The sequence below is a fragment of the Pseudophryne corroboree genome, chromosome 6 (genome assembly GCF_028390025.1).
Source record: "Pseudophryne corroboree isolate aPseCor3 chromosome 6, aPseCor3.hap2, whole genome shotgun sequence".
Classification (NCBI taxonomy): domain Eukaryota; kingdom Metazoa; phylum Chordata; class Amphibia; order Anura; family Myobatrachidae; genus Pseudophryne; species Pseudophryne corroboree.
In genome coordinates this window covers 76,610,976-76,755,154 of record NC_086449.1, presented here as the reverse complement: position 1 = coordinate 76,755,154, position 144,179 = coordinate 76,610,976, and the positions used below count along the sequence as shown (strand labels likewise).

At 48.7% G+C, this 144,179-nt stretch overlaps 2 protein-coding genes across 4 annotated transcripts; one reads left to right on the top strand and one right to left on the bottom strand.

Moving 5' to 3' along the window:
• Positions 1 to 65,781: 65,781 nt before the first annotated feature.
• On the bottom strand, positions 65,782 to 98,058 carry PRKCSH (PRKCSH beta subunit of glucosidase II). 2 transcript variants are annotated; one of them, XR_010180479.1, is made up of 17 exons: positions 97,873 to 98,058; positions 88,989 to 89,105; positions 88,787 to 88,882; positions 88,529 to 88,586; positions 82,646 to 82,763; positions 82,392 to 82,521; positions 82,232 to 82,316; positions 81,722 to 81,800; positions 80,310 to 80,396; positions 80,106 to 80,240; positions 79,926 to 80,001; positions 79,770 to 79,839; positions 73,609 to 73,698; positions 73,441 to 73,515; positions 68,242 to 68,341; positions 66,376 to 66,568; positions 65,782 to 66,090 (listed from the first exon to the last, which is right to left on the bottom strand). XR_010180479.1 is itself a non-coding variant. In XM_063931225.1 (17 exons), the coding sequence occupies exons 1-16, from the start codon at positions 97,970 to 97,972 to the stop codon at positions 66,428 to 66,430; spliced, it is 1,557 nt and encodes a 518-aa protein (XP_063787295.1). In that variant the 5' UTR covers positions 97,973 to 98,056; the 3' UTR covers positions 65,782 to 66,090; positions 66,422 to 66,427. The 2 variants fall into 2 exon arrangements, 1 of the variants encoding a protein (XP_063787295.1); XM_063931225.1 differs by having other exon boundaries at positions 66,422 to 66,568; positions 97,873 to 98,056.
• A 313-nt stretch (positions 98,059 to 98,371) lies between these two features.
• ODAD3 (outer dynein arm docking complex subunit 3) lies at positions 98,372 to 143,677 on the top strand. Of its 2 annotated transcripts, XM_063931223.1 has the most exons (15): positions 98,372 to 98,479; positions 98,811 to 98,901; positions 101,114 to 101,235; positions 107,563 to 107,640; positions 111,697 to 111,867; positions 113,830 to 113,865; positions 114,033 to 114,134; positions 114,229 to 114,354; positions 115,054 to 115,176; positions 115,624 to 115,767; positions 116,071 to 116,231; positions 116,453 to 116,609; positions 116,731 to 116,886; positions 117,423 to 117,507; positions 142,747 to 143,677. In XM_063931223.1, the coding sequence occupies exons 2-15, from the start codon at positions 98,829 to 98,831 to the stop codon at positions 142,875 to 142,877; spliced, it is 1,665 nt and encodes a 554-aa protein (XP_063787293.1). In that variant the 5' UTR covers positions 98,372 to 98,479; positions 98,811 to 98,828; the 3' UTR covers positions 142,878 to 143,677. The 2 variants fall into 2 exon arrangements, with proteins under 2 accessions (XP_063787293.1, XP_063787294.1); XM_063931224.1 differs by lacking the exon at positions 113,830 to 113,865.
• The last annotated feature ends 502 nt before the right edge of the window (positions 143,678 to 144,179 follow it).

Sequence of the window (144,179 nt, the reverse complement as noted above, 5' to 3'; positions counted from 1 at the left end):
GTCCTCTTGTATCCAGTCTGCCTGCAACTAACTCTTGCCCTGCCAGCTGCTACATTCTGGATTTATTACTTTGTGGTCTCCAGCCTATTGTGTGATCCCTACTGGTAGAGGTTTAAGCCAAGGTGGCCCCCTAAGAACTGGTGTGAGTGTTGTGCACTAAGGGACAAGCGGGAGTCTGCTATCGGCAGAAGATCCTCTCATCGACTCTAGGGGTCTCACACACACAGTGCTTGAGTTCCCTCAGGGCCGTCTTCTCGTATGAGCTCAATGGGCACTTTCCCAAGGGCCCCAGGAGTATAAGGGCCATAGTCTGATAGCTGAGTGTCCCCTCTTTCCAGGGGTACCATATTTTAGAAAATCAGCCATTGGAACTGGAGATATCGGACTTCAAAGCAGTGGTCCCCATTCGAGCCTGTTAATTGCTCTTCTCAGCCAGATTTCTTGGGCTCTGTTTGACTTAAAGTTTTTCTGAGGGTATACTCGAAATGCTGGGACTCTCCACTTTCGGTGGATACTGGCTGCTTGTCTCTACTATGCCCAGAACCAGAGATATCAGCCTTCCAGCAGCTTTTCCCTGCTCCAGCGCCACACACCTAATATGCCGTTTTATATATTCGTTGGTTGATTGCTCTGGCTCCTGAACTCTGATCCCCAAGTCACCAATACCTTCTGAAAGGTGAGACTCTAATTTTTTATCCCATTGAAATCTAGGAAATCTATTTCTAGGAACTGGAGATATCTGCAGTCAAGCAAGCTGCCCTCTCACAAGAAAATAATGAATATTAAGCCCACTCCACTATCGACCCCTCCCCTGCGTAGTAAACATCGCATACCACGCTGGAAGTCATGTACCGGGGCCCCTTCATTCAGCCCAATTTCTCCTTCTACAGTTTAGTGTTCTCCCTCCTGCTCCATCTGTGCAGTAAAGGGGTAATTAGCAGAAATTACTGCTCCAGGTCCTACACACTGAGTGGAAGATAAAACTCCCCCTACGGCCCAAGGGACATCAAAGCTGCAGCTGATAGCAACCCCCACCACTACCACTGGAGAATGGGTAGGGGCCCCAGTGCATTGCTGTGCCCAGGGGCCAACACTGCTGTTAAGACGCCCCGAGTTCCCTAACAATTTCCCGGCTTTGCAAAAAAAGAAAAAATGTATGCAGTACTTTGCCTGAAAGGGGTGAGATTTAAAAGTGTCATTGCAACCCTGGCAGATTAGCTGGGCCATGTGGCTCTTATCTGCTGTCAAACACTAAGAATGTTTTTTTCTAAATAACGCATAACAGACCCGAAGGGCCTGATTCAGGCAGGAAGCGGCCGCATCTCCAGGGAGTGTTTTGCATGTGTCCGAGATGAACATTTGTATCTTTGCGGATATGCAGGGCTATTCAGACCCTCATGGAAGTCAACTGGATCTACACAATCTACACTTGTGGCTGAATGAGTTTATCTGGAGTATCCACGGACAGCCTTTGCAGATCTGTGAACCAATTTTGTCTGGGCCACGCCGATGCTATTAGTATCACGGCACCCCTTTCCTGTTTATATTTTTTAATCACCCTGGGCAACAGGGAGATTGGTGGAAAAACATATGCCAGATGAAATTCCCATTTCCCCAACAGGGCATCTACGAAGATCGCTTTGGGATACTTTGTTCTTGACCTGTATGCGGGTACTTTGTTGTTCTGATGAGAGGCCATGAGGTCCACTTCTGGCAGTCCCCACTTGTTTACCAGAATCTGAAAGACTTCTGGGTGCAAGGCCCATTCGCTTGCATGAATATCATGCCAGCTGAGAATATCCGCTTACCAATTTAGGACTCCCGGAATGAATACTGCGGACATGGCTGGATGATGAAGTTCTGCCCACCTTAATGTGCGGCTTACCTCCTTCATTGGCCTTTGGCTGCGAGTGCCTCCTTGGTGATTGAGGTATGCTACTGCCGTGGCATTGTCCGAGCGAATTTGAATTGGCTTGCCGCAAATTATTTATTTTGCCTGGGTGAGTGCCATGTGTATGGCCCAAAGTTTCAGAATGTTGAGTGGCAGGCAACTTTCTTCCTTGGTCCAGTGACCCTGGAAGAAGTGCTGTTCCGTCACAGCTCCCCAGCCCTGAAGACTGGCATCTGTTGTCAGAAGCTTCTGTCTGAAATCTAAAAGGGTCGACCTCTGTCCAGATGTGATGTCTGTAGCCACCAGGCTAATGATTGACGCACTTCCTGAGGAAGAATTATAGTCTATGACTTTATCGTCTGATGCTGTCCGTTCCACTTGGAGAGAATCAGATGTTGAAGGGGTCTCGAATGGAATTGAGCATATTCTACCATGTCAAAATCATTGATCCCAGAACTTGCATTGCTATGAGCCAGCCATGAACCCGTAAGCAGGCTATTGTCACTTGAAGATGGCATTGCAGAGTTTCCTGGGACTGAGCCAGGATTAGCAAGTCATCTAGATATGGAAAAATTCTTATTCCCTGACGACAAAGATAAGATGCCATAAACACCATAATCTTGGTAAATACTCTTGGAGCTCTGGGGGTAATTCAGACGTGATCGTAGATGTGCTAAATTTAGCACATCTATTGATCACTTTCACAGACATGCAGGGGGGACGCCGAGCACATGGCTAGTCCGCCCCGCATGTCTGGCTCTGCCCCCCCCCCCCGCACAGGTACAAAAGCGCTTTTGTATCTGAAGAGTAGCTTCCCACCAGCGCAGCTTCCGCGGCCCGCCGCCCACATGGTCCGGGCACGCCTGCGTTGCCCGGACTATACCCCCAAAACGGCAGCCAAACGCTGTCAGCCCGCCCCCTTCCGCCCAGCGAACGCCTCTGCCTGTCAATCAGGCAGAGGCAATCGCTGGGCTGAGATGCAGATGCGATCATGTCTGAATTAGCCCCTGTAGCCAATCCAAAGGACAGCGCCTGAAACTGGAAATATTGCTGGAGGATAGCGAACCTGAGATAGCACTGATGGGAAGGTGCTATAGATACATGTACGTAAGCATCCAGAATATCCAGGGACACCATAAAATCCCCTGGCTCCATTGCCAGGATAATGGAACGCAAAGTTTCCATATGGAATCGAGGCACCCAAATATGTTTGTTCAGATCTTTGAGATTGAGAATGGCCCAGTAGAACCCATTTGGTTTCTGCACTAGAAACAGGTTGGAATAGAAACCTTGTCCCCGCTGTGCTAAAGGAACCGCTACTATCACTCCTGATTGTAGCAACTTCTGAACTGCATCCTTCGTTTCCACAAGAGACGGACTGGTACAGAAGAATTTTGAGGGGGGCATTTCTTGAAGGAGAAAGCGTAGCTGTGATACACAGCTTCTTGCACCCAGGTATCTGTGGTGGACTGCTACCAAACCAGTGCAAATAGAAGAAGTCGGCCTCCCACCCTAGGGTCCCCAAGGTGGAGGCTCGTGTCATCAGGTAGATGGCTTATCTTTTGGTTTAGAAGCAGGGTGTCTGGTTGCCCAAGCCTTCTTAGTCTTACCAGATTTATCTGATTGAGACTGTTTGCTGTAAAACTTTCCCTTTGCTTTACCTTGGGACCGGAAATCCAGAAATCTGGGTTTAGCTTTATATGTCGACGGAAACTTCACTTTTTTGGAGTCTGCTTCAGACACAAGAATGTTGTCTAATTCTGTACCAAACAGAATATTTCCAACTAAAGGGCTGAGATTCTAGTACCTTCTTGGATTGTGAGTCAGTCTTCCATGCACGTAGCCAAAGAACTCTGTGAGCTGCTACTGTTGAAGCTGATGCTTGAGAAGTTACTATACCCATATCCAGGGCTGCTTCTTCCATAAAAAAACAGCTGCCTGCTTTATATATGCAATATGGGATAACTTGCCATGGAAAGATCATCTTCTAGCGCTTCTGCCCAGCCTGCCACTGCTTTAGCCACCCAAGGTGTGGCCATAGCTGGCCTAACAACTGCCCCTGTCAAGGAGAAAACAGTTTTAAGAAAACCATCAATCTTTCTGTCTGTTACATCATTTAATTGTGTTGAAGGCAGAGGTAGTGTAGATTTGCACACTAGTCGAACTATATGTGCATCTACTTTGGGAGGAACTTCCCTTTTTAAACAGGCCACAGCAGGAAGAGGATAATAAGAACCCCATTTCTTAGGAATCTTACAATTCTTACTGGGTGTAACCCATGCCTCTTGCATTATTTCCGTCAGCTGATCTGAATTTGGAAATTCTGCTTTTACTGTTTTTGGATGTTTAAACACAGGAGCCTTAGATTTAACCACAGGCTCTACTGCCTCCTCTTAAGACAGAATCGATTTAGCTGCATAAATTAACTAAGGTATATCTAATGAGTTAAGATATTCCTTATCTCTAGATGCAGATTCAGAATGGGAGGAACCAGCTTTATCTGAAGTGTCCTCTGATTCTGAAACATGTGTAGATTGTGAAGATGTTGCTCCATGTCTATGGGGGTAATTCAGACCTGATCGCAGCAGCAAAATTGTTCTCTAATGGGCATAACCATGTGCACTGCAGGTGGGGCAGATGTAACATGTGGAGAGAGAGTTAGATTTGGGTGGGTTATTTTGTTTCTGAGCAGGGTAAATACTGGCTGCTTTATTTTTACACTGCAATTTAGATTTCAGTTTAAATACACCCCACCCAAATCTAACTCTCTCTGCATGTTATATTTGCCCCACCTGCGCTGCACATGGTTTTGCCCATTAGAGAATAATTTTGCTGCTGCAATCAGGTCTGAATTAGGCTCTAGGTGATTTCAAATCCTTGGGCCTGTCAGCCTGTTTTTGCTGAACGGAGGCCGTGGTCTGAACTAAATACTGAACTGGATGTGACATAATCCAGGAGGAATGTTGCATGTAAGGGTTAAATGGGTACCCCATACCTGGTAACGTAGCTGGCGCCATTCACTCAGCTAAATTGGATAATGTCTGTCCAAAAGATGCCCAAGGAGGTTCCTTTGTCTGAACAGGTGCCTGACTTAAAGCCGGTTTATTAATAAGGCTTTTATGGAAATCATAACAATTTGCACATAACCTATTTTATACCAGGTCTTGAGAGGTTAACCTCGCTTTGCAGGACAAGCATGATGTTAATGTAGGTGCTGCCTCTTCACCCTTGCCTTTCTTAGACATAGCAACAATTTAAATCACACACTCGGTGTATAACTGTATATGATTTTTAAAGTGAAGTACAATCAGATACTACCCTGCTTTGCACCGGCATTGAGGATATGAATCAATAGAGAGAGAGAGAGAGAAAGCAAAACTGACAGAAACAAAGTTTAAAGTCAGCAGCTGCACTAGCAATCAGTCACATAAAATGCATTAGTATACATTTGCAAAATGAGCACAGTTTCAACTACACAATTAGAGATGTGCACCGGACATTTTTCGGGTTTTGTGTTTTGGTTTTGGATTCGGTTCCGCGGTCGTGTTTTGGATTCGGACGCGTTTTGGCAAAACCTCCCTTAAGAATTTCTGTCGGATTCGGGTGCATTTTGGATTCGGGTGTTTAAAAAAAAAAAAAACACCTCAAAAACAGCTTAAATCATAGAATTTTGGGGTCATTTTGATCCTATAGTAACATTAACTTCAATAACCATAATTTCCACTCATTTCCAGGTTATTCTGAACATCTCACACCTCACAATATTATTTTTAGTCCTAAAATTTGCACCAAGGTTGCTGGATGACTAAGCTCAGCGACCCAAGTGGCCGGCACAAACACCTGGCCCATCTAGGAGTGGCACTGCAGTGTCAGACAGGATGGCACTTAAAAAAATAGTCCCCAAACAGCACATGATGCAAAGATAAATAAAATAAAAAAGAGGTGCAAGATGGAATTGTCCTTGGGCCCTCCCACCCACCCTTATGTTGTATAAACAGGACATGCACACTTTAACAAACCCATCATTTCAGCGACAGGGTCTGCCACACGACTGTGGCTGAAATGATTGGTTTGTTTGGGCCCCCACCAAAAAAGAAGCATTCAATCTCTCCTTGCACAAACTAGCTCTACAGAGGCAAGATGTCCACCTCCTCCTCATCGTCCGATTCCTCACCCCTTTCACTGTGTACATCCCCCTCCTCACAGAGTATTAATTCGTCCCCACTGGAATCCACCATCACAGGTCCCTGTGTACTTTCTGGAGGCAATTGCTGGTAAATGTCTCCACGGAGGAATGTATTATAATTCATTTTGATGAACATCATCTTCTCCACATTTTCTGGAAGTAACCTCCTACGCCGATCGCTGACAAGGTGAGCGGCTGCACTAAACACTCTTTCGGAGTACACACTGGAGGGGGGGGGGGGGGCAACTTAGGTAAAATAAAGCCAGTTTGTGCAAGGGCCTCCAAATTGCCTCTTTTTCCTGCCAGTATACGTACGGACTGTATGACATGACTACAGTGATGCTGTCACTCATATAATCCTCCACCATTCTTTCAATGGTGAAAGAATCATATGCAGTGACAGTAGACGACATGTCAGTAATTGTTGGCAGGTCCTTCAGTCCAGACCAGATGTCAGTACTTACTCCTGACTGCCCTGCACCACCGCCAGCGGGTGGTTTTGGAAATGTTATCCTTTTCCTGGCAGCTCCAGTGGCGGTAGAAAATGAAGGAGGAGCTGTTGGCGGGTCACGTTCCGCTTGACTTGACAAGTGTCTCACCAGCAGGTCTTTGAACATCTGCACACTTGTGTTTTCCGGAAAGAGAGATGCAACGTAGGCTTTAAACCTAGGATCGAGCACTGTGGCCAAAATGTAGTGCTCTGATTTCAACAGATTGACCACCCGTGAATCCTGGTTAAGCGAATGAAGGGCTCCATCCACAAGTCCCACATGTCTAGCGGAATCGCTCCATTTTAGCTCCTCCTTCAATCTCTCCAGCTGCTTCTGCAAAAGCCTGATGAGGGAAATGACCTGACTTAGGCTGGCAGTGTCTGAACTGACTTCCGTGTGGCAAGTTCAAAGGGATGGAGAACCTTCAACAGCGTTTAAATCATTCTCCACTGTGCTTGAGTCAGGTGCATTCCCCCTCCTTTGCCTATATCATAGGCAGATGTATAGGCTTGAATGGCCTTTTGCTGCTCCTCCATCCTCTGAAGCATATAGAGGGTTGAATTCCACCTCGTTACCACCTCTTGCTTCAGCTGATGGCAGGGCATGTTCAGGAGTGTTTGCTGGTGCTCCAGTCTTCAGCACGCGGTGGCTGAATGCCGAAAGTGGCCCGCAATTCTTCGGGCCACCGACAGCATCTCCATTACGCCCGTCGTTCTTTAAAAAATTCTGCACCACCAAAATCATTGTATGTGCAAAACATGGGAGTGCTGGAATTTGCCCACATGTAATGCACGCACAATATTGGTGGCATTGTCCGATGTCACAAATCCCCAGGAGAGTCCAATTGGGGTAAGCCAATCTGCGATGATGTTCCTCAGTTTCCGTAAGAGGTTGTCAGCTGTGTGCCTCTTATGGAAAGCGGTGATACAAAGCGTAGCCTGCCTAGGAACGAGTTGCCGTTTGCGAGATGCTGCTACTGTTGCCGCTGCTTCTGTTGTTGCTGCGGGAGGCAATACTTCTACCCAGTGGGCTGTCACAGTCATATAGTCCTGAGTCTGCCCTGCTCCACTTGTCCACATGTCCGTGGTTAAGTGGACACTGGGTACAACTGCATTTTTTAGGACACTGGTGACTCTTTTTCTGACGTCTGTGTACATTCTTGGTATCGCCTGCCTAGAGAAGTGGAACCTAGATGGTATTTGGTACCGGGGACACACTACCTCAAGCAATTCTCTAAGTCCCTGTGAACTAACGGTGGATACCGGACGCACGTCTAACACCAACATAGTTGTCAAAGCCTGAGTTATCCGCTTTGCAACAGGATGACTGCTGTGATATTTCATCTACCTCGCAAACGACTGTTGGACAGTCAATTGCTTACTGGAAGTAGTACAAGTGGTCTTCCGACTTCCCCTCTGGGATGACGATCGACTCCCAGCAGCAACAACAGCAGCACCAGCAGTAACAACAGCAGCAGTAGGCATTCCACTCAAGGATCCATCGGAGGAATCCCAGTTAGGAGAGGACTCGTCAGACTTGCCAGTGACATGGCCTGCAGGACTATTGGCGTTCCTGTCTAAGGCGGAAATTGACACTGAGGGAGTTGGTGGTGTGGTTTGCAGGAGCTTGGGTACAAGAGGAAGAAGGGATTTAGTTGTCAGTGGACTACTTCTGCTGTCACCCACAGTTTTTGAACTTGTCACTGACTTCTGATGAATGCGCTCCAGGTGACGTATAAGGGAGGATGTTCCTAGGTGGTTAACGTCCTTACCCCTACTTATTACAGCTTGACAAAGGCAACACACGGCTTGACACCTGTTGTCCGCATTTCTGTTAAAATAATTCCACACCGAAGAGGTGATTTTTTTTGTATTTTGACCAGGCATGTCAATGGCCATATTCGTCCCACGGACAACAGGTGTCTCCCCGGGTGCCTGACTTAAACAAACCACCTCACCATCAGAATCCTCCTTGTCAATTTCCTCCTCAGCCCCAGGAACACCCATATCCTCATCCTGGTGTACTTCAACAGTGACATCTTCAATTTGACTATCAGGAACTGGACTGTGGGTGCTCCTTCCAGCACTTGCAGGGGGCGTCCAAATGGTGGAAGAAGCCACCTCTTCCCGTCCAGTGTTGGGAAGGTCAGGCATCGCAACCAATACAATTGGACTCTCCTTGGGGATTTGTGATTTAGAAGAACGCACAGTTCTTTGCTGTGCTTTTGCCAGCTTAACTCTTTTCATTTTTCTAGCGGGAGGATGAGTGCTTCCATCCTCATGTGAAGCTGAACCACTAGCCATGAACATAGGCCAGGGCCTCAGCCGTTCCTTGCCACTCCGTGTTGTAAGTGGCATATTGGCAAGTTTACGCTTCTCGGTATACTAAAACATTATCCCGCACCAGACTGCAATGTAGGTGATAATTAGAAAGAACCAACTAACATAAATCGAACCCAATGGATAACTATTCGTTGTGCTGGAGGTGCTCCAGGAATTATGTAACAAATACACAAATATTTGATGTGTGTGGTAGAGCCCACACCTCATCAAAAGAAGAAAATTCCTTTGTTTGGAGCACTCTTTTGTATAGTATTCATCAAATAATCAAATAATTATTGAAAGTTAAAACATAGCTTTTATTTCTCAACATTTGATTCTAAAATAAATAGGGTATATGATTCAGATACTGATTGGTAGAATTCCCTAAAATACAGTACTGGACGTGATATTTGTCCTCGTGGAGAATATTTATAAGAGTAAGATCTATGCGTTAAAGCTAAATGTCTTACTCAAATATAACTCAAAAGACATGAATCTGTCTAAAACAAGCAAGCGGTACTTATAGATATTTATAAATCGTTAGATCGGCATATCTCTTCTATCGGGTGTAGTACGGGTGACCGGCGGTCTCCTGGCCGCCGGTCACCTTACCGACGCCGGGATCCCGGCAGCATACCGACGCCGGGATCCCGGCGGGGAGGGGCGAGTGCAGCAAGCCCCTTGCGGGCTCGCTGCGCTCGCCACGCTGTGGGCTCGGTGGCGACCTGCGGTCGCCACGGGTTCTATTCCCACTCTATGGGTGTCGTGGACACCCACGAGTGGAAATAGTCCCTGTTGGTCGGCATGCCGACCATCGGGATAGTGAGCCGTCGGGCTCACGGAGGAGGTCATGTGACTGTCGGTCAGCCGACCGGCGGTCACATGACTACCACCCCTTCTATCAAATGTGTAACAGCATCACAATAAAAAAAACACATTAAAGGATCTCCCTCTTTAGTATGATACAACCTTGTTGACAAAAAAAATTGGTAAATATCCTGTTACATCAACATTGATGGTATTAACAGGAAAGAAGTGTTATGAATAACATGTTAATTACCCCTTCCATGCTGTTGAAACCCCATAAACAAAATTGTGTTATAACAAATGATTGAGGTAAACCTGGTTGAAGTACCCTTTCCTTGAGCTGGGCACCCTAAGAGCAAAAAATTACACTGGTGACCATTACACTTAGGTGATGTGTGAATGTGGCAGCCAAATGAAATATGTCCACCTGTTACATAACCAGCACTATGATCTCAGCGGTGACAAATATAGCCTCTGAATGTGATATATAGAGCGATAGGGATATTAACAGTAAAAGTAATCACTGTACCAATGGCCGAGGAGAAAGTTTGTAAAATAATGGATGTTATAAAGCGCATAATAAAGTCCCACCTTCATGCTATTGAAAACCCATTAGCAAATTACAGGTATAACAGTTGATTAAGATGAAGAGTTAATAACAGCCTTCTCCTTTGGCAGAGAGCCTAGAAGCAAATGGATTCACATGTAACCATCTGACTTAGGTGATATACAAATGTAACCACCAGATAAATTGTATCCACTTGTCATGTAGTCAGCTAGGATCTCGGCAGTAACAAAATGTAACTACTGATTACAACACATTGGGGGTCATTCCGAGTTGTTCGCTCGTTATTTTTTTCTCGCAACGGAGCGAATAGTCGCTAAAGCGCATGCGCAATGTCCGCAGTGCGACTGCGCCAAGTAAATTTGCTATGCAGTTAGGTATTTTACTCACGGCATTACAAAGTTTTTTCTTCGTTCTGGTGATCGTAATGTGATTGACAGGAAGTGGGTGTTTCTGGGCGGAAACTGGCCGTTTTATGGGTGTGTGCGAAAAAACGCTACCGTTTCTGGGAAAAACGCGGGAGTGGCTGGAGAAACGGAGGAGTGTCTGGGCGAACGCTGGGTGTGTTTGTGACGTCAAACCAGGAACGACAAGCACTGAACTGATCGCAGATTCCGAGTAAGTCTGGAGCTACTCAGAAACTGCTAAGAAGTGTCTATTCGCAATTCTGCTAATCTTTCGTTCGCAATTTTGATAAGCTAAGATTCACTCCCAGCAGGCGGCGGCTTAGCGTGTGCAAAGCTGCTAAAAGCAGCTTGCGAGCGAACAACTCGGAATGACCCCCATAGAAAGTGAGAGTAACATAAAATGATCACTGTATCAGTAGCAAGCGAAAGCATTGATGAACATATCAGCAGTCCCAAAGTAGCGAAAGGGACAGTTATCTGCCACTTATGGTCCTGGATTAATACCATATAAATGATTAGGGTATCAGTGCATAATAAACAGTAAAGGTACTAGTGAACATATCAGTGTACTCCATAAAACAAAGGAGACAAATATCTGCCACTTATGGTCCTAAGTTAATACCATACAGTTTATTGGGGTGCCAAGTTTACGCTTCTCCTCAGACGATTTTAATTTAGATTTTTGGGTCATCATTTTACTGAACTTTTGCTTTTTGGATTTTACACGCTCTCTACTATGACATTGGGCATCGGCCTTGGCAGACGACGTTGATGGAATTTCATCGTCTCTGCCATGACTAGTGGCAGCAGCTTCAGCACTAGGTGGAAGTGGATCTTGATCTTTTCCTATTTTACCCTCCAAGTTTTTGTTCTCCATTTTTTAATGTGTGGAATTATATGCCAGTAATATATCTGGAATTAGACGGCAGTAATGTCTGGAATTAGATACCACTAGATAGATACAAGATACCACTGTGACTGGAATGATGATGACCTATGCACAGTGACAGGACACTCCACAGCACCCTACAGCAGCAAGATGCAGCACAAGACACTGGACTTTTAGTAATGTACTGTAGTACACTGGTCACCACAATGCAGCAGCAAGACAATGAGCACTGATGAGGATACTAGAACTGACACTGGGCAGCGAGAACAGCACTGGACTATTATACTGTAATATACTGGTCACCACAATGCAGCAGCAAGACAATGAGCACTGATGAGGATACTAGAACTGACACTGGGCAGCGAGAACAGCACTGGACTAGTGTACTGTAGTATACTGGTCATCACAATGCAGCACAAGTGTTAGGGTCTCCTGCTCTGTGCTGCCACATCGTCATGGCAACCGGGAGACAAGTGCTAGCGGAGTAACCTGAGCGTAGCTGATACTCCGGTTCGGGTCTTTTGCTGTGCAGTGGTAACAGGCTCTGTGCACGGCAGGGGATCCGGTGCTGGTTTTTGTGCTCACAGTCTGTGAGGTCTGAGTGGGGCGTGGACAGCACCTGCTATATAAACCCTCTTCTCAGGTTAGGCAGATGCTGCTGAATCTTTGTTGGTTAGTCAGTTCCTGAAAGCTAGCTAGTACTGTGTAAACTTTGTATTTGTTTGTTGCTTACTGCAAATAGTCTTGGGATTTGGTATTACACTCTGCCAATCCAGACCTAGCAGTAATACTGGAGTCAGTCGTTTAACCTGCTGGGGTTCTTTTGCTACTCTGTGAACCTAGCAAGTTTGCGGCTGTATTCTCAGACTTGCCTGCCAAAATCCTTTCTCACTGTGCAAGGTGTTCAGGTGTCAGTTTAGCGGCAGTAAGCTGAACCAGTGCACTGCAAGTGAGGACTAGGATTGTGGAGACTCTCCTTGTGTCTATTATTCCATTTCTAACCAAGGAGTTTACTGCCACACCCGTTGGTAAACCTTTAGGGTTTTGCTGTTGCCCTTAGCAACAGCATTTCGGGTTCTCTACGTATTAAATCACTACATCTTGCTTCTTTCCATGTGAGCATTCCTAATATTAGGGAGACACCCAGTTTCTTAGCCTTTGGGCTTCTCTGTTCACTTTGTGTTTATTTTGTTACCCTATCACCTTCTGTGTATGTAATGTCATATTCCCCAGTCTGTCTGTGAGTTCATTTGTTTTGCATCCCTCACCGTTCAGACACCAGTACATACCTGCTGGCACTGGTGTGCATAACATATTCAGCAGCCTAATACTCCTGTTAAAATTTTGTGGGAATATGGAGCATACCCCTCAAAATACTTTGCAACAGGTGGTCGATCAGGTGCAGGTCCTGACTCGACAATTTAATGATTTGTCCATTAAAATGCACACCTCGCAGGCCGCTGGCGGAGCTCCCGCAGCAGCAGTACCTTCAGAGGTTAAGGAGCCGAAAGTAAATCTCCCGGATCGTTTTTCTGGAGATCGCTCGCAGTTCTTTTGTTTCAAGGAGAGCTGCAAGCTATATTTCCAGCTTAGGCCTCAGTCTTCTGGGTTGGAGATTCAGCGGGTGGGCATAGTGATTTCCTTGCTACAAGGAGACCCACAGGTCTGGGCATATGGGTTGCAGCCTGACTGTCCGTCGCTTAAAAGTGTTGATGCTTTTTTTACGGCACTGGGCATGTTGTATGATGACCCTGACAAGACGGCCTCAGCCGAGGCTCAGATTTCGATCCTTAAACAGGATTGCCAGGATGTTATGCAGATTTTGCGGACATGTTCTCCAAAAGAGTTGCAGAGGTACTACCTCCCTATCGCCCCTATGACTGTGCCATTGATTTGTTGCCGAATGCTAAGCTTCCCAAGAGCAGGTTGTACTCCCTGTCACGTCCTGAGACTCAGGCTATGGCAGAGTACATTCAGGAGAACTTGGCTAAGGGATTTATCAGACCTTCACAGTCTCCAGTTGGGTCGGGGTTCTTCTTCGTGGGTAAAAAGGACGGTTCGTTGCGACCCTGCATCGACTTCAGGGAATTGAACCGTATCACGATTAAAAACTCATACCCACTGCCTCTCATTTCGGTCTTGTTTGACCAGCTTCGTACTGCCACCATTTTTTCTAAGGTTGACCTACGCGGTGCGTACAATCTAATCCGAATAAGAGAGGGGGATGAATGGAAGACTGCCTTTAATACCCACTCAGGGCATTATGAATATTTGGTGATGCCTTTTGGGCTCTGTAGTGCCCCGGCAGTCTTCCAGGACTTCATGAACGATGTGCTCAGGGAATATTTGGATAGATTCTTAGTTGTATACTTAGATGACATCCTAATCTTCTCCCATTCCCTGGAGGAACATCGGAAGCATGTACGCTTAGTCCTCCAGAAACTCAGAGACCACCGGCTTGGGGCGAAGCTGGAGAAGTGCGAATTTGAAGTTCAGCAAATCGCATTTCTAGGATATATTATCTCCCCAGAAGGTTTCCAAATGGAGGGTTCCAAGGTACAGGCAGTCCTGGATTGGGTGCAGCCCACTAGTTTGAAGGCGCTTCAGCGTTTTCTGGGCTTTGCAAATTTTTATAGACGATTTATCGCTGGATTTTCGTCTATAGTGGCGCCCTTGGTGGCACTCACTAAGAAAGGGGCGGATGTTGCTCACTGGTCTTGTGAGGCCAAAGCGGCTTTTGCCCGTCTCAAAAGGGCATTTGTCTCGGCCAAGGTGCTGCGACACCCAGATCCAGAGCGTCCTTTTGTGGTGGAGGTGGATGCCTCTGAGATGGGTATTGGGGCAGTGCTCTCTCAGATGGGGGTGTCTGATAATCGCCTTCATCCCTGTGCTTACTTTTCCCGTAAATTTTCGCCTGCCGAGATGAATTATGACGTGGGTAACCGGGAATTGTTGGCTATTAAGGATGCACTCGAGGAGTGGAGACACTGGCTTGAGGGCGCTAAGTTTGTGGTCTCAATTCTCACCGACCATAAGAATTTGGCATATTTAGAGTCAGCGAAGCGCCTCAATGCCAGGCAGGCACGATGGGCTTTGTTTTTTGCTCGCTTTAATTTTTTATAACATATCGCCCTGGGTCAAAAAACATCAAGGCTGATGCGCTCTCGCGGAGTTTTGCTCCAATCCAGGAGACCACCGAGGAGCCATTGCCCATTGTGTCCCCATCATGTATTAAAGTGGGCATTACCCAGGACCTCTTGTCATTAGTCCTTAGAGCACAGGAGCAGGCTCCTCCAGACCTTCCGGTAGGTCTTTTGTTTGTGCCTCCTAGGTTAAGACAGCGAGTGTTCCTGGAATTCCATGCCAAGAAGTCGGCAGGTCACCCGGGTATTGCCAGAACTCGGGAGTTGCTATCTAGGGCGGTGTGGTGGCCCTCGGTGGCTAGGGATGTGGATCAGTGGGTTCGGGCATGTGACATCTGTGCCCGAAATAAGACTCCTAGAGGGGTTCCTGTTGGCCCATTACATCCACTCTCTATTCCATCTAAGCCATGGACCCACATTTCAATGGATTTTGTGGTGGACTTGCCCAAATCCTCGGGGATGACAGCCATCTGGGTTGTCGTTGACAGGTTTTCGAAGATGGCGCACTTCGTTCCATTGGTTGGGCTGCCATCGGCCAGACACCTGTCTGAATTATTTATGCTGCATGTTGTGCGCCTCCACGGGTTGCCACTTGATGTGGTCTCTGACCGCGGATCCCAGTTTGTGGCCAAATTGTGGAGGGCATTTTGTTCCGATCTCCAGATTTCTGTCAGCTTGTCGTCAGGCTACCATCCGCAGTCTAATGGGCAGACTGAAAGGGTGAACCAGTCCTTGGAGCAGTTCCTCAGGTGTTATGTCTCCAAGTGTCAGACTGACTGGGTTGCTCATCTGTCCATGGCGGAGTTTGCCTATAACAACACGGCTCACTCTGCTACAGGGATCTCTCCCTTCCTTTGTGTGTATGGGCATCATCCTAAGGCCAATTCTTTTGACCCCTGGACTCCACGCCTGGTGGTTCCTCTGTGGTTTCGGTCCTTAGAGGTATTTGGAGGAAAGTGAAGAAAGCCCTTGTGTCTGTGTCATTAGTGACCAAAAGGGTTTTTGATAAGCGGAAAAGACCCTGCAGCTTCAAATTAGCGGACTTCGTCTGGTTGTCTACCAAGAATTTGAAGTTGAGACAGCCATCTCATAAGTTAGGCCCCCGGTTCATCGGTCTTTATAAGATCACTAGGGTTATCAATCCGGTGGCATTTCAGTTAGATCTACCCCGTTCTTTGGGTATCAATAAAACATTTAATTGTTCCCTTTTAAAACGGGCGATTAGTAATCCTTCTTCCAGTGGAAGACCTTCCCCTCTTCTGATACGTAGCCAGAGGGAGTTTGTTGTTGAAAGGATTCTTGACTCCAAGATGGTTCGGGGTCGGCTGTCATTTTTGGTGCACTGGAAGGGGTATGGCCCGGAGGAGCGGTCGTGGGTGCGCAGTTGTGATCTTCATGCCCCCAGACTGTTACGCTCTTACTTCTCGCAGTTCCCCGATAAACCCGGTGGTAGGGGTTCTTTGACCCCTCGTCAGAGGGGGGGTACTGTTAGGGTCTCCTGCTCTGTGCTGCCACGTCATCATGGCAACCGGGAGACAAGTGCTAGCGGAGTAACCTGAGCGTAGCTGATACTCCGGTTCGGGTCTTTTGCTGTGCAGTGGTTACAGGCTCTGTGCACGGCAGGGGATCCGGTGCTGGTTTTTGTGCTCACAGTCTGTGAGGTCTGAGTGGGGCGTGGACAGCACCTGCTATATAAACCCTCTTCTCAGGTTAGGCAGATGCTGCTGAATCTTTGTTGGTTAGTCAGTTCCTGAAAGCTAGCTAGTACTGTGTAAACTTTGTATTTGTTTGTTGCTTACTGCAAATAGGCCTTGGGATTTGGTATTACACTCTGCCAATCCAGACCTAGCAGTAAGACTGGAGACAGTCGTTTAACCTGCTGGGGTTCTTTTGCTACTCTGTGAACCTAGCAAGTTTGCGGCTGTATTCTCAGACTTGCCTGCCAAAATCCTTTCTCACTGTGCAAGGTGTTCAGGTGTCAGTTTAGTGGCAGTAAGCTGAACCAGTGCACTGCAAGTGAGGACTAGGATTGTGGAGACTCTCCTTGTGTCTATTATTCCATCTCTGACCAAGGAGTTTACTGCCACACCTGTTGGTAACCCTTTAGGGTTTTGCTGTTGCCCTTAGCAACAGCATTTCGGGTTCTCTACGTATTAAATCACTACATCTTGCTTGTTTCCATCTGAGCATTCCTAATATTAGGGAGAAACCCAGTTTCTTAGCCTTTGGGATTCTCTGTTCACTTTGTGTTTATTTTGTTACCCTATCACCTTCTGTGTATATAATGTCATATTCCCCAGTCTGTCTGTGAGTTCATTTGTTTTGCATCCCTCACCGTTCAGACACCAGTACATTCCTGCTGGCACTGGTGTGCATAACAACAAGACAATGAGTAGTGATACTGAGCACTGATGAGGATACTAGAACTGACACTGGGCAACAAGATGCAGCACTGGACTATTGTACTGTAGTATACTGGTCACCACACTGCAGCACAAGACAATGAGCAGTGATCCTGAGCACTGATGAGGATATTAGAACTGACACTGAGCAGCGAGATGCAGCACTGGACTATTGTACTGTAGTATACTGGTCACCACAATGCAGCACAAGACAATGAGTAGTGATACTGAGCACTGATGAGGATACTAGAACTGACACTGGGCAGCGAGAACAGCACTGGACTATTGTACTGTAGTATACTGGTCACCACAATGCAGCACAAGTCAATGAGTAGTGATACTGAGCACTGATGAGGATACTAGAACTGACACTGGGCAGCGAGAACAGCACTGGACTATTGTACTGTAGTATACTGGTCACCACAATGCAGCACAAGACAATGAGTAGTGATACTGAGCACTGATGAGGATACTAGAACTGACACTGGGCAACAAGATGCAGCACTGGACTATTGTACTGTAGTATACTGGTCACCACAATGCAGCACAAGACAATGAGTAGTGATACTGAGCACTGATGAGGATACTAGAACTGACACTGGGCAACAAGATGCAGCACTGGACTACTGTACTGTAGTATACTGGTCACCACACTGCAGCACAAGATAATGAGCAGTGATCCTGAGCACTGATGAGGATACTAGAACTGACACTGGGCAGCGAGATGCAGCACTGGACTACTGTACTGTAGTATACTGGTCACCACAATGCAGCACAAGACAATGAGCACTGATCCTGAGCACTGATCCTGAGCACTGATGAGGATGTTAGAACTGACACTGGGCAGCGAGATGCAGCCCTGGACTATTGTACTGTAGTATACTGGTCACCACAATGCAGCACAAGACAATGAGTAGTGATACTGAGCACTGATGAGGATACTAGAACTGACACTGGGCAGCGAGAACAGCACTGGACTATTGTACTGTAGTATACTGGTCACCACAATGCAGCACAGATACTGAGCACTGATATTGAGCTGATATTGAGCTTTCCACTCAGAGAACGTAGCCACGTCCTCTCGCTATCTCGACAATGCACGAGTGAAAATGACGGCGACGCGCGGCTCTTTATATGGAATCCAAATCTCGCGAGAATCCGACAGCGGGATGATGACGTTTTGCCTCGTTCGGGTTTACCGAGTCAAGCGGGAGGAACCGAGGCTGACTCGGACCCGTGTAAACCACGTGAAGTTCAGGGGAGTTCGGATCTCGGAGAACCGAACCCGCTCATCTCTATACACAATACATATAATAAGTAGGTAGGAAAAACATTACTGCATTACCTTATACCAGGGGAACTAGCGTATTCAGACGCACAGCTAATAATTCAGCAGTAAGTGTTCACAAACGCTCATTTGCATCAGGCACTTTTCCAACTACTCAATACCGCCAGGGTAGGTAGGAACTCAGGGGGACATTTACTAAGCAATGATAAGAGCGGAGTAGTGAACCAGTGGAGAAGTTGCCCCATCAACCAATCAGCAGCTCTGTATAATTTTATAGTATGCAAATTATAGATGTTACTTCAGTGCTGATTGGTTGATGGGGAAACATCTCCACTGGCTCTCTTCTCCGCTCTTATCACTGCTTAGTAAATGTCCCCCTCAGTGCTGTATCACCTGCCTCAGGAGAACGGGATACAGGGAGACTTAAACTCTGCTTCCGTATTTGACCATGCCGCTAACAGACGGCTGAGAGAAACAGACGCACCAGTGATCACAGCCGCTCAGTTACTCAGACTGAACTGTAATGTGTAAGCGTCTCAGACGGAAGCGGGAATATCAGTTCATGGCGGGAAACTTGGAGGAAACTGGTCATGAAGTGGGGGGGAGGGAAGACCAGGGGAGCATCTTACTCCCCACTGCTGACATTAACCCCAGGGATCGCGGCCTCTACTAATCCTCAGAACCTATGATCCTTGAGGCCTGCACTCGAGGTGGCAGCTGCATCAGCGACGGTCCGGTAGTCTCCACCTGAGACAGTAAGGCTGCATTTTATGCATCTTAAACGGCTAACCGGAAAAAGACGCCTTACCTTCTCCCCGTTTCACAGTGGTCCGGCTCATGCCGCACCAAAAAAAAACCAACTGAATTCCCTGAGCCAGGAGGCGGGGTTATAGGGAGGCTGGACCATTGCATCCTGGGAGCTCAAAAGCTTTAACCGTTTGGTGCCCGTTCCTCTGACGCCACCTATTACCCAAAGTAGATCCTGCGGACTACTGTGGACCCTGAAGGAGAAATAGCCGTTGTCCACAGTGTTAACATTTGTCCCAGTGTACGTAGTTTGAAAGCCAGGGGACAGTGTGGGAGTGTATTTGAATACTGTACACCGTATATACTGTTTGTTAGATTCTGTATATGTGGCTTTGGAACCCAGGGAACATTTTGCAGTGTCTAGTGTCGCCAGTTGATATATTTTGCTGGCGGGGTTTACCAAAGGGATTTGATTAATCCAGCTAAATTTGTCCACAGAGTGGAGTGGCAGTGTAAAATGGAGGAGGCTTTTCAATTATTTGCTGAGATGGCCATTGGGCAGCAGAGCCTAATACAGGCGATGCATGTGGAAGTGGTAGAGATCAGGAAATGTTGATGGGAGCATGAGGCATTGCATAAATTGACACCATTAGATAATAGAAGCGTTCCTGTGTACTTGTACTAATGCACGTCTGCCCAGCTGCAATGGCCAGAGGAGCAGTGGGCAGTGAGGTTAGCTCTCTGTCTTACAAGAGAAGCCCAGAGGGCTGATGTGTATCTCCCTGTTTCTCAGGCGGATTCCTATGCACACCTGAAAGCAGCTATCCTCGCCAGGTTTGGGGTGACAGGACCTAGCAAAGCCCACAATTTTCACAACTGGCGACTAACCACCTCTGAGACCCGAAGTAAAGCCTGGTTACAGCCGGATAAAAGAAACACTCAGCATAATGTGGAGGTGGTTGCTTTGGACCATGATGTATGGGTGTTTGACTGTGAGGTTCAGCATTGGGCTTTCCAGGCCGATCGCCAAACATTTGAGGAGTTGGTAGTCATACTTGAACGATTTGCAACCCTGGGGAAGTTGCATGGACCCAGGCGAGGGTATCGGCAAGTTCCTAAACCTAGGACCCAGCTGTTAGGCTGAATAAAGTGCTTCCAGTTGTGTTATAACTGCATTGAACCGGTCATGTATGCTGGGGCGGTCCAAACTGGGGTAAGCCGATGGACTGTAGCACAGGTATATTGGCCCGACCTGTTCTCAGTATAGTAACATAGTAACTAAGGTTGAAAAAAGACAATTGTCCATCGAGTTCAACCTATTTTTGGTATCCTATGCAGTCTTATTATAGGACTAGTTATTTTTATGTTAGGACTAGTTATAGTAACTATAATGCGTGCCTACGCACCATAACCCTGAATATCTTTATCCAATAGGAATTTATCTAACCCATTCTTAAAGGTGTTGACTGAGTCCGCTGTTACTACTCTCTCAGGCAGGGAATTACAAACACGTATTGTCCTTACTGTGAAAAAATCTTTTCGCCTCAATGTGCGGAAACTCCTCTCCTCTAACCTAAGCGAGTGACCACGTGTCCTCTGTGCTGATCTTATAGAAAACAGGTCCCTCCCGAGCTCTGTGTATTGACCCCTTATATGTGTGTAGATGTTGATCATGTCCCCTCTTAGTCTCCTCTTTTCCAATGTAAACATGCCTAGCCTTGCAAGCCTTTCCTCGTATTCCAGCGTCTCCATGCCCTTGATTAGTTTGGTCGCCCGCCTCTGAACCTTTTCTAGCTCCAGGATATCCTTTTTGTAATATGGTGCCCAAAATTGCACACAGTATTCAAGATGTGGCCTCACTAGTGATTTATATAATGGGAGTATAATACTCTCGTCCCTTGCATCAATTCCCCGTTTTCTGCATGCTAATATCTTATTAGCCTTCTTTGCTGCACTTCTACTTTGGGTACTGCTGCTTAATTTGTTATCTATGTGAACTCCTAAGTCTTTTTCCAGTACAGAATCCCCTAGTATTACCCCATTTAGTATGTAGGTGTAATTTCTGGTCTTGCCCCGACAGTGCATTACCTTACACTTGTCTGTGTTGAATCTCATTCTCCATTTTGCTGCCCATGCTTCCAGTTTAATTAAGTTGTTCTGAAGAGACTCAGCATCCCCCTCCGTATTTATAACCTTACACAATTCGGTATCGTCTGCGAAAATTGACACCATGCTCTCTAGACCTACTGTTAGGTCGTTGATGAAAATGTTGAACAAAAGTGGTCCAAGTACAGACCCTTGTGGCACACCACTTAGTACTTTAGTCCAATTTGAAAATGATCCATTGACCACAACGCGCTGCTCCCTATTATCTAACCAATTACGTATGTTGGCAGGCATTGCATTTCCGGAGGAAAAAAAACTCCCTGTTCTGTATGGCCAAACAGATTGAAGGGTGGGAGGTCTTGGCTTTGATTGATATGGGTATTTAGCCTTGTGTTGGCTAACCTGGTACCAAAAGGGGCTGATCAGGTGTTACCCTCAATGAAAGTACTGTGTATCCACAGGGATGTGGAAGAATACCCCAGTGTACAACTGGGGGTGGTGATAAAAGGGTGACCGATAAAAATGGTAGCTGCCGTGGCCCCAAGGACTCCCTACCCAGTGATCTTGGGCAGCGACTTTCCTCTGTTACTGTCTGGCATGAAAATGAAAGGAAAACGTCAGTGGAGCTCTCCATAAAGACAAGTGCTGTACACTGCCATAGTCCTGTGACCATAAAACCTTCCATGGTCGGTGAGCATCAAGAGGGAAGTGATCTGGAGGCTGATTGGTCAGCCTTGGATAAAAATGTTTCCTTACAGGACTTTGCAAGGGATCAGAAAAATGATGGGAATTTGGTACATGTCTGTGAAAATGCTGTAATGATAAATGGTAAAATACAAACCGCTTTACGTCCTGACGGCAAACCATATTTCATGGTAAAAAAATGATTTGTTATAACAGGTTGCTTATGCGCAAGGTGAAAAGATTGACCAGTTACTGGTCCCTAGGAAGCATGTGCAGTTGGTACTGAGGGCGGCTCACTTACAAATTCTCACACCCCGGACAGAATTTAGAGCACCCCTGGTTACCCTATCTATTGTGTCCGTACCATTTCAGCGGATTGGTATGGACCTGGTAGGTCCAGTGGAAAAGTCTGCTTGTGGGCATCAAAATATCTTAGTGGTGGTTGATTACGCTACCAGGTACCCTGAGGCGATACCGCTTCGGAATACTAAATCTAGCATCATCACCCAGGAGCTGGTAATGTTATTTATGTGGTTGGAAATCCCAAAAGAGGTCCTAACAGACCAGGGTACCCCTTTTATGTCTAGGTTGATGAGGGATCTGTGCCGCCTGTTGGGGTTGATAGAATTATCACCTCAGTGTATCACCCACAGACAGACAGACTGGTAGAAGTATTTAACCAAACCCTTACGTAGATTATAAAGTGGGCAGTGTTCCAAGAGAAGTGAGATTGGGACCTGCGCCTACCTTACCTAATGTTTGCAGTACGGGAGGTACCCCTGTCATCTACAGGGTTTAGCAGTTTTATGGTCGCCAAAGGCAAGTTGAGCCACTAGTAAAAGAGCATAAGAACCAGGACCAACAACGTCAGAAATGGAATTACGATGTCACAGTGGTTAACCGGTCATTTAAACCAGGGGACAAGGTATTCATTTTATTTCCCACCCCTGAAAGTAAATTGTATGCCCACTGGCAAGGCCCTTATGAAGTCATTGAGGCTGTGGGACCCATTAATTATAAAGTAAACCAGGAAGGTAGAAGGAAAGAAGTCCAAATTTACCATGTTCATTTGTTAAAACCCTGGAAGGGAAGTGTTAGTCACCCATCTCTGCTGACCCTTAAAACCCCGGACTGCCAGGTGCCCATTAAAGCCTTGTTAAGTCCCAACCAAAAGAGGGAAGCAATAGACCTGGTAGCACGAAACCAAGATACTGTACAGTATCTTTTCTGCCATCCCCAGGAAAACCCAAACAATAAAGTATGATATTGATACTTCACTAGGGGTTTTGATTAAGCAAAAACCAAATTCCATTCCCGGGGGGGAAAAAGGGATTTTAATTATCTACCGGTAAATCCTTTTCTTGTAGCCCATAGGGGATACTGGGGACCTTAGTACAATGGTTATAGAATGGGTCCAAAGGAGCCGGTGCACATTAAATTTCTTCCACAGGGTGTGCTGGCTCCTCCCCTCGATGCCCTCCCCTACAGCTCAGTCTAGGAAAACTGTGCCCGAAGGAGATATACATACGTGAGAGGAGGATACATGACAAACAACGAGTTGTGAGATTAACAAACCAGCACACAACACAACAATGAGCTAGCAACAGCTAGCAAAACACATCAGAAACTGCTGTTGAAACAACTTCACACAAGAACAAAACCTCGCAGGAAAGTAGCAGCACAGAGGCGGGCGCCCAGTATCCCTTATGGACTATGAGAAAAGGATTTACCGGTAGGTAATTAAAATCCTTTTTTCTCTATCATCCATAAGGGATACTGGAGACCTTAGTACAATGGGGACATCCCAAAGTGCCCAAACAGGGTGGGAACGTGCTAAGACGCCTGCAACACCGTACATCCAAACTGGACATCCTTGCAGCCATGGTATCAAACCTGTAAAACTTGACAAATGTGTCCCTGACCAGGTAGCGGCCCAACACAGTTGTAGGGTCGACACTGCTCGGGCAGCCGCCCAGGAAGAACCCACAGACCTTGTGGAGTGGGTCGTGATAGACTGAGGAATAGGCAAGGCCTCCGAAGCGGAGGCCTGTTGAACAGTAAGCCTATTCCAATGGGCAATGGGCTGCTTTGAAGCAGGACGACCCTTTTTGAGAGCATAATACAGCACAAAGAGGGAATCCGATTTTCTGACAGCATCAGTCCTCTTGAGATAAATTTTCAGGGCTCACACCACATCCAATGACTCAGGAATTGAGGAAGAGGTTGAAGCCGCCGGAACCACAATAGGCTGATTCAAGTGGAATGCAGATACCACCTTAGGCAGGAACTGTTGTCGAGTCCGGAGTTCTGCTCTGTCCTCATGAAATACCAAGTAGGGACTTTTACAGGACAAAGCACCAAGTTCGGAGACACACCTAGCGGAAGCCAAGGCTAGGAGCATAACTGTCTTCCACGTAAGGTATTTGTCCTCCACCGACATCAGAAGTCCAAACCAAGAGGAGGAAAGGATAAAACCATGTTTAGATCCCTGTGAGCGGCACAAAAGGAGGTTGGATGTGCAGGACACCATGCAGGAAAGTGTGGACTTCAGGCAAAGCGGTTTCTTCTGAAAGAAAATGGACATGGCCAAGATCTGGACCTTTATGGGGGCCAACCTGAGGCCCATATTCAGCCCAGCCTGTAAAAAGGGCAACAAGCGCCCCAGGTTGAAATCTGCAGCAGGATATTTTCGGCCCTCACACCAGGAGACTATTGTTTCCAGATATGGTGGTAGTGCTTTGACGTAACCGGTTTTCTGGCTTTACTCATGGTGGTAATAACCTTGCCCAGAATGCCCTTCTCAGCTAGTAGATTCAGCTCAACTGCCATGCCGTCAAACAAAGCGGCTGTAAGTCCAGGTAGATGAACGGTCCTTGTTAAAGAAGATTTTCCCTTAGTGGTAAGGGCCAGGGGTCTTCTGTGGCCATCTCCAGAAGATCCACGTACCAAACCCTCCAAGGTCAGTCTGGGATGATGAGAATCGCCTGAGCTCCCTCTTTTTTGATTCACTTTAGAACCTTGGGGAGCAACGGAATAGGAGGAAACAGGTACACCAGCTGGTAATCCCATGGAGTCATCAGCGCATCCACTGCCAATGCCAGAGGGTCCCTTGTTCTGGAACAATAGCACTGAAGCTTGTTGATGAGCCGAGAGGCCATCAGATCGATCTGTGGGCATCCCCACAGATCTGTTATCAGTTGAAACACCTGAGGGTGAAGACCCCATTCTCTTGGGTGGAGGTCGTGACAGATGAGGAAGTCTGCTTCCCAGTTGTCGACTCCTGGAATGAATATGGCCAACACCACCTGTGCATTCTGTTCAACCCAGCAGAGAATCTTGAATCTCATGCAGGCCCTGCTCTTTGTTCTACCTTGCCAATTGACGTAAACCACAGCCGTGGCGTTGTCCGACTGTACCTGAATGGCAGGTCTTGGAGCAGATGAGCTGCCTGTAGCAGAGCATTGTAGATCACTCTGAGTTCCAGTATGTTTATAGGGAGGCGGCTTTCGAGGAGTGACCACCGGCCCTGGAACTGTAGTCCCTGGATTACCGCTCCCCAGCCCCAAAGGCTGGCATCTGTGGTCAAGAGAATTCAATCCTAAATCCCGAAACTCCGCCCCTCCAAGAGGTTGGAGGGAGATTCTGGCCTGCGGTGAGAGACGTATGACCTGGTGCATCTGCAGATGTGAACCTGACCATTTCTTCAGTAGATCCAGTTGGAATATCCTTGTATGGAATCTGCCAAATTGATTGGCCTTGAAGGAGGCCACCATCTTCCCCAACAGACGGGTGCAGAGATGTATGGAGACCAGGTTCTTCTGCAGAACGGCCCGAACCAACTCCTAAATTGCGTTCGCCTTGTCCGTAGGGAGGAAGACCTTCTGAGTCACCGTGTCCAGGGTCATCCCGAGAAACTGGAGACACTGGGTTGGCTCCAGGTGGGACTTTTGAAAGTTCAGAATCCACCCGTGGCGTGATAGCAGGGCTGTAGTGCGGTAGATGCTGTCCATCAGTACTTCCTTCGATCTTGCTTTGATCAGCAGATCTTTCAGGTAGGGGACAATGTTTACACCTTGAATCCTGAGTTGGAATATAATTTCCGCCATCACTTTGGTGAAAACTCTTGGGGCCGTGGATAGGCCGAAGGGCAGCGCCTGGAACTGGTAATGTTCCTGCAGCAGAGCAAACCTGAGGTAAGCTTGATGAGCCAGCCATATCGGTATATGGAGGTAAGCATCCTTTATATCCAGGGAGACCAAGAACTCTGCCTCCTCCAGACCTGAGATCACTGATCTCAGAGACTCCATTTTGTACTGGAAAATCCGCAGATATGGGTTTAACGATTTGAGGTTCAAAATGGGTCTCACTGAACGTCTGGTTTTGGTACCACAAAAAGGCTGGAGTTGTATCCCTCGCCTTATTGTTGAGGTGGCACAGGAACAATTACCTTGGTCTGGGCTTACTTTTGAATGGCCTCCTGCAACGTAAGGCACATGGTTTCTGAAGCTGGTAAACCCAACTTGAAAAACCTGAGAGGTGGAAGACTTTCGAATTCCAGCTTTTAGCCTTGGGCAGGGCCGAAACTAGGATTTTCGGTACCCGGGACAAGGCAGCAATTTAGCCCCCCACAAAAAATAAATAAATATATTTACTATAGTCCATCAAATGAGATTCAGCACTGACAGGTCCTAATGTAAGCGGGTGTGGTATGCAAGGTCGACCACTATTGGTCGACAGTAAGTAGGTCGACATGGTTTCTGAGTCGACAGGGACTCTGTACTAGGTCGACATGACAAAAGGTCGACATAAGTTTTTTCCCTTTTTTTGGTATCATTTTCTCCATACAGTTACTGGTAACCCCAATTAGTGAACCGCTTCGCTCGCCATGCTCCGGGCAAGGTTAACGTTCCCAATTGTAGTCCACGTGGATCGTAAAGTTTGAAAAAGTTAAATAAAATAAACAAACAAATAAAAAAATGAAATGTCGACCTAGAAACCATGTTGACTTACTTACTGTGGACCTAGACACTGTCGACCTAGAGACTGGATGCCATGTAAGCAGTACGCAGCATGTTTTCCTGGCTTGTCAACGTTTCAATTATTCATATAAATTTTGTTGTGCCCTGACATAATTTATATGAATGAAACGATGACAAACCAGGAAAACCTGCATCTCGTTTGATGGACTATATGCACTTTACTTGATGCCACTCGGGCGCACTTCCACTACAGTGAGTGCCAGCTCTCCATGCACAAATTATATATTATATATACATATACATATACAAACACACAAAAAGCGGTGGCACTCAGTCTGTTTAAATGGCAAGTACACGTGATTTGCCATTTAAAGAGATTCTGAGTGCCACCACTCTTTGTTCTTCTGTACCTACAACGGAGGGCACCGGAGCACCTATAGCGACATAGAGGAGTGCCGCCCTATATCCAGGATATATATATATATAGTCAGCAACAAGATAAACAGTATATTGCAGAGGTACAGCACTCACGGTGTGTTAAGCAGAGCAATAATGATAATAATGATGACACAGTCACCAAGTTTATTATTATTATTATTTATTACAAGTTATTTATATAGCGCACACATATTCCACGGCGCTTTACAGATAATATTTGGCCATTCACATCGGTCCCTGCCCTAGTGGAGCTTACAGTCTATATCCCCTACCACGTGTACATGCACACACATTCATACTAGGGTTAATTTATTTGTTGGGATCAATTTAACCTACCAGTATAATTTTTGGGGGGGGATTGTACCCGACGGAAACCCACGCATGTACGGGGAGAATATACAAACTCCACACAGGTAAAGCCATGCTGGGAATCGAACCCATGACCTCAGTGCTGTGAGGCAATAATGCTAACAATTACACCATCCTTACTGCCCAGATGGTGATCCGGGCAGTACATTTCAATATATATTTTAGATTTTTGTCAGGATCATGACTGTGCCATCATTATTGCTTTACACCGTGAGTGCAGCACCTCTGTTATATACAGTAGTATAAATATATATATATATATATCCTCCAGAGCTGCGTCACTCGAGACGCAATGACCACAAATAACAGAAGATTGCTGACATGACGCTGCCGGCCAATTCCACAAATACGCCAATTTGAAAATTGCCACATGTGACGTGGGGGTCGCTTTGGACACATGGGATTACTTAAATACCTTAGCTGGCACCAGCAAGAGGAAATTAGCGTATAAACGCAAGGTAGCCTTCACTTCTTCCTGTCACACACACACTGCAATACTTGGAAAAGTAGGTAGATGTGAGTCACACAAGCCTTGGTTCATAAGAATCACAGAATCAGAATTAAAATTAGCTATTTAATTTCAAGAATACTTCAGAGCTTTAGTTACAAAAAGGTTACAAAGATTATTAAGAATATTTTAAAAACACACACAGAATACAGCAATCTCAACAAATGAAAAGAAATAAAAAATACAGAAACCCTAACTCACTCAAACGAACTTAGGTGATTCTGGTGTGGGGGAGTTTCACAGACTAACTCAGGTCATCTCCAACATATAAGTTGAGTCCCCAAGAGATGCTCTTTGTGTCCCAATGCGAGAGACAGATATAGTCCTCAGCTCCAGCAGGCCCACTCCTTTGGGATTTTTAACTACTTCCCTGCTGGACACTACACATACACCAGTTTTACATACTTGGTGGTTGGCAACAGGCAGGGGGGAGGGGGTGTAGCCCAAAGGCATACTGTATGACTCTCTTTCAAAGAGAGTGAGGTCTGAGCTCTGGGTGTCACATCTTCCTAAGCCTGGAGTTTTGGATTTAACGTTTTAGAGGTTTATGACATTAGCCAGAAAATAGGATTCCTGTGCATTCCAATCAGGACATTTGGTCACCCTTCCCTGGTCTGTTTACAGAGTCCCCCCCCTGTTGACATAACAAATAAATTGGGCTTATCAGACCTCAATGTCCAGAGCTTGGCAATATCTGCTTTTGATGTATAAATGCAATCCCCTTTTACAACTTCATGTCAGGGTCCCAGGCCACAGATAATTTATATTTTGGACATTATACAATTCTGAGGTCAGCTAACAGGAGAAACTGTGCTTTCCCTGACACCTCCCTCTTATCCGTATTTATAACCTCCGGTCTGGTCATTGCACGTCATACTTTATGGTCTGTAGATAAGACAGAACCTACACTCTTTCACAAGCTAGATACATGGAGGTTAAACGCAGGACATTGCCTGTCAGCCATTTTGTCACATCTAAGCTGAAAGAATACAAAATTATATATATACAGTCACTTGAAACATTATTGGTGATTATTCCTGCAGGTAATCACCACACCTTAGATCACCTATAATTTGTGATCCTCCTTTCTGTATTTAAACATAACAATTGTCATCAGCGTTTCAGTTTATCATAACTGTTTTCAAGCTACTGTATTTACATATCTGAAAAAGGCTGCTCCTCCTGCCCACTCACCCCTTCCACATTGCCCACTTGCCTCAGCAAGAGAGGATGAGATTAACTTGTTGCCTGCTGTCTTCTCCCCTTCTCCCCTCTGGATGGCTGCCTGCTGTATGGGTCTGGGAGGCACTGGCAGGCAGGCAGCCGGGGGGTGGGAGGGTTTGCTGGAGGCGCTGTCAGGTGGTTGGGCAGAGGGAGGCGTGGACAGTCAGTGCCTTGCAGCAGTGGCAGGACCATTGCAGTCAGTGCAGCAGTCAGTGCCTGGCAGCAGTGGCGGCACTATACACAGCAGCGAAAGGTAATCGTAGCAGGTGGTGGGGTGGAGGAGCGCGCCGAGGGAGCCAGCAGAGTTTTCAGCACCCTCTCAAATACGGCACCTGAGGCACATGACCCCCTAGCCCCTCCCCCTTGTTTTGCTCGTGCCTTGGGAGATCATATCTTTTACCCAGGCGTCCTGGCAGGAGCTGTTCCAGATGGAGCTGAAGAATCTTAGACGAGCTCCAAACCTGAGGTCCCCCTGGAGTGGAGGGACACCGTCATGCTGAGGGTTTGGAGGAGACAGAGCTGACGCCCTGTTCCTGGGAAGCGGAGTTGGCAGGTCTACGAGACTTACCTCTTGAACCTCGTGCTGCATTTGAGACACCTCGCGCCTTACCTTTAAATCGCTGCATTCGAAAGGATTGCAGAGACGGCCCAGTGTAGGAATGTCTTGCCGGTGGAGCAGCCGAGGGGAGGTATGTGGACTTACCAGCAGTAGCCTTCGAAATCCAGGTATCCAATTCACCCCCGTGAAAACAGTCAGTCATTCTCCTGTAAAGGGTAAGACTTCCACATTCTTTTTTGACTCCGTGTTCGCCACACACTGACGTAACCACAACGCTCTGCATGCGGAAACCGCCATGGTAGCAGTACGAGCATTTATTACCCCAATACCTTTGATGGTATCACAGAGGAAGCGGGAAGACTCCTGTATGTGCTGAATTAGTATCCCCAGTAAGGCCCTTTTGGATGTTACCGGCCCAAGTATGAATGGCATGTGTCACCTAACAACCTGCAATAACAGGCCTCTGGGAGGCCACCGCTGCAACATAAATAGATTTTCCTGTCTGCGGGTTCCTTTAAGGCTGTAGCCCCAGGATCCGGTAGTACTGTCTTTCTCTGGCAGGGTCCACAGGTTATCCACAGGATAACATTGGGAAATGATGAAGTGACAGCGGATTTGCACCAATCGGTCAAAGCTTTTCGGCCTGCCAGCATGCAACGGACCTGTCCATATATCCCCGCCTCCTGGCTCAGGCAAATCAGTTTTTCTGTTTGGTGCCGCAGGAGCCAGACCATGGTCAGATGGCTGCTAGTTTTTAGCAGCCCTAAGCTTTCTTATTTTATTTTTATAGTCTTACTATTTTTTCTTGAGTGATATTTCTAAAAAGCGCCTTATACGTACCTTAGAAAGAGTCGCTCCGGGGGGCGTGGCTTGCTGCCTGACTGACTGGACGTCTCCCAGGGGAGCTCGTGTTGTTAATGGCACATTAACCCCCTTATTGGCAGCCTACCCAGGATTTATACTCATCCAGAGCTTTGTTAACCCTTCCCTAAGCCTTATTACTGGAAGAGGGAGTGCTGCGGAGCCGGGGAGCTCCTGCAGGTTGCGGCCTTCCCCCTTAACTAAAGCCGGGACCTGGATTTGGACACCCTCCGGCCGGGCACCTGAGACCTACGTGTGCCGTGCGGGCGCGAACGGCCCTCCCTCACTACCATCACTCACCTCACCTGCGGGCCGCTGCCGGGGAGCCGGGACGTAGCGGCTGTGTCTCTGGGTCCAGGTGCCGAGCGCAGAGAGAGGCCGCGGAGGCGCCCGGCGGCCATCTTAGTTGAGGCAGAGGACGGCGCGCAGACGCCGCGATTGTACAAGCGGCTCGGCCGGCTTAGAAATCCCCCACTGTGGATGCCAGTGTGGCCTGAGGGGTCAGCAACATCCCCCAGGAGCGGGGACCCCTGGGCTGTCATCTACCAATACAAGGTCTCAGTAGCGGCGGCCATCTTGGAGGTGGCAAGGAGGATCTGGCTGCCTAGAGCTGCTGCTGCTGCTTCTTATAACACACCTTATATAGGGAACACTGGCCCATGTAAACCAGCTACCCCCCGGTTAACACACTCCTCAGTGCCTTCCTAGTTGTTAGTGAGCCTCTACACTGCAGACCCTGGCTGCTGGCTGGTCCAAGCTGGGAGTTTTAAGGTGTGGAACTGGGGAAGGCCCAAGGCACCCGTGCCCCCACTTTGCTCTTATACATATAATCTGATCTCCCAGGATGGCGCCATTTTACGACCATTGTTAACAACTACAGTGCCTATGATGCAACTTCACCGTGAGGATATGTCCTTCTAACATCATGTCTACCTCAACATCGCTTCCTGTCTGAGTAACAATTTGCCAAAGTCATCCTCCATTCACCTATATGATCTACTAATCCCCCTCGGGGCTTCTCGACATGCCTCCAAAGAAGACGAAGGGATCTAAATCTGCTCCGCAAGTGAATTTCTTTGGGCCCTCCTCCTCCGGTGCCAAACCCCGTTCATCCCTTCCCTCGCCAACGCCGGCTCAACCGTCTCAAGCAACTTCATCGACAATATACAACCTGGCTAACACCGCACAAGTTGATATGGATTCCCTGGATGGTCCGGTCATGCTACGCTCTATCCATTCCCTGTTAGCCTCTTTCAAGTCTGATATTTCGGCCTAGCTTAAATCTAACATCCAATCTCTTCGCTCTGACATCTCTGAAATTGGTAACAGGACGGACCATATTGAGCATAAGATGGAGGAGCTGGTTGCGTCGCACAATGATCTAATCACTGCACACGACTCTCTCCTAGAGGAAGTCGCCTACATCCGCGAGAAAACTACGGATTTACAGGACCGCTCACGTAGGAACAACATCAAAATACGAGGCATCCCTGATGCTGTTTCTAATGCTGACCTATATGACTACGCCACTGATCTTTTTCATAAATTGTTACCAGATGCTCCGCTACCTGATCTTCTGATCGACAGGATTCATAGACTTCCAAAGTCAAGACAAGCTCCTGCTCAAGCCTCCCGTGATACCCTTCTCAGAGTTCACTTTTTTCATATTAAAGAGAAGATCTTGCGTGCAGCAATGCCTTCCTCACCTACGGCGACTTGCCTAGATTCTCTTCAACTTTTCCCGGACCTGTCCCCAGCGACTCTGGCTAAAAGACGTTCATTTTCCGCTATTACGTCAGCTCTACGGAAAGCTATGGTCCAATATAAGTGGGGATTCCCTACTAAGCTGATAGTACTACGTAATGGTACTACTACTATTATCAACACCCATGAGGATGGGCCTAAAATCCTGAAAAAATGGGACATTCTTCTTGATACACAACCCACTCCCTCCGCTACATCACCGAAACGAATTGCCCAAGAATGGACATTAGTTCCGGGCTGAAGCTTGCCTTGTGCTACTCATAAGACAGCTATTGTTTAGCTTTTTTTTTCTTTACAGGTTTATCTGTGTTTACATGATTTTTGCCATATAGGCTTTGTTTTTTGCCTGATGTTGCAATGTTCCTGTTAATCTTAGGCTGAGGTAGAATTGTTCTTGTTAATTGTTCTTGTTTCTTGTTTTAATTGCATAGCAAATGTCCATTTCTTCTCATTTTGGGATGACCTTACTTTTTTGGTTGATTATTAACCGTTAATTACGCTCTGGTTTGGAAGCGACGGTGGGTATTTTTGGCTGACACGACACCCACCTGTATTTGCCCGTCACGATTCCCGTGTGACGGTACCTCTAGCTCCTCTATGGATGCTATTTCTGTTGTTTCCCCCTGTTTTATTCTTTGGTATGTTTCCTCTTCTTACGTCCTTTTCTTTATTGATGCTGACTTTGTTTCTTTTTTTTTGGAGAGCTATGTCGATATGTATGGTATTTTGACACAATTGCTACTGACACTTTCCGCTGTGCTATGTACCACTCTGTCATACCCTTCCCCATGGCCACTTTTTTAAGTCTTAATGTCAAAGGGCTCAACTCACCCCGCAAGAGGCGTTTGGCTCTGAAGTATTTTGCTGACCAAAAGGCGGATGTAGTGGCTATACAGGAATCCCATTTTCCGTTGCACTCTCGCCCACAATTCTCCAATCCTAACTACCCAGTTCATTATGTCTCTTGAGGACAATTTAAAAGAAATGGAGTCGCCATTCTATTTCATAAATCGTGCTCTTTTCAATTGGAGGGTAAGTGGGTGGACGGCAATGGCAGATATCTGATTCTAGTGGGGAAGTTGCGAACTAGATGTTACTTTGGTTTCCATTTATGCCCCTAATTCCAATCAACCCCGGTTCCTAAAATCCTTTTTTCAAAAGTTGTACAGGGTTAGGAAAGGTGCGACTTTTCTTATGGGTGACTTTAACTTAGCTCTTGACCCTCATTTAGATAAATCCTCAAAACTTGATAAACAATCTGCCAACGCGGCCAAATCTCTAGCCTCCTCCTTTTCACACTTACTGACGGAATTCGATTTATATGACGCGTGGAGAGTCAGAAATATTGGTGCCAGAGACTACACGTTTTATTCGGCAGTGCACAGATCCTACTCTAGGATCGATTTGCTCCTGACGGATAAATGGACATTGCAATCGATCCCTACCGTTAATATATTGCCGATTTCGTGGTCTGACCATGCACCTTTAATTTGGTCCTGGTCATACAAACCGTCTACCTCTCCTCCTCGCCCCTGGAGGTTGCGAGATTACATTCTGAAAGATGAGGACGGAGTCTCTATATTACGAGGGGCCTTGTCTTCTTATCTGGATACCAATAGCCCTGCTGATACTTCTATCTCCAATCATTGGTGTGCCCTTAAGGCAGTCCTGAGAGGAGCAGCTATCCATGCTTCGGCTCATATGGCACGCCGTGACCGGGAAGTCCAATTGGCTTATGAGTTGGCGGTGACGACTTTAGAAACTAAACATAAACAGTCCCCTACAGACGATCTCATTCTTACGTTCCTGACTGAAGCGAAGAGGAAACTGAATAGTCTGTACCTCTCACATGTCCAAAGAGCGGTCTCCAACTTAAACCAAAAATATTACACATTAGGCAATAGGGCTGGTAAACTATTGGCGCGGAAACTTAGAGGGAAAAATCTTATCAATAGAATAAAAAATTTGACTAACCCGGATGGATCACTGTCCCTGAATCCTAAAGATATTGCAAACCAATTTGCTTCATACTATAAGAAACTATATAACCAGGCCCGGCGCTAGCCGCTCAGCAAGGGATGCAGTGCAGGTAGGCGCCGGGCAGGAGAGGGCGCATTCACTGCTCTGCATCCCAGCTGAAGCGCCGTCCTGTCCCCCCTGCTGCTGCTGCGCCTGCCCTGTCACACTGACAGGCAGCCGCAGCAGCGCCGGCAGCATGACTCCTTCTCCTCTGTCCCCTGTGACAGGGAGAGGAGTGTTTTCTGTCTGACGAAAGGGGGCGGAGCTACACGGACCAAGAGGCGGAGCTACACGGACAAAGGGGGCGGAGCTACACAGACCAGGCTAGCAGACTGTGGAAGATCTGGCCAGCAAGATTGTGGTAAGGGTACGTAAAGAGTGTGAGAGAGAAAGTGTGTGTGTGTGTGTGTGTGTGTGTGTGTGTGTGTGTGTGTGTGTGTGTGTGTGTGTGTGTGTGTGTGTGTATTTAAAAAGTGGACGCTGTCTGCCGTAATGTGTAAAAAGGGGGGCGCTGTCCGCCGTAATGTGTATAAAGGGGAGCGCTGTCCGCCGTAATGTGTAAAAAGGGGACTCTGTCCGCCGTAATGTGTAAAAAGGGAGGCGCTGTCCGCCGTAATGTGCAAAAAGTGGACGCTGTCCGCCGTAATGTGTAAAAAGGGGTGCGCTGTCCGCCGTAATGTGTAAAAAGGGGGACGCTGTCCGCCGTAATGTGTAAAAAGGGGACTCTGTCCGCCGTAATGTGTAAAAAGGGGAGCGCTGTCCGCCGTAATGTGTAAAAAGGGGAGCGCTGTCCGCCGTAATGTGTAAAAAGGGGGATGCTGGCTGCCGTAATGTGTAAAAAGGGAGGCGCTGTCCGCCGTAATGTGCAAAAAGTGGACGCTGTCCGCCGTAATGTGTAAAAAGGGGTGCGCTGTCCGCCGTAATGTGTAAAAAGGGGACGCTGTCTGCCGTAATGTGTAAAAAGGGGGACGCTGTCTGCCGTAATGTGTAAAAAGCGGAATCTGTCGGCCGTAATGTGTAAAAGGGGCTCTACCTGGTGTAGTGGCGCTACTGTGCGGCATAGTTTGAATAATGGAGACTACTATAATATGTAATATGAATTGGTATTATTTTGTGGCCACACCCCTTTCCTTCCCCGCGAAGCCACGCCCCCTATTTTACATGCAGGTGTGTGTGGGGGGGGGTCCCGATTCCCTCTCTTGCACACAGCAGTAAAATGTCTAGTTACGGCACTGTCTGTGTGCAGGGCCGTAACTAGCGCTACACAGAGTGAGTGTGGGCAGAGAGTTCACATCCATAGGCTTACACGGATCTCCTGCAGCTCAGGGGCCCAAGAGGCCATGGTACCCCCCCGGCCCTACATGTAAAGTATGGGAGGGCGCAAATTTATATTTTGCAGGAGGGCGCCGAACACCCTAGCACCGGCCCTGTATATAACCTTAAACATGACCCCCTCACCCCCCAACCTTCCATACAGCTTATACAGTCTTTCCTGGATTCCATTAATTTGCCTTCTATTTCCCCCGATGATGCCACCACACTTTGCACACCCTGGACTGAGAATGAAATCCATTCCTCTCTGAAAGCCCTCAAAAAGGACAAAGCCCCCGGCCCAGATGGGTTTATTAATCTCTTCTATATTACCTTCCAAGATTTACTTTCCCCACTTCTTCTTAATTTGTACAATGATGCCTCCACTAACCCTTTCCCTGGGGAAATGTTGGAGGCTCAAGTGATCACGATTCTCAAGCCTGGCAAGAACCCATCTCTCTGCGCAAATTATAGATCCATAGCACTTCTAAACACAGATATTAAGCTGTATGCCAAACTGCTTGCAAATAGACTAAATCTGTTGATTCCCACTATGATACATCAAGATCAGGTGGGTTTCACTATCGGCCGTCAAGCCCCTGATAATACTAGGAGAGTATTCTCTCTTCTAGAAGCCCACTCCGCACTTCGGGAGCTCCTACTGCTGCTCTCTCTTGACGCGGAGAAAGCTTTCAACAGGATTCATTGGCTATACATGTCCGAAGTCCTTGCCAGGTTTGGGTTCTCAGGACAATTCTTACAAAATGTTCTGCGTCTATACACACAACCCTCAGCGCGTGTTTTTAGTAATGGGTTTCTATCTGAATTTTTCCCTATCACCAACGGCACTCGCCAGGGATGCCCACTGTCACCGCTAATTTTTATTCTAGCAATAGAACCTCTGGCAGAAAAAATTAGGTCTTCTACCCTTGTTAGTGGAGTTCATATAGGCCCTACACATCACAAGATTTGCCTCTTTGCAGATGATGTCCTGTTGTTTATAACTAAACCTGAGTCCTCTCTCCCAGCTATTCGCGATATTCTTCAGGCTTACTCTGAAGTCTCCTACTACAAACTCAACACGACTACAACAGAGGCGCTAGCCTTCAATATTGATCCAATACCACTTCAATCCCTACAATCTACATATAATTATGCCTGGCAAGACTCTTCCCTTCAGTATCTTGGGATCAGGATCCCCTCCAGATCTCATTCCGCGGTTGATTGTAACTACTTTCCCCTCTTAGATCAGTTCAAAGCCCTTACTAAACAGTGGACGAATTATGAAATTTCTTGGTTAGGACGACTTTCCTCGATTAAAATGATGCTCCTCCCTAAAATTCTTTATTTGCTCAGAGCCATACCTTATTTAGTCCCACTTGCTCTACTTAACAGATTTTACTCTGTTATGTCTACTTTTATTTGGAAGGGTAAAAAACCCAGGATAGCTAGAACTCGCTTGTTTAGATCCAAAGGTAACGGCGGTCTTGCTTTCCCTAATCTTGAACTTTACCAGCATGCGTGTCTCCTTGATCAGTTGAAGGACTGGCTTCGGACAGATTCTGTAAAACCCTGGGTAGATATTGAAAGACATATATGCTCTGACTTTCCTCTCCCAGATTTAATTTGGGTCAAACCTTCACATAGACCCCCTTCTGCTAAAATTATGAGGAGTGTAACTAATTTTCTTAAAGTCTGGGACAGATTGGTCGCTAATTTGGGTGACTGCCCTCTGCCCTCCTCACATTTGTCCCATTTAGCGGTTTCTAAATAACTCCCAGATCTCTCTTTGCGGAGCTGGCGGGAACTTGGCATTCGACTGATCAAGGACTTATACGATAATTCGGGGCTTAAAACTTTCCAACAGTTACAATCCCAACACTCGATACCGTCAAAGGACTTTTATAAATATCTACGCATTCGACATTGGATAATGACGAACGTGCCTGACCCTCTCTTCTCCCCTACTCCCCCTCCATATATTTTGGCTAAGTTTTCCTCCATAAACCACAAAGGCGGTATATCTCAGTGGTACGTTACTCTCCTTTCTCCGCACAATGATGTGAAACTCCATATTCAAGTGCGTTGGGAGGCAGAATTTAATATCCCTCTGGCAGATCATGAATGGAACAAAATTTTCATGAATATTTTTAAAATGTCTCGGTGCATTAATCACACTGAAATGATGTTTAAGCTAATCCATGGCCTTTACCACACACCAGACAAGCTCCATAGGATCTGGCCTGATTCCTCTAAATTCTGTTGGAGGCATTGTGGATTAGATGGTACCTTAATACATATTTTCTGGACATGCCCGATTATTAGGCCGCTTTGGATGGACGTCTTTGGACTGATTGAAAAGCTTACGAAGGTGCTCCTCCCTCCTCGTCCTGAGATTGTTTTTTTGTATTATTTCCCTCCCTCTGTACCCTCTGAACACTCTTATGTTATAGGACATATTCTCATAGCCACTAGGGCCGCCATTGCTCAATATTGGAAAAGAACAGATCCGCCGCATTTGTCCAAAATTATAGCGTCAATCCAGCGCAATTTTGAAATGGAAACTATGAGTGTTAAATATTCCTTAGCTCCTCAATCCCCTCTGCTCAAATGGTTACCTTGATCTGACTATTATTCCTCCTTTATTGCTCCCCGAAACGCCCTGTCTTGTATTGTGTGACTGTTTTACTTTTCCGTTTCTATGAACCTTTGAAACGCTGAAGTTGAGTCCTTCTGACATAGCCCTGGTAGTACTGAAAGTCATAGGATGGGTCATATCTATGAGCCTTTTCTGTTTTTCTAAGTATCTGCCCACTATTTAATACAGGTTATATATATGCGTCAGTTCTCTCTATTTTCCCTAGAATATTGACCGACAGCATCTCCCCTATTTTATGTTTCCTTTCTTTTCTTTTTTTTTTTTTCTTCTATTTTTTTTCTCTCCCTCCTTTCCTCTATTTTCCTCTTGTTTCTGCTTTTTATGCTTTCTAGTATTGTTACCCTGTATTACAGCCTACAGACGTACTACTACTATGATATTGACGTTGTTTGTCTTTAAACTGTTGTGTATGCTCTGTATTGAAAACCTTCTCTAATAAAATTTCTTCAGATAGAAAGAGTCGCTCCAACAACTCTCCGCCGGGTCGCGACAATGCTTACCAATGAGTACAGTGCTGTTTCGGCGTCTGTGTCGGATATACTAACAGGTCCAGCAGACGTTACCAGGCTGTGGCCGGAGCACGGAGAGAAGGTAAGGCATCGGTTCCGCTTAGTAGGGGAATAAGGACACAGCCGCACTGTTTTGGGAGGAGACTACCAAACAGTCGCTGACGCGGCTGCCACCACGGGTGCACCAGCGCTAGGCCTTAGGGATCAGAGGCTCCAGGAATAGTATGAGGCCGCAATCCCTAGGGTTGATGTCAGCAACGGGGAGTCAGATGCTCTACTGGTCGTCCCTCCCCCCTGGTTCATGACCAGTTTCTTCCGAGTCTCCCGCCATGAACTGTTTCCCGCTTCCATCTCAGACGCTGTACACGAAGGGGACCCAGTCACAGCATGGGCGGCTGTGTGACGGGTGTGTCTGTGTTCACTGAACGTCTGTGTTCACTATAGGTTCATGGAACGGCAGTGTACACTAGTAGCGTCTGGATCCAATCAGCGTTTGCAAATGTACTGATCGGTCCTGCAAGCGAGGTGAGTCTCCCTGTATCCCACTCTACTGAGAACGGGTGATACAGCACTAAGTTTCTATCTACCTTTTGAGTATGAATAGTTAGATAAGTGCCTATTGCATATGAGTCTGTATATTATTTTTATTATTATTATTATTATCATCCTTTATTTATATGGCGCCACAAGGGTTCCGCAGCGCCCAATTACAGAGTACATAAACAAATAATGAAACAGGAAAATAGCAACTTACAGTTGATGACAGTATAGGACAAGTACAGGGTAAATAAACATAGTTACATCAGCAGATGACACTGGAATAAGTATCAGGTGGCAGAAGACTGATGGATTTGGTGCAGTTGAAGATTATTAAAGTAAGAAAGGATAAGCACATGAGGGAAGAGGGCCCTGCTCGTGAGAGCTTACATTCTAAAGGGGAGGGGTAGACAGACAGGGGTGACACAGATGGGGTACATAGAGAGCATAGAACAGAGAGTTAGGATGAGATTTGGCTGGGTTTGGTGAAGAAGTGGGTCTTGAGAGCCCGTTTGAAGTTTTGTAGAGAGGTGGAGAGGTAGGGAATTCCAAAGAAGTGGTGCAGCACGTGAAAAATCTTGGCGGTAGGAGTGGGAGGAAGTAATCCGTAGGCAGGAGAGTCGGCGTGCATTAGCAGAGCGAAGAGGACGGGTGGGAGTGTAAAGGGAGTTAAGGTCAGAGATGTAGATGGGAGAGGAGTGGGTGAGGGCTTTGTAAGCAAGTGTGAGAAGCTTGAAATGGATTCTGAAAGGGAAGGGGAGCCAGTGAAGGTCTCGTAAGAGAGGAGAGGTGGACGTAGTGCGTTTGGTGAGGAAGATGAGCCGGGCAGCAGCATTGAGGATAGATTGGAGTAGAGAGAGGTATTCGTCAGGAATGCCAGTCAGGAGCAGATTACAGTAGTCCAGTCTGGAGATGACCAGTGAGTGGATAAGAGTCTTAGTAGCATCCTGGGTCAGAAAGGGTCTGATCCTGGAAATATTTTTTAGATGAAAATGGCAGGTTTGTGAGAGGTGCTGAATGTGTGGTTTGAAGGAGAGGGAGGAGTCAAGGATTACTCCAAGACAGCGCACTTGGGGGCTAGAGGAGATAGTAGTGCCATCAATAGATAATGAGATTGTAGGAGGTGAGGTTATGCAGGAGGGACGGAAGATGATCAGCTCTGTCTTAGACATGTTAAGTTTAAGAAAGCGCTGGGACATCCAGGAAGAGGTAGCAGAGAGAGACAGTTGGAGATACGAGTGAGGAGAGCAGGGGAGAGGTCTGGAGAGGAAAGATAGATTTGGGTGTCATCAGCATAGAGATGATATTGGAAACCAAAAGAACTAATGAGCTTACCTAGTAAGGACGTATAGAGAGAGAAGAAAAGAGGACCAAGGACAGAACCTTGGGGTACCCCTACAGTTAGTGGAAGTGAGGGGGAGGTGGAGTCATGAGAGGAGACAGAGAAAGAACGATCAGAAAGGTAGGAGGACAGCCAAGAGAGGGCAGTGTCACGCAGACCAATGGAGTGAAGAATTTGCAGTAGGAAAGGATGGTCCACAGTGTCAAAAGCAGCAGAGATATCAAGTAGAATAAGTATAGAGTAGTGTCCCTTAGATTTAGCAGCATGGAGGTCATTGCATACTTTTGTAAGGGCAGTTTCAGTAGAGTGGAGAGGACGGAAGCCAGACTGGAATGGGTCAAGCAGTGAGTGTGAGGAAAGAAATGAAGTAAGGCGGTTGTAGACAATACGCTCAAGGAGTTTGGAGGCAAAAGGGAGGAGAGAGATGGGTCGGTAGTTGGAGAGAGTGTTTGGATCAAGTGTAGGTTTTTTAAGAATAGGAGAGATGAGTGCATGCTTGAAGGCAGAGGGGACAGTGCCTGATGAGAGGGAGAGATTGAGAAGATGGGAAAGATGGGAACAAGCAGAAGGAGAGAGGTAGCGGAGGAGGCGGGAGGGGATAGGGTCAAGTGGGGAGGTGGTGAGGGGACAGGAACGAATGAGGGCCATGACTTCCTCTCCAGATGCATGGGAGAAAGATGTCAGAGTAGGTGCGAGGGATGGGGAGGGTTGGTAAGGGATGGGAGAAAGCTGGTTACTGATGGTCTGGTGTGGTGTGATGTCCTGACGTATGGAGTCAATTTTGGATGTGAAGAAAGTGGCAAAGTCAAGAGCAGAGAGTGAGGAAGGGAGACGAGGTGGAGGTGGGCAGAGGGGTGAGTTGAGAGTGGCAAAGAGGCGCCGGGGGTTGGAAGACTGGGAGGAGATGAGGTTCTTGAAGTATGACTGTTTAGCAAGAGAAAGGGCAGCACTGAAGGATGAGAGCATAAGTTTGAAATGGAGGAAGTCTGCCTTAGAGCGTGATTTCCTCCAGTGTCGCTCAGCAGTACGTGAGCATTTTTGCAGATATCTGGTGCATTTGGTGTGCCAGGGTTGAGGTGTTAATTTGCGAGGGTTAATAGTGGTTGGTGGAGCAACAGAGTCAAGAGCAGAAGTAAGGGATGCATTGTATGTGGAAGTGGCTTGTTCAGGGCATGAGAGAGAGAGAAAAGGTGAGAGAAGTGAATCAAACAGGGAGGAAAGGAATGTGGTGTCAATAGCTTCAATGTTACGCTTAGTGATGGTAGCCTTAGGAGGTAGAGATGGGGAAGTCGAGAGAGATAGGTTAAAGGAGAGCAGGTGGTGGTCAGAGAGGGGAAATGGGGAGTTGGAAAAATTAGAAATATCACAGCGGTGAGTGAAGACCAGATCCAGTGAGCTCCCATTAACATGGGAGGGTGAGGAGGTCCACTGGGAGAGACCAAGTGAAGAGGTGAGGTTAAGGAGTTTAGAGGCAGGGGATTGTGTGGGGATGTCAATAGGGATGTTGAAATCGCCTAGGATAATGGAGGGAATGTCAGAAGAGAGGAAGTGAGGATACTATTACTGTTGTTTCTTTCACTATGCGTCTGAATACGGTAGATCTGTTTAAACATGATTCAGTAACATGTTCTCCTACATACTTGAAAGTAGTTGTAGTTGATGATGTGCTTATATTGCTTATTATACTAATGTATAACATGTGACTGCCTGCTAGTGTGATTGCTGACTTTACTATATATTCTGTCAGTTTTTTTCTATTCCGATCCTTCATGCTGGTGCATGGGTAGGGTTGGATTGTAGGTCACTTTAAAAAGCTTAAAGTGATTACATTCACAAATTGTGTAGTACACTGTGGAAGTGTTGATTATTTATCATGTCTAAGAGCGGCAAAGGTGAGGAAGATACACTCACAGCAACACCAACACTCATATCATGTTTGTCTTGCAAAGCTGTGTTAACCTCTCAAGATCTGGTTCAGGATGGTTTGTGTGCATATTGTTTTAGCTTTCACCAGGGTCTCCTGAAAAATACAAGGAATATTCAGGTGCAGGTTGATCCACCTTGGGTTATGTTTGCACAGACATTGGGCATAATTCTGAGTTGATCGCAGCAGCAAATTTGTTAGCAGTTGGGCAAAACCATGGGGGTAATTCCAAGTTGATCGCAGCAGGAAATTTTTTAGCAGTTGGGCAAAACCATGTGCACTGCAGGGGGGGCAGATATAACATGTGCAGAGAGAGTTAGATTTGGGTGGGTTATTTTGTTTCTGTGCAGGGTAAATACTGGCTGCTTTATTTTTACACTGCAATTTAGATTGCAGATTGAACTCACCACACCCAAATCTATCTCTCTGCACATGTTATATCTGCCTCCCCTGCAGTGCACATGGTTTTGCCTAACTGCTAAAAAATTTCCTGCTGCGATCAACTTGGAATTACCCCCCATGTGCACTGCAAGGGGAACAGATATAACATGTGCAGAGAGAGTTAGATTTGGGTGGGGTGTATTCAAACTGAAATCTAAATTGCAGTGTAAAAATAAAGCAGCCAGTATTTACCCTGCACAGAAATTAAATAACCCACTCAAATCTAACTCTCTCTGCAAATGTTATATCTGCCCCCCCCCCCCCCTGCAGTGCACATGGTTTTTCCCAATTGCTAACAAACTTGCTGCTGCGATCAACTCAGAATTACCCCCATTATCCAGTATAGCTGAACGGATAATTACTCCAGCTCCTGTACCAGGGATAGGTTACACGATTAACCCTTACATGCAGCTTCCCACCTGCGGTTTATCACTTCCAGCAGCAGCCTCTCAAAAGAAACAGGCTGATAAGCCAGTGGTAAATAAATCTTCATCCTCACAGGCTACCCATGTTTCAGATGAGGATTCATCGGAGGATGAAAGCTCAATAAATTCTACTTCGACATACGAAGAGGAGGAGGAAGGTCTCAGCTTAGTGGATATAGCCGAGTTGATTAAAGCCATGAAAGCCATTCTATCCTTAGAGGATTCAGCAGAGCCTGTGTTAAAAACCAAGGCACCTGTGTTTAAAAGTCCCAAAACAGTTAAGACTGAATTTCCAGGATCAGACCAGCTGACGGAAATCATGGAAGAGGCTTAGGCTATGCCAATAAGAAATTTAGAATTCCTTAGAAATGGAATTCCAATGATCCTCTTCCAGCTGGGGTTTAAAAAGGGAGGTGGCTCCTAAAGTAGATACGCATGTGATTCGATTAGTGCGAAAATCTACATTACCTTTGCCTTCAACTTCATTAAATGATGTCATAGATAGGAGAGTGGATGGTTTTTTTAAAAACCATTTTTTTCCTGTCTGGGGCAGTCATTAGGCCAGCCATGGTGTCAGCTTGGATGGCAAAGGCAGTGGGTCCCTAGGCTGATGCATTGGAGGGGGATTTTTCAATAGCATCTAGAGAGCAAAAAGCCCATATAACACATATAAAACAGGCTGCAATGTTTTTGGAAGAAGCAGCATTGGATATGGGTACTATTGTTTCCAGGGCATCAGCTTCAACGATAGCTGCTTGCAGAGCAGTTTGGCTACGTACACGGAAAGCTGATTCAGTATCTTAGAAGGTTTTGGAATCTTTGCCTTTTTTTGGAGATATTCTTTTTGGTAAAAAATTGACAGATATTTTGGAGTCAGAAGCAGACTCCAAGAAGGTAAAGTTTCCTTCCACATACAATTTCAAACCTAAAGTTTCGGCTTTTCGGTCCTGTCGGTCTCAAGGAAAAGCTAAAGGAAAAAGTGATGTCAGGCAGTCTCAATACAACAAGTCTGGTAAGACTAAAAAACACTGGGCTACCAGAAGACCGGTTGGTAAAACAGATAATAAACCATCAGCTTGATGGTGCAGGCCTCCACCTGGGGGATCCCAGGGTGGGGGGCCGACTTCTTCAGTTTGCTCAGATCTGACAGCAGTCTACAACAGATGCCTGGGTGCAGGGAGCGGTATCTCTAGGTTATGCTTTTGCCTTCAAGAAGCACCCTCCTCAAAGGTTTTTTGTACCAGCCCGTCTCGGGTAGAGACGAAGGCACAGGGCTTTGCAAGAGGCAGTTCAGAAATTGCTTCAGTTAGGAGTAGTCATTCCAGTTCCTCCTGCACAACGAGGATAGGGTTTTTATTCCAACCTGTTTCTAGTTAAGAAACCAAATGGGTCATTTCGGCCCATTCTCAATCTCAAAGTACTAAACAAATACATTTGGGTACCTTGGTTTCATATGGAGACTTTACGGTCCATCATTTTGGCCATGGAGCCAGGGGATTATATGGTATCCCTGGATATACAGGATGCATACCTACATGTTCCTATAGCACTGTCCCATCAGTGCTATCTCAGGTTCGCTATCCTCCAACAGCATTTTCAGTTCCAGGCCCTACCTTTTGGGTTAACCACACCCCCCAGAGTATTTACCAAGATTATGGTGGTAATGGCAGTTTATCTTCGCTAGCAGGGGATAAGAATTTTTCCATACCTCTACGATCTTTTAATCCTGGCACAGTCGCAGGAATTGCTCCTATGTCATCTGCAACAGACAATAATGTGTCTGCAAAGGCACAGGTGGCTCATAAATTGGGCAAAATCATCTCTGGTTCCGTCACAGCGGATGACTCACTTGGGGGCTGTACTGGATTCAAGTCTTCAGAGAGTAATTTTACCTCTGAACAAGATATCCAAGGTTCAGTCAAGGATTCAGAACTTGCTATACAGTCAAAAGGTATCCATTCACGCAGCAATGCGTGTGATGGGATTGATGGTGTCAACATTCGACATGGTGGAGTATGCACAGTTCATCTGATTCTTGCCAAATGGAATGGGTTGCATCAGATGATAAAAACGCAGACTATGGTTCTTACGATAGAAGTAAGAAGGTCATTAGCCTGGTGGCTACAGACATCCCATCTGGACATGGGGAGACACTTTTGGATATCAGATTGGGAAATTCTGACAACAGATGCCAGCCTCAAGGGCTGCGGAGCAGTGTCAAGAAGGTTGTGTTTCCAGGGGAAATGGACCAAGGAAGAAGGTTGCCTGCCAATAAATATACTGGAACTTCGGGCCATATACATGGCACTGATTCAGGCAAAGGACATTCTTCAGGGAAAGCCAGTTCAGATCCGCTCGGACAATGCGACGGCAGTAGCGTACCTCAACCATCAAGGAGGAACTCGCAGCCGAAAAGCGATGAAGGAGGTAAGTCACATACTAAAGTGAGCAGAACTTCATCATCCAGCCTTGACCGCAGTGTTTGTTCCGGGAGTCCTAAACTGGGAAGCAGATTTTCTCAGTCGATACGCCATTCAGGCAAGCGAATGGGCTCTACACCCAGAGGTCTTGCAGACTCCAGTAGACAAGTGGGGGTTATAAGAGATAGATCTCATAGTGTCCCGTCACAATAACAAAGTTCTCGCATACGGGTCAAGAACAAAGGATCCCAGAGCGATCTTTGTGGATGCCCTATCGGTGAGATGGGTCTTTCATCTGGTGAGAAAGATAAAGTAAGGAAAGGGTGCCGTGATACTAATAGCTCCGGCATGGCCCAGAAGGCATTGGTACACAGATCTGCAAAGAATGTCCATGGATGGTCCACTCCTGCTCCCCCAACGTCCATATAAACTGATGCAGGGTCCTTGTTATCACAGACATCTGTATCGACTGTCTTTGACGGTGTGGCTCTTGAAACCTCTATCCTAAAGGCAAGCGGATTCTCACAACAGGTAATTCAAAAATGCTCAGAGCAAGGAAACCTTCCTCAGCTCATATTTATCACTGAATATGGCAAACCTATATTCATTGGTGCAGTGAACGGAAAATGGACCCTAAGTCTTTCAGAGTTTCCAGGGTCTTAGCATTCCTTCAGGCAGGAATGGATAAAGGTTTGAAGGTGGCAAGTGTCAGCATTGACTGTATGGTTCCAAAAGAAAATTGCCAACTTACAGGATGTGCGTACTTTTTCCCAGGGAATGCTGCGCATTCAACCTCCTTTTGTTCCTCTTACAGTGCCTTGGGACTTAAATTTAGTCCTAAAGGCCCTTCAAGTTGCCCCATTTGAACCACTTAATAAAGAGGATCTTAAATAGTTGACAGCTCAAGTTCTCTTTCTACTGGCTATGGCGTCAGCTAGAAGAGTGTCAGATTTAGGGGCATTGTCATGTCATTCCCTATTTCTGATTTTTTAACCAGATAAAACAGTTCTCAGAACTAGATCTGGGTATCTTCCCAAGGTGGTGTCTACCTTTAGGCCACCTCTGCCTTATAGCAACGATAAGTAAGTCTGCTCCTTGTGCAGCAGAGGAATCATCTAATTCAGTATTAGATTCCAGCTCTTCCCCCTCCTCTACCTCTGATACCTCCTCCTCAGATTCTGAAAGGATATCAGGTAACCCCCTTTTTTGGGGTAATTTGATAGAGGGGAAACACGTCTACTGTCTGCCCTATCTTTTGCCAGAGCAGCCATAGATTGTTGTAACTGCTGCCTTTCTTGTATAGCAGTAGTCAGTTATCTTGACATGTCAGCCATCATAGATCTTATAGAGCTGAGCCACGCAGGCTCCTGCAAATCACCCCCTGAAGCCCCACTACCTTGTGAGGGCTGACTGCATTGCTCACACATGAGAGAATCTGCAGCGGAGGGGGAAAACCTGGTGTGACAAACCGTGCACACAGCTTTTTTTCACCATGCTGACAGAGGTCATTTACATTCACATACAAACACAGAGACAAACAGGTACAAGCAAGCCTGCCCAGACTATTGTGTGTGGAGATACTCAGAGAGGAGGGACCAGCACCAGCCTGAGAACTAACAATTATATAGTTAGAAGTGAGTCAATTTGGTATATAGTGTTTGAGGAGCCTACTATATAGGTCTCACAGCGGGCTCTCCCCCTTAACTACATCCCTGTACCAGTGTCTGGCTGTGGAGGATCCCTTGGAGGAGCTGCCAGTCCTGTGGGGAGGGTTATGGAATCACCACCAGGGCGCACATAGGAACCGGGTCCCCCCCAGCGGGGTCCCCGATTGTCACTCACCACTCTGCCGACCTTCAGGCTCTGTACTGGGGTTGTGCGGCGTGCTGCTGGTGTGTGCGCGAGAGCGCAATGGCTGCAGTACACTGACCCTCAGGACCGTTGTCTTGTCAGCGGGATCTGACTTAGCACCTCTAAAAGAGGCCAGTGTCGCCCCCCCAGTGTCCCTCAGTGCAGGTAAGCAGTTGCCCAAACAGCTTACCTGAAAATAACAAACAGAGTATGCACATTTTTCTAAACTGTAGGGCACATTTTTCTAAACTGAGCTGTAGGGGAGGGCATAGAGGGGAGGTGCCAGCACACCCTGTGGAAGAAATCTAAAGTGCATCGGCTCCTTTGGACCCCTTCTATACCCATTGTACTAAGCTCCCCAGTATCCCCTATGGATGATAGAGAGAGAGGTAGAAGACCACCACTGTGTTGGTACACCAAGCCTCCGAGAGCCCTGAGGTTTTGCAATGACTTCAGCAAACTAAAGTCTCCCAGTTTGATGCCTGACCTATGCGTCTATGCCTCACGAGCTAGTAGAAAATTTAGCAAAAAGCCAATTTGACAAAAGGGTAGGCAGTAGCAACATGGCCTAAGCCAGAACGAAAGTCTCAGCTTAGAACATTTCTTAGACTGGTGGGCTATTATCGCATGTTTATTCGTGACTTTGCCACTAAAGCGGCTCCACTTACTGAATGTTTAAAGAAGCAGGCACCAGGCAAAATAGTCTGGTCCCAGCTAGCAGAAGCTGCTTGGTAAGACTTAAGACAAGCCTTATGTGCAGAACTGGTGTTGCATGCTCCAGACTTTCGGAAACTGTTTATATTGCAGACAGATGAGTCTGGGACAGGGTTGGGTGCAGTCCTTTCTCAGGAGGTAAATGGTGAGGAAAATAGGATTTTAATTACCGACCGGTAAATCCTTTTCTCGTAGTCCCGAAGGAGAATGGACATACTTGAGAGAAGGAACATAACAACAATGAGTGGTGAGATTCACACACCAATAACATAAAAATGACCAGCAACGTCTGGTAAAACAGCTACAGCTGAACAGGTAACCATATCAGAGAAAACCTGCAGTAAAGTCAACGCACTGAGGTGGGTGCCCAATATCCCTTATGGACTATGAGAAAAGGATTTATTGGTAGGTAATTAAAATCCTATTTTCTCTAGCATCCATAATAAGGGATATTGGGGAATTAGTACGATGGTCCCAAAGCTTCCAGAACTGGCAGGAATGTGTGGAGATGTCTGCAGCACCTCCTGCCCAAACTGGGTATCCTCTTTGGCCAGGGAATCAATCCTGTAGAACTTCACAAAGGTGTTCTTCCCCGGCCAGATAGCAGCTCGGCATAGTTGCAAGGCCGACACTCCACGGGCAGCCGCCCAGAAAGACCACACAGATCTCGTAGAGTGGGCCTTCAGAGACTGTGGAACGGGTAAAGCTGCCGACGCATAGGCCTGTTGGATAGTAAGCCTAAGCCAATGAGCTTAGAAGCAGGACAACCCTTTTTCTGCGCATCATAGAGCACAAACAAGGAATCCGTCTTTCTGATCCGAGCTGTTCTCTTGATATAGATCTTCAAGGCTCGCACAGCATCCAATGCCTCCAGAGGAGCAGAAGTGCCAGAACCTGATAGAACCACAATAGGTTGATTTAAGTGGAACGCAGAGAAGACATGCGGCAGGAACTGCTGCCTAGTCCTGTCCGTTCTATCCTCGTAAAAGTAGGGACTTTTACACAACAAGGCCCCCAATTCTGAGACACGCCTAGCAGAAGCCAGGGCCAGTAACATCACCGTCTTCCACATGAGGTACTTGTTTACTACCGTCATCAGAGGTTCAAACCAGGAGGATTGTAGAAATTTCAACACCACATTCAAATCCCAGGGTGCCATGGCACTAAAGGAGGTTGTATGTGGAGTACCCCTTGCAAGGTCTGAACTTTTGGCAACACTGCCAATTTCTTCTGGAAGAAAATGGAGACAGCTGAAATCTTAGATCTTAATGGAACCCAGACATAAGTGAAAAAAGTGGAACTCTGCAGGCGGATACTTGCATTCCTCGCATCAAGAGACATATCTTCTCCAGATGTGATCGTGTTTTGACGTCACAGGCTTCCTTGCCTGAACCATGGTAGCAATAACCTTTTTGGAAAGGCCTTTGTGAGCTAGGATGTTCCGCTCAACCTCCATGCCGTCAAACGAAGTCGCCGTAAGTCCAGGCAGACAAACGGCCCTTGTTGAAGATCTCTTCTCATTGGCAGAGGCCAAGGGTCTTCGACTGACATGTCCAGAAGATCCGCGTACCACGCCCTCCGAGGCCAATCCGGGGCAATCAGAATTGCCTGGACTGTTTGATTCCCGATTCGCTTTAGCACCCTTGTGATAATGTCGATTTTATCTTTAAACATAAAGCTATACCATTAAACACACTTTTACCATGGAGCCACTGCGGCCGGTAGACTTAATATGCACTCTACGTACCTTTTACGCTATTTGCGTAAATGAGTCCCGTACCATGTACCGACTCTGCGTACAAACGCCGCGCTGACGGTACAAAGTACTCGCAGCGCGTACACACCCAATTAATATGCTTTTAAACCTTATACAGTTAAGCAATGCAATACACTTTAAACCTTAGCAGGGAAAAGAGGACACAACACCGATTTGTAGTTAATCACTGGGTTCCGACACCACAGAGTAATTTTTCTTAAAGGGGGTTAACAATACAAATTATGCACTACAATACAACAGAGTAAATAGCTACAGTCAATGTACATACGTGAGAATATTCGCGTGCGCTTCCCGGTCCGGTCCTCCGCTATCAGGTTGATAGCGTTGAGAGTCTTGTGCCCGGCCAGGCTGCAACAGGCTTTTTATACAATACTTCCAAAAGCAATACAATGGATACTGTAATCCCTTTGTCCATTGGACACAGGAATGCACTTTTACAGTACAGGAGAGGTCATAGGTCGATTTGAAAAGGTAGGCGATGTCTTTCCCAACTGCTCTTGTGGGTGGTCTCCTCTAGATTCCCGCCGCATACATAATATACAGTAAATACAGTTTATATCTATATTCTGCTTCTGCACCTAACTATCCGCAGGAACATGCGATCTTCCGCAAACCAACACCGGAATGTTACCCTTAAACTACCCTACAGCTGGATACCAAACACCACCTTATAACCTTAGTCTGTCCCCTCTTATCCTATAAAGGTGAATCCCTTTGTTCTGAAATCATTTAAACTGTTGATACTTTCTGATGTGGTGCAGGGGGACTATGGCCCTCATTCCGAGTTGTTCGCTCGCAAGCGGATTTTAGCAGATTTGCTCACGCTAAGCCGCCGCCTACTGGGAGTGAATCTTAGCATCTTAAAATTGCGAACGATATATTCGCAATATTGCGATTACACACCTCGTAGCAGTTTCTGAGTAGCTTCAGACTTACTCGGCATCTGCGATCAGTTCAGTGCTTGTCGTTCCTGGTTTGACGTCACAAACACACCCAGCGTTCGCCCAGACACTCCTCCGTTTCTCCGGCCACTCCTGCGTTTTTTCCGGAAACGGTAGCGTTTTTTCACACACGCCCATAAAACGGCCTGTTTCCGCCCAGTAACACCCATTTCCTGTCAATCACATTACGATCGCCAGAACGATGAAAAAGCCATGAGTAAAATTCCTAACTGCATAGCAAATTTACTTGGCGCAGTCGCAGTGCGAACATTGCGCATGCGCATTAAGCGGAAAATCGCTGCGATGCGAAGATTTTTACCGAGCGAACAACTCGGAATGAGGGCCTATGTGTACTGTAATGTTTTGATAGCCCTCCATGCATTCACAAACTCTGCCGTAAGTACCCATACCACGCGCAGGACCGCGGGAGCGACCATACGCAAATTGCGGATATGTGCACGCACGGCAGAACAAGTGCACGTGCAGTGGGCATGTGTCTGCAGTTTATACGTGCTGTGTGTTCTTCTATATTTTTCGACTTTGACACTTGGGATCAATGGAATCGGAGGAAACAGGTAGACCAGCCAGTAAGGCCAAGGCGACGTCCGTGCATCCACTGCCCTTGCCTGAGGGTCCCTGGTTCGTGAGAAATACCAGTGAAGCTTCTTGTTGAGTCGAGAAGCCATCATGTCTATTTGTGGGCAGCCCCACCGGTTGATCATCTGTTGAAACACCTGATGGTGAAGCCCCCACTCTCCCGAGTGGAGATCGTGACTACTCAGGAAGTCCGCTTCCCAGTTGTCCACTCCCGAAATGAAGATTGCGGACATTGCTCTTGCATTTCTTTCTGCCCAAAGGAGTATCCTTGACACTTCTCGCATGCAGGCCCTGCTTTTTGACCCTTCTTGTCGATTTATGTAAGCCACCGCCGTGGCGTTGTCCGACTGAACCTGGATAGCGTGATTCTTGAGGAGAGGCCTGAAGCAGAGCATTGTAGATCGCCCGAAGTTCCAGAATGTTGATTGGAAGTAGGGCTTCGTGGGCTGACCACCTGCCCTGGAACTGAGTCTCTTGGGTGACAGCTCCCCATCCTCTCAGACTCGCATCTGTCATGAGGAGGATCCAATCCTGAATCCCGAAACTTCGACCTTCCAGTAGGTTTGAGGACTGTAGCCACCACAGGAGGGAAATCCTGGCCTGAGGTGACAGCCATATTATCCAGTGCATCTGAAGATGTGGGCCGGACCACTTGCTCAGGAGATCCAATTGAAATGTTCTGGCATGGCGAGGCGATCCATACTGGATCGCCTCGTATGAGGCTACCATTTTTCCCAACAATCTTATGCAAAGATGGATGGATATTCGAGTAGGCCGTAGAACCATTCGGACCATCCCCTGGAGTGTTCTCGCTTTGTCCTCTGGGATGAACACTTTCTGAGCCACAGTATCAGTAACATTCCCAGGAACAGGAGCCACTGAGTTGGCTCCAGGTGGGACTTCTGTAAATTGAGGATCCACCCATGGTGTGACAGAAGCTGAATAGTGCGGTCTATATGAAGCAATAAAAGCTCCCTGGATCTCGCTTTTATCAAGAGATCGTCCAGATAAGGGACAATATTGACCCCCTGGACCTAGAGCTGGAACATCATCTCTACCATCACCTTCGTGAAAACTCTCGGAGCTGTGGACAGGCCGAAGGGTAGCACCTGGAACTGGTAGTGATCGTTCAGCAGGGCAAACCGTAGGTAGGCCTGGTTAGGCGGCCAAATCGGGATATGGAGATAGGCGTGCTTTATATCCAACGAGACCATGAACTCCTGTTCTTCCAGACCCACAATCACTGCTCGCAGGGATTCCATCTTGAACTTGAAAACCTTTAGATAAGGGTTCAAGGATTTTAGATTCAGAATGGGCCTTACCGAACCATCCGGTTTCAGTACCACAAACAGGTTGGAGTAGTAACCCTTTCCCTGTTGTTGTAGTGGCACTGAAACAATGACTTTGGACTGGACCAACTTTAGGATGGCCTGTTGCAGCATAACTCATGTATCCTCCAAAGCTGGTAAGCTTGATTTGAAAAATCGTTGGGGAGGAGCGCCGTCAAACTCCAGCTTGTAGCCCTGAGAAATGAGGTCCTTTACCCAGGTATCCTGGCAGGAGCTTTTCCAGATTCGGCTTTAGTGATGCAGCCGAGCTGCCACCTCAAGATCCACTCGGGGTGGGTGGGAACCGTCATGCTGAGGCCTTAGTGGAAGCGGAACTGGTGCTCTGTTCCCGAGAACCTGCAGTTGCTGGTTTTCTTGACTTACCTCTAGTGCCTCTAACCACATTGGAGGCACCTCTGGCCCTAGATCTAAATCTGTTAGACCGAAAGGGCTGGGCAGACGGCCCCGGGTAGGAACGTCTAGCTGGTGGGGCCCCAGAGGGGAGAAATGTGGATTTCCCTGCAGTAACCATAAAAATTCACGTATCCAAGTCAACCCTGAAGAGCCAATCTCCTGAAAAAGGAAGATGCTCTACACTGCGCTTGGACTCTGCGTCCGCTATCCACTGACGCAACCACAAAGCTCTGCGCACTGACACTACCATAGCAGTGGTCCTAGCATTAATATTGCCCATCTCCTTGAGAGAGTCACACAAGACGCGTGCAGTGTCTTGAATGTGTTTTAGGAGAGTCACCGTAGTGACCAGGGACATATCCCCCAAGAGGCCCTCTTGAATTTGAGTAGCCCATGTATGAATATCATGAGTTATCCAGCAACCTGGATAACTGTATGACCGGTTTTTGTGATATACCAGCCGCTGTGTAGATAGACTTCAGTATAGGCGCTATTTTTCTATCCCCAGGGTCCTTTATGGTAAAGGAGCTCGGAGCTGGCAGTACCGCCTTTTTGGATAGGCGAGAGACTGATAAGTCTACGGCCGGGGGTTCTTCCCAGAGTTTTCTGTCTTCAGGAGCAAATCTGTTTTGTCACTTGGTATTTCTTATCTGGATTTTTCCAGGATAACTTAAAGAGGTCATCCAGCTCTGCAGAACCAGGAAAAGTGACACTAAGTTTGTGCTGTGTTAAGAAAAACGACTGCTGTGCAACAGCGTCCTCTAGAGGGAGTTTTAACATGTCCCGTATAGTAAGAATGAGGGGCTCAATACCCTGTGCAGAAGGGGAATCCCCAGTAACAAGATCCAAGTCCTCCCCCTCCTCCTGTATCTCTTCATCAGAATCTGAGAGTAAAGCAGGTAACCCACGTTTTTGTGGTCCTGATCTAGAGAAGGGGTGCTGTTGAACATCTGGCCTTGCAGCTAGGTCTGCACATGCCTGCTGTTGAGTTTTTTTTTGTGTATTAGCAGTGAGCTGAGATGACATATCTGACATCATGGATTTTATGGCACCTATCCAGGAAGGCTCTTGACCCGCCGCCCCCTGTAATGGCGCTGGAGCTTCATAGATATTTATACTGGCAAAGTATCCATATAAGTGTAAAAACATCACAGAAGTGTTAGTTTCCACTACTGCTGCCAGTGTACACAGGGGGGCTATAGTGGTAGTCCCCCACCCCGGGAGGGTCCCGTATGCCGCCCCAAGAAACCAGGGGACCCCGGTATGTACTCTTGTCACCTTCAGGCAATGTTAGGGGTGTGTGGCGTGCTGCGATTGTGACCGCTAAGGCGTAGTGCCCCTCCCAGGACAGAGGTCCTGCAGCGGCGAAAGCGGCTGCAACGTCGAAGAGACCGGTAAACCCCCCCAACTCCCACGGCACAGGTATGCTGTTGCCCAAACAGCATACCACAAATAAGATTTTAAACCTACCGGTAAATCTTTTTCTCCTAGTCCGTAGAGGATGCTGGGGACTCCGTAAGGACCATGGGGTATAGACGGGCTCCGCAGGAGACATGGGCACTACAAAGAACTTTTAGTATGGGTGTGCACTGGCTCCTCCCTCTATGCCCCTCCTCCAGACCTCAGTTAGAGAACTGTGCCCAGAGGAGATGGACAATACGAGGAAAGGATTTTGTTAATCTAAGGGCAAGATTCATACCAGCCCACACCAATCATACCATATAACCTGGAATATACGCAACCAGTTAACAGTATGAACAACAAACAGTATCAGTCAAAGACCGATTCCAACTGTAACATAACCCTTATGTAAGCAACAACTATATACAAGTCTTGCAGATTTAGACCGCACTGGTACGGGCGCCCAGCATCCTCTACGGACTAGGAGAAAAAGATTTACCGGTAGGTTTAAAATCTTATTTTCTCTTACATCCAAGAGGATGCTGGGGACTCCGTAAGGACCATGGGGTTTATACCAAAGCTCCCAATCGGGCGGGAGAGTGTGGATGACTCTGCAGCACCGACTGAGCAAATGCGAGGTCCTCATCAGCCAGGGTATCAAACTTGTAGAATGTTGCAAACGTGTTTGAACCCGACCAAGTAGCTGCTCGGCAAAGTTGTAATGCCGAGACGCCTCGGGCAGCCGCCCAAGAAGAGCCCACCTTCCTCATGATTAATGTAACGGCAATCCTGCCGTAGAATGAGCCTGCTGGATCGTGTTATAGATCCAGCGAGCAATAGTCTGCTTAGAAGCAGGAGCGCCAACCTTGTTGGCTGCATACAGGACAAACAGAGCCTCTGTTTTCCTAACCCTAGCCGTCCTGGCTACATAAATCTTTAAGGCCCTGACCACATCTAGAAACTTGGAATCCTCCCAGTCCCCCGTAGCCACAGGCACAACAATAGGTTGGTTCATATGAAATGAAGAAACCACCTTAGGTAAAAATTGAGGCCCAAATAGGGGCTCTTGTGGGACAAGGCCGCCAATTCGGACACCCGCCTTACCGACGCCAAGGCCAATAACATGACCACCTTCCACGTGAGAAATTTTTATTCAACCGTTTGAAGAGGCTCAAACCAGTGAGATTTCAGGAAACTTAACACCACGTTAAGGTCCCACGGTGCCACTGGGGGCACAAAGGGGGGCTGGATGTGCAGCACTCCCTTCACAAAAGTCTGGACTTCTGGGAGAGAAGCCAATTCCCTCTGAAAGAATATAGATAGGGCCGAAATCTGTTCCTTAATGGAGCCTAACTTCAGGCCCATATCCACTCCTGTCTGTAGAAAGTGGAGAAACCGGCCCAGATGGAAATCTTCCGTAGGAGCATTCTTGGCTTCACACCAAGATACATACTTCCTCCAGATACGGTGATAATGCTTCGCCGTCACCTCCTTTCTAGCCTTTATCAGAGTAGGGATGACTTCCTCCGGAATACCTTTCCCAGCTAGGATTCGGTGTTCAACCGCCATGCCGTCAAACGCAACCGCGGTAAGTCTTGAAACACGCAGGGCCCCTGCTGCAACAGGTCCTCCCTGAGAGGAAGAGGCCACGGATCTTCTGTGAACATTTCCTGAAGATCTTAGTACCAGGCCCTTCGAGGCCAATCTGGAACAATGAGTATTGTCTGTACTCTTTTTCGTCTTATGATCCTCAAAATTTTTGTGATGAGAGGACGAGGAGGAAACCCATAGACCGACTGAAACACCCATGGTGTCACCAGGGCGTCTACTGCTACTGCCTGAGGGTCCCGGGACCTGGCACAATACCTCCGAAGCTTCTTGTTGAGGCGTGACGCCATCATGTCTATTTGAGGAATTCCCCAGAGACTTGTTATTTCTGCAAAAACTTCTTGATGAAGTCCCCACTCTCCTGGATGGAGATCGTGTCTGCTGAGGAAGTCTGCTTCTCAGTTGTCCACTCCCGGAATGAAGACAGCTGACAGAGCGCTTACGTGAATTTCTGCCCAGCGAAGAATCCTGGTGGCTTCCGCCATCGCGACTCTGCTCCTTGTCCCGCCTTGGTGGATTACATGAGCCACGGCTGTGACGTTGTCTGATTGAATCAGAACCGGTAGGTCGCAAAGAAGATTCTCTGCTTGTCGTAGGCCGTTGTATATGGCCCTCAATTCCAGTATGTTGATGTGTAGACAAGCCTCCTGGCTTGACCATAGTCCCTGAAAATGTCTTCCTTGTGTGACTGCTCCCCATCCTCGGAGGCTCGCGTCCGTTGTCACCAGAACCCAGTCCTGAATGCCGAACCTGCGACCCTCTAGAAGGTGAGCACTCTGCAGCCACAATAGGAGAGACACCCTGGCCCTGGGGGACAGTGTTATTTTCTGATGTATTTGTAGATGGGACCCGGACCACTTGTCCAGAAGGTCCCACTGAAAAGTCCTTGCATGAAACCTGCCGAAGGGGATGGCCTCGTAGGCTGCCACCATTTTTCCCAGAACTCGAGTGCATTGATAAACTGACACTCTTTTTGGTTTTAGCAGGTCTCTGACCATGTTCTGGAGGTCCTGGGCTTTTTCCGATGGGAGAAAAACCTTCTTTTGTTCCGTGTTCAGAATCATGCCTAGGAATGATAGTCGAGTCGTTGGAACCAATTGTGACTTTGGCAGATTGAGAATCCAACCGTGCTGTTGGAGCACTCTCAGGGAGAGCGACACGCTCTTCAGCAATTGATCTCTCGATCTCGCCTTTATCAGGAGATCGTCCAAGTATGGGATAATTGTGCCTCCTTGTTTGCGCAGGAGCACCATCATTTCCGCCATCACCTTGGTGAAAATCCTCGGGGCCGTGGAAAGCCCAAACGGCAACGTCTGAAACTGGTAATGACAGTCCTGTACAGCGAATCTCAGGTACTCCTAATGAGAGGGATATATGGGGACATGAAGATAAGCATACTTTATGTCTAGTGACACCATAAAATCCCCCCCTTCCAGGCTGGAAATTACAGCTCGGAGCGATTCCATCTTAAATTTGAACTTTTTCAAGTACAGGTTTAGGGATTTTAGATTTAAAATGGGTCTGACCGAACCATCCGGCTTCGGGACCACAAACAGGGTTGAATAATACCCTTTTCCCTGTTGGACCAGGGGAACCTTGACAACCACTTGCTGTTGACACAGCTTTTGAATTGCAGCTAACACTACTTCCCTCTCTGGGGGGGGAAGCTGGTAAGGCCGACTTGAAAAATCGGCGAGGGGGCACCTCTTTGAATTCCAGCTTGTAGCCTTGGGAAACCATTTCCCTCGCTCAATGATCCACGTCTGAAAGACCCCAGATCTGGCTGAAAAGTCGAAGGCGTGCCCCCACTGGTGCGGACTCCCTTAGGGGAGTCCCAGCGTCATGCGGTGGATTTTGTAGAAGCCGGGGAGGACTTCTGTTCCTGGGAACTAGCCGAAGCAGGTGTTCTTTTTCCTCTACCCTTACCTCTGGCAAGGAAGGAGGACCCCCGACCTCTTCTGGACTTATGCGACCGAAAGGACTGCATCTGATACTGTGGAGTTTCCTTTTGCTGTTGGGGAACAAAAGGTAAAAAGGTAGATTTACCCGTGGTAGCTGTGCAAACCAGGTCCGCGAGACCCTCCCCAAACAACACTTCACCCTTGTAAGGTAAAACCTCCATATGCCTTTTTGAGTCAGCATCACCCGTCCATTGGTGGGTCCATAGAGCTCGTCTCGCAGAAATAGCCATGGCATTGGCTCTGGAACCCAGCAGTCCAACGTCTCTTTGAGCGTCCCTCATATATAAGACTGCGTCCTTAATGTGGGCTAAAGTTAATAAAATGGTATCCCTGTCTAGGGTATCAAGGTCAGCTGACAAGGTATCTGTCAATGCTGCCACTGCGCTACATACCCATGCCAACGCTATTGCCGGTCTGAGCAAGGCACCTGTATGCGCATAAATAGACTTTAAAGTAGTCTCCTGCCTGCGGTCCGCAGGATCCTTGAGGGCTGCAGTGTCCGGAGACGGTAGCACCTTCTTGGACAGGCGTGTTAAAGCCTTGTCCACCCTGGGAGAGGATTCCCAACGTACCCTGTCCTGTGTAGGGAAAGGATACGCCATAAGAACCCTTTTGGGAATCTGCAGTTTCTTATCTGGAGTTTCCCAAGCTTTTTCAAATAACTCGTTAAGCTCATGAGATGGGGGAAAGGTTACCTCAGGTTTCTTTTCCTTAAACATGTGTACCCTCTTGTCGGGGACAGAGGGGTCATCAGTGATATGCAAAATATCTTTTATTGCAATAATCATACACTGAATACTTTTTGCCACCCTTGGGTGTAATCTTGCATCATCGTAGTCGACACTGGAGTCAGAATCTGTGTCGGTACCAGTATCTACTATTTGGGATGTTTTTGAGACCCAGAAGGGCCCTGTGACTCGGTCCAATCCGTGGATTGACTCCCTGTTTTCTCCCTGGACTCTGCTTTGTCCAGTCTCTTATGTAATGAGGCCACACTTGCATTTAACATATGCCAAATGTCCATCCACTCATGAGTCGGCGTTGCCGACGGAGACGCACCACTCATCTGCTCCACCTCCTCCTTGGACGAGCCTTCCGCTTCAGACATGCCGACACGCACGTACCGACACCCCCCCACACACAGGGATATAACTATAAGGGGACAATTCCCCAACAAGGCCCTTTGGATAGACAGAGAGAGAGTATGCCAGCACACACCCAGCGCCAACTGACACTGGAATAAAACCAGATAGCGCTTTTATATATATATATATATATATATATCTCAATGTTATACACGCACTGCGCCAATAATTGTGCCCCCCCCCCTTTTCCAGCCCTCTGTCACCGAGTTCAGCAGGGGAGAGTCCGGGGAGCCAGCTTCTCTGCAGCGTTCTGTGGAGAAAATGGCGCTGTTAGTGCTGAGGGATCAAGCTCCGCCCCCACCAGCGGCGGGCTTCGGTCCCGCTTCAATATTCAAAAAAATGGCAGGGGATCTCTGTATATACTGCCTAATATGCCCATAAATGCCAGTCCAGAGGCGCCCCCCCTGCACCCATCAGTGCCTGTTCTGTACGTGTAATGTGTGGGAGCAATGGCTGCGCGCTTACCTCAGTAAAGATCTGAAGTCTTCTGCCGCCTTGAAGTCTTCTTTTCTTCTTATACTCACCCGGATTCTATCTTCCGGCTCTGTGAGGAGGACGGCGGCGCGGCTCTGGGACGAACGGCGAGGGTGAGACCTGCGTTCCGACTCCCTCTGGAGCTAATGGTGTCCAGTAGCCTAAGAAGCAGAGCCTATCACTTAAGTAGGTCTGCTTCTCTCCCCTCAGTCCCACGATGCAGGGAGCCTGTTGCCAGCAGTGCTCCCTGAAAATAAAAAACCTAACAAAATTCTTTAATCAGAGAAACTCAGGAGAGCTCCCCTGTAATGCACCCTATCTCCTCTGGGCACAAAATCTAACTGAGGTCTGGAGGAGGGGCATAGAGGGAGGAACCAGTGCACACCCATACTAAAAGTTCTTTGTAGTACCCATGTCTCCTGCGGAGCCTGTCTATACCCCATGGTCCTTACGGAGTCCCCAGCATCCTTTAGGACGTAAGAGAAAATAATAAAGTTTTTTTTAAATAACTGAAGAAAACTCACTGGAGCTCCAGAATGTGCATCCTCTCCTGTGGGCGCTTTTTTCTAAACTGGCTGTGGGAGGGGGCATAGAGGGGAGGAGCCAGCACACCCAGTTGAAGAAATTTAAAGTGCTCCTTTGGACCCCGTGTATACCCCATCGTACTAATTCCCCAATATCCCTTATGGATGCTAGAGAAAAACACATTTTGTACTTAAGCCGTAAATTGTTCCCCAGGGAGCACAAGTACCCAACTATCGAACAGGAGTGCTTGGCTAAAAAGGGGGAAGTGGAGTCCCTAAGGTTTTATTTACTGGGGAGAGAATTCTGGCTAGTTAAAGACCATGCAACTCTACAGTACAAGAGGGGAATTAAATCATTTTCTTGCGCCGATCTCCCGTCTAAAGTCATATTCAATTGATCCCCCTTATTGCGCCCAAATGAGTCGGGTTGAGTTGCGTAAAGCGTCAAACACTGACTAAACGAATGGGCGAGATGCAAAAAGTCCCGTTTTATGCATTTCAGCTCGCCACCCCCGTGGGTAACAAGCTGAAATTAAGTTCTCGCGCCCATCGGCAGAAACATGTGAATAGCTGCCAGTGGGTGTAGGGACCCGCAACAACAACTGAATTATCACCCAAAGAGTTAAATGCGCTGGTTTTTGGCTTTACGACTACTTAAATTTGTGGTGCAACATCACCCTGGGAAACGCCACCTCAATGCTGATGCCCTCTCTGGGAAATGGGTATGAACCCAGATCTTACAGTCAACCATATGGTGAAGCTAGGTGAGGGGGAAGGAGAGGTTGAAGATGAACTCTGGAAGAGGGTAGAGAAGGGGTGCTGTTCTGGTCGGCTAATGAGAATTTGTTGTAGGTGAATCTGGGTGTTCACCTAAAGAACCGGTAACTCCATCAGCTAAGGGGGAAGGAGTGTGACAGACAGCAAAAATCTAACCTGCATGGTGTGTGGCTGAAGAGAATCCATCCCAGATGTTTAGGGTGACCAGTGTTGCGAAGCAGCTAAATACAGGCACCTGTCAGTTGCTAGTAAAAAAGCTTCAGACACAAGGAAAAATGTTCTTGATGGTGGACAAGCTGCCCAGGTGATAGGCCAGGGGGTGGTTACTGATCCTGGACCTTAGCGTCTACTGAAGAATTGTGTTTGCTGTATTTGAAGACTGTGAGCATTGTTTGGCTGTAAAGAACAAACCTGTCCTGTCGATCCTGCATTTGCCTATAAACTGCCTGTGGTGAGAATAGAATTTATGTTGGATTTTAAGTCAGTCTGTGATTCTGCTCACTGCGTCTACTGGAAAAGATGGTGATGAGTGTAGCTGGGCAGTGCGGTAATGTCACACGGAAGAGGACATGAAATAAACCCTTACCTGCGCAGGACCTATTCCAGAACAACTCCCCATACTGCTTGCTGACACGTGTAACTAAGATGATATTTTCCAGCCTCCTATCAGCTGGCTCCTTGAGGGCGGCCGTATCTGGAGACGGTAACGCCACTTGTTTTGATAAGCGTGTGAGCGCCTTATCCACCCTAAGGGGTGTTTCCCAACGCGCCCTAACTTCTGGCGGGAAAGGGTATAACGCCAATAATTTTCTATCGGGGGAAACCCACGCATCATCACACACTTCATTTAATTTATCTGATTCAGGAAAAACTACAGGCAGTTTTTTCACACCCCACATAATACCCTCTTTTGTGGTACTTGTATCATCAGAAATATGTAACACCTCCTTCATTGCCCTTAACATGTAACGTGTGGCCCAAATGGAAAATACGTTTGTTTCTTCACCGTCGACACTGGAGTCAGTGTCCGTGTCGACCGACTGAGGTAAATGGGCGTTTTAAAGCCCCTGACGGTGTTTGAGACGCCTGGACAGGTACTAATTGGTTTGCCGGCCGTCTCATGTCGTCAACCGACCTTGCAGCGTGTTGACATTATCACGTAATTCCCTAAATAAGCCATCCATTCCGGTGTCGACTCCCTAGAGAGTGACATCACCATTACAGGCAATTGCTCCACCTCCTCACCAACATCGTCCTCATACATGTCGACACACACGTACCGACACACAGCACACACACAGGGAATGCTCTGATAGAGGACAGGACCCCACTAGCCCTTTGGGGAGACAGAGGGAGAGTTTGCCAGCACACACCAAAACGCTATATTATACAGGGACAACCTTATAGAAGTGTTTTCCCTTATAGCATCTTAATATATAATAATATCGCCAAATTAGTGCCCCCCCTCTCTGTTTTAACCCTGTTTCTGTAGTGCAGTGCAGGGGAGAGCCTGGGAGCCTTCCTAGCAGCGGAGCTGTGTAGGAAAATGGCGCTGTGTGCTGAGGAGAATAGGCCCCGCCCCCTTTTCGGCGGGCTTCTTCTCCCTTTTTTCTGACAACCTGGCAGGGGTTAAATACATCCATATAGCCCCAGGGGCTATATGTGATGTATTTTTAGCCAGCATAGGTACTTTCATTGCTGCCCAGGGCGCCCCCCCAAGCGCCCTGCACTCTCAGTGACCGTTGGTGTGAAGTGTGCTGAGAGCAATGGCGCACAGCTGCAGTGCTGTGCGCTACCTCATGAAGACTGAGAAGTCTTCAGCCGCCGATTTCTGGACCTCTTCTCTCATACACTCTTTCTCCCAGAGGAAGGCCCCTAAGGGCCGAAACGCGTTGGAGCATTTCCCTACACCATCCACAACAGCTGCACGACCGAACAGAAGGAGCGGAACAAGAGACGGAACCCGGTCACGTGACTGAAGACCAGGAAGTGTCTGCAGATCACGGACGACGGCCAAGCATCGAGGAGACAGCCTGCCGCTGACACATCCAGCAAGGGAGAAGGAGATCTGAGGTGAGTCTCTGTAGGTGGGGGAAGTGCGGCAACGAACCACTCTGAGAGTGGTCGCAGTGCGTGCATCTCCCCCTCCAAGACAGGCACCGAACCCAGGCGGACAAGCCTCCGACCTGTGACAGAACACAGTCACAGTGACGGCGGCAGAAGCAGGGGGAGGCAGACCAGTCCAGAGTCCCCTTTCATTCTCACACACCTTCCACTGCTGTATAATTGTCAGTAGCAGAATGTCATTTTAAACAAGTGCACTCAGTTCACACCAGCGGGACGCCGCGGTTTGAATTATATCAAATAGACACTTTTCTCCATTTTCATTTTTTCTTCGTTTTTTCATTCATTCATTTTTTCATTTCATTTTTTACATTTTTTTCATCATTTTTTTCATTGTTTTCATTTTTTTTTTCATTTCATTTTTCCATTTTTTCAATTCATTTCTGTATTCATATTTTCACTGTTTATGGACTTCATCATTATACCTAGAATCAAGCATGCTTATGCACAACTAGTAAGAAGGCTTTACACAGCCAAATAGATTGCAATCATAGTATTCGGGACTATTATTTATTGTTATTAAAATAAATATCACTTTGATAATCAATTAAGCATCTCACCATTTATTACACCAGGTTAGATACATGCAAATCTAAAACCGGGGGTGAGCGCAGTGTGAAAAAATTCTCCTCTTCTCTCTTCAGCATCTGCAAGGGGGTCGGCGGCGCGGCTCCGGTGACCCATCCAGGCTGTACCTGTGATCGTCCCTCTGGAGCTAGTGTCCAGTAGCCTAAGAAGCCAATCCATCCTGCACGCAGGTGAGTTCACTTCTTCTCCCCTAAGTCCCTCGTTGCAGTGAGCCTGTTGCCAGCAGGACTCACTGAAAATAAAAAACCTAACAAAACTTTTACTCTAAGCAGCTCTTTAGGAGAGCCACCTAGATTGCACCCTTCTCGGCCGGGCACAAAAATCTAACTGAGGCTTGGAGGAGGGAGGGTCATAGGGGGAGGAGCCAGTGCACACCACCTGATCCTAAAGCTTTTACTTTTGTGCCCTGTCTCCTGCGGAGCCGCTATTCCCCATGGTCCTGACGGAGTCCCCAGCATCCACTTAGGACGTCAGAGAAATAAAGATTAACTCAATCCAGCCAAACACCATTAAGTGACATGGGTCAGTAATTTGGTATTTGGCAGACGAGGGAAGGACAGAACGGTTAGGCTGCGGGGGAGGGGACGGGCTGGTTAGGGTTAGGCATACATCTGGATTCTGACAGCTGGGATTTCGTACACAATGCATTCCAGGTTCCTTTGCGGCAGACTGCACCACAACACTTGATAAATGCTGCACAACACCCCTCCCCAGCAGCAGGAGATGGACTTCTAAAAACCTGCACTTTAGTCAATATACCCCTTATTGTGTTGTTCAGGCCTGGCCAACCCGTGGCTCTCCAGCTGCTGTGAAGCCACACATCCCAGCATGCTCTGCTGCAGTTTTAGCATTCCCTAATGGTAAAACTGTGGCATGCTGAGACGTGTAGTTCCACAACACCTGGAGAGCCACAGGTTGGCCAGGCCTGGTTCATGTCTTTTCCTACAGAGCATTAACAGGAATGGAGGTATCCATAGCACACATCCAAGACATAAGAATTACTCTATATTTACATACAACACCTAACATTCCCAAACTGTCCCCTATAAACCAGATTAGCTCAATGGAGGATCTTTGCACACAGGAAGTCTGCTGTGCATAGGATAACTCCTTCCCTCATCAGCATAGTGTTCTCCAATAACTATTCACGTAGGCCCTCACATAGGAGTGGTTTACTTAATTGTACTATGATAATTTTCTTTATACAGTGATTTTCTCCAAAAGGAATCAAGGCGCTTACAGGATGATAAAATACAGACACCATGAACATAATAGAGGGATTTTCGCAGAGCTCAGACAGGCTCCAGAACTTTGAACATAGACAACATATAACACAGGGCGTTGGTTTAGTGGTCTTTAATTGCACTGAACACAGGACAATCTTAATTTACTCCACTAACAAGAACGTAGCAGCCACTGGGGACAGTGTATTCACTGAAATGCCTCTGTACATAGGACACGACGGCGGAGGCGTAGAGCTTGGTGCAGATGCTGGAATGTGTCTCCTGGTCACCGCTGCCCTTTACTGCAGGAATCAGGAACCGAGATGACGGGGGTGGAATGAGGTTTGGAGGAAGGAGGCCACTGGCTGACTGGGATTCATCCAATGGTCACAGCTTTTCTTGTTCCCTTGGGGTTCTGTAAGCACAGCTGTAGGGAATAAGACAGATAGTAAAAACTCAGGGGGAAGGGCACGCGCCCAGCGTCACTGGGGGGGGGGGGCACGCGCCCAGCGTCACTGGGGGGGTGATAAAGCCCTGAAATAATGGCAAGTATGACAGAGCAGGCAGAGAAGGCAACGCCTCCATCAGTTACACAAACCTATAGAGATAACAGCACGGTGTCCGATACACCAATAAGCAAAAATAAAAAATTGGGAGGTCAGATTACCAATAACAAACAGAAGCTCAGAAGCCTCACGGCCAGAATAATCACCTTTATCTGCGATTACTAGCACGGAACTGAAGAAGTAGTACAGCACCTGAGGTCACAGCTCGTCATGCTCCTCCTGCGGGATGTCACTGGGCTGCTGACAGGCGGCTGGGGTAAAGAACTCCATAAGGTACTCGCAGCGACTGGGCTCTGATGTAGAGGTGACGACCGTCTCTTTCCCACAGAACAGCTTCACCTGCAGACACAGAGGTAGGAAACTCACATCCATAACAACTGCCGTCACCAAATCGGGTCTGGGACTGAGGGTCGACAGCACAAAGGTCGACAAACCTTAGGTCGACACACCTTAGGTCGACATGGACAAAAGGTCGATATGGACAAAAGGTCGACATGGAAAAAGGTCGACATGAGTTTGTTTTTTTGGTGTCGTTTTCTTCGTAGAGTGACCGGGAACCCCAATTAGTGCACCGCTTCGCTCGCCATGCTTCGGGCATGGTGCCTTCGCTCCGCTACCGCTTCGCTCGGCACACTTTACCGTTCCAATCGTAGTCCACGTGGATCGTTAAGTATGAAAAGGTTCAAAAAAAGAAAAAAATCGTGAAAAACTCATGTCGACCTTTTTCCATGTCGACCTTGTTCCTGTCGAACTTGTCCATGTCGACCTAAGGTGTGTCGACCAATTGGCATCGACCTAAGGTGTGTCGACCTTTGTGCTGTCGACCTGGAGTCCGGATACCCACCAAATCATAGAGACAACTACAGGAGAAACTATGCCACCATGTGGTGACATGTGAGAACTGCATGACGTGTGCACCCCACATTTATTTATTAAGTTTCTTATATAGCGAAGCATATTCCGTTGCGCTTTACAATTAGAACAGTAATAGAACAAAACTGGGGAAAAACAGACAGAGGTAGGAAGGCCCTGCTCGCAAACTTACACAAGGATAGATGCTACCTATTGCATAATGGTCCTGCCAGATTGCTAGGTTCTTAATGGGTTGTATGAAATGATCACCCAGCAATGCTGGCCAAGTGTCAGGAGGGTGTGAGAGTAAAGAAAGACAAGATATGTGATGTTATGTGTACTGTACAGAGAGGATGTAATTAGAGAGGGAAGCACTGAAGGTTATGTGGGTGGGTCTGGAATTTGATAGGCTTGTCTGAAGAGGTGAGTTTTCAGGGAACGTTTAAAGGTTTGGAGGAGACTAGAGGCAAGTCTTATTGTGTGTGGGAGGGCATTCCACAGAGTGGGTGAAGCCTGGATAAAGTCCTGTAATTTTGTGTGTGAACAAGTAATACGTGTGGATGAGAGACGCAGATCTTGTGCAGAGGTCGGGTAGGGAGATATTTTGAGATGAGTGTGGAGATGTACATTGGTGCAGTTTGGTTAATAGACTTGTATGTCAGTAAAAGTATTTTATATTTAATACGGTAGAATACCGGTAACCAATGGAGGGACTGACAGAGCGGATCTGCAGGCGATGAACGTCTAGCGAGGAAGATTAGCCTCGCCGCTGCATTCAGAATGGATTGTAGTGGTGAGAGCCTATGTTTGGGAAGACCGGTCAGGAGACTATTACAATAATCAATGCGGGAGATGATGAGAGCATGGATTAGAGTTTTTGCTGTGTCTTGTGTAAGATATGGTCGTATTCTGGATATGTTCCTTACATGTATGTAACATGATCTTGAGACAGATTGAATGTGGGGAGCAAAGGACAGTTCAGAGTTTGTTTTGAGATCGACACCCGTCTGTGTCACCCTGTGGTGGGAGGGACAGACCCCATGTCACATAGCCAAGAAACATTGTAGGGACATGTCCATAGATGGGCGAGTGAGCCCTGCTTTATGCCCACGTGTTGGGCTGTGTACGGAGGCATTCTATAGGCAATGTGTGGCACCCACCTGTGTGGAGCGGTTTGGTCCCTGCCAACAGGTAGTTCCCTGGTCATACTTCATTACACTAAATTTGTCATGTTCTGGTCCGGCCCAGGACGCCCATAACCTGCGGATAAGAAGGGTAATGAAAATATAATTCGAGCACAATCCAGAAGCAGCTCACACACTGCATCTACCAGTCACAGCTCCGCAGGGCTCATCAGTGTCAGAGCATCACACGCTGCATCTACCAGTCACAGCTCCGCAGGGCTCATCAGTGTCAGAGCATCACACGCTGCATCTACCAGTCACAGCTCCGCAGGGCTCATCCTCAGTGTCAGAGCATCACACACTGCATCTACCAGTCACAGCTCCGCAGGGCTCATCAGTGTCAGAGCATCACACACTGCATCTACCAGTCACAGCTCCGCAGGGCTCATCAGTGTCAGAGCATCACACACTGCATCTACCAGTCACAGCTCCGCAGGGCTCATCCTCCGTGTCAGAGCATCACACGCTGCATCTACCAGTCACAACTCCGCAGGGCTCATCCTCCGTGTCAGAGCATCACACGCTGCATCTACCAGTCACAACTCCGCAGGGCTCATCCTCAGTGTCAGAGCATCACACACTGTATCTACCAGTCACAGCTCCGCAGGGCTCATACTCAGTGTCAGAGCATCACACACTGCATCTACCAGTCACAGCTCCGCAGGGCTCATCCTCCGTGTCAGAGCATCACACGCTGCATCTACCAGTCACAACTCCGCAGGGCTCATCCTCAGTGTCAGAGCATCACACACTGTATCTACCAGTCACAGCTCCGCAGGGCTCATCCTCAGTGTCAGAGCATCACACACTGCATCTACCAGTCACAGCTCCGCAGGGCTCATCCTCAGTGTCAGAGCATCACACACTGCATCTACCAGTCACAGCTCCGCAGGGCTCATCCTCAGTGTCAGAGCATCACACACTGCATCTACCAGTCACAGCTCCGCAACGCTCATCACCAGTGCATCACACGCTGCATCTACCAGTCACAGCTCCACAACGCTCATCACCAATGTCAGAGCATCACACGCTGCATCTACCAGTCACAGCACCGCAGGGCTCATCATCAGTGCATCACACACTGCATCTACCAGTCACAGCTCCGCAACGCTCATCATCAGTGCATCACACACTGCATCTACCAGTCACAGCTCCGCAGGGCTCAACCTCAGTGTCAGAGCATCACACACTGCATCTACCAGTCACAGCTCCGCAGGGCTCATCAGTGTCAGAGCATCACACACTGCATCTACCAGTCACAGCTCCGCAGGGCTCATCAGTGTCAGAGCATCACACACTGCATCTACCAGTCACAGCTCCGTAGGGCTCATCAGTGTCAGAGCATCACACACTGCATCTACCAGTCACAGCTCCGCAGGGCTCATCCTCAGTGTCAAAGCATCACACACTGCATCTACCAGTCACAGCTCCGCAGGGCTCATCCTCAGTGTCAGAGCATCACACACTGCATCTACTAGTCACAGCTCCGCAACGCTCATCACCAGTGCATCACACGCTGCATCTACCAGTCACAGCTCCACAACGCTCATCACCAATGTCAGAGCATCACACGCTGCATCTACCAGTCACAGCACCGCAGGGCTCATCAGTGCATCACACACTGCATGTACCAGTCACAGCTCTGCAACGCTCATCACCAGTGCATCACACACTGCATCTACCAGTCACAGCTCCGCAACGCTCATCACCAGTGCATCACACGCTGCATCTACCAGTCACAGCTCCACAACGCTCATCACCAATGTCAGAGCATCACACGCTGCATCTACCAGTCACAGCACCGCAGGGCTCATCATCAGTGCATCACACACTGCATCTACCAGTCACAGCTCCGCAGGGCTCATCCTCAGTGTCAGAGCATCACACACTGCATCTACCAGTCACAGCTCCGCAGGGCTCATCCTCAGTGTCAGAGCATCACACACTGCATCTACCAGTCACAACTCCGCAGGGCTCATCCTCAGTGTCAGAGCATCACACACTGCATCTACCAGTCACAGCTCCGCAGGGCTCATCCTCAGTGTCAGAGCATCACACACTGCATCTACCAGTCACAGCTCCGCAGGGCTCATCCTCAGTGTCAGAGCATCACACGCTGCATCTACCAGTCACAGCTCCGCAGGGCTCATCCTCAGTGTCAGAGCATCACACACTGCATCTACCAGTCACAGCTCCGCAGGGCTCATCCTCAGTGTCAGAGCATCACACACTGCATCTACCAGTCACAGCTCCGCAGGGCTCATCCTCAGTGTCAGAGCATCACACACTGCATCTACCAGTCACAGCTCCGCAGGGCTCATCCTCAGTGTCAGAGCATCACACACTGCATCTACCAGTCACAGCTCCGCAGGGCTCATCAGTGTCAGAGCATCACACACTGCATCTACCAGTCACAGCTCCGCAGGGCTCATCAGTGTCAGAGCATCACACACTGCATCTACCAGTCACAGCTCCGCAGGGCTCATCAGTGTCAGAGCATCACACACTGCATCTACCAGTCACAGCTCCGCAGGGCTCATCAGTGTCAGAGCATCACACACTGCATCTACCAGTCACAGCTCCGCAACGCTCATCACCAGTGCATCACACGCTGCATCTACCAGTCACAGCTCCACAACGCTCATCACCAATGTCAGAGCATCACACGCTGCATCTACCAGTCACAGCACCGCAGGGCTCATCATCAGTGCATCACACACTGCATCTACCAGTCACAGCTCCGCAACGCTCATCACCAGTGCATCACACACTGCATCTACCAGTCACAGCTCCGCAACGCTCATCACCAGTGCATCACACGCTGCATCTACCAGTCACAGCTCCACAACGCTCATCACCAATGTCAGAGCATCACACGCTGCATCTACCAGTCACAGCACCGCAGGGCTCATCATCAGTGCATCACACACTGCATCTACCAGTCACAGCTCCGCAACGCTCATCACCAGTGCATCACACACTGCATCTACCAGTCACAGCTCCGCAACGCTCATCACCAGTGCATCACACGCTGCATCTACCAGTCACAGCTCCACAACGCTCATCACCAATGTCAGAGCATCACACGCTGCATCTACCAGTCACAGCACCGCAGGGCTCATCATCAGTGCATCACACACTGCATCTACCAGTCACAGCTCCGCAACGCTCATCATCAGTGCATCACACACTGCATCTACCAGTCACAGCTCCGCAGGGCTCAACCTCAGTGTCAGAGCATCACACACTGCATCTACCAGTCACAGCTCCGCAGGGCTCATCAGTGTCAGAGCATCACACACTGCATCTACCAGTCACAGCTCCGTAGGGCTCATCAGTGTCAGAGCATCACACACTGCATCTACCAGTCACAGCTCCGCAGGGCTCATCCTCAGTGTCAAAGCATCACACACTGCATCTACCAGTCACAGCTCCGCAGGGCTCATCCTCAGTGTCAGAGCATCACACACTGCATCTACCAGTCACAGCTCCGCAACGCTCATCACCAGTGCATCACACGCTGCATCTACCAGTCACAGCTCCACAACGCTCATCACCAATGTCAGAGCATCACACGCTGCATCTACCAGTCACAGCACCGCAGGGCTCATCATCAGTGCATCACACACTGCATGTACCAGTCACAGCTCTGCAACGCTCATCACCAGTGCATCACACACTGCATCTACCAGTCACAGCTCCGCAACGCTCATCACCAGTGCATCACACGCTGCATCTACCAGTCACAGCTCCACAACGCTCATCACCAATGTCAGAGCATCACACGCTGCATCTACCAGTCACAGCACCGCAGGGCTCATCATCAGTGCATCACACACTGCATCTACCAGTCACAGCTCCGCAACGCTCATCATCAGAGCATCACACACTGCATCTACCAGTCACAGCTCCGCAGGGCTCATCCTCAGTGTCAGAGCATCACACACTGCATCTACCAGTCACAGCTCCGCAGGGCTCATCCTCAGTGTCAGAGCATCACACGCTGCATCTACCAGTCACAGCACCGCAGGGCTCATCATCAGTGCATCACACACTGCATCTACCAGTCACAGCTCCGCAGGGCTCATCAGTGTCAGAGCATCACACACTGCATCTACCAGTCACAGCTCCGCAGGGCTCATCCTCAGTGTCAAAGCATCACACACTGCATCTACCAGTCACAGCTCCGCAGGGCTCATCCTCAGTGTCAGAGCATCACACACTGCATCTACCAGTCACAGCTCCGCAACGCTCATCACCAGTGCATCACACGCTGCATCTACCAGTCACAGCTCCACAACGCTCATCACCAATGTCAGAGCATCACACGCTGCATCTACCAGTCACAGCACCGCAGGGCTCATCATCAGTGCATCACACACTGCATGTACCAGTCACAGCTCTGCAACGCTCATCACCAGTGCATCACACACTGCATCTACCAGTCACAGCTCCGCAACGCTCATCACCAATGTCAGAGCATCACACGCTGCATCTACCAGTCACAGCACCGCAGGGCTCATCATCAGTGCATCACACACTGCATCTACCAGTCACAGCTCCGCAACGCTCATCACCAGTGCATCACACACTGCATCTACAAGTCACAGCTCCACAGGGCTCATCATCAGTGTCAGAGCATCACACACTGCATCTACCAGTCACAGCTCCACAGGGCTCATCATCAGTGTCAGAGCATCACACGCTGCATCTACCAGTCACAGCTCCGCAGGGCTCATCAGTGTCAAAGCATCTACCAGTCACAGCTCCGCAGGGATCATCATCAGGGCAGGGCATCACACGCTGCATCTACCAGTCACAGCTCCGCAGGGCTCATCCTCAGTGTCAGAGCACACACACTGCATCTACCAGTCACAGCTCCGCAACGCTCATCACCAATGTCAGAGCATCCCACACTGCATCTACCAGTCACAGCTCTGCAGAGCATCACACGCTGCATCTACCAGTCACAACTCAGCAGGGCTCATCCTCAGTGGCAGAGCATCACACACTGCATCTACCAGTCACAACTCTGCAGGGCTCATCCTCAGTGGCAGAGCATCACACGCTGCACCACTTGGCTACAACAGCTGAAGAGAGGAGACTCTATATCCTGCAGCAGCGCATCACTGTGTGACTCACTACACTACATAACCCTGAGACCTGAGCACTCACCCCAGGTTAGTTTCTGATCCTCCAACTTTCGGTTTCTGAGTCACACGATTGAATGGACACAAGCGATAAATGTACCTGGGGCGGCAGAACAGCAGAATCAGATAATTAATGCAGCCATGTTATTCCCAAGACCACCATCCAGCACAGTCCCCACAGCACTATACTCACTCGCTGGTGGAAAGCTCATAACACTGCCCATAGAGATAGGAGAATTCTCCATGTGTCCCAAAATCCAGCGATATCTCTTTCTCCAGACTCCTAAATACACAGAACATGAAAGGAGGATTAATAAAGAGTGTAATAAGATTTTAAACATACCGGTAAATCTTTTTCTTCTCCTAGTCCGTAGAGGATGCTGGGGACTCCGTAAGGACCATGGGGTATAGACAGGCTCCGCAGGAGATATGGGCACTACAAAGAACTTTTAGTATGGGTGTGCACTGGCTCCTCCTCCAGACCTCAGTTTGAGAAACTGTGCCCAGAGGAGATGGACAATATGAGGAAAGGATTTATACCAGCCCACACCAATCATACCATATAACTTAGAATATACGCAACCAGTTAACAGTATGAACGAAAAAACAGTATCAGTCAAAGACAGATTCCAACTGTAACATAACACTTATGTAAGCAACAACTATATACAAGTCTTGCAGATTTAGTCCGCACTGGGACGGGCGCCCAGCATCCTCTACGGACTAGGAGAAAAAGATTTATCGGTAGGTTTAAAATCTTATTTTCTCTTACGTCCAAGAGGATGCTGGGGACTCCGTAAGGACCATGGGGTTTATACCAAAGCTCCAAACCGGGCGGGAGAGTGCGGATGACTCTGCAGCACCGATTGAGCAAACGCGAGGTCCTCATCAGCCAGGGTATCAAACTTGTATAATTTTGCAAAAGTGTTTGAACCCGACCAAGTAGCTGCTCGGCAGAGATGCCTGATGCCGAGAGAGCTGTAATGCCGAGACGCCTCGGGCAGCCGCCCAAGAAGAGCCCACCTTCCTAGTGGAATGGGCCTTTACCGAATTTGGTACCGGCAATCCAGCCATAGAATGAGCCTGCTGAATCGTGTTACAGATCCAGCGAGCAATAGTCTGTTTAGAAGCAGGCGCGCCAATCTTGTTGGCTGCATACAGGACAAACAAGAGCCTCTGTTTTCCTAACCCTAGCCGTCCTGGCTACGTAACTTTAAGGCCCTGACCACATCCAGGGACTTTGAATCCTCCAAGTCACCCGTAGCCACAGGCACCACAATAGGTTGGTTCATATGAAAAGAAGAGACCACCTTAGGCAGAAATTGAGGACGAGTCCTCAACTCTGCCCTATCCACATGAAAAATCAAGTAGGGGCTCTTGTGAGACAAGGCCGCCAACTCTGACACCCGCCGTGCAGATGCCAAGGCTAATAACATAACCACCTTCCAGTTGAGAAATTTTAATTCCACCATTTGAAGAGGTTCAAACCAGTGTGATTTAAGGAACTGTAACACCACGTTAAGGTCCCATGGTGCCACTGGTGGCACAAAAGGAGGCTGGATGTGCAGCACTCCCTTTACGAAAGTTTGGACTTCTGGGAGAGAAGCCAATTCCTTTTGAAAAAATATAGATAGGGCCGAAATCTGTACCTTAATGGAGCCTAATTTTAGGCCCATATCGACTCCCGTCTGTAGGAAGTGGAGAAAACGGCCCAGATGGAAATCTTCCGTAGGAGCATTCTTGGTTTCACACTAAGATACATACTTCCTCCAGATACGGTGATAATGCTTCGCCGTTACTTCCTTCCTAGCCTTTATCAGAGTAGGGATAACTTCCTCCGGAATATCTCTCTGCTAGGATTCGGTGTTCAACCGCCATGCCATCAAACGCAACCGCGTTAAGTCTTGGAACATGCAAGGCCCCTGCTGTAACAGGTCTTCCCTGAGAGTAAGAGGCCACGGATCTTCTGTGAGAATTTCTTGAAGATCCGAATACCAGGCCCTTCGAGGCCAATCTGGAACCACGAGTATTGCTTGTACACTGTTTCGTCTTATGATTCTCAACACTTTTGAGATGAGAGGTAGAGGAGGGAACACATAGACCAACTGAAACACCCATGGTGTCAACTAGGGCGTCTAGCGCTACTGCCTGAGGATCCCTTGACCTGGCACAATACCTCCGAAGCTTTTTGTTGAGGCGTGACGCCATCATGTCTATTTGAGGAAGTCCCCAAAGACTTGCTATCTCTGCAAAGACCTCTTGATGAAGTCCCCACTCTCCTGGATGGAGATAGTGTCTGCTGAGGAAGTCTGCTTCCCAGTTGTCCACTCCGGGTATGAAGACTGCTGACAGAACGCTTACATGATTTTCTGCCCAGCGCAGAATTCTGGTGGCTTCTGCCATTGCCACTCTGCTCCTTGTCCCGCCTTGGCGGTTTACATGAGCCACGGCTGTGACGTTGTCTGATTGAATCAGAACCGGTAGGTCGCGAAGAAGATATTCTGCTTGTTGTAGGCAGTTGTATATGGCCCTCAATTCCAGTACGTTGATGTGTAGACAAGCCTCCTGGCTTGACCATATCCCCTGAAAATTTCTTCCTTTTGTGACTGCTCCCCATCCTCGGAGGCTCGCGTCCGTGGTCACCAGAACCCAGTCTTGAATGCCAAACCTGCGACCCTCTAGAAGGTGAGCACTCTGCAGCCACCACAGGAGAGACACCCTGGCCCTGGGGGACAGGCTTATCTTTTGATGAAGGTGTAGATGGGACCCCGACCATTTGTCGAGAAGGTCCCACTGAAACGTCCTCGCATGGAACCTGCCGAAGGGGATGGCCTCGTAGGCTGCCATCATTTTTCCCAGAACTCGAGTGCATTGATGAACAGACACTGTTTTTGGTTTTAGCAGACCATGTTCTGGATGTCCTGGGCTTTTCCTATCGGTAGAAAAACCCTCTTCTGTTCCGTGTCCAGAATCATGCCTAGGAATGATAGTCGAATCGTTGGAAGCAACTGAGACTTTGGCAGATTGAGAATCCAACCGTGTTGATGTAACACTCTCAGGGAGAGTGACACGCTTTTCAGCAATTGATCCCTTGATCTCGCCTTTATCAGGAGATCGTACGGGATAATTGTGACACCCTGCTTGCGCAGGAGCACCATCATTTCCGCCATTACCTTGGTGAAAATCCTCGGGGCCGTGGAAAGCCCAAACGGCAACGTCTAAAACTGGTAATGACAGTCCTGTACCGCGAAACGCAGGTATTCTTGATGAAGAGGAAATATGGGGATATGAAGGTAGGCATCCTTCACGTCCAGCGACACCATAAAATCCCCTGCTTCCAGACTGGATATCACAGTCCGGAGTGATTCCATCTTGAATTTGAACTTTTTCAAGTATAGGTTTAGGGATTTTAGATTCAAAATTGGTCTGACCGAACCATCTGGCTTCGGTACCACAAACAGTGTTGAATAGTACCCTTTTCCCTGTTGGCCTAGGGGAATCTTGACAATCACTTGCTGTTGACACAGCTTTTGAATTGCATCTAACACCACTCCCCTCTCTGGGGGAAGAGGTTGGCAAGGCCGACTTGAGAAATCGGCGAGGGGGCACCTCTTCGAACTCCAGTTTGTAACCTTGGGATACAATTTCCAACGCCCAAGGATCCACGCCTGATGGGACCCAGACCTGGCTGAAGAGTCGAAGACGTGCCCCCACCGGTGCGGACTCCCTCCGTGGAGCCCCAGCGTCATGCAGTGGATTTAGCAGAAGCCGGGGAGGACTTCTGCTCCTGGGAACTAGCCGAAGCAGGTGTTCTCTTACCTCTACCCTTACCTCTGGCGAGGAAAGAGGACCCCCGACCTCTTCTGGACTTATGCGACCGAAAGGACTGCATCTGATATTGTGGGGTTTTCTTTTGCTGTGGGGGAACAAAAGGCAAAAATGTAGATTTACCCGCGGTAGCTGTGGAAACCAGGTCCGCGAGACCATCCCCAAACAAAACTTCACCCTTGTAAGGTAAAACCTCCATACGCTTTTTTGAGTCTGCATCACCAGACCATTGGCGGGTCCACATAGCTCGTCTTGCCGAAACTGCCATGGCGTTGGCTCTAGAACCAAGCAGGCCCACGTCTCTTTGAGCGTCTCTCATATACAAGACTGCGTCCTTAATGTGACCTAATGTCAGGACAACTGTATCCTTGTCCAGGGTATCCATGTCAGCCAACAAGATATCTGTCCATGCTGCAACAGCGCTACAGACCCATGCCGATGCTATTGCTGGTCTGAGTAAAGCCCACGTATGTGCATAAATAGACTTTAAGGTAGTCTCCTGTCTACGATCCGCAGGATCCTTAAGGGCCGCGGTGTCTGGAGACGGTAGCGCCACCTTCTTGGACAGACGCGTTAATGCCTTGTCCATCCTGGGCAAGGATTCCCAACGTACCCTGTCCTTTGCTGGAAAAGGATACGCCATAAGGATCCTCTTGGGAATCTGCAGATTTTTGTCTGGAGTTTCCCAAGCTTTTTCAAATAATTCGTTCAGTTCATGAGATGGAGGAAACGTTACTTCAGGTTTCTTCCCCTTAAACATGTGTACCCTCGTGTCAGGAACAGAGGGGTCATCTGTGATATGCAAAACATCTTTTATTGCCATAATCATATAATGAATACTTTTGGTCACCTTAGGGTGCAACCTTGCCTCATCTTAGTCGACACTGGAGTCAGAATCCGTGTCGGTATCAGTGTCTACTATTTGTGATAAGGGACACTTTTGAGACCCTGACGGGCCCTGTGGCTCAGTCAAGTCCGCGGTTTCCTTGGACTCAGCTTTGTCCATTTGTCACATTAGCATTTAAAATATTCCACATATCATACCAATCATGAGTCGGCGTTGCCGACGGAGACACCACAATCATCTGCTCCACCTTCTCCTTGGATGAGCCTTCCGCTTCAGACATGTCGACACACGCGTACCGACACCCTTACACACACACACACAGGGATATATCTATAAGGGGACAGTTCCCCAACAAGGCCTTTTGGAGAGACAGAGAGAGAGTATGCCAGCACACACCCAGCGCCAACTGACACTGGAAACAATTCCAAGATTTAGCGCTTTTATATTAAGTCAATCGTGTAATACACTCACTGCGCCAAAATGTGTCCCCCCCCCCCTCTTTTTCAGCCCTGTATCACCGTTCTGCAGGGGAGAGTCCGGGGAGACAGCTTCTCTTCAGCACACTGTGGAGAAAATGGCGCTGGTTAGTGCTGTGCGACCAAGCTCCGCCCCCTCTAGTGGCGGGCTTCAGTCCCGCTCAAATTCACAATTAATGGCGGGGGATGAACATATCCACTGACTCCGCAGCCCATATGTGTCATAACATGCCAAAACAGAAGTATATATTGCTGCCCAGGGCGCCCCCCCCTGCGCCCTGCACCCATCAGTGCCTGTCCGTGTGTGTAACGTGTGGGAGAAATGGCGCGCAGCGTTATCGCTGCGCGCTTACCTCAGGGAAGATCTGAAGTCTTCTGCCGCCTTTGAAGTCTTCTCTCTTCTCATACTCACCCGGCTTCTATCTTCCGGCTCTGCGAGGAGGACGGCGGCGCGGCTCTGAGACGAACGGCAGGGGGAGACCTGCGTTCCGATCCCTCTGGAGCTAATGGTGTCCAGTAGCCTAAGAAGCAGAGCCTATCAGTTAAGTAGGTCTGCTTCTCTCCCCTCAGTCCCACGATGCAGGAAGCCTGTTGCCAGCAGGGCTCCATGAAAATAAAAAACCTAACAAAATTCTTTTATGAGAGAAACTCAGGAGAGCTCCCCTGTAGTGCACCCATTCTCCTCTGGGCACAGAATTTAACTGAGGTCTGGAGCAGGGGCATAGAGGGAGGAGCCAGTGCACACCCATACTAAAAGTTCTTTAGAGTGCCCATATCTCCTGCGGAGCCCGTCTATACCCCTTGGTCCTTACGAAGTCCCCAGCATCCTCTAGGACGTAAGAGAAAAGATGTTACAGAGGTAATAAGGCACTCAGGAGCTGGGTTACTGTAATAAGATGTTACAGGGGTAATAAGACACGCAGGAGCTGGGTTACTGTAATAAGATGTTACAGGGGTAATAAGACACTCAGGAGCTGGGTTACTGTAATAAGATGTTACAGGGGTAATAAGACACTCAGGAGTTGGGTTACTGTAATAAGATGTTACAGAGGTAATAAGACACTCAGGAGTTGGGTTACTGTAATAAGATGTTACAGGGGTAATAAGACACTCAGGAGCTGGGTTACAGTAATAAGATGTTACAGGGATAATAAGACACTCAGGAGCTGGGTTACTATAGTAAGCTGTTACGTTACTTCATACCTGACTGTATCCTCGATTTCCCGTAAGGACTTTTCGGCTTCTTCGTACTGGTTTCGTGCTGCTTGAGCGGCTGTAATAGAGACATTACAAAGTGATATAAGAAAGACATGATATGACTGATATTAAGCAATAGGTGGGTAAACTGTTTTTACTCACTATCTATCAGCATTTGGGTGGCTTCATCGTACGGCGGCATTTCTGGCTCCTCCGTCTGCGGCTTGGCAGGTGGAGCCTATAATAAATGAAAGGAATGTGTCACACACAGGCTTATCAATATTGGTTCAAACAAAATGGCTGATGTCATTGTAGAAGTTAACAGGTGCTTTCTAATCTCACCCTATGATCTTCATCAGACTCCTCCTCATCGTCCTCGTCTCCCTCCTCTCCATCGTCACCCTCATCGTCCTCAGGGGGGCTCTCTGGGTGGGAGTCCGTCTCCTCTTCTACCTGAGGCAGTGATGGGGCCTCGCTCTGAAGACACACGCATGTTAGCGCCGAGCGCGGTGTACCAACACCGCATCCCAATGCCTTGTCTCTTACCTCAGATTTGTATTTAGCGCTGATCTGGGGCCAGACAGACTCCTGGAAGTAGGCACTGTCTACAGCACTTGATCCACCAAGCAGAGTCTGGGAGTAGGAGAGAGAAGAACACGACCTCAGTGCACATTCTGTAATAAGGAGACCATTCCCTGTAAACACCAGAGGATGTCCCTGCACCTTTGCAGTCGCATAAAGCACAGGGGAAAGCTGCAGAACAGGTTGCTTGTTTGAGCAGTAAAATGATCCCTCAATGACACAATGATTAGAGCACCGCCCGGAAGGGAGAGAACCTTGGGAAGACTGACAACACTTTAGAGTAAAACGAGCCGTAGCCCCTCCTGCAGCAGGACAGCGACTGTACCAGTGCCGACATGTTCTATTAGCTCAGTGCAGTAACATAGGAGGTGACCTCTACCGCTCACACTGGTTTCCCAGCTGGCACTGCGGCTATATGGAGCAGGCCAAACCCCATCTTATGTCATCCTGATATACTCCACCTACCTAATGCTACTGTAGTAAGTACCAGCTGCCTACACGGACATTAGATGCAGGAAAAAGCCAGGTACTTATCGTTACTATATTCCTAGACAGCCTACACGCTATGTGCAGCCAGTGAGGAGCTATAGATATGGCCTGGTAGTAACCGGTTATATGAACTCAGTGGAATCTGACTGTACACAGCACTTAGCGGATTAGTAATAGGGATGCTTAGTACATAGTGAAGCACGTGGGACAGTGACAAGGCATGCCTGAGACTCGAGCCAGGAGTCGTACAGGTTACCACAGCTCTGTCAAATAGGGACTTTACTGTTGTGTTAATCTTTTGTGGACAAACGACACTTCAAAAAGCAAAGTTGGAACTCAGTTTTGGGGACAGTGTCACTTTAACACCATGCAATGGCAAAAGGACAAACTAATGCAACAGAACCAAGTCTCCAGTAAAACCCAGATCTAGTGATCATCTCGGCTTTATTGTATGTTTCTGGAGAAATCCCTGGGGCTGCAGTCAGCCCTGTGCGAGATTCTTATCTACAGCTCATCTGTGTTAGGACAAATACAATTTTTGACAGCTGGATGGCATTGAGTGGCCAGGTGAGGGCAGTGTAATACCTAGTCTAGCAAAAGGGAGCTTACTGGCTGAACTCTGTAGGTCACATGACAGCAACGCTGGTTACAGCCTGCCGAAGGCTCGTGCTTGGGGGAAATGTTCCGATTGGGGTCTGCAGTAGTTTCAATGGCACAGCCACCGTGGAGCACAGTGAAATTGAACACTGCAAATGAATCTGACATTATTAGCCTGTGAATCTGCATTTCCCGCACTTCTAGATATATAGATTTAAACCCATGACAGGCTGCCTACAGTGTGACAGAAAATAGTGATAAAGGATCAACAGACCAGTCTCTGGAATTACCTGGGCTTCTTGGTCCGACAACAACCCATCTCCGTCCGTATCCAGCTCAGGGTGAGAGAACAGCTCTGTGGAGGACAGCCTGTGGATGCAGATGATTGTTATAACGCAGTCATGGTTTGCTTGTCACCTGCTTACAGTGGAAGCGGCTATTTTGTTAACTGCAATAATACTGATGAGCCACTATGAACTAGTGAAGTGACTGAGGCGTGAGGCACAGACTCCTAGTGAACGGATAGGCCGTCTGTTTGGTCAGCCCACAGTGAACAAGCAACAGGTATATTGTAAAACTTCAATTGTCATCTTTAAAAGGTCACTTTGACAGTCTGGATCTGGCAGGTCCCGTAATACTCAGTGACCACATCTGGCAGCACTCTCCCATCAAAGAAACGCTTCTATCGTCATGCATAACTTTTGACATACACATCAGACCGACAGCAGGGATGCAGTAACGAGTATCTGAATTTACACAAGAGAACTGCAAGACCCAAGTCAGACTTTTGCCCCACTCACATTCCATCAGAATCCAGGTCCAGCTCCCCAAAAGCTTCCAGGGATCGTTTCCTCTCAGAAGCCACTTTCTCCGCTTCCCTCCGTTCTGCAAAGTACACAGCCTACATAAACCCCAGCGCTCAGCAGCACCGGACGCAGACACACATTGTATGAGCATCACCTTCCCACTCTTTCTTGTGCGCGTCCTTTGCTTCTCGCTCCGGCTTCTCTGCCTCCTCCTTCTCTGCCCGCAGCAGGTCCACCTGGGACTGCACGTTCTGCCGCTTCTCCACCAGCTCCTGCAGCTTCGCCTGCAGTGGGAAAGCAGCGCAGACGTCAAGAACAATCAGACCAAGGGTATTTTGCATATTAAAAGCTCTCCCGCATGGCCTGAATAGACCTGACTGTAGGTGTCAGATGGGGGCTCTGCAGTACCTGCTTTTCTTCTCTGCCTTTTTTGGCTTCTTCAATAAACTGGTGCTTCAGCAGCATCCCTTCCCGAGCCATGGCGGCCTTCTTCTCCAGCTCCTCCCGCTCCTTCCTACCCATCTCCCTGACATAGGAAAAGAGATTTAAAAACACAGAAGAAAAAATAAGAATTTACTTACCGATAATTCTATTTCTCGGAGTCCGTAGTGGATGCTGGGGTTCCTGAAAGGACCATGGGGAATAGCGGCTCCGCAGGAGACAGGGCACAAAAAGTAAAGCTTTCCGATCAGGTGGTGTGCACTGGCTCCTCCCCCTATGACCCTCCTCCAAGCCTCAGTTAGGTACTGTGCCCGGACGAGCGTACACAATAAGGGAGGAATTTTGAATCCTGGGTAAGACTCATACCAGCCACACCAATCACACCGTACAACTTGTGATCTAAACCCAGTTAACAGTATGATAACAGAGGAGCCTCTGAAAGATGGCTCCCTACAACAATAACCCGAATTAGTTAACAATAACTATGTACAATTATTGCAGATAATCCGCACTTGGGATGGGCGCCCAGCATCCACTACGGACTCCGAGAAATAGAATTATCGGTAAGTAAATTCTTATTTTCTCTATCGTCCTAGTGGATGCTGGGGTTCCTGAAAGGACCATGGGGATTATACCAAAGCTCCCAAACGGGCGGGAGAGTGCGGATGACTCTGCAGCACCGAATGAGAGAACTCCAGGTCCTCCTTAGCCAGAGTATCAAATTTGTAAAATTTTACAAACGTGTTCTCCCCTGACCACGTAGCTGCTCGGCAAAGTTGTAATGCCGAGACCCCTCGGGCAGCCGCCCAAGATGAGCCCACCTTCCTTGTGGAGTGGGCCTTTACAGATTTAGGCTGTGGCAGGCCTGCCACAGAATGTGCAAGTTGGATTGTGCTACAGATCCAACGAGCAATCGTCTGCTTAGACGCAGGAGCACCCATCTTGTTGGGTGCATACAATATAAACAACGAGTCAGATTTTCTGACTCCAGCTGTCCTTGCAATATATATTTTCAATGCTCTGACAACGTCCAGTAACTTGGAGTCCTCCAAGTCACTTGTAGCCGCAGGCACTACAATAGGCTGGTTCAGATGAAATGCTGACACCACCTTAGGGAGAAAATGCGGACGAGTCCGCAGTTCCGCGCTGTCCGAATGGAAAATCAGATATGGGCTTTTGTAAGATAAAGCTGCCAGTTCTGACACTCTCCTGGCCGAAGCCAGGGCTAGTAGCATGGTCACTTTCCATGTGAGATATTTCAGATCCACATTTTTTAGTGGTTCAAACCAATGAGATTTTAGAAAATCCAAAACCACATTGAGATCCCACGGTGCCACTGGAGGCACCACAGGAGGCTGTATATGCAGCACTCCCTTAACAAAAGTCTGGACTTCAGGGACTGAAGCCAATTTTTTCTGGAAGAAAATCGACAGGGCCGAAATTTGAACCTTAATAGATCCCAATTTGAGACCCATAGACAATCCTGATTGCAGGAAATGTAGGAATCGACCCAGTTGAAATTCCTCCGTCGGAGCACTCCGATCCTCGCACCACGCAACATATTTTCGCCAAATGCGGTGATAATGTTGCACGGTTACTTCCTTCCTTGCTTTAATCAAAGTAGGAATGACTTCTTCCGGCATGCCTTTTTCCTTTAGGATCCGGCGTTCAACCGCCATGCCGTCAAACGCAGCCGCGGTAAGTCTTGAAACAGACAGGGACCCTGCTGAAGCAAGTCCCTCCTTAGAGGTAGAGGCCACGGATCTTCCGTGATCATCTCTTGAAGTTCCGGGTACCAAGTCCTTCTTGGCCAATCCGGAACCACTAGTATCGTTCTTACGCCTCTTTGCCGTATAATTCTCAATATTTTTGGTATGAGAGGCAGAGGAGGAAACACATACACCGACTGGTACACCCAAGGCGTTACCAGCGCGTCCACAGCTATTGCCTGCGGATCTCTTGACCTGGCGCAATACCTGTCCAGTTTTTTGTTGAGGCGAGACGCCATCATGTCCACCATTGGTCTTTCCCAACGGGTTACCAGCATGTGGAAGACTTCTGGATGAAGTCCCCACTCTCCCGGGTGAAGGTCGTGTCTGCTGAGGAAGTCTGCTTCCCAGTTGTCCACTCCCGGGATGAACACTGCTGACAGTGCTATCACATGATTCTCTGCCCAGCGAAGAATCCTTGCAGCTTCTGCCATTGCACTCCTGCTTCTTGTGCCGCCCTGTCTGTTCACATGGGCGACTGCCGTGATGTTGTCCGACTGGATCAACACCGGTTTTCCCTGAAGCAGAGGTTCTGCCTGGCTTAGAGCATTGTAGATTGCTCTTAGTTCCAGAATGTTTATGTGAAGAGACGTTTCCAGGCTCGTCCACACTCCCTGGAAGTTTCTTCCTTGTGTGACTGCTCCCCAGCCTCTCAGGCTGGCGTCCGTGGTCACCAGGATCCAATCCTGTATGCCGAATCTGCGGCCCTCCAATAGATGAGCACTCTGCAACCACCACAGAAGAGATACCCTTGTCCTTGGAGACAGGGTTATCCGCTGGTGCATCTGAAGATGCGACCCTGACCATTTGTCCAACAGATCCCTCTGGAAAATTCTTGCGTGGAATCTGCCGAATGGAATTGCTTCGTAAGAAGCCACCATTTTTCCCAGGACTCTTGTGCATTGATGTACAGACACCTTTCCTGGTTTTAGGAGGTTCCTGACAAGTTCGGATAACTCCTTGGCTTTTTCCTCCGGGAGAAAAACCTTTTTCTGAACCGTGTCCAGAATCATCCCTAGGAACAGCAGACGAGTTGTTGGCATTAACTGGGATTTTGGAATATTCAGAATCCACCCGTGCTGTTTTAGCACTTCTTGAGACAGTGCTAATCCCATCTCTAGCTGTTCTCTGGACCTTGCCCTTATTAGGAGATCGTCCAAGTATGGGATAATTAATACGCCTTTTCTTCGAAGAAGAATCATCATCTCGGCCATTACCTTTGTAAAGACCCGAGGTGCCGTGGACAATCCGAACGGCAGCGTCTGAAACTGATAGTGACAGTTTTGTACGACGAACCTGAGGTACCCCTGGTGTGAGGGGTAAATTGGAACGTGGAGGTACGCATCCTTGATGTCCAAGGATACCATAAAGTCCCCTTCTTCCAGGTTCGCCATCACTGCTCTGAGTGACTCCATCTTGAACTTCTTTATGTACAGGTTCAAGGACTTCAGATTTAGAATAGGTCTTACCGAGCCATCCGGCTTCGGTACCACAAATAGAGTGGAATAATACCCCTTTCCTTGTTGTAGAAGAGGTACTTTGACTATCACCTGCTGAGAGTACAGCTTGTGAATGGCTTCCAAGACCGTCTCCCTTTCGGAGGGGGACGTTGGTAAAACAGACTTCAGGAAACGGCGAGGTGGATCTGTCTCTAGTTCCAACCTGTATCCCTGAGATATTATCTGCAGGATCCAGGGATCTACCTGCGAGTGAGCCCACTGCGCGCTGAAATTCTTGAGACGACCGCCCACCGCCCCCGAGTCCGCTTGAGAAGCCCCAGCGTCATGCTGAGGCTTTTGTAGAAGCGGGGGAGGGCTTCTGTTCCTGGGAAGGAGCTGCCTGTTGCTGTCTCTTCCCCCTTCCTCTGCCTCGTGGCAGATATGAATATCCCTTTGCTCTCTTGTTTTTAAAGGAACGAAAGGGCTGCGGTTGAAAAGTCGGTGTCTTTTTCTGTTGGGGAGTAACCTGAGGTAAAAAAGTGGATTTCCCGGCTGTAGCCGTGGCCACCAAATCTGATAGACCGACTCCAAATAACTCCTCCCCTTTATACGGCAAAACTTCCATATGCCGTTTTGAGTCCGCATCGCCTGACCACTGTCGCGTCCATAAACTTCTTCTGGCCGAAATGGACATAGCACTTACCCGTGATGCCAGTGTGCAGACATCCCTCTGTGCATCACGCATATAAAGAAATGCATCCTTTATTTGCTCTAAAGACAGTAAAACATTGTCCCTATCCAGGGTATCAATATTTTCAATCAGGGACTCTGACCAAGCTACCCCAGCACTGCACATCCAGGCTGTCGCTATAGCTGGTCGTAGTATAACACCTGTATGTGTGTATATACTTTTTTGGATATTTTCCATCCTCCTATCTGCTGGATCTTTAAGTGCGGCCGTCTCAGGAGAGGGTAACGCCACTTGTTTAGATAAGCGTGTGAGCGCCTTGTCCACCCTAGGAGGTGTTTCCCAGCGCGCCCTAACCTCTGGCGGGAAAGGGTATAAAGCCAATAACTTCTTTGAAATTAGCATCTTTTTATCGGGGGCAACCCACGCTTCATCACACACCTCATTTAGTTCTTCTGATTCAGGAAAAACTATAGGTAGTTTTTTCACACCCCACATAATACCCTGTTTAGTGGTACCTGTAGTATCAGCTAAATGTAACGCCTCCTTCAGTGCCAAAATCATATAACGTGTGGCCCTACTGGAAAATACGGTTGATTCGTCACCGTCGCCACTGGAATCAGTGCCTGTGTCTGGGTCTGTGTCGACCGACTGAGGCAAAGGGCGTTTTACAGCCCCTGACGGTGTTTGAGGCGCCTGGACAGGCACTAATTGATTGTCCGGCCGTCTCATGTCGTCAAACGACTGCTTTAGCGTGTTGACACTATCCCGTAATTCCATAAATAAAGGCATCAATTCTGGTGTCGACCCCCTAGGAGGTGACATCCCCATATTTGGCAATTGCTCCGCCTCCACACCAATATCGTCCTCATACATGTCGACACACACGTACCGACACACAGCAGACACACAGGGAATGCTCTTAACGAAGACAGGACCCCACTAGCCCTTTGGGGAGACAGAGGGAGAGTTTGCCAGCACACACCCAAGCGCTATATATATGACAGGGATAGCCTTATAATAAGTGCTCCCTGTATAGCTGCTTTTATAATATAATTTTTTTTTGCCACTATTTTGCCCCCCCTCTCTTGTTTTACCCTGTTTCTGTAGTGCAGTGCAGGGGAGAGACCTGGGAGCCGTCCTGACCAGCGGAGCTGTGTAAGGAAAATGGCGCTGTGTGCTGAGGAGATAGGCCCCGCCCCTTTTTCGGCGGGCTCGTCTCCCGCTCTTTAATGGATTCTGGCAGGGGTTAAATATCTCCATATAGCCCCCGGAGGCTATATGTGAGGTATTTTTTAGCCAAATAGGTTTTCATTTGCCTCCCAGGGCGCTCCCCTCCCAGCGCCCTGCACCCTCAGTGACTGCCGTGTGAAGTGTGCTGAGAGGAAAATGGCGCACAGCTGCAGTGCTGTGCGCTACCTTTAGAAGACTGAGGAGTCTTCTGCCGCCGATTCTGGACCTCTTCTTGTTTCAGCATCTGCAAGGGGGCCGGCGGCGAGGCTCCGGTGACCATCCAGGCTGTACCTGTGATCGTCCCTCTGGAGCTGATGTCCAGTAGCCAAGAAGCCAATCCATCCTGCACGCAGGCGAGTTCACTTCTTCTCCCCTAAGTCCCTCGTTGCAGTGATCCTGTTGCCAGCAGGACTCACTGTAAAATAAAAAACCTAAGCTAAACTTTTCTAAGCAGCTCTTTAGGAGAGCCACCTAGATTGCACCCTTCTCGGCCGGGCACAAAAATCTAACTGAGGCTTGGAGGAGGGTCATAGGGGGAGGAGCCAGTGCACACCACCTGATCGGAAAGCTTTACTTTTTGTGCCCTGTCTCCTGCGGAGCCGCTATTCCCCATGGTCCTTTCAGGAACCCCAGCATCCACTAGGACGATAGAGAAATTGCGCAGAAGGTGTCATTCTAGGTAAAGCATTTATAGATCGAACAGTCCAACAAGAAATCTCACCTGCAAGTATTCTGACACTGCGCGCCGCTGTTATACTCGTCAGTGGTGTCGCAGCAATCTGGGGACAGAATAGAGTGAAAGCTCTGCAGGACAGTATTTTATTTATTATTATTGCAGTGGTTAAGACGTGTAGTAAGAGGAAGGATTGGGGTTGTGTTTAGAGGCAGGATGGAGAATAACCCATCTAGAGGGTAGGTCCTCAGGTTTGGAGATGCACTCACACTTTGCTCCTCTGAGGAAAGCCCATTTCTCACTCACCACAAATGCCATCGTTGACCCGTGATGCTGGGATGTACTGAGGCTTGTATCCGGCGTTGGTGCAGTGGAATCTTCCATTTGAGCACGCAGCTGTGCCTGATTAGGGGAGAGTGGGAATAAGTCCCAGAGAAGTGCCATCTTATAGCATGCGCCCTCTGCAGGTCACACTAACCAAATCACAGCCAAACACAGTGGATCTTACCAGGTTCATCTGTTCCATCGGCACAATCACAGTAGTCATCGTTTACACGGTCATAGGGGATCGTCTGGGACCCATCCAGACAGGTGAAAGGCTTGGCCTCATCATAGAAACTGCGATCTGTGTGATCATTAGAGGAAGATGCATCAGTGAGAGACGATAGAGACACAGAGCAACATACATTATAAGAAAAAAGAAGAAGAAAGTGAACGATTATGTGCAAGCGTCATATAACGCATATAACAGGTAACCTAGTGGAAAATGCCTGGATACAGTATGCCCTGTGTCATGGGTTTTAAACATGCGGCCCTCCAGCTGTTGTGGATCTACAAATTCCAGCATGTCCTGCTAAAGTCTTAGAATGAATGCGGAAGAGCATGCTGGGATGTGTAGTTCCACAACAGCTGGAGGGCTGCATGTTGGATACCACTGCCCTGACTCGGTAACTTAGTTTTCAGGACTCAGTCAAAACTAAGAGCCAACAGGACCCTCCATGGAGCCAGGGATGATAGAACCAAAACGCTCAGATGACAGATCCCGGCAGCAAATTGTGAAGCTGCACTGGCTATCTGATTGCTGGTATTTGAGGCTCATGCAGCAGCCACAAGCCAGTGTACAGCTCACCGGGGGCAGGCCAGATAACACTAGAGAAGGGGGACACGGCTCACCGGGGGCAGGCCAGGTAACACTAGAGGAGGGGGACACGGCTCACCTGGGGCAGGCCAGGTAACACTAGAGGAGGGGGACACGGCTCACCTGGGGCAGGCCAGGTAACACTAGAGGAGGGGGACACTGCTCACCTGGGGCAGGCCAAGTAACACTAGAGGAGGGGGACACTGCTCACCTGGGGCAGGCCAAGTAACACTAGAGGAGGGGGACACGGCTCACCTGGGGCAGGCCAGGTAACACTAGAAGAGGTGGACACGGCTCACCTGGGGCAGGCCAGGTAACACTAGAGGAGGGGGACACGGCTCACCTGGGGCAGGCCAGGTAACACTAGAGGAGGGGGACACGGCTCACCTGGGGCAGGCCAGGTAACACTAGAGGAGGGGGACACGGCTCACCTGGGGCAGGCCAGGTAACACTAGAGGAGGGGGACACGGCTCACCTGGGGCAGGCCAGGTAACACTAGAGGAGGGGGACACGGCTCACCTGGGGCAGGCCAGGTAACACTAGAGGAGGGGGACACGGCTCACCTGGGGCAGGCCAGGTAACACTAGAGGAGGGGGACACGGCTCACCTGGGGCAGGCCAGGTAACACTAGAGGAGGGGGACACGGCTCACCTGGGGCAGGCCAGGTAACACGAGAGGAGGGGGACACGGCTCACCTGGGGCAGGCCAGGTAACACTAGAAGAGGTGGACACGGCTCACCTGGGGCAGGCCAGGTAACACTAGAGGAGGGGGACACGGCTCACCTGGGGCAGGCCAGGTAACACTAGAGGAGGGGGACACGGCTCACCTGGGGCAGGCCAGGTAACACTAGAGGAGGGGGACACTGCTCACCTAGGGCAGGCCAGGTAACACTAGAGGAGGGGGACACTGCTCACCTAGGGCAGGCCAGGTAACACTAGAGGAGGGGGACACTGCTCACCTGGGGCAGGCCAGGTAACACTAGAGGAGGGGGACACTGCTCACCTGGGGCAGGCCAGGTAACACTAGAGGAGGGGGACACTGCTCACCTGGGGCAGGCCAGGTAACACTAGAGGAGGGGGACACTGCTCACCTGGGGCAGACCAGGTAACACTAGAGGAGGGGGACACGGCTCACCTGGGGCAGGCCAGGTAACACTAGAGGAGGGGGACACTGCTCACCTGGGGCAGGCCAGATAACACTAGAGGAGGGGGACACTGCTCACCGAGGGCAGTACAGATAACACTAGAGGAGAGGGACACAGCTCATGGGGGGGGGGGGGGGGGGGGGGGCAGTACAGATAACATTAGAAGAGGGGACACAGCTCACTGGGGGCAGTACAAATAATACTAGAGAAGGGGACACAGCTCTAGCAGAAGGCAGTACAGATAACACTAGAGGAGGGGACACAGCTCACTGGGGGCAGTACAAATAATACTAGAGAAGGGGACACAGCTCTAGCAGAAGGCAGTACAGATAGCGCTAGAGGGGGACACAGCTTGAGGCATAGGGGTAAGGGGTGGACCAGATGCCGGGAAGGGTGTGGGTGTATAGTGTGGCTAGTAAGAGGTGCACAGCATAAAGAGGTTCAAGCCAGATGCTGGGGAGGCTGCAGGTCTAGAAGGTGTGGAAGCGGATGAGACATAGGGGGTCATTCAGAGTTGATCGATCGTTGCCGATTTTCGCAACGGAGCGATTAAGGCTAAAATGCGCATAGTACGCAGTGCGCATGCGCTAAGTATTTTAACACAAAACTTAGTAGATTTACTCACGTCCGAACGAAGAATTTTCATGGTTGTAGTGATCGGAGTGTGATTGACAGGAAGTGGGTGTTTCTGGGCGGAAAGTGGCCGTTTTCTGGGAGTGTGCGGAAAAACGCAGGTGTGTCAGGGAAAAATGCGGGAGTGTCTGGAGAAACGCGGGAGTGGCTGGCCGAACGCTGGGCGTGTTTGTGACGTCAAACTAGGAACGAAACGGACTGAGCTGATCGCAATCTGTGAGTAGGTCTGGAGCTACTCAGAAACTGCTAAGAATTTTCTATTCGCAATTCTGCTAATCTTTCGTTCGCTATTCTGCTAAGCTAAGATACACTCCCAGAGGGCGGCGGCTTAGCGTGTGCAATGCTGCTAAAAGCAGCTAGCGAGCGAACAACTCGGAATGATGACCCCCCCCCCCCATGGTACAGATCATGGTGGAGGCAGGTCAGATAGGGAAGCACAGCATTCATGGGAGGGCGGGTTGTAGACAAGATGACATGGAGTCAGTAAAAAATAAGAATTTACTCACCGGTAATTCTATTTCTCGTAGTCCATAGTGGATGCTGGGACACCGTAAGGACCATGGGGAATAGCGGCTCCGCAGGAAACTGGGCACAACTAAAAGAAAGCTTTAGACTATCTGGTGTGCACTGGCTCCTCCCTCTATGACCCTCCTCCAGACTTCAGTTAGGATACTGTGCCCGGAAGAGCGGACACAAGAAGGAAGGATTTTGAATCCCGGGTAAGACTCATACCAGCCACACCAATCACACCGTATAACTCGTGATACAATACCCAGTTAACAGTATGATAACAACTGAGCCTCTCAACAGATGGCTCAACAATAACCCTTTAGTTAGGCAATAACTATATACAAGTATTGCAGACAATCCGCACTTGGGATGGGCGCCCAGCATCCACTACGGACTACGAGAAATAGAATTACCGGTGAGTAAATTCTTATTTTCTCTAACGTCCTAAGTGGATGCTGGGACACCGTAAGGACCATGGGGATTATACCAAAGCTCCCAAAGGGCGGGAGATTGCGGATGACTCTGCAGCACCGAATGGGCAAACTCTAGGTCCTCCTCAGCCAGGGTGTCAAACCTGTAGAATTTAGCAAACGTGTTTGACCCCGACCAAGTAGCTGCTCGGCAAAGCTGTAGAGCAGAGACCCCTCGGGCAGCCGCCCAAGAAGAGCCCACCTTCGTCGTGGAATGGGCTTTCACTGATTTAGGATGCGGCAGTCCAGCCGCAGAATGTGCAAGCTGAATCGTACTACAGATTCAGCGAGCAATAGTCTGCTTTGAAGCAGGTGCACCCAACTTGTTGGGCGCATACAGGATAAACAGCGAGTCAGTCTTTCTGACTCCCGCTGTCCTGGAAACATAAATTTTCAGGGCCCTGACTACATCCAACAACTTGGAAGCCTCCAAGTCATTAGTAGCCGCAGACACCACGATAGGTTGGTTCAGATGAAAGGCTGATACCACCTTAGGGAGAAATTGGGGACGAGTCCTCAATTCTGCCCTATCCATATGGAAAATCAGATAAGGGCTTTTACATGACAAAGCCGCCAATTCTGATACACGCCTGGCCGAAGCCAAGGCCAACAACATGACCACTTTCCACGTGAGATATTTCCATTCCACGGTTTTCAGTGGCTCAAACCAATGTGACTTTAGGAAATCCAACACCACGTTGAGATCCCAAGGTGCCACTGGAGGCACAAAAGGGGGCTGGATATGCTGCACTCCCTTAACAAAAGTTTGAACTTCAGGTAGAGAAGCCAGTTCTCTCTGGAAGAAAATCGATAGAGCCGAAATCTGGACCTTAATGGAACCCAATTTTAGGCCCATAGTCACCCCTGACTGTAGGAAGTGCAGGAAACGGCCCAGCTGAAATTCCTCCGTTGGGGCCTTCCTGGCCTCACACCACGCAACATATTTTCGCCATATGCGGTGATAATGGTTTGCGGTTACTTCTTTCCTAGCTTTAATCAGCGTAGGAATGCCTTCCTCCGGAATGCCCTTTTCCTTCAGGATCCGGCGTTCAACCGCCATGCCGTCAAACGCAGCCGCGGTAAGTCTTGGAACAGACAGGGCCCCTGCTGCAGCAGGTCCTGTCTGAGCGGCAGAGGCCATGGGTCCTCTGACATCATTTCTTGAAGTTCCGGGTACCAAGCTCTTCTTGGCCAATCCGGAACAATGAGTATAGTTCTTACTCCTCTTCTCCTTATTATCCTCAGTACCTTTGGTATGAGAGGAAGAGGAGGGAACACATAAACCGACCGGTACACCCACGGTGTCACTAGAGCGTCCACAGCTATCGCCTGCGGGTCTCTTGACCTGGCGCAATATCTTTCTAGCTTTTTGTTTAGGCGGGACGCCATCATGTCCACCTGTGGCCTTTCCCAACGGTTTACAATCAGTTGGAAGACTTCTGGATGAAGACCCCACTCTCCCGGGTGGAGGTCGTGCCTGCTGAGGAAGTCTGCTTCCCAGTTGTCCACTCCCGGAATGAACACTACTGACAGTGCTAACACGTGATTTTCCGCCCATCGGAGAATCCTTGTGGCTTCTGCCATCGCCGTCCTGCTTCTCGTGCCGCCCTGTCTGTTTACATGGGAGACTGCCGTGATGTTGTCTGACTGGATCAGTACCGGCTGATTTTGAAGCAGGGGTTTTGCTTGACTTAGGGCATTGTAAATGGCCATCAGTTCCAGAATATTTATGTGTAGGGAAGTCTCCTGACTTGACCATAGTCCTTGGAAGTTTCTTCCCTGTGTGACTGCCCCACAGCCCCGAAGGCTGGCATCCGTGGTCACCAGGACCCAGTCCTGTATGCCGAATCTTCGGCCCTCTTGAAGATGAGCACTTTGCAGCCACCACAACAAAGACACCCTGGTCCTTGGAGACAGGGTTATCAGACGATGCATCTGAAGATGCGATCCTAACCACTTGTCCAACAGGTCCCACTGAAAGGTTCTCGCATGGAACCTGCCGAATGGAATTGCTTCGTAGGAAGCTACCATCTTTCCCAAGATCCGCGTGCAGTGATGCACCGACACCTGTCTTGGTTTTAGGAGGCCTCTGACTAGAGATGACAGCTCCTTGGCCTTCTCCTCCGGGAGAAACTTTTTTCTGTTCTGTGTCCAGAACCATCCCCAGGAACAGTAGACGTGTCGTAGGGACCAGCTGTGACTTTGGAATATTTAGAATCCAGCCGTGCTGTTGTAGCACCTCCCAAAATAGTGCTACCCCGACCAACAACTGCTCCCTGGACCTCGCCTTTATCAGGAGATCGTCCAAGTACGGGATAATTAAAACTCCCTTCTTCCGAAGGAGTATCATCATTTCGGCCATTACCTTGGTAAATACCCTCGGAGCCGTGGATAGACCAAACGGCAAAGTCTGGAATTGGTAATGACAATCCTGTACCACAAATCTGAGGTACTCCTGGTGAGGATGGTAAATGGGGACATGCAGGTAAGCATCCTTGATGTCCAGTGATACCATGTAATCCCCCTCGTCCAGGCTTGCAATAACCGCCCTGAGCGATTCCATCTTGAACTTGAATTTTTTTATATATGTGTTCAAGAATTTCAAATTTAAAATGGGTCTCACCGAACCGTCCGGTTTCGGTACCACAAACATTGTGGAATAGTAACCCCGTCCTTGTTGAAGTAGGGGTACCTTTACTATCACCTGCTGGGAATACAGCTTGTGAATTGCCTCTAACACTGCCTCCCTGTCCGAGGGAGTTGTTGTCAAGGCAGATTTGAGGAAACGGCGGGGGGGGGAGACGTCTCGAATTCCAGCTTGTACCCCTGAGATACTACTTGAAAGATCAAGGGATCCACCCGTGAGCGAGCCCACTGATAGCTGAAATTTTTGAGACGGGCCCCCACCGTACCTGGCTCCGCCTGTGGAGCCCCAGCGTCATGCTGTGGACTTAGAGGAAGCGGGGGAGGACTTTTGCTCCTGGGAACTGGCTGTATGCTGCAGCTTTTTCCCTCTACCTCTGGGCAGAAAGGACGCACCTTTAACCCGCTTGCCCTTATTGGGCCGAAAGGACTGTACCGGATAATACGGTGCTTTCTTTGGCTGTGAGGGAACATGGGGTAAAAATGTAGACTTCCCAGCTGTTGCTGTGGAAACGAGGTCCGAGAGACCATCCCCGAACAACTCCTCACCCTTATAAGGCAAAACTTCCATGTGCCTTTTAGAATCTGCATCTCCAGTCCACTGCCGAGTCCATAACCCTCTCCTGGCAGAAATGGACATTGCATTTATTTTGGATGCCAGCCGGCAAATATCCCTCTGTGCATCCCTCATGTATAAGAGTGCGTCTTTAATATGCTCTACGGTTAGCAATATAGTGTCCCTGTCTAGGGTATCAATATTTTCCGACAGGGAATCTGACCACGCAGCTGCAGCACTGCACATCCATGCTGACGCAATAGCTGGTCTCAGTATAACACCTCTGTGTGTATATATAGACTTCGGGATAGCCTCCTGCTTTCTATCAGCAGATTCCTTCAGGGCGGCCGTATCCGGAGACGGTAGTGCCACCTTCTTTGACAAGCGTGTGAGCGCTTTATCCACCCTAGGGGATGTTTCCCAACGTGACCTATGCTCTGGCGGGAAAGGGTACGCCATTAGTAACCTCTTAGAAATTACCATTTTCTTATCGGGGGAAGCCCACGCTTCTTCACACACTTCATTTAATTCCTCAGATGGAGGAAAAACAACTGGTAGTTTTTTCTCTCCAAACATAATACCCTTTTTTGTGGTACCTGGGGTAACATCAGAAATGTGCAACACATTTTTCATTGCCTCAATCATGTAATGTGTGGCCCTATTGGAAGTTACATTTGTCTCATCGTCGTCGACACTGGAGTCAGTATCCGTGTCGACATCTGTGTCTGCCATTTGAGGTAGCGGGCGTTTTAGAGCCCCTGATGGCTTTTGAGACGCCTGGGCAGGCACAGGCTGAGAAGCCGGCTGTCCCATATTTGGTATGTCGTCAAACCTTTTATGCAAGGAGTCGACACTGTCGCGTAATTCCTTCCACAGAACCATCCACTCAGGTGTCGACCCCGCAGGGGGTGACATCACATTTATCGGCATTTGCTCCGCCTCCTCATCAAACATGTCGACACAGCCGTACCGACACACCGCAAACACACAGGGAATGCTCTGACAGAGGACAGGACCCCACAAAGCCCTTTGGGGAGACAGAGAGAGAGTATGCCAGCACACACCAGAGCGCTATATAACACAGGGATCCCACTATAATGAGTGTTTTTCCCTTATAGCTGCTTCTATTATATATATACTGCGCCTAAATTTAGTGCCCCCCCTCTCTTTTTTACCCTTATGTAGCTTGTCACAATGCAGGGGAGAGCCAGGGAGCGTCCTTCCAGCGGAGCTGTGAGGGAAAAATGGTGCCAGTGTGCTGAGGGAGATAGCCCCGCCCCTTTTCCGGCTGACTTCTCCCGCTTTTTCTGGAATTCTGGCAGGGGTATTTTTACACCTATATAGCCTTCCTGACTATATATGGTGTAGATTTGCCAGCCAAGGTGTCTTATATTGCCCTCAGGGCGCCCCCCCCCCCCCCCCCCCCCTCCCCAGCGCCCTGCACCCATCAGTGACCGGAGTGTGAGGTGTGCATGAGGAGCAATGGCGCACAGCTGCAGTGCTGTGCGCTACCTTGTTGAAGACAGAAGTCTTCTGCCGCCGATTTTCCGGAACACTTCTTGCTTCTGGCTCTGTAAGGGGGCCGGCGGCGCGGCTCCGGGAACGAACACCAAGGTCGGGTCCTGCGGTCGATCCCTCTGGAGCTAATGGTGTCCAGTAGCCTAAGAAGCCCAAACTACCACCAGTTAGGTAGGTTCGCTTCTTCTCCCCTTAGTCCCTCGCTGCAGTGAGTCTGTTGCCAGCAGATCTCACTGTAAAATAAAAAACCTAAAATATACTTTCTTTCTAGGAGCTCAGGAGAGCCCCTAGTGTGCATCCAGCTCAGCCGGGCACAAGATTCTAACTGAAGTCTGGAGGAGGGTCATAGTGGGAGGAGCCAGTGCACACCAGCTTTCTTTTAGTTGTGCCCAGTCTCCTGCAGAGCCGCTATTCCCCATGGTCCTTACGGTGTCCCAGCATCCACTTAGGACGTTAGAGAAAACAGGGCAAGCCAGGACCCTGCCAGGGAGAGTCCTGGCCCACAGGGGTAGATGGCAGCAGGGAGTGTGTATCACACATGGTGATGGGGAGATACAGGGTGACACATAGACCAGCACAGGGAGCCAGGCTGCGGGTCTGACTAGGGGTGAGGGTAATGGAGGTAGCTGGGTATAATAATGACGGAGAGGCAGTGCCCGGCAGGGGCGCCCTCGCACACAAGGGTGTTTGCCAGGGAGCCAGGCTGCGGGTGTGACTGGGGGTGAGTGTAATGGCAGTAACCGGGTGTAATAATGACAGTGAGGGGATGGGGCACTTACTGGACAGGGAGACCCCTCGGGGCCTCTTCACCTCCACAGCTCGGCAGCACAGCGACCCCAATAAGGCTCCCGCCACCAGCAGCATCAGCGCTCGCAGCATTCTCAGCCAATACCCGGATCTCCGCCCGCAGCCTATCTTACACTTCCAGCGGCAGCAAAGACTAAGCAGCAGCGCCTGCTTCCGTCGACGTCACGTCCGCCCGCCATCTTACGTGTGGCCTTATGTCAACGCCGACAGTGGTTTTTTTTTTTTTGTGGTTGGCGTGACCCTCTCCTAGCGTCCGCTAAAATTAGGTTACCGGTTAGATCATGTGTATATTACATATGTTAGTTCTGTACTCGGCTGCCTGTCATACAGAGAACCGGGATACGTCACCGGGTGTCCAACATGGCCGTCAAACCTGGCGGGGGATGAATGAGGCCTGGCTGGAGGAGCAAGATGGCGGCTTCCTCTTCACAGGGAATGGCGGCGTCCCGCTAGTGCAGGAGTAGCAAGATGGCGGGCTAGTATCAGCCAATGGGAGGCGCTGCTGGTGGTCGCTAAGGAAACCGTTCCACAGCAACCAAAGTCATCAGACGCCGGGTACTGCAGCAGGGAGTAGAGGAGGTGGGTGCCCTATCTATCTATCTATCTATCTATCTATCTATCTATCTATCTATCTATCTATGTTAGAGAAGGCTTGTATCATTTATCTATTTATCTGTATCTCACTCTACGGTTGTTTCTTTTGTTTTTGTTCATTTGTTTATGTACTTTGTTAGGCGCTGTGGAACCCTTGTGGCGCCATATAAATAAAGGATTCTAATACTACTACTACTACTACTACTACTACTACTACTACTACTACTACTAATTATTATGATTATTATGCTGTGTGGACACCTAGCAGAAAATTGCAATGACTGTTTCTGAACTGTCTCTCCTTACCCCCTACTAGGGCACCATAGCAGGCACCATGATGTCTGCCGGTGTAAAACCTCCCATACATGAGCAGATCTCTGAGCTACAGAAGAAAATACAGCTCCTGGGTGAGGCCATGATATATTTTTACCCACAAATATTTAATTTAGGTACCGATCTTCACCAGCTGTGCAGTGCTGCCAAGTTTAAAGGTTAAGAACAATATTATTAATAGTAATATTATTAGAAAACATTAATCTTCATGTAAAAGACACACACCTTGTGGTCCATTGAGGGCCTGAGGGAGGTACCTTTAGTCCCAATTGTTAGGACCAGACAAAAGGCCACGCTGGATGACTTACAGCTCTGCATCTGGCTCCAAATTCATCCTGAATGAGCATCTGGAAGGGTAGCGTCTAGATTCTCTATCTGGAAGTGGTAGGCTCCAGCAGAGAGTGCTAATACCAGAGGTTTGATTGATGATTAATGAATGATGGGAATGGCGCTGGATGATGATCACTCATGGAGATGGTGCTGAACGATGATCATTCATTGGGGATGGTGCTATATGATGATCACTTATAGGGATGGTGCTGCTGAACGATGATCAGTCATGGGGTGGTGCTGAACGATGATCACTCATGGAGATGGTGCTGGACGATGATCATTCATTGGGGATGGTGCTGAATGATGATCACTTATAGGGATGGTGCTGCTGAACGATGATCATTCATTGGGGATGGTGCTGAACGATGATCACTCATAGGGATGGTGCTGCTGAGATATGATCAGTCATGGGGATGGTGCTGAACGATGATCACTCATAGGGATGGTGCTGCTGAACGATGATCAGTCATGGGAATGGTGCTGAACGATGATCATTCATGGGGATGGTGCTGAACGATGACCGCTCATGGGAATGGTGCAATGGTGCTGTACGATGCTCACTCATGGGAGTGGCGCTGAACGATGATTATTCATGGGAATGGTGCTGAACAATGACCACTCATGGGAATGGCGCTGTATGATGACGATGACCACTCGTGGGAATGGCACTGAATGATGTCTAGATAACTATTCATGGGGATGCGTGGAAATGGTGCTGAACGATAATCATCCATTGGAATGGTACTGAACCATGATCGTTATCAGCCTGACAACAGCTGAACATGGTCTGGATCATCTGGTTTGGTTTTCAAGCCACCAATCCACCCAGTTGTTGTTCAGCTAACTTTATCCTGTCCATGGAGACCACTTCCATGCATTGTGTAGTGTATGTAGGTGCTTGCATTATCCGGTAGTCACTGCTGCCCTCTTCCTGTCTGCTGCACTGGCCGTTTACGGGCAGCTGGGTGTGAGATAAGATTCCCTAGCCCAGATTTAGGGGCACTAGTGCCGGTAGCATGCTGAGCACTCCCTAGCAGCTAGCTACACTTGGACAGGGATTAATTTAAAATGGCATGACAACATTTATGCGAAGATAAGAGTTTTGCGCATGCACAGTAGAGAAGTCTCTGGGAACATAGGGGGTCATTCTGACCTGAACGCTTGCTGCAGTCCTTCGTAGCGCAGCGTTCAGGTCAGAACTGTGCATGCGCCGGCGACGGCTGTCGTTGCTTAGCGATCGCCTCTGCCTGATTAACAGGCAGAGGCGGTCGCTGGGCGGGAGGGGATGGCACAGCAGTGTTTGGTCACCTTTTTGTGGGCACGGTCCGGCCAACGCAGGCATGGCCGGACCGCGGGGTGGGGGGGGGGGTGGCGCAGCGGCTGCGTGTGACGTCACACGCAGCCGCTGCGACCCAGGGCAGCGACGAGTAACTCCCGGCCAGCCGCAGGAGCTGCGCTGGCTGGGAGTTACTCTACAAGTACAGAAGCATCGTCGCTGTGCGATGCTTTTGTACTTGTGCGGGAAGGGGGCGGCCTGACATGCAGGGCGGACTAGCCCTGTGCTGGGCGTCCCCCCACATGTCAGTGTAAGTGATCGTAGCTGTGCTAAATTTAGCACAGCTACGATCAGGTCGGAATGACCCCCATAGTGCGGGTGCCATATTCCCGGAGACCTGTGCATGCACAGTAGACTCTAGCGCAAAGCCAGAGTCTCCTGCACTGCCAGAGGGGAGGGACCTCACACAGAGCCTGCACACAGGCCCTCTACTCTCTTAAACTTTCCCTGGATGGAGTTGTACTTTAAGTTTAATAAATTGCTCTAGGCTTGCACTCATAGGTGATGCAGGGAGAAAATAAATATTGTGTGAAGGAAATCCTGTCCTGCAGAGCTTATTCCCAGTGTTTGTTCTTGTATTGAGTGTCTGCTAGTGATTGGCTGTTGTAATGTGACAGATGGCGATCACAAGGCTTACCAAGAGGGCTCCGGCGTTACAGTGCAGAAGAACTGGGAGAACATTCAGTTCTTACGTCAGGAGAACAAAAAGTTGCATCGGAAGTTGGCTGATTTGCTTGCGGTAAGCAGGTTCACGCTAGGAACTACTAAAGAGCCGATGGATTGGTGGACAGACTCTGAGGCATGGGTCTTCAACCTGCGGCCCTCCAGCTGCTGCGAAACTACACATCCCAGCATGTCCTGCCTCAGTTTTAAGATGCCTTAATGGCAAAACTGTGGCAGGGCATGCTGGGATGTGTAGTTCCACAACAGCTGGAGGGCCACAGGTGGAAGACCCACGCTGTAAGGGGTATATTTATTTCTCTGACGTCCTAGTGGATGCTGGGGACTCCGTAAGGACCATGGGGAATAGCGGCTCCGCAGGAGACTGGGCACAGCTAAGAAAGATTTAGGACTACCTGGTGTGCACTGGCTCCTCCCACTATGACCCTCCTCCAGACTTCAGTTAGAATCCTGTGCCCGGCTGAGCTGGATGCACACTAGGGGCTCTCCTGAGCTCCTAGAGAGAAAGTATATTTTAGGTTTTTTATTTTACAGTGAGATCTGCTGGCAACAGACTCACTGCAGCGAGGGACTAAGGGGAGAAGAAGCGAACCTACCTAACTGGTGGTAGCTTGGGCTTCTTAGGCTACTGGACACCATTAGCTCCAGAGGGATCGACCGCATGGAACCGGCCATTGGTGTTCGGTCCCGGAGCCGCGCCGCCGGCCCCCTTACAGAGCCAGAAGCAAGAAGAATCCGGAAAATCGGCAGCAGAAGACATCAGTCTTCACCAAGGTAGCGCACAGCACTGCAGCTGTGCGCCATTGCTCCTCATACACACTTCACACTCCGGTCACTGAGGGTGCAGGGCGCTGAGGGGGGGCGCCCTGAGAAGCAATAAATACACCTTGGCTGGCAAATATATCACAATATATAGCCCCAGAGGCTATATATGTGATAAATACCCCTGCCAGAATCCATAAAAAAGCGGGAGAAAAGTCCGCCAAAAAAGGGGCGGAGCTATCTCCCTCAGCACACTGGCGCCATTTCTCCCTCACAGCTCCGCTGGAAGGAAGCTCCCTGGCTCTCCCCTGCAGTCTACACTACAGAAAAGGGTAAAAAAGAGAGGGGGGGCACTAAATTTAGGCGCAATATACATATAGCAGCTATAAGGGGATATAATTTAGTTAATCCCTGATTTATATAGCGCTCTGGTGTGTGCTGGCATACTCTCTCTCTGTCTCTCCAAAGGGCTTTGTGGGGTCCTGTCTTCTGTCAGAGCATTCCCTGTGTGTGTGCGGTGTGTCGGTACGGCTGTGTCGACATGTTTGATGAGGAGACTTATGTGGAGGAGGAGCAGGTGCCTATAAATGTGTTGTCACCCCCAGCGGGGCAGACACCGGAGTGGATGGACTTGTGGAAGGAATTACGCGAAAGTGTCGACTCCTTACATAAAAAATTTGACGACATGCCAAATGCGGGGCAGCCGGCTTCTCAGCCCGTGCCTGCCCAGACGTCTCAAAAGTCATCAGGGGCTCTAAAACGCCCGCTACCTCAGATGGCAGACACAGATGTCGACACGGATACTGATACCAGTGTCAACGACGAAGAGACTAATGTAATGTCCAATAGGGCCACTTGTTATATGATTTAGGCAATGAAAACTGTTTTACACATTTCTGAGGTGACCCCAGGTACCACAAAAAAGGGTATTATGTTTGGGGAGAAAAAACTACCAGTAGTTTTTCCCCCTTCTGAAGAATTGAATGAAGTGTGTGAACTAGCGTGGGCTTCCCCCGATAAAAAATTGGTAATTTCAAAAAAATTACTAATGGCGTACCCTTTCCCGCCAGAGGATAGGTCACGTTGGGAAACACCCCCTAGGGTGGATAAAGCACTTACGCGCTTATCAAAAAAGGTGGCACTGCCGTCCCAGGATACGGCCGCCCTAAAGGAACCTGCTGACAGAAAGCAGGAGGCTCTCCAGAAAGCTATATATACACACACTGGTATTATACTGAGACCAGCTATTGCCTCAGCATGGATGTGCAGTGCTGCAGCTGCATGGTCAGACTCCCTGTCAGAAAACATTGACACCCTAGACAGGGACACTATATTGCTAAACGTAGAGCATATTAAAGACGCTGTCTTTTACATAAGAGATGCACAGAGGGATATTTGCCGGCTGGCATCAAAAATAAGTGCACTGTCCATTTGTGCCAGGAGAGGGTTATGGACCCGGCAGTGGACAGGTGATGCAGATTCTAAAAGGCACATGGAAGTTTTGCCTTATAAGGGTGAGGAGTTGTTCGGGGATGGTCTTTCAGACTTAGTGTCCACAGCAACAGCTGGGAAGTCAGCATTTTTGCCACATGTCCCCTCACAACCAAAGAGAGCACCGTATTATCAGGTGCAGTCCTTTCGCCCCCAAAAGAGCAGACGGGGTAGAGGCGCGTCCTTTCTGCCCAGAGGCAGAGGTAGGGGAAAAAAGCTGCAGCATACAGCCACTTCCCAGGAACAAAAGTCCTCCCCCGCTTCTTCTGCTAAGTCCGCCGCATGACGCTGGGGCTTAGCAGGCGGAGCCAGGTACGGTGGGGGGCCGTCTCAAAAACTTCAGCAATCAGTGGGCTCGCTCACAGGTAGATCCCTGGATCCTTCAAGTGGTATCTCAGGGGTACAGGCTGGAATTCGAGACATCCCCCCCTTCCCCGCCGTTTCCTTAAATCTGCCTTACCAACGACTCCTTCAGAAAGGGAGGCTGTGTTAGAGGCAATTCACAAGCTGTATTCCCAGCAGGTGATAGTCAAGGTGCCCCTACTTCAACAAGGACGGGGTTACTATTCCACAATGTTTGTGGTACCGAAACCGGACGGTTCGGTGAGACCCATTTTAAATTTGAAATCCTTGAACACATATTTAAGAAAATTCAAGTTCAAGATGGAATCGCTCAGGGCGGTTATTGCAAGCCTGGAAGAGGGAGATTACATGGTATCTCTGGACATCAAGGATGCTTACCTGCATGTCCCCATTTACCATCCTCACCAGGAGTACCTCAGATTTGTGGTACAGGATTGTCATTACCAATTCCAGACGTTGCCGTTCGGCCTGTCCACGGCACCGAGGGTATTTACCAAGGTAATGGCCGAAATGATGATACTCCTTCGGAAAAAGGGAGTTTTAATTATCCCATACTTGGACGATCTCCTGATAAGGGCGAGGTCCAGAGAGCAGTTGTTGGTTGGCGTAGCATTATCTCAGGAGGTGCTACACCAGCACGGTTGGATTCTGAATATTCCAAAGTCTCAGCTGGTTCCGGCGACACGTCTACTGTTCCTGGGGATGATTCTGGACACAGTCCAGAAAAAAGTGTTTCTCCCAGAGGAGAAAGCCAAGGATCTGTCTTCTCTAGTGAGAGGCCTCCTGAAACCAAAACAGGTGTTGGTGCATCATTGCACGCGAGTCCTGGGAAAGATGGTAGCTTCCTACGAAGCGATTCCATTCGGCAGGTTCCATGCCAGAACCTTTCAGTGGGACCTGTTGGACCAATGGTCCAGATCGCATCTTCAAATGCATCGGTTGATAACCCTGTCTCCAAGGACCAAGGTGTCTCTGCTGTGGTGGCTGCAGAGTGCTCATCTCAGAGAGGGCCGCAGATTCGGCATACAGGACAGGGTCCTGGTGACCACGGATGCCAGCCTTCGGGGCTGGGGTGCAGTCACACAGGGAAGAAACTTCCAAGGACTTTGGTCAAGTCAGGAGACTTCCCTACACATAAATGTTCTGGAACTGAAGGCCATTTACAATGCCCTAAGTCAAGCAAAGCCCCTGCTTCAAAACCAGCCGGTTCTGATCCAGTCAGACAACATCACGGCAGTCGCCCATGTAAATCGACAGGGCGGCACAAGAAGCAGGACGGCGATGGCAGAAGCCACAAGGATTCTCCGATGGGCGGAAAATCACGTGTTAGCACTGTCGGCAGTGTTCATTCCGGGAGTGGACAACTGGGAAGCAGACTTCCTCAGCAGGCACGACCTCCACCCGGGAGAGTGGGGACTTCATCCAGAAGTCTTCCAACTGATTGTAAACCGTTGGGAAAAGCCACAGGTGGACATGATGGCGTCCCGCTTAAACAAAAAGCTAGAAAAATATTGCGCCAGGTCAAGAGACCCTCAGGCGATAGCTGTGGACGCTCTAGTGACACCGTGGGTGTACCGGTCGGTTTATGTGTTCCCTCCTCTTCCTCTCATACTCAAGGTACTGAGGATAATAAAGAAAAGAGGAGTAAGAACTATTCTCATTGTTCCAGATTGGCCAAGAAGGTCTTGGTACCCGGAACTTCAAGAATTAATCTCAGAGGACCCATGGCCTCTGCCGCTCAGACAGGACCTGCTGCTGCAGGGGCCCTGTCTGTTCCAAGACTTACCGCGGCTGCGTTTGACGGCATGGCGGTTGAACACCGGATCCTAAAAGAAAAGGGTATTCCGGAGGAAGTCATTCCTACGCTTATTAAAGCTAGAAAAGATGTAACCGTACAACATTATCACCGCATATGGCGAAAATATGTTGCGTGGTGTGAGGCCAGGAAGGCCCCAACGGAGGAATTCCAGCTAGGTCGATTTCTGCACTTCCTACAGTCAGGGGTGACTATGGGCCTAAAACTGGGTTCCATTAAGGTCCAGATTTCGGCTCTGTCGATTTTCTTCCAAAAAGAACTGGCTTCACTGCCTGAAGTTCAGACATTTGTCAAGGGAGTGCTGCATATTCAGCCTCCTTTTGTGCCTCCAGTGGCACCGTGGGACCTCAACGTGGTGTTGGGTTTCCTAAAGTCACATTGGTTTGAGCCACTCAAAACCGTGGATTTAAAATATCTCACGTGGAAAGGGGTCATGCTTTTGGCCTTGGCTTCGGCAAGGCGTGGGTCAGAATTGGCGGCTTTGTCATGTAAAAGCCCCTATTTGATTTTCCATATGGATAGGGCAGAATTGAGGACTCGTCCCCAGTTTCTTCCTAAGGTGGTATCAGCTTTTCACTTGAACCAACCTATCGTGGTGCCTGCGGCTACTAGGGACTTGGAGGACTCCAAGTTACTGGTCGTAGTCAGGGCCTTGAAAATTTATGTTTCCAGGACGGCTGGAGTCAGGAAGACTGACTCGCTATTTATCCTGTATGCACCAAACAAGATGGGTGCTCCTGCTTCAAAGCAGACTATTGCTCGCTGGATTTGTAGCACAATTCAGCTTGCGCATTCTGTGGCTGGCCTGCCGCAGCCTAAATCTGTAAAAGCCCATTCCACGAGGAAAGTGGGCTCTTCTTGGGCGGCTGCCCGAGGGGTCTCAGCTTTACAACTTTGCCGAGCTGCTACTTGGTCAGGGGCAAACACGTTTGCAAAATTCTACAAATTTGATACCCTGGCTGAGGAGGACCTTGAGTTCTCTCATTCGGTGCTGCAGAGTCATCCGCACTCTCCCGCCCGTTTGGGAGCTTTGGTATAATCCCCATGGTCCTTACAGAGTCCCCAGCATCCACTAGGACGTCAGAGAAAATAAGATTTTACTCACCGGTAAATCTATTTCTCGTAGTCCGTAGTGGATGCTGGGCGCCCGTCCCAAGTGCGGACTGTCTGCAATACTTGTATATAGTTATTGTTAACTACAAGGGTTATTGTTGAGCCATCTTTTGAGAGGCTCTGTTGTGTTCATACTGTTAACTGGGTATATTATCACGAGTTATACGGTGTGATTGGTGTGGCTGGTATGAGTCTTACCCGGGATTCAAAATCCTTCCTTATTGTGTCAGCTCTTCCGGGCACAGTATCCTTACTGAAGTCTGGAGGAGGGTCATAGTGGGAGGAGCCAGTGCACACCAGGTAGTCCTAAATCTTTCTTAGCTGTGCCCAGTCTCCTGCGGAGCCGCTATTCCCCATGGTCCTTACGGAGTCCCCAGCATCCACTACGGACTACGAGAAATAGATTTACCGGTGAGTAAAATCTTATTTAAAGTGCTGGTTTTTAGAAGTGGAGATGTTGGCCATAGCAACCAATCAGATTTTAGCTATTCTCTTCTAAAAGGGCTACTTAATTAAGTAGAATCTGAGTGGTTGCTATGGGCAACATCTCCACTTCTAAAAACCCACACCTTAGTAAATTTACCCCTAATTAACCATATCGTCCGCTGTCTCCCATTCATCCATGTTGCTGTAAAGTAATCCCCCCAATTATTATTGTTTTATATTTAAATAATAAACAACTTGTAGCACATTTGTTCTATTAGAAAGACAAAGTCCAACTTCCGTTACTAACCGATGACTGGTCTTACAGTCTGAGACTTGTAGTTCTACAATTGCCTGTTGTTTTGGCCTTTTATAAATAATAGTGCAGCTACAGTTTCCATCACTTTTGTTTATCAGGGTGACGAGAAGGTGATAAAAGAGGCTTTTCAGAGCCACGCCGTGGAGAGGGCAGCGATGAAGAGTAAAAGCGGACAGGTAACTGGTGACGTTTCGTGAATAAAGAGCGTTTCCGCACTGACCTAGGAAATATTTTTGTAAACATTTTTAAACCAACATTATCCAATTTTTTACTGTATTGTCAAAATTACAAATTTGTTGGGGGTGCATCAAGGGTATCAGTAGTATCCTACTGTTAGGTCTAATTGTAAACGAGAAAAGAAAAATTAGACCCTTGTTTGGCGCACTTATTAGTAGAAACAAAATGTATGATTATATTAATTTTTTAAATCCTCTGAATAAAAGTTATGTTTTAAAAAATTAATATAATCATTTTGTTTCTACTAATAAGTGCGCCAAACAAGGGTCTTATCTTTCTTTTCTCTTCTTTACAAGTGCTGACGTGTGTATATCTATGCGATTGGTCATATATTGTTACCGGTTTTATAATGACTTCCTTATTGTATGTCTGTATCAAACAATATTTTTACTGCGTATATTTATATCTTATACTTAATATCTAATTGCAATAGAGTACATGGTTTTTAGCCTTCATTTTGTGGTTACAGCTCACTCACATTAGTTTGTGTTGCTGATATTCTATATATATCTTCTCTTAGCATACCCTGCTCCCAGTGACATGAGGTGAGGTGAATGGCTGGGGAGGCACACATGGGAATAGGTCTGAATGCTGGGAGCCTGTCTCATCCCCCTACTCACTGTGACTCTCCCAGGGCCGGTGCCACCATTAGGCAGCTTTAGGCAGCTGCCTATTGGCGGCAGCATTTGAAGGGCGTCGCTGAGTGCAACAACAAATAAAAATTAAAATGAAGGAAGTGACTGCTCTGTGGGTGCCATGAGGGATGTACGGCACCCGCTCCCCCTGCTCTCCCTGCATAAGATCTGGAGGATCAAGACCACGTCTGGTGCTGTTCCCACTTTCCCCCCACCCTCCCGACCTGATGACGGCATAGAGGATCTGCTCCCTCAGCCGAGTCGTCAAGCCGGCAAAGGAGACAACAAAGCTGCTGGAGCTCGAGGAGCAGGCGGGACCTTCATCCGATGCGGAGAGGGCTAACCCAACCACTGGTGGATCCCCACCTCGCAACTCATCCTCATCCTGCTGAGAGGTGAGTTGCAGCGCAGAGACGCGCAGGTGCCTCGCCATGCATTGTTCCCTGGCAGCGTCCAGCATCTGCTCTTCCTGCACCTACAGTATGTGCTCCATGCAGGTGAGAGTGAGCCACATTCTCCCACACCGTGACTGCTGTGTGGGGCTGTTATCCCGACAGTCTGCCCCTCCCACCGGTGCTGTGGATACGCAGGGGGGCTTCTATGTGGTTCAGGAGTGAGCTTGAGTTCTGTGTAACATTAACATATATATTATAATATGTATAGGGAGGGGAGGGGTCAGGTGTACGCTGCAGAGGGAGGGTTAGGATTAAGCTGCAGGTAGGGGTGGTTATGCACTCCTGGGGAGGGTTGGGGGGGGGGGGTTAGGCTGCAGGAAGGGGGTGGTTAGGGTTAGGTACCAGCAGGGATGGTTAGGGACTGCTAAAAGACCCCTAAATATCCTATCCCTAATTTTTACCTGAGGGCTCGTTATTTTGGCGGGCTGGAAGGGGGGGCTGACTATTTGCCTAGGGGGCTGAGAAATCTTGCACCGGCCCTGGACTCTCCCCTCACTACACTAAGCTACAGTGTCCATTCCATTGAGTCTCCTGTCTCCTACCTGCATCCCTGTGCCTTCTCTTGCTGCTGCTGACTGAGCTCCGACTACCGTGCACTTCCAGGTCAGTGAGCTCCGACTACAGTGCACATCCAGTGAGCTCCGACTACAGTGCACATCCAAGTGTCCATCAGTGCACAAGGCCCGCCCCCATACTCAGAGGCATGCCTCTATTAGCTCCCTTTCTGTGCAGTGTTTCTGCCTGTGGTGTGGCCCCGCCCCCAGCTCTGCAAAGCAGTGTCTGATAGTAGAACCGAGGCAGAGCTGTTGCTGCCTCATCTCTCATCTCCCTGCAGCTCCAGGGATCTCCACAAAGCTGTTGAGTGTTAGCTATAAAATTAATTACAATAAACAAAGAAGATATTTACATTCTAACTATCTTATTTGTATTATCCTAATCATTTTTATATAAAACCTCAGGAGTTTGACGGAGTATGACAATCTGTATACCCTGACTGCACGGCCCTGCCTGCTCCCTATCTAACACAGCTGCTTCAATGTTAATAATAACGTCCCGTCCAGTTTTGAAGTCTCTAAATCAGGGGTGGGGAACCTGCAGCCCTCCAGCTGTTATGAAACTACAAGTCCCAGCATGCGTTACCAGCTGATCAGTGGAAGATTTGCTGGCAAAGCATGCTGGGACTTGTAGTTTCACAACAGCTGGAGGGCCACGAGTTTGACATGCCTGCTCTAAATAATAGATCAAAATTGTCAAGGTAGAACAAACCTGTCAGCGATATGAAAGTTTCTTAAAGCTTCCCTGTATGATTTTCAATACTTAATGAGCTGGGGATCAATGGATCAACAATGTTATGGTCGACAGTTACAAAAGGTCGGCAGTGCTTAAGGTTGCAGGTACAAAAGATCGACAGAGTCAAAAGGTCGACACGACAGTGGTCGGCACATAAATGGTCAACGTGTTTTTGGGACAAATCTTGTATATTTCATGTTATGTGACCACCATCAGTACAGTCAGGGTTGGGTTCGGGTGACCGGCGTTTGGGATCCCGCACGGTCACCATACTATCCCGTACTTTAGATTGCCAGCAGGTGGCGGGCAGCGCAACTAAGCCACTTGCGGGCTCGCTGCGCTCACCGCAGGTTCTATTCCCACTCTATGGGTGTCGTGGACACCCACAAGTGGGAATAGTCCCTGTTGGTTGGCATGCCGACTCTCGGGCTTTCAATTACTCGGGATTCCGGCGTTGGTATAGTGACTGGCGGTCACATAACGACATCCCGTACAATCGTGTGCCTTTGCAGGCTCTCTTCACTCGCCACTGGTTGCTATACCCAATAAATGTCCACGTGGCTAGTGGGTAATCAAGCAAATGTTCGAAAAACATGAAAAAGCCACAAAAACATGTGTCGACTATTGTCATGTCGACCTTATGCAGGTCATAGACATAGAATTTGACGGCAGATAAGAACTACTTGGCCCATCTAGTCTGCCCATGAGTACGCACACACTTACATACTACGGTTAACTTTTGTTGGAAGCCAATTAACCTACCAGTATATTTTTGGATTGTGGGAGGAAACTGGAGTACCCGGAATAACCCATGCTAACACGGGGGGGAATATACAAACTCCACACAGTTAGGGCTATGGTGCTGTGAGGCAATGCTAACCATCACGCCATCCGTACTGCATATTATGTCAACCTATTGACTGTTGATACATACATTGACACTCTATCTTACGGATACCAATTTAATTATGTAGAAATATATTTATATAATAGAAATGGAAATTCTTTTCAGTTCCTTGTACAAAAGGCAGTTACGTAGACCACCTGTGGACCCCCATTCCTGTACTTCCTGATTAGACCTTCTCTTATTTGTGTGAGCTAACACCCCCCTTCCAACTTTAGCTATGGGGGGGGGGGGGGTGTATTAAACCAGTGGTTCTCAACCACGGTCCTCAAGTACCCCCAACAGTTCATGTTTTCCAGGTCACCTAGCTGGTGCACAGGTGTATTCATTACTCACTGACACATTTTAAAAGACCCACAGGTGGAGCAAATTGTGAGGAGACCTGGAAAACATGAACTGTTGGGGATACTTGAGGACCGCGGTTGAGAACCACTGTATTAAACCATCTGACAAGTAGAGAAGTTGCCTAGAGCAACCAACCAAACAGCTTCTGCCTGTCATTTTATAAAATGCACTTGATAAATGCTAACTAACAGCTGATTGGTTACTATGGGAAACTTCTCCCCTTCTCTAGGGAAGGCTTGATACATTTCCCCCAAATACTGGGCACGGGATTGTTTGTACAATTCTATGATTTCAATAGAACCTGGAACCATTTACATCTTGGTTAATCCAATCCACCGATTCCCTGTCCATTTTGTGTCCTCTCAGGCCGCCATCCAGCTGATGGACCAGAAGCTCTGTGACAAGGTGAAGCGGCTTAACGCCTTGCGCCACCAGACGGATGTCCGTAGGAGACGCTTGGGCGAACTCCAAACAGGGTACATGAAGAGCGCAGCCGGAGAGCCGGGGATAGATGAGAGCGCGGCACAGGAAGAACAGGTGACCGCAACGTCCGATTACGCTGGGGGCAGTCTCTGTGGGCAGCTGGTGCGGAGTTGGTTAGAGCTGGTTCGGTGGAAAGGACAGTGTCTGCCAGATGGCCCTGCATTGCAGACACGGAATGGCACATTTCCTGTCTATATTATGATCTATACAACAGCTCATTGCGTGACCTTGCAGTGGGCAGCAGGAGATCTCACCTTAACACTATGATGGGAGGTACAGGATCTGTCCATCATTTCGTCCCCCTGCTTGAAAAGTAATGGAGCCTTTACATCGTTGTGTCACTTTATGGTAGGAGGGACAGGGTCTTTATATCATCATGCCCTGTAGGTTAATGGACAGTGCGTTTCTGTCACTCATCATAACTTATGAACTAGTTACAAACTGTGCAGTAACCTAGAATGAGCAGTTGCTTACTCTCCTATGGCAGTAGGGGACACAGCCACTGGGTTATATTTCACCCCTGGAAATCAGCGCTATGGGTAATAACTGACTCCCACTCTTCTGCTCCATGCTTCCTCCTCAGCTTTTTCAGTGCCTTGCGTAGGGTGTGGGTACAGGGCTTTGGGCCTTTGCTGAATTCCTTACAGAGCTCGGATTCTGTTGGACTTACCTCGTTAACCCTTTGTCAGTCCTATGGCCATTGCCTACTAATCTTCTGGTTTCTACTGGGGGATTATGGTAATTTTTAGACCGACTGTGAGACCCTGTTTTCAATTAATGTTATCACAGCCACATGTCTCGTCATGACACGCCAACATATTACGCAAAGCTGTACATTGAAAGGATCACGATAACAATACAGAACATACGACAACACTGCACAGAAAGTAAAGATGTCTTTGGCCAACTGTGCTTACAATCTAAGTGGTGTGGTGCACATTTTATACATATGGTAGCGGAAAACAAATGTAGCTGGTGGTCAGGAATGTGCAGGGGCTACTGTAATGCAGTAACATTATCAGCTGCCAACCTCAAAGCCGCCATTGTGGACTGGCTTTTCAGCTGTTGAATGGATTGAAAAGAGACGTGCAAAGTGGAGATCTATAAGGGAAACTAGAGTGACATTTGTAAATGCTAGGATAGTCAGCTGTTGTCCTTCCTCTTCTGGCTCTGGAGACGGCCTTGTGCTTTTGTGCTGCATGGGCACTCCTGTGGGTATCGGAGTAGCTGTGTTCTTGGTATTATAAATTGCCATCATACCCACTGTTGGAGACATAGACGTTAGTAAGGCAGCTGCTGCCACCAAGCAGGCTGCAGAGATCACCAAAGGGGGAACAGAGATGGTAACAGCAGTGACAGAGTAGCTCTTGGGGTCCATCAGCTGAAATCAAGTGGTTCCAGTAGGACGTCTTGGTGTGAAGTCCAGTAGGACATCTTGGTGTGAAGTCCAGTAGGACATCTTGGTGTGAAGTCCAGTAGGACTTCTTGGTGTGAAGTCCAGTAGGACTTCTTGGTGTGAAGTCCAGTAGGACTTCTTGGTGTGAAGTCCAGTAGGACTTCTTGGTGTGAAGTCCAGTAGGACTTCTTGGTGTGAAGCCCATTAGGACTTCTTGGTGTGAAGCCCAGTAGGACTTCTTGGTGTGAAACCCAGTAGGACTTCTCAGCCACACCATCTAATGTCCTACTGCCTACGCACATTACTTTCTATTTGTTAGAAGATCATTATGAGGGATGTAGGACACTGCTCTAAAATGCAGCCTCCTGTAATCACCACCTTCACACCAAGGGCCGGGGCAAAGGACTCCTTTAGTCTGGAGTCAGGACCTTGTTATGACTTTGTTTGTCCCTATAGACGGTGGTCAGGATCTGTAGGACAGTGTTCATATGGAATCCCATGCAGCTTATCCAGTGGATACATTATATACTCGAGGCTCATGTACACTGGACGAAGAGGGCCAGGCTCTATGGTCACACAATGTATTCTGCTTCTTTATGGTTTACTTATTTCATCCACAGAATGAAGCCACAGAACAGGAGGAAACTCCTCACCAGGTTATTTATCTCTGACCAAGCTCTGCTCCCACCCACCATTCTGCTGTGCAATGTGATCTACTCACCGCTCTCCTCTGAATCACACATACGCTTCTGCTCTCTCATCCTCTGGTGTGTTCTGCTGTTTCCCCGCCACCGTGTTTTACCCCCTCTTCTGCCTTCCACAGACACTTCGCCTCTTAGAAAACAGACTGGAAAAAGCGCAGATGAAATTGCAGGAATCGGAACATATATACAATGTATACGAGAAACTTAAGGACCACATGCAGGTGACGTAGACTCCGCATCACTGTCCCGTCTCCCAGTCTTGTGTCTCTGTATCCTCTCACATCACATATACTGACACTGGTTCTGTTCCTGCAGGAGGAAAGTCTGACGTTTCAGTCACAGCTGGATCTCATAGAGGCTGAAATCCTGCAACAGAGACATGAGTTGAAGGAACTGCAGACGATGAACAAGGATGCAGTGATGTCACGGGACATGGCCCGGGTATGAGGCAGGCCTTAACATCCCTCAGATGGGTGTGGTTCATCAAATCGACAGTGTCTAGGTCGACAATGTTTAGGTCGACCACTATAGGTCGACAGTCACTAGGTCGACATGGATGGAAGGTCGACAGGGTTTCTAGGTCGACATGTGCTAGGTCGACAGGTCTAAAGGTCGACATGAGGATTTTTTATTTTATTTTTTGTGTCGTTTTCTTCGTAGAGTGACCGGGATCCCAAATTAGTGCACCGCGTCCCCTCGCATGGCTCGCTTCGCTCGCCATGCTTCAGGCATGGTGCCTTCACTTCGCTCGGCACATTTTACCGTTCCAATCGTAGTCCACGTGGATCGTTAAGTATGAAAAAATTCAAAAAAAGAAAAAAATGTGAAAAACTCATGTCGACCTTTAGACCTGTCGACCTAGCACATGTCGACCTAGAAACCCTGTCGACCTTCCATCCATGTCGACCTAGTGACTGTCGACCTATAGTGGTCGACCTAAACATTGTCGACCTAGACACTGTCGATCTTCAGACCGGATCCCCCCTCAGATACCAATATTATATGGGTTGGGTATGGGATCCAGACAGTCAGGATGCCAGCGGCTCTCTATTACATTAGTGCAGATGTATAATACACAGATATTATCAGTACTATGGCAGCATCTGCAACATGGACAATTCTACCCATTATCTTCTACAGGCAGATCTTCAGCACCAGGAGGAGGAGTTTCACCGTGAACGCAGGGAAAGGGAGCGGATCCTGCTGGATTATAAGCGTCAGGCGGAGGAGAGACGCATGTATGCAGAGCGAGCAGAAAGAAGGGTGAGCGTTTACCTGTCACTCTCACCAGAATGAGGGTCGGAATTGGGGAGGAGCAGATTGCGCTCTCTCGCCCCCTTCCCCATTTGTTGTGTGCTGCTACCTGAATTCGCTCCCTCCTTTCCTCACCTCCATATTCTGTAACCACTACAGCGGCGGGGGGCAGTAAGACCCCTTCCATATCAGACCTGTCAGTAGGATACTGTAAGTAGCGGTGGCTACTGTATTTTTATATCCCATATATGTATGTTTGTGTGCATGTATCTGTAAGAGCGTGTAACCAAATTGTGCCTATAAGTTGGGGCGCACCATGCGTGTTACTTCCAACGTCCACCTGAGCGTCAGCCGGATTACATCCTTTTTATCAGCCTTCAGTTTTATATAATAGATAGAACCCATAGGGCAATATATAAACTCAATAAAACCAAATCACTGTCCTTTCCATCTTAGGCTCAGCGTGTTACTCTGCCGGGTGAGGATGCCGCTGTGGAGACCCAACTGGTTCCAAGTGGACAGGAGGAGGAAAAAGTAATCCGCACCTACCAGGAGGCTTTTCAGAGAATCAAGGAGGCCACAGGAGTGACAGACACCCAGGTTAGCGAGGCAGGGGCTGGAGAATTACCCTGGCTACAGGCTGAAATTCAGTGACAAATGGGTGACCAATTATCCAGTAAAAGGTTTGAGATAAAGTTTAACACAAGTGTGTTTCCTAGATTTCCAGCTGGGATCTTTATAATGAGGATGTTCTGATATCTCTTCCTTTTGTATTTAAAGTTTATCTCTGGAACAGCATTTGACCAATAACTGCTTGGATCTCTGTTTGCCTGAATATCTTCAAGTTCAGGGAACGCCCATGTTGCAAAAGATAACTGTTTATTACTCTTGATCCATCATCAGGAGGTTGTGCGACGCTTCACTGCGCAGGGAGACATACACCGCCACCTGAATGAGATGAAGAGCGAGAATGAGAGGATCATTGTTCGGCTGAAAGAGGAAAAGGAAAGACTGCAGGATGCCTTCCAGGAGCTGAAGTACTCCGGGGAAGCCAAGCTGTCCAGGTATAGTACTCATCGGCACACTCATTTGCACAAGAGACCTTAAAGTCTAAAGGCTTCTGGGGAAGTACATATGGAACCCTACTGGGTTTCATGTGTGTGTATGATGTTATTCAACCTAACGTGGGCTTAACACGTTTCAATACGGTAAAATAACCCAATGTGTTATGGCCAATGTAAGCAGAAGCAGGCTTTGAGCTCTGCGTTCTTCATGTCCCAACCAGTGGTCAACAGGTTCTGGAGGAGCTCCAAGCTCATCTGCAGAAGGAAGAAAAGAGAAAAGAGAAATGCAAGGAGGAGCTGGAGAAAATGTCCAAGATCCTAAGTACGGCAAAGTCTGGAGTGGAGCATCTAGCCAGCAAAGTCCAGCACATCAAGGTGGTGAGTATCAAGCTAGCCCCTGGGACTTCTCATGGAGCTGCCTTCGATAGAAGGCCATGTTAGATAATGCCGAAAGCATAAGGCACTGGGGTAACAGGTTTACGGATATGTCTTTTCCCAGCCCAGGAGCTATTTCCCCGCTAAGGACCTGTCTCCTCATTCAGACGAGTATGTCCTCGATCTTCTGGCCACGACAGAGCAGAAACTAAAGAAACTTTTGGATCAGCTGGAAGGACAGGACATCGTAGAGGTCCTCAGACAGATGGAAGACGAGGAGGTGAATTGTGCCTTACTTATAATAAGACCAGTTAACTGTACAATCACATCTGACGTACTTACGATACTGTTACACGGCCCTTCCTATAGATCAGGCCTAGGCATCCTATGGATCGTGAATTCCCTTCAGGCTAGGCAGACGGTGGTTGTGGTTCTGCAACAGCAGATGAGCTATCATTAATGTAGAGTATAATGATGTTTCAAGTTACCTTGGAGCTGCACCTGTATAAATCGGACTAATTTTAATATAATTTACAGTGGGACACCCCTGATCCTATAGATAAGGAATCTGATAAATAGTAAATATCTGCACATTTCCCAGATATACAAACTATCAATTAGAAACAACTTAACATTCCAGTAGGGTTATTTACTGATGAAGACAGTAATCTTATAGCATCAGACATTAGCTTTCGTGGAACTTGTGCGTGTTAGACAATGAAAGCAAACATCTGATTGGCTCTTTTTTCCCCCATAGCTATTAGAGCAATCTATATGTACCTATCTCTCACAAAGTCTGTGTTTTCTTGCCCCCAGTTCCAGGCCAGCATTGAAGGCAAACTCCCAATATACAATGTGCGCATCCCGCTGCCCGCCACAGCCAGACCAGACACGTTTGATGGTAAGTGGGCCTGGCAGTACTGAAATGGAACAGTGGGTCCGTAAAAAGCTTTTCGAATTGGAAAATTTAGGTTGAAGTCCAATACCGCAGCTGACCTAGGGTATATAGACTCTGATCCTTTTCTATTGATAATGCAGTGGTCAGCAACAGGCTGTCTGGGGTCAGTGGACAGATGTACTACTGGGATGTCACTGGCTGAGTACAGGGCATTCACACAGTCTAGGCCTGAGTATGCTCAGAGCGAAGTGACACACACTGGCGTCCTGCTCACGCTGCATCGGCCCCTATAGCCTTACCCTGAGAAGCGCAGGCGCCTGTCGCCCACTGTCAATCAGTGTGTACAGCCTGGAGGGATTACAGCTCTGAGACTATGGGGGAGGTGTATCAACTCTTCTAGGAGAAGTTGCCCAATCAGCTTCTGCTATCACTTTATAGAATGTGCTTAGTAAATACTAGTTAATAGCTGATTGGTTACTATGGGCTACTTCTCCACATCTCCAAAATGTATATAACTTGATGCACCTCCCCCTGTGTTGTCCTCCCTGCACCACTCTTTGCGGTGGAAAGTGTACCCGCACCAGCAAACCCCTTTCAGAGTGGACCAAAGTGGAGACTGACCGCCGGTCACATAACTACATCCCGTGATAAGGGTTAGGCTGCGGGTAGCGTTAGGCTGTGCAAAGGGTTTGGCTAGGGTTAGGGTTAGGATTAGGCTGTGTTAATGGTCAGGTTTGGATTAAGATTACTGTAGGTTGTGGCTAGAGTTAGGTTGCAGTTAAGGATAGGCTGCGCCTAGGTACTGGCTGAGATTAGGCTTGGGCTGTGATTAGGGTTAGGCTGTGGTTGGGGTTACACTGCGATTAGGGATAGGCTGCAGTTATGGATAGGCCATGGTTAAGGTTAAGATGTGGTTAGGGATAGACTTCTGCTTTCAGAGCGGCTCATAGTTTTAAGCATAAATTCAGTTCTGTGCACCTACTGTACCACTGATATGTCCCACCCGTGGACATGCTTCTCATGAAGCTACCACTCGCAGGAAGACATCGGTGAGCATCAGGCCCGCAGGGTGCACTGTAGACTGGGCCCTCACTCTGCAGCAAGTATGGAATATACAGCAGTCAGAGATGGCCTGGTATTTATCTACCATAAAGCGGCTCCTATTATTTGCGGCCAATGCTAAACAGCAGCCTTTAGTGCAGATGCTGGAACACAGAGTAGCGCCTTTCCACTTGCAACTCTAAATACTGGGCGTGGTCTTCACAGTGTTATCGGGTGTTCAGTTTACGATAGGCACACAGTAAGAGAGAGTGTAAGGGAATGATAGCAGGCCTGAGGCCTATGGGCCTAAATCAGACCTGATTGCTGCTGTGCGTCTTTGCAGAGGGCTGTGATCAGATAGCCGCCGCCCATAGAGAGTGAAAACCCATCCCTTGCAAGGGTGCGAATGCACGTATACGGCGAGCGAATATTCCGCCAGACCGCGGACACCTGCAATTCCGTTTTTCAACTCGCTCACCATCAAATTATTTTTCCAGTCTGTGCGTAGCCCAGGACTTACTCCTACAGTGCGATACAAACAGGCTGATCGGGGCCGGAGCTGACGTCACACACCCTCCCTGAAAACGCTTGGGCACGCCGGCGTTTTTCCTGACACTCCCAGATAACGGGCAATTACCACTCACAAACGTCCGCTTCCTGTCAATCACCTTGCGAACGCCTAGCAATCTAAATTTCCGTACCGTTCTGTCGCTGTTTGGCGTCGCGCCTGCGCATTGCTGTCATTCGATAATCGGCTGCTGTGTGATTTCGCACAACAGTAATCAGGTCTGAATCGGGCCCAGCGTGTCCTAAACACATCAGGGGTGGTGGACAGAACTCCTCCTTATAGCAGTGACAATAAGAGCAGTTAAATATACAGCAACAGCCTACATACCGGTGATACAATCACTCCAGAATTCACTAGGATGTTACATGTACCTTCCTACAAGTCAGGCTTAGGCATCCCGTGGAACATCTTGCAGGAGATGAGTCTGTGTGTACAGAACACTCTGAGGCAGGTTTGCATGATTCTGGCACTTATGCCAATTTGCGCTATGTGCGAGGTGGGCTGGAGGAGGGCAGGAGTGCTAACATAGGCTTAGCACAAGTTTCTATCCTCAGAAAGGATACATGATAAATATAATGAGCAACCTGGGACCTGTAGGGATAGTGCAGGAGTTATATAACCCTTATTTCTCTTACGTCCTAGAGGATGCTGGGGGCCACTTCCGTACCATGGGGTATAGACGGTTCCGCAGGAGCCATGGGCACTTTAAGACTTTTTCAGAGTGTGAACTGGCTCCTCCCTCTATGCCCCTCCTCCAGACCTCAGTTTAGAAAATGTGCCCAGGCAGACTGGTCGCACTCTAGTGGAGCTCTACTGAGTTTCACTAAAAGACTTTATGGTAGGTTTCTCTGACGTCCTAGTGGATGCTGGGGACTCCGTCAGGACCATGGGGATTAGCGGCTCCGCAGGAGACAGGGCACAAAAATAAAGCTTTAGGATCAGGTGGTGTGCACTGGCTCCTCCCCCTATGACCCTCCTCCAAGCCTCAGTTAGGTTTTTGTGCCCGTCCGAGCAGGGTGCAATCTAGGTGGCTCTCCTAAAGAGCTGCTTAGAAAAAGTTTTTAGGTTTTTTATTTTACAGTGAGTCCTGCTGGCAACAGGCTCACTGCAACGAGGGACTTAGGGGAGAAGAAGTGAACTCACCTGCGTGCAGGATGGATTGGCTTCTTAGGCTACTGGACACCATTAGCTCCAGAGGGATCGAACACAGGCCCAGCCATGGAGTCCGGTCCCGGAGCCGCGCCGCCGACCCCCTTGCAGATGCCGAAAAGTGAAGAGGTCCAGAAACCGGCGGCAGAAGACTTTTCAGTCTTCATGAGGTAGCGCACAGCACTGCAGCTGTGCGCCATTGTTGTCACACACTTCACACCAGCGGTCACGGAGGGTGCAGGGCGCTGCGGGGGGCGCCCTGGGCAGCAATGAAATACCTATACTGGCTAAAAGATACATCACATATAGCCCCTGGGGCTATATGGATGTATTTAACCCCTGCCAGGTCTCAGAAAAACGGGAGAAGAAGCCCGCCGAAAAGGGGGCGGGGCCTATTCTCCTCAGCACACAGCGCCATTTTCCCTCACAGAAATGCTGGTGGGAAGGCTCCCAGGCTCTCCCCTGCACTGCACTACAGAAACAGGGTTAAAACAGAGAGGGGGGGCACTTATTTGGCGATATGATTATATATATTAAGATGCTATAAGGGAAAAACACTTATATAAAGGTTGTCCCTGTATAATTATAGCGTTTTGGTGTGTGCTGGCAAACTCTCCCTCTGTCTCCCCAAAGGGCTAGTGGGGTCCTGTCCTCTATCAGAGCATTCCCTGTGTGTGTGCTGTGTGTCGGTACGTGTGTGTCGACATGTATGAGGACGATGTTGGTGAGGAGGCGGAGCAATTGCGTGTAATGGTGATGTCACTCTCTAGGGAGTCGACACCGGAATGGATGGCTTATTTAAGGAATTACGTGATAATGTCAACACGCTGCAAGGTCGGTTGACGACATGAGACGGCCGGCAAACCAATTAGTATCTGTCCAGGCGTCTCAAACACCGTCAGGGGCGTTAAAACGTCCTTTTACCTCAGTCGGTCGACACAGACACGGACACTGACTCCAGTGTCGACGGTGAAGAAACAAACGTATTTTCCTTTAGGGCCACACGTTACTTGTTAAGGGCAATGAAGGAGGTGTTACATATTTCTGATACTACAAGTACCACAAAAAAGGGTATTATGTGGAGTGTGAAAAAACTACCTGTAGTTTTTCCTGAATCAGATAAATTAAATGAAGTGTGTGATGATGCGTGGGTTTCCCCCGATAGAAAATTATTGGCGGTATACCCTTTCCCGCCAGAAGTTAGGGCGCGTTGGGAAACACCCCTTAGGGTGGATAAGGCGCTCACACGCTTATCAAAACAAGTGGCGGTACCGTCTCCAGATAGGGCCGCCCTCAAGGAGCCAGCTGATAGGAGGCTGGAAAATATCCTAAAAAGTATATACACACATACTGGTGTTATACTGCGACCAGCGATCGCCTCAGCCTGGATGTGCAGCGCTGGGGTGGCTTGGTCGGATTCCCTGACTGAAAATATTGATACCCTTGACAGGGACAGTATTTTATTGACTATAGAGCATTTAAAGGATGCATTTCTATATATGCGAGATGCACAGAGGGATATTTGCACTCTGGCATCAAGAGTAAGTGCGATGTCCATATCTGCCAGAAGTTGTTTATGGACACGACAGTGGTCAGGTGATGCAGATTCCAAACGGCACATGGAAGTATTGCCGTATAAAGGAGAAAAAGACAACGTCTTTTCAGCCTCAGTCCTTTCGTCCCCATAAGGGCAAGCGGGCAAAAGGCCAGTCATATCTGCCATGGGATAGAGGAAAGGGAAGAAGACTGCAGCAGGCAGCCCATTCCCAGGAACAGAAGCCCTCCACCGCTTCTGCCAAGTCCTCAGCATGACGCTGGGGCCGTACAAGCGGACTCAGGTGCGGTGGGGGGTCGTCTCAAGAGTTTCAGCACGCAGTGGGCTCACTCGCAAGTGGACCCCTGGATCCTACAAGTAGTATCCCAGGGGTACAGATTGGAGATTCGAGACGTCTCCCCCTCGCAGGTTCCTGAAGTCTGCTTTACCAACGTCTCCCTCCGACAGGGAGGCAGTAGTGGAAACAATTCACAAGCTGTATTCCCAGCAGGTGATAATCAAAGTACCCCTCCTACAACAAGGAAAGGGGTATTATTCCACACTATATTGTGGTACTGAAGCCAGACGGCTCGGTGAGACCTATTCTAAATCTGAAATATTTGAACACTTACATACAAAGGTTCAAATCAAGATGGAGTCACTCAGAGCAGTGATAGCGAACCAGGAAGAAGGGGACTATATGGTGTCTCGGGACATCAGGGATGCTTACCTCCATGTCCAAATTTGCCCTTCTCACCAAGGGTACCTCAGGTTCGTGGTACAGAACTGTCACTATCAGTTTCAGACGCTGCCGGTTGGATTGTCCACGGCACCCCGGGTCCTTACCAAGGTAATGGCCGAAATGATGATTCTTCTTCAAAGAAAATGGACGATCTCCTGATAAGGGCAAGGTCCAGAGAACAGTTGGAGGTCGGAGTAGCACTATCTCAAGTAGTTCTACGACAGCACGGGTGGATTCTAAATATTCCAAAACCGCAGCTGTTTCCGACGACACGTCTGCTGTTCCTAGGGATGATTCTGGACACAGTCCAGAAAAAGGTGTTTCTCCCGGAGAAGAAAGCCAGGGAGTTATCCGAGCTAGTCAGGAACCTCCTAAAACCAGGAAAAGTGTCAGTGCATCATTGCACAAGGGTCCTGGGAAAAATGGTGGCTTCTTACGAAGCGATTCCATTCGGCAGATTTCACGCAAGAACTTTTCAGTGGGATCTGCTGGAAAAATGGTCCGGATCGCATCTTCAGATGCATCAGCGGATAACCCTGTCTCCAAGGACAAGGGTGTTTCTTCTGTGGTGGCTGCAGAGTGCTCATCTACTAAAGGGCCGCAGATTCGGCATTCAGGACTGGGTCCTGGTGACCACGGATGCCAGCCTGAGAGGCTGGGGAGCAGTCACACAGGGAAAAAAATTTCCAGGGAGTGTGATCAAGTCTGGAGACTTCTCTCCACATAAATATACTGGAGTTAAGGGCAATTTACAATGTTCTAAGCTTAGCAAGACCTCTGCTTCAAGGTCAGCCGGTATTGATCCAGTGGGACAACATCACGGCAGTCGCCCACGTAAACAGACAGGGCGGCACAAGAAGCAGGAGGGCAATGGCAGAAACTGCAAGGATTCTTCGCTGGGCGAAAAATCATGTGATAGCACTGTCAGCAGTGTTCATTCCGGGAGTGGACAACTGGGAAGCAGACTTCCTCAGCAGGCACGACCTCCACCCGGGAGAGTGGGGACTTCATCCAGAAGTCTTCCACATGATTGTGAACCGTTGGGAAAAACCAAAGGTGGATATGATGGCGTCTCGCCTCAACAAAAAACTGGACAGGTATTGCGCCAGGTCAAGAGACCCTCGGGCAATAGCTGTGGACGCTCTGGTAACACCGTGGGTGTTCCAGTCAGTGTATGTGTTTCCTCCTCTGCCTCTCATACCAAAAGTACTGAGAATTATACGGCAAAGGGGAGTAAGAACGATACTCGTGGCTCCGGATTGGCCAAGAAGAACTTGGTACCCGGAGCTTTATTTTTGTGCCCTGTCTCCTGCGGAGCCGCTAATCCCCATGGTCCTGACGGAGTCCCCAGCATCCACTACGGACTACGAGAAATAGATTTATCGGTAAGTAAAATCTTATTTTTTTATTTTCAGGGAGACTGCTGGCAACAGTCTCCCTGCTTTGTGGGACTTAGGGGGAAGAAGTAGGAACCAACTTCCTAAAGAGTTTCATGGCTCTACTTCTTGCTGACAGGATACCATTAGCTCCTGAAGGGTACTGAACACTAGCTGCGGCTATGTGCTCACTCCCACAGCACGCCGTCACCCCCCCCCCCCCCTGCCGTCACACCCCCTAACAGAGCCAGAAGTCAGAAGACACGTGAGTATTATTACCGCAGATCTGCAGAGGGACCTTCAGTCATTGTGACGGCTCAATGTACGCTCGCTGCGCCGACATGCTATCCATGCACAGCAGGGAGCGGGGAAGGGGGGGGGGGGGGTGCTCTGGGCAGCATGAAAACCTACTCTGACTGGCAAAAAGGTAGCATATTGGGCCTTGGCACAATCCTACACCCCCGCCAGTATAAATATTACCTCATGTGGTTCTGAGGGGAAACGCGCCATTGCAGGGGGCGGGGCCTCCTCCTCAGTCAGCCAGCACTGCTCAGCGCCATTTTCTCCAGGCAAGCTGCAGGGAGAAGACGATCTGGCCCTTCTTCACGTCTGAATCAAGTATCAGGGTGAATATTAAGGGGGGCAGAGTGAAAAGTGGTGCTTAAATTGGCATATAAAAGTGTTAAAGGTCTCTGTAGATACACAGCGATTTCTCTAACGTCCTAGTGGATGCTGGGGACTCCGTCAGGACCATGGGGATTAGCGGCTCCGCAGGAGACAGGGCACAAAAATAAAGCTTTAGGATCAGGTGGTGTGCACTGGCTCCTCCCCCCATGACCCTCCTCCAAGCCTCTGTTAGGTTTTTGTGCCCGTACGAGCAGGGTGCAATCTAGGTGGCTCTCCTAAAGAGCTGCTTAGAAAAAGTTTTTAGGTTTTTTATTTTCAGTGAGTCCTGCTGGCAACAGGCTCACTGCATCGAGGGACTTAGGGGAGAGAAGTGAACTCACCTGCGTGCAGGATGGATTGGCTTCTTAGGCTACTGGACACCATTAGCTCCAGAGGGAGTCGGAACACAGGTCTCACCCTGGGGTTCGTCCCGGAGCCGCGCCGCCGACCCCCCTTGCAGATGCCGAAGATGGAAGAGGTCCAGAAGCAGGCGGCAGAAGACTTTTCAGTCTTCCTGAGGTAGCGCACAGCACTGCAGCTGTGCGCCATTGTTGTCAGCACACTTCACACAGCGGTCACGGAGGGTGCAGGGCGCTGGGGGGGCGCCCTGGGCAGCAATGTATAATACCTTTTTTATGGCTAAATATACATCACATATAGCCCCTGGGGGCTATATGGATGTATTTAACCCCTGCCAGGTCTCAGAAAAACGGGAGAAGAAGCCCGCCGAAAAGGGGGCGGGGCCTATTCTCCTCAGCACACAGCGCCATTTTCCCTCACAGAAATGCTGGTGGGAAGGCTCCCAGGCTCTCCCCTGCACTGCACTACAGAAACAGGGTTAAAACAGAGAGGGGGGGCACTGATTTGGCGATATGACTACATATATTAAAATGCTATAAGGGAAAAGCACTTATATAAAGGTTGTCCCTGTATAATTATAGCGTTTTTGGTGTGTGCTGGCAAACTCTCCCTCTGTCTCCCCAAAGGGCTAGTGGGTCCTGTCCTCTATCAGAGCATTCCCTGTGTGTAATGGTGATGTCACTCTCTAGGGAGTCGACACCGGAATAGATGGCTTATTTAAGGAATTACGTGATAATGTCAACACGCTGCAAGTCGATTGACGACATGAGACGGCCGGCAAACATATTAGTATCTGTCCAGGCGTCTAAAACACCGTCAGGGACGTTATAATGCCCATTTTACCTCAGTCGGTCGACACAGACACAGACACGGACACTGACTCCAGTGTCGACGGTGAAGAAACAAACGTATTTTCCTTTAGGGCCACACGTTACTTGTTAAGGGCAATGAAGGAGGTGTTACATATTTCTGATACTACAAGTACCACAAAAAAGGGGTGTGGAAAAACTACCTATAGTTTTTCCTGAATCAGATAAATTAAATGAAGTGTGTGATGAGGCGCGGGGTTCCCCCGATAGAAAATTATTGGCGGTATACCCTTTCCCGCCAGAAGTTAGGGCGCGTTGGGAAACACCCCTTAGGGTGGATAAGGCGCTCACACGCTTATCAAAACAAGTGGCGGTACCGTCTCCAGATACGGCCGCCCTCAAGGAGCCAGCTGATAGGAGGCTGGAAAATATCCTAAAAAGTATATACACACATACTGGTGTTATACTGCGACCAGCGATCGCCTCAGCCTGGATGTGCAGCGCGGGGGTGGCTTGGTCGGATTCCCTGACTGAAAATATTGATACCCTTGACAGGGACAGTATTTTATTTACTATAGAGCATTTAAAAAATGCATTTCTATATATGCGAGATGCACAGAGGGATATTTGCACTCTGGCATCAAGAGTAAGTGCGATGTCCATATCTGCCAATAAGATGTTTATGGACACGACAGTGGTCAGGTGATGCAGATTCCAAACGGCACAAAGATGTATTGCCGTATAAAGGGGAGGAGTTATTTGGGGTCGGTCCATCGGACCTGGTGGCCACGGCAACTGCTGGGAAATCCACCGTTTTTACCCTAAATCACATCTATGCAGAAAAAGACACCGTCTTTTCAGCCTCAGTCCTTTCGTCCCCATAAGCATATCTGCCCAGGGATAGAGGAAAGGGAAGAAGACTGCAGCAGGCAGCCCATTCCCAGGAACAGAAGCCTTCCACCGCTTCTGCCAAGTTCTCAGCATGACGCTGGAGCCGTACAGGACCCCTGGATCCTACAAGTAGTATCCCAGGGGTACAGATTGGAAAGTCGAGACGTTTCCCCTCGCAGGTTCCTGAAGTCTGCTTTACCAACGTCTCCCTCCGACAGGGAGCCAGTATTGGAAACAATTCACAAGCTGTATTCCCAGCAGGTGATAATCAAAGTACCCCTCCTACAACAAGGAAAGGGGTATTATTCCACACTATATTGTGGTACTGAAACCAGAAGGCTCGGTGAGACCTATTCTAAATCTGAAATATTTGAACACTTACAAAGGTTCAAATCAAGATGGAGTCACTCAGAGCAGTGATAGCGAACCAGGAAGAAGGGGACTATATGGTGTCCCGGGACATCAGGGATGCTTACCTCCATGTCCCAATTTGCCCTTCTCACCAAGGGTATCTCAGGTTCGTGGTACAGAACTGTCACTATCAGTTTCAGACGCTGCCGTTTGGATTGTCCACGGCACTCCGGGTCTTTACCAAGGTAATGCCCGAAATGATGATTCTTCTTCGAAGAAAATGGACGACCTCCTGATAAGAGCAAGGTCCAGAGAACAGTTGGAGGTCGGAGTAGCACTATCTCAAGTAGTTCTACGACAGCACGGGTGGATTCTAAATATTCCAAAACCGCAGTTGTTTCCGACGACACGTCTGCTGTTCCTAGGGATGATTCTGGACACAGTCCAGAAAAAGGTGTTTCTCCCGGAGGAGAAAGCCAGGGAGTTATCCGAGCTAGTCAGGAACCTCCTAAAACCAGGAAAAGTGTCAGTGCATCATTGCACAAGAGTCCTGGGAAAAATGGTGGCTTATTACGAAGCGATTCCATTCGGCAGATTCCACGCAAGAACTTTTCAGTGGTATCTGCTGGACAAATGGTCCGGATCGCATCTTCAGATGCATCGGCGGATAACCCTGTCTCCAAGGACAAGGGTGTCTCTCCTGTGGTGGTTACAGAGTGCTCATCTTCTAGAGGGCCGCAGATTCGGCATTCAGGATTGGATGCTGGTGACCACGGAGGCCAGCCTGAGAGGCTGGGGAGCAGTCACACAGGGAAAAAATTTCCAGGGAGTGTGATCAAGTCTGGAGACTTTTCTCCACATAAATATACTGGAGCTAAGGGCAATTTATGATGCTCTAAGCTTAGCAAGACCTCTGCTTCAAGGTCAGCCGGTATTGATCCAGTGGGACAACATCACGGCAGTCGCCCACGTAAACAGACAGGGCGGCACAAGAAGCAGGAGGGCAATGGCAAAAACTGCAAGGATTTTTCGCTGGGCGGAAAATCATGTGATAGCACTGTCAGCAGTGTTCATTCCGGGAGTGGACAACTGGGAAGCAGACTTCCTCAGCAGGCACGACCTCCACCCGGGAGAGTGGGGACTTCATCGGGAAGTTTTCCACATGATTGTGAACCGTTGGGAAAGACCAAAGGTGTACATGATGGCGTCCAGCCTGAACAAAAAACTGGACAGGTATTGCGCCAGGTCAAGAGACTTTCAGGCAATAGCTGTGGACGTTCTGGTAACACCGTGGGCGTACCAGTCGGTATATGTGTTTCCTCCTCTGCTTCTCATACCCAAGGTATTGAGAATTATAAGATGTAGAGGAGTAAGAACTGTACTCGTGGCTCCGGATTGGCCAAGAAGGACTTGGTACCCGGAACTTCAAGAGATACTCACAGAGGACTCATGACCTCTGCCGCTAAGAAGGGACTTGCTTCAGCACGTACCATGTCTGTTCCAAGACTTACCGCGGCTGCGTTTGACGGCATGGCGGTTGAACGCCGGATCCTAAGGGAAAAAGGCATTCCGGAAGAGGTCTTTCCTACCATGGTCAAAGCCAGGAAGGACGTGACCACACAACATTATCACCACATGTGGCGAAAATATGTTGCGTGGTGTGAGGCCAGGAAGGCTCCACGAAGAAATTTCAACTCGGTCGATTCCTGCATTTCCTGAAAACAGGAGTGTCTATGGGCCTCAGATTGGGGTCCATTAAGGTTCAAATTTCGGCCCTGTCGATTTTCTTCCAGAAAGAATTGGCTTCAGTTCCTGAAGTCCAGAAGTTTGTCAAGGGAGTACTGCATATACAACCCCCTTTTGTGCCTCCAGTGGCACTGTGGGATCTCAACGTAGTGCTGGGATTCCTCAAATCACATTGGTTTAAACCGCTCAAATCTGTGGATTTGAAATATTTCACAGGGAAAGTGACCATGCGGTTGGCCCTGGCCTCGGCCAGGCGAGTGTCAGAATTGGCGGCGTTTGTCTCACAAAAGCCCATATCTGATTGTCCATTCGGACAGGGCAGAGCTGCGGACTCGTCCCCAGTTTCTCCCTAAGGTGGTGTCAGTGTTTCACCTGAACCAGCTTATTGTGGTACCTGCGGCTACTAGGGACTTGGAGGACTCCAAGTTGCTAGATGTTGTCAGGGCCCTGAAAATATCGGTTTCCAGGACGGCTGGAGTCAGGAAAACTGACTTGCTGTTATCCTGTATGCACCCAACAAACTGGGTGCTCTTGCTTCTAAGCAGACGATTGCTAGTTGGATGTGTAGTACAATTCAGCTTGCACATTATGTGGCAGGCCTGCCACAGCCAAAATATGTAAATGCCCATTCCACAAGGAAGGTGGGCTCATCCTGGGCGGCTGCCCGAGGGGTCTCGGCATTACAACTCTGCCGAGCAACTACGTGGTCGGGGGGAGAACACGTTTGTAAAATTCTACAAATTTGATACCCTGGCTAAAGAGGACCTGGAGTTCTCTCATTCGGTGCTGCAGAGTCATCCGCACTCTCCCGCCCGTTTGGGAGCTTTGGTATAATCCCCATGGTCCTGACGGAGTCCCCAGCATCCACTAGGACGTTAGAGAAAATAAGATTTTACTTACCGATAAATCTATTTCTCGTAGTCCGTAGTGGATGCTGGGCGCCCATCCCAAGTGCGGATTGTCTGCAATACTTGTACATAGTTATTGTTACAAAAAAATCGGGTTGTTATTGTTGTGAGCCGTCTGTTCAGAGGCTCCTACGTTGTCATACTGTTAACTGGGTTCAGATCACATGTTGTACGGTGTGATTCGTGTGGCTGGTATGAGTCTTACCCGGGATTCAAAATCCTTCCTTATTGTGTACGCTCGTCCGGGCACAGTATCCTAACTGAGGCTTGGAGGAGGGTCATGGGGGGAGGAGCCAGTGCACACCACCTGATCCTAAAGCTTTATTTTTGTGCCCTGTCTCCTGCGGAGCCGCTAATCCCCATGGTCCTGACGGAGTCCCCAGCATCCACTACGGACTACGAGAAATAGATTTATCGGTAAGTAAAATCTTATTTTTTTACATTGGCACTGAGTTGTGAGCTGGCAAGTCCCTTCTGTGTCCTTCTGTCAGATTTACTGTGGGTCTGTCCCCTATAAGCCCCGGAGTGTCTGTGGTGTGTTTGTGCACATGTGTGACATGTCTGAGGCAGGGAGCTCTTCCCCTGAGGGAGCCATTTTAGGGACACAGAGTTGTAATGTGGTGGCGCTGCCGGCACACCATGAGCCTGAATGGGTGAAAGAATTACGTGATAGTGTGAATCATATCAGTAAGAGATTGGATAAATCTGAGTCTCATGCAGAAAACTGGAGAAAATCTGTCGAAGATGTGATTTTTAATAGTTCTGCCTTTTCATCCACAGGGGACCCCTCTGGGTCACATAAAAGGTCATTTGCACAAATAGTACAAACTGATACCGACACGGATTCTGATTCCTGTGGCGACACTAGTGATTCCAGGGGAATAGATCCAAAGTTAGTGAAAAACATTCAGTACATGATTGTTGCTATAAAGGAGGTGTTAGAAGTTACAGAGGCCCGAAGTTACAGAGGCCCGAAGTTACAGAGGCCCCTCCTTTACCACAGGAGAAGGCTTACTTTTGGAAAGAATAGAAAATTAATGTAACTTTTCCTCCATCTCATGAGCTGAACAGTCTCTTTGAGGGAGTCTGGACAAATCCTGAAATTTCAGATTCCAAAAAAGAATTCAGGTAGCGTATCCTTTCCCTGCAGAGGACAGGAAAAGGTGGGAGTCACCCCCTGTTTTAGACAGTGCCTTGTCTCGGTTAACAAAAAAGGTGATTCTCCCTGCGCCTGGGACGGCTTCACTAAAAGAGCCGGCAGACCGCAAGTTAGAGAATACGTTGAAATCTATTTATGTGGCTAATGGGACATTACTCAGGCCTACCATTGCCTGTGCGTGGGTGAGTAATGCTATTGAAAAGTGGTCAGAAAACTTGTCATTAGAAATTGACACAATAGATAGAGACGAGAGACTCCTAACCTTAGGTCATATCAAAGACGCTGCTGCGTATATGCTAGAAGCCATGAAAGATATTGGTCTTTTGGGATCAAAAGCCACTACCATGGCAATCTCAGCACGAAGGGCGTTGTGGATTCACCAATGGAATGCTGACGCAGATTCCAAAAGGAATATGGAGGCTCTCCCGTACAAAGGTGAGGCCTTGTTTGGAGATGGGCTGGATGCTTTAGTTTCTGCGGCTAACGCAGGTAAGTCGACATTCCTGCCTTATGCTCCTGCACCGGCGAAAAAGACACATCACTCTCAGATGCAATCCTTTCGGCCCAATAGATACAAAAAGGGTAAAGGTTCCCCTTTCTTTGCGGGTAGAGGAAGGGGAAAAGGAAAAAAGTCCACAGTGTCTCCAGGATCACAGGAGCAGAAATCAACCTCTACTTCTGCCAAACCTGCCGCATGACGCTGGGGCTCCCTTGCGGGAGTCCGCTCAGGTGGGGGCGCGTCTGAAACTTTTCAGTCACTTATGGGTTCAAGCTGGCCTAGACCCGTGGGTCGTACAAATAGTGTCCCAAGGGTACAAACTGGAGTTTCAAGACATTCCCCCATGCCGATTTTTCAAATCGGCCTTACCAGTTTCTGTCCCGGACCGGGAAGTGGTAATCAGCAGCAATACAAAAATTGTGTCAGGAACAAGTCATTGTACTGGTTCCCTTGTTACAACAAGGAGAAGGGTTTTATTCGAGCCTATTTGTAGTTCCAAAGCCGGACGGCTCGGTCAGACCAATTCTAAACCTGAAAAATCTGAATCTCTACCTGCAAAGGTTCAAGTTCAAGATGGAATCTCTGAGGGCAGTGATTTCCAGTCTGGAGGAGGGGGAATTCATGGTGTCAGTGGACATAAAAGATACCTACTTACATGTTCCCATTTATCCTCCGCATCAAGCTTATCTGAGATTCGCAGTACAGGATTGTCATTACCAATTTCAGACGTTGCCGTTCGAACTCTCCACGGCACCGAGGGTGTTCACCAAGGTGATGGCGGAGATGATGGTCCTCCTTCGACAGCAAGGAGTCAATATAATTCCTTACCTGGACGATCTCCTGATAAAAACGAGGTCCAGGGAAAAGTTGGTGCAGAACATTGCACTCTCCCTGACAGTACTTCAACATCACGGTTGGATCATAAATTTTCCAAAGTCACAATTGGAACCAACGACAATATTATCGTTTCTGGGGATGCTACTGGACACAGAAGTACAGAGGGTATTTCTTCCAGTAGAAAAGGCTCTGGAAATCCAGAGAATGGTCAAACAGATTCTGAAACCAACAAGAGTGTCGATTCATCAATGCATTCGGTTGTTGGGAAAGATGGTAGCGGCCTACGAGGCCATACAGTTTGGCCGATTCCATGCCAGAGTATTCCAGTGGGACCTATTGGACAAGTGGTCCGGATCCCATCTACACATGCATCAGAGGATAGTCCTGTCATCCAAAGCCAGAATTTCGCTCCTGCGGTGGCTACACAGTTCTCACCTCCTAGAGGGACGCAGGTTCGGGATTCAAGACTGGATCCTGGTGACCACGGATGCAAGGATGCAAGTCTCTGAGGCTGGGGAGCAGTCACACAGGGGGAGAGCTTCCAAGGAAGATGGTCAAGTCAAGAAACTTGTCTTCACATAAACGTTCTGGAGTTGAGAGCCATTTACAACGGCCTTCTACAAGCGGTGCATCTCTTTAAGATCAACCCGTACAGATCCAGTCTGACAATGTAACAGCAGTCGCGTACATAAACCGTCAGGGCGGAACGAAAAGCAGAGCGGCAATGGCAGAGGTGTCAAAGATCCTCCTCTGGGCAGAAAGACATGCAAAAGCTCTGTCGGCAATTTTCATTCCGGGAGTGGACAACTGGGAAGCAGACTTCCTCAGCAGACATGATCTCCATCCAGGAGAATGGGGCCTCCACCAAGAAGTCTTTGCAGAGATGACAGGTCTTTGGGGAATTCCTCAAATAGACATGATGGCGTCTCGTCGCAACAAGAAGCTTCAGAGATATTGTTCCAGGTCAAGAGACCCTCAAGCAATAGCAGTGGTGACACAGTGGGTGTTTCGGTCGGTATATGTTTTCCCTCCACTTCCACTGATTCCAAAAGTTCTCAAAATCATAAGAAGAACGGGAGTTCGAGCGATCCTCATTGCCCCAGACTGGCCAAGGAGGGCTTGGTATCCAGATCTTCGGGAGTTGCTCATAGAAGATCCTCGGCCTCTTCCTCTTCGCGAGGACCTGCTGCAGCAGGGGCTGTGCGTGTATCAAGACTTACCGCGGCTACGTTTGACGACATGGCTGTTGAGCGCCGAATCTCCCACTCTTATTCAGGCCAGGAAAGGAGTAACGTCTAAACATTACCACCATATTTGGAGAAAATATGTGTCTTGGTGTGAAACCAAGAAGACTCCAACGGAAGAGTTTCAGTTAGGACATTATCTCCATTTTCTCCAGGCGGGTGTGGATGCGGGCCTACGATTGGGGTCAATCAAGGTCCAGATTTCGGCCTTGTCTGTTTTCTTTCAGAAACAATTGGTCGCCCTTCCAGAAGTTCAGACATTCATGAAAGGGGTGTTACACATCCAACCTCCATTTGTGCCTCCTGTGGCACCATGGGATCTTAACGTGGTGTTGCGATTCCTTCAATCGGATTGGTTTGAACCTCTCCAGGAGATAGAGTTGAAATTTCTCACTTGGAAAGTGGTCATGCTGTTGGCCTTGGCATCTGCAAGAAGGGTGTCTGGGTTAGGGGCCTTGTCTTATAAGAGCCCTTACTTGGTTTTCCATTAAGATAGGGATGAGTTAAGAACTCGTCAGCAATTTCTTCCAAAGGTGGTTTCTTCTTTCCATATAAACAAACCTATTGTGGTGCCAGTGGCTACTGACACCTTTGCTGCTTCAAAGTCTCTGGACGTGGTCAGGGCTTTGAGAATCTATGTCGCAAGAATGGCTCGGATACGGAAAACAGAGGCTCTGTTTGTCCTGTATGCTCCCAACAAGATTGGGTGTCCTGCTTCTAAGCAAATTATTGCGCACTGGATCAGAGGTAGGATTCAACACGCTCATTCCACAGCAGGATTGCCGATATCGAATTCAGTGAATGCCCATTCTACTAGAAAGGTGGGCTCATCCTTAGTGGCTGCCCGGGGGGTCTCGGCATTACAACTTTGCCGAGCAGCTACTTGGTCAGGGGCAAAAACGTTTGCTAAGTTTTACAAGTTTGACACCTTGGCCAATGAGGACCTACAGTTTGGTCAATCGGTGCTGCAGGGTCATCCACACTCTCCCGCCCGTACTGCAGCTTTGGTATAACCCCATGGTACTGAAGTGGACCCCAGCATCCTCTAGGACGTATGAGAAAACAGGATTTTAATACCTACCGGTAAATCCTTTTCTCCTAGTCCATAGAGGATGCTGGGCACCCAGCCCAGTGTGTACTTTACCTGCAGTTGTTATTTTGTTAAAAATGTTTCAGTAAGTTGCTGTAAGGTTCATGCCTGTTGGCGTGTGTTTTGTTAAATGCCATGTTTGCAGCATGGTTGAAGTGTGAGCTGGTATGAATCTCACCATTAACTTAAAAGTAAATTCTTTTCTCGAAATGTCCGTATCCCTGGGCACAGTTCCTATACTGAGGTCTGGAGGAGGGCCATAGAGGGAGGAGCCAGTTCACACTCTGAAAAAGTCTTAAAGTGCCCATGGCTCCTGCAGAACCATCTATACCCCATGGTACTGAAGTGTACCCCAGCATCCTCTACGGACTAGGAGAAAAGGATTTACCGGTAGGTATTAAAATCCTGTTTTCTGCTGCGGGGTACACTGGGCTCCACAAGGAATAACATCGGGGTGTAGAGTAGGATCTTGATCCGAGGCACAAACAGGCTCAAAGCTTTGACTGTTCCCAAGATGCATAGCGCCGCCTCCTCTATAACCCCGCCTCCATGCCAGTGAACTCAGTTTGTAGTTGGTGCCTACAGTAGCAGGTCACTTAACAGGGGGCTGCTTCAGGCAGCCTATTCTTAACTTTAAACTTACAGACAGAAGAGGACTATTCAAAGGGCTGCAGCAGGCTGTGTCTGATCGACGTTTCTGCTGCAGCTCCATCACCCCCAGCGGCGCTGTATACTCCCGCGCCGCGGTTGCCGAGTCACTACAGCGGAGGCGCCGGCTTCTTCCTCTGTCCTCCAGTGAGTCACACACACGCCGCCGTCTCCTGGAACGCGGGGCCGCTGTCAAGTGGGAGGTAAGGGGCTTCTGTGCCGCACTTTGCACCGCGATCCCGTGCGACCATAGGAGGCGGGCCGGGCGCGCGTTGGCGTGGACACAGATTACTGGGCTACTTGCTCCACTAGCCACCAGGGTGATTATATATGGGCACAGGTCAGGGGGGAACGTTGTACCATTACCCCCCCACTTTTGTTATACTGCCCGCACGCCCGGTGGGGATGCCAGCACTGGGAGCAGGCCGGACCTGAGGCCCTTCCCCCCAGCCCCAGGGCACCATTTTTACAATGTTCCCGCCCTGGAGCTACATATCTCTCCCTCACTCCTGACCAGCGGCCATCACTGATTGAGCTGAGCTGTTTCTAGGACTGCTGGGGCAAATCCTCCTCTGTGGAACCGCCTGACTGCCAGTGCTGTGCTTCCTACAGGACACTTGACTATTCTACCTGTCACTGCAACTGTGTTAGTTAAGAAAGAGTGCATACTGTCAGGGTTGTGTGGTACAAACACCCTGTGATATACATACAGTAGTTACTGTGCATTGTTATATCTATTGTTATCACATATAGCCATACTGAGTATTACTTTGTATTGCTAGTCCAGTGCAGTTTGTGGTACATAATTTCTGCATGGTACGCTTGTGACTATGGCCCTCATTCCGAGATGTTCGCTCGCTAGCTGCTTTTAGCAGCCGTGCAAACGCTAAGCCGCCGCCCTCTGGGAGTGTATCTTAGCTTAGCAGAAGTGCGAACGAAAGGATCGCAGAGCGGCTACAAAAAAAGATTGTGCAGTTTCTGAGTAGCTCCAGACCTACTCCTAGCTAGCGATCACTTCAGACTGTTTAGTTCCTGTTTTGACGTCACAAACACACCCTGCGTTCGGCCAGCCACACCTGCGTTTCCCCAGGCACGCCCGCGTTTGTATCTGACACACCTGCGTTTTTACACACACTCCCCGCAAACAGTCAGTTACCACCCAGAAACACCCACTTCCTGTCAATCACTCTGCGGGCCTGCAGTGCGATTGAAAAGCGTCGCTAGACCTTGTGTGAAACTGCATCAGCTTTTGTGAAAGAACGTTGCGCGTGCGCAATGAGCCGCATATGCATGCGCAGAAGTACAGATTTTTAGCCTGATAGCTGCGCTGCGAACAACAGCAGCTAGCGATCAACTCGGAATGACCCCCTATATACGTGTGTGTGCATGTAGCTGCTATGTGGTTGCCTTACTGCAGGGTATTTCACTCAGCGAACATATATTTCACTCAGCGTGCAGTTCCTATATTACTATACCTGTGGGGGCCAAGTGTTTCAGGTTTTCTCTGATAATATAGGTTTGTTTCACAAGATATGCTACTGGAGTATTTTTTTCTTGTGAATTATAGTCACCATATGTTCTATTCCTATTGAACACTCAGTCTGTGCCAGCTTTGGCTGTTTCTCTGAGAGTTCTTACTGGGTATAGTGCTGCTACAAAATAATAAATATCTTTTTGTACCGGGTTGCCCATTGTTATGTCTGCTTCACGTGGCAACGACGTTGGGGCCTCTCCCACACTGCGGGGTAGTGAGGCCACTGACGGCATGGAGGATAATTTAGCAGCTGAGAGTTCAGGTTCAGGGGCTTCCCTGCCCCCCAGTGGGTCGGTAGCACTCGGGGCAACACAAGATCCACCTTGGGCTACATTTTCCACATTGTTAAACACGCTTGTAACTAAATTAACGCCCCCTGTGGGACCACCTGTGCCGCTATCACAGATTATGGTCCCCGCTGTGAACCCGCCATGGGCGGATCAGCTTTCCACTCGGTTACAGCATTCGAACTGAGCCATGTCCAAATCTAAGGGTCATTCTCGCCGCATAAGGCTAAGTCGTCTTCTAAAAGGGCCATTACCTCCTCCCGATCCGCGGCCTTAACTGACAAGTCCTCTGAGGAGGACGGTGCTTATACTGACCCCTCGGACACTGACGCTGCTGTTTCAGATGGGGAGGGGAAATCATCCGTGGATGTCTCGGATTTGATTGAGGCGATACGGCTTATTCTTCAGGTAGCTGATGATTCTGAGCCGGAAACTGTCTCCAAGAAACCTGATAGGTTTAAGCATAAGAAGGTGGTTAAGCAGGTTCTACCCTACTCTAAACACCTGATTGACATAGGTCAGGAATCCTGGGAAAACTCGGGGACAAAGTTTACACCGAATAAGAGACTGTTGGATCGCCATCCTCTCTCTGCGGAGGTGTGTAAAAATTGGGAAACCCCTCCGCCTGTAGATTCTCATGAGGCGTGTATGGGCCCTCATTCCGAGTTGTTCGCTCGTTATTTTTTTCGCTACGGAGCGATTAGTCGCAAACTGCGCATGCGCAATGTTCGCAGTGCGCCTGCGCCAAGTAAATTAGCACAAAAGTTTGGTATTTTACTCACGGCCTAACGAGGATTTTTCATCGTTCTGGTGATCGTAGTGTGATTGACAGGAAGTGGGTGTTTCTGGGCGGAAACTGGCCATTTTCTGGGAGTGTGCGAAAAAACGCTGGCGTTTCTGGGAAAAACGCGGGAGTGTCTGAAGAAACGGGGGAGTGTCTGGGTGAACGCTGGGTGTGTTTGTGACGTCAACCCAGGAACGAAACTGACTGAACTGATCGCAGTGTAGGAGTAAGTCTCGAGCGACTCAGAAACTGCTAAGAGTTTTCTGGGGGTCATTCCGAGTTGTTCGCTCGCAAGCTGCTTTTAGCAGCTTTGCACACGCTAAGCCGCCGCCTACTGGGAGTGAATCTTAGCTTATCAAAATTGCGAACGAAAGATTCGCAATATTGTGAAAAGACTTCTCTGTGCAGTTTCTGAGTAGCTCGAGACTTACTCTTCCAGTGCGATCAGTTCAGTGCTTGTCGTTCCTGGTTTGACGTCACAAACACACCCAGCGTTCGCCCAGATACTCCTCCGTTTCTCCAGCCACTCCCGCGTTTTTCCCAGAAACGGTAGCGTTTTTTCACACACTCCCATAAAACGTCCAGTTTCCGCCCAGAAACACCCACTTCCTGTCAATCACATTACGATCACCAGAACGAAGAAAAAACCTCGTAATGCCGTGAGTAAAATTCCTAACTGCATTGCAAATTTACTTGGCGCAGTCGCACTGCGGACATTGCGCATGCGCATTAGCGACTAATCGCTCCGTTGCGAGATAAAAATAACGAGCGAACAACTCGGAATGACCCCCTCTATTCGCAATTCTGCTAATCTTTCGTTCGCAATTCTGCTATGCTAAGATACACTCCCAGTAGGCGGCGGCTTAGCGTGTGCAATGCTGCTAAAAGCAGCTAGCGAGCGAACAACTCGGAATGAGGGCCATGGTTGTTTCCTCTGCCCTGCCAGTAACTACCGTCACCTCTCTGAAGGAACCGACGGATCGTCGGGTGGAGGGCTGTTTAAAAGTGATTTATACCCTGTCTGGGGCTGTTCAAAGTACAACTATTGCAGCGACTTGGACTGCTGAAGCTGTTGAGGCGTGGGCTCAGGAACTCGAGGCGGAACTGCCTTCTGATGTTTCTGAGCATGTCTCTCGTATATTGCCACGGCTTCTCTGTACCTTACGGAGGCGGCCTCCGATGCCGGGGTGCTCGCGGCCAAAGCTGCTACTGCGTCCGTTTTGACCAGACGTATTCTTTGGTTGAAATCCTGGTTGGTGGATTTGGATTCCAGAAAAACCCTGGAGGTACTCCCTTTCAAGGGAGACGGTCTCTTTGGAGAAGACCTCAATAAGATTGTGGCTGACCTGGCTACTGCTAAAATAGCCTGCCTACCTAGTACGGCTCCTTCCGCACAGAAGGCTAAAAGTACTTTCCCTCTGCCCTTTCGTACTCCAGGTAAAGCAAAAGGTCAGGCGTACCCAAAGCAAACCCTTACTTCCAGGCCTACCAAGCCCAGACCGAAGCGTGCTTGGGCCGCCCGTCAGTCAGCTTCAAAAACGGATAAGCCGGCCGCATGACAGGGCGGGCCTCCCTCTGGGGGATCCCAGGGTGGGGGGCCGACTTCTAGGGTTTACCTAGGAATGGTTGAAGACCACTTTGGATACCTGGGTGAGGGAAGTAGTTGCTCGAGGTTACGCCATACCCTTCAAGAATCGTCCCCCTCATCGATTTTGCCTAACAGATGTGCCTCTGGATCCAGCAAAAGCAAACACGTTGCACTCAGTGGTACATTCCCTCCTGTCTACAGGAGTGGTGGTACAGGTGCCTCTGACTCAGAGGGGCAAGGGGTTCTATTTACCGCTGTTTCTAGTCCCGAAACCGAACAGGTCCTCGCGGCCCAGTCTCAATCTGAAGTCCTTGAACAAGCATGTGCAAATTTCCAAGTTCCGTATGGAAACGCTGCACTCTATTGTTCTGGCCATGGATCCTGGGGACTATATGGTCTTCCTGGACATACAGGATGCCTACCTACATATTCCTATTGTGGTATCTCATCAGCAGTACCTGCGGTTTGCGGTGGGCAACCTTCATTACCAATTTCTGGCGTTACCTTTTGGTTTGACAACGGCTCCGTGGGTCTTCACCAAGGTGATGGCGGTCATGACGGCCACGCTACACCGTCAAGGGGTCAGGATACTACCGTACCTAGACGATTTGTTGATCCTGGCGAGTTCCCCAGAACTTCTCCTGTGTCATCTCGATATGACAATCCAGTGCATGCAAGCCCACGGATGGCTGATCAGCTGGAAGAAATCCTCCCTGGTTCCGGCTCGGAACATGGTACACCTGGGAGCGTTATTGGACACCCACAACCAGCGGTTGTTCCTGTCTCAGGAAAAAGTCCTGAAGCTTCAGGACAAGATCTGATGCTTCCTGTCCCGTCCGCAAGTGTCGATCCATTCGGCGATGCAAGTGCTAGGTCTCATGGTGTCGGCTTTCGACATGGTGGAGTATGCTCAATTCCATTCTCGCCCTCTGCAGAAGTTGATTCAGTCCAAGTGGGACGGCCTGCCTCACCGGATCAGATCTCGCATGATCTCCCTATCTCCGGAGGTCCGCCTGTCACTGAGCTGGTGGCTTCAGGACCAACGATTGAGGTGGGGCCGTCCCTTCTGGATATCCAACTGGGTCTTGCTGACGACGGATGCCAGCCTGAGAGGTTGGGGCGTGGTGTTGGAACAACACTCTCTCCAGGGTCGGTGGACCAAGGAGGAGTCTCTACTCCCGATAAACATTCTGGAACTGCGGGCAGTGTTCAATGCGTTGACAATGGCCCAGCATCTGATACAGAACAGACCTGTTCAAGTACAGTCGGACAACGCCACCACGGTGGCGTACATCAGTCATCAGGGCGGCACTCGAAGCCGCATGGCAATGAGGGAAGTATCAAGGATTCTTCAGTGGGCAGAAAGCCATCTGCCGGCCATATCAGCAGTGTTCATTCCGGGCATTCTGAACTGGGAGGCGGACTATCTCAGTCGTCAGGACGTGCACGCCGGTGAAAGGAGCCTTCATCCAGAGGTGTTTCAACTTCTCGTGGACAAGTGGGGCCTCCCAGATGTGGACCTGCTGGCATCTCGACACAATCACAAGGTTCCAGTCTTCGGAGGAAGGACGAGGGATCCTCAAGCAGCGTTCGTGGATGATCTGTCAATCCCGTGGAACTTTCGGCTGCCGTATGTGTTCCCTCCGGTGTCACTACTGCCCAGAATAATACGGAAGTTCAAGCAAGAAGGAGGAAACCTGCTTCTGGTCACTCCAGCATGGCCCAGGCGGCACTGGTTCTCCAATCTACAGGGCCTCTCGTTGGATCGTTCCCTTCTACTTCCACAACGACCAGACCTCCTCGTTCAGGGTCCTTGTGTTTACCAGGATTTGGCCCATCTGGCTTTGACGGCATGGCACTTGAAGCTTCCGTCCTGAGAGCCAAGGGGTTTTCTGAGGCGGTCGTTCAAACTATGTTGAAGGCTCGTAAGCCGGCTTCTGCTCGGATATACCATAGGGTCTGGAATGCTTACTTTACTTGGTGTGCGTCTCACAATCATGACGTTTTCAAGTTTAGTACGGCCAAGCTATTGGCTTTACTACAACAAGGTCTGGATTTAGGCCTGCGTCTGGCCTCCCTCAAGGTTCACATCTCGGCCTTGTCGGTTTGGTTTCAGAGAAAGATCGCTACCCTGCCTGATGTCCATACATTCACTCAGGGTGTGCTGAGGATTCAGCCTCCTTATGTACCACCTGTGGCCCCTTGGAATCTGTCGGTGGTTTTGGAGGCTTTACAGGAGTCTCCGTTTGAGCCTCTTACCTCTGCTGACCTTAAGTGGCTTTCCCTTAAGGTGGTGTTTTTGCTGGCTATTGCTTCAGCTAGAAGGGTCTCGGACTTGGGTGCCTTATCCTGTAAGTCCCCCTATTTGATTTTTCACCGTGACCAGGAGGTTCTTCGGACACACCCTGGTTATTTACCCAAGGTGATGTCTTCTTTCCACCTTAACCAGGAGATTGTGGTTCCGGCCTTTATTTCTCCTGAGTTGTCTCCCAAAGAACGGTCTTTGGATGTGGTACGGGCTCTCCGTATCTATGTGAAGAGAACTTCCTCCATTCGGAAGTCGGATTCTCTTTTTGTGTTGTTTGGTTTTCACAAACGTGGCTGGCCTGCTTCTAAGCAGACATTGGCCAGATGGATTAGAATGGTGATTGCACATGCTTATGTACAGGCTGGTCGTCCGGTTCCTGCTACCATCAAAGCTCATTCTACTCGGTCAGTTGGACCTTCTTGGGCGGCCCACCGTGGTGCGACCCTTGAACAATTGTGCAAGGCGGCTACGTGGTCCTCGAGTTACACGTTTATTAGGTTCTATGCCTTTGATACTGCCGCTTCCCAGGATGCTTCCTTTGGACGCCGGGTTCTTGTGCCCGCTACAGTGTGTCCCTTCCCATAAGGAACTGCTTTAGGACATCCCCGATGTTATTCCTTGTGGAGCCCAGTGTACCCCGCAGCAGAAAACGAGATTTATGGTAAGAACTTACCGTTGTTAAATCTCTTTCTGCGAGGTACACTGGGCTCCACAAGGCGCCCACCCTGACGCACTTAGCTTTTTTGGCTTGGTATTGGCATAGCCGCTGACACCCTCTCCTGCGGTGAGAGTGTGGTGTATGTAGCTACGAGCGGTTGTCGTCTCTGGTACCCGCTACTGCATTGGGCTGGTTAACTAAACTGAGCTCAGTGGCATGGAGGCGATGTTATAGAGGAGGCGACGCTGTGCATCTTGGGAACAGTCAAAGCTTTGAGCCTGTTGGTGCCTCGGACCAAGATCCTACTCAACACCCCAATATTATTCCTTGTGGAGCCCAGTGTACCTCACAGAAAGAGATTTGACAACGGTAAGTTCTTACCATAAATCTCGTTATCTCTATTGTTGGTGTGAGGTATACTACGGAGTATCAGAGCTTATTTGGCATCTGTCCCCCTCTCTACAGATGACGAGGACAGTGGTGAGGATGAAGGGGACGTGGTGACTCGAGCCACTCTAAAGAGACAGTCTCAGCAAATCATTGAGTCTAAGACCAAGAGAAAATCCCGCCCTAAGAAGAGAAAGGGGAAGCAGTGACCCGCGTCCTGCTAGCGACGTCACCTGCCTGCTTTCCTGTGTGTCTCACCTATTGGTCCCATTAGAGCAATAATCTTTAACCGTCATTCTAAGTGCACTATACTCATGAACCTATCCTGCTTCGTAGATCCACTCTCCCCTTCACGTCCTACATCATAGCTCTACACTCCCCATCATGTCCTGCTTTATAGATCTACACTCAACATCCTGCTTCCTAGATCTGCACTCATCTACCTGCCCTGCTTTCTAGATCTGCACTCATCTACCTGCCCTGCTTCCTAGAACTGCACTCATCTACCTGCCCTGCTTCCTAGATCTACAGTCACCTTCCTGTCCTGCTTAATAGATCTACACTCAACTAAAAATCCTGCTTTACAGGTGTACACTCACCTGTCCTGCTTTCTAGAGCTACACTCCTCTAAGCTCAGTGTCCGGCCTGCTCGGTGAAAGCACCAGGACTCCCGCAGACACATTTCTGTCCTTCTATATTGAAAGTGCATAAACATGAGACTGTCTCTTTCAGTCCCCCACCTCTCTCCCTTCCTCTGTATTTGGCTTTGGTCCACTGTCTGCCCCCCTCTCTCCCCCCCTCCTCCTTGTTCCCGCTGGCGGCTCACATCACAGCAAGTGGCACAGACGGGGCAAGGGCCACAGGATCAAGCTCTGACATTTCATGGTGCTGTCGGGATCAGAAGTGTTGTGGGAACAGCTGCTTCTGACGTTGGCCATGGCAGGGAGTGATGCTGCATCGTGACCTCCACTCTTCTCTCTGTTACAAATAAATTCAAATTCTCTGAAAAGGACTAATCGTCATTTGTGCGTTCATGGAATCGTGCGTACAAGCATCATCTCAGGGATGGTAAATCCCTAGAACTCCAGGTGACTTGCAGGGATTAGTGGGAGGGCCGCAGATCACTATATTATTACATGTACAATAGTTCTCAGGTAGAAACGGGGCATATTGGGGCTAATGCAGAGTTTACAATACGCTGTGCAGATAAATGGGTGCACACACGTGCAGGTGATGCACATCCGTACGGTATACAATCAGTATGCCACAAGACTTTTTTTTTCACAATATTAGGGTTAGGCAGTGATAAAGGATAGACTGTGGATTGTGGCCCTAGTTCAGACTCGATCGCTGCAGTGGTCACAGTCTGAAGACTATTAGGGAGTGCGCACGCGCACTCTGGGAGGCCCAGTGAGATGCTAAAAGCATCTCAGGGCTGCGATCGCATCTGCCTGATTGACAGGCGGGAGGGGGCGTGCCAACGGAGTTAGAACGCCATTGGTGTGGCACTG

Bases quoted from the DNA above. Each gene is read 5' to 3' on its own strand.
- PRKCSH (XM_063931225.1), bottom strand. From the start codon at position 97,972: ATGCTGCGAGCGCTGATGCTGCTGGTGGCGGGAGCCTTATTGGGGTCG. The intron at 89,106-97,872 runs GTAAGTGCCCCA...ATGATCACACAG, and splicing joins CCGAGGGGTCTCCCTGTCCA to ATCGCAGTTTCTATGATGAG. The intron at 68,342-73,440 runs GTGAGTGCTCAG...TCTTATCCGCAG, and splicing joins GGATCAGAAACTAACCTGGG to GTTATGGGCGTCCTGGGCCG.
- ODAD3 (XM_063931223.1), top strand. From the start codon at position 98,829: ATGATGTCTGCCGGTGTAAAACCTCCCATACATGAGCAGATCTCTGAG. The intron at 116,232-116,452 runs GTATAGTACTCA...TGTCCCAACCAG, and splicing joins GGGGAAGCCAAGCTGTCCAG to TGGTCAACAGGTTCTGGAGG. The intron at 116,887-117,422 runs GTGAATTGTGCC...TCTTGCCCCCAG, and splicing joins GACAGATGGAAGACGAGGAG to TTCCAGGCCAGCATTGAAGG.